The sequence below is a fragment of the Canis lupus genome, chromosome 20, assembly GCF_003254725.2.
Source record: "Canis lupus dingo isolate Sandy chromosome 20, ASM325472v2, whole genome shotgun sequence".
In the NCBI taxonomy this organism is placed as follows: domain Eukaryota; kingdom Metazoa; phylum Chordata; class Mammalia; order Carnivora; family Canidae; genus Canis; species Canis lupus.
In genome coordinates this window covers 9700179-9844357 of record NC_064262.1, presented here as the reverse complement: position 1 = coordinate 9844357, position 144179 = coordinate 9700179, and the positions used below count along the sequence as shown (strand labels likewise).

Here is a 144179-nt window from a genome sequence, read left to right as displayed (position 1 = left end):
AAGAGATGCCAGAAGGACCGAAGAGCTGTGGCAAGCAAAATAAAGGCCCCCACAAAGATATCCAGGCTGTAATCTCCAGAACCTGTGAGTATGTCACATTACTGGCAAAGGGACTTTGCAGGTGTGATGGAGTTAGATCTTGAGATAGGGGGTATGACAGATTTAATTGTGCCCCTCCTCAAAATTCATATGTTGAAGCCTTAACCCTCAATGTGTCTCTATTTGGAGAAAGAGCCTATAAGGAAGAATTAAGGTTAAATTAGGTAATTAAAGTTAAATTAGGCAGGGCTCTGATGTGATAGGATTAGTGCCCAGAGAAAAGATACCAGGAGGGAGTTCCTATTCTCTCTCTCTGCCATGGGAGGATACAGCAAGAAGGTAGCCACCCACAAGCCAAGAAAGCACTCTCATCAGGAACCAAATCACCTAGCACCTTGATCTAACTTCTAGCTTCCAGAAGTGTTAGAAAATAAATATTCATTGTTTCAGCCACCAGTCTGGTATTTTACGATGGCAGCTGGAATAGACTAAACCAGAGAGGCTATCCCGGATTATCCAGATGGGCCCAATGCAACCCAAGGCTCCTTATACATGAAAGAGGAAGCTCTTGCTTCCTAGGTCAGAGCCAGGGAAAGAAGCAGAGGTCCAAGAAATGGGATTGCTGGCTTTGAAGATGGAAGGAGACTGTGAGCCAAGGGATGTGGGCAGTCTCTAGACTCTGCAAAAGGCAAGGCTAGGGATTTCCCCCACAGCTTCCAGAAAGGACTATAGGCAGCCAAATTGGTACTAGCCCAATTAGGCCCCCTTTGGACTTTTGACCTCTAGAACTATAAGATAATAATAACCTGTGTCATTTTAAGCCATCAAGTCTGTGGTAATTTGTTACAAAAGCCATAGGAAATTAATACAAGAGTCAACCTGAAAGAGCTCTTAATGGCCAAACACGAAACAATTTGAACAAAAAAATAAATTGCATGGTAATGGATTACAATTCAAAGAATAAAATAAATATATGAATTACAAGAGTCCATACTTGTATAAATAACTGAATAAATCAAATAAATGGGAAGAAGGGGTAAATCTTCCTTTACAGACTAATTCTAAATAATAGAAGTAGATAATTCTCTCTCCAGGTGGTGGACTTTAACCAAGTCCCTCTGGTAAGTGAGGACTCCATTCACTACTGGCTTCCAAAGAACATTGTACGGAAAGGGAAAAAATAGAGACCTGGCAATATTACCCTCACAACATTCAAGGTGATCATTCTTGTGACTTAATCATGAGAAATGTCAAACAAGCCCACATGGAGGGAAATCCTACAAAATATCTGACCAGTAGTACTCTTTGAAACTGTCAAAGTCGTGAAAAACAGGAAAGGATGAGAAATTCAGAGCACAGGAGACTAAGGAGGCACCCGGCTGAATGCAATGTGATCATCTGGATTGGATCCTAGGACTCAAGAAGGCATTTGTGTAAAAATGGGCAACATCTAAATAAGGTCTGTAGCTTCATGAATAGAAAGGGAAGGGAAGGGAAGGGAAGGGAAGGGAAGGGAAGGAAAAGGAAGGGAAGGGGGAGATGTGTTACTTTGTCAAAACTGAGTTTGTGATTACAAAGCTCTACCAGCCACATAAACAAGAGTGAGAATGAGGTGGATGTTATAGTTTACTTTAAAGTACCACTTACAGGGGATCCCTGGGTGGCTCAGCAGTTTAGCGCCTGCCTTTGGCCTGGGGCGTGATCCTGGAGTCCCGGGATCATGTCCCGGGATGGAGTCCTAAGTCCCCCATCGGTCTCCCTGCATGTAGCCTGCTTCTCCCTCTGCCTGTGTCTCTGCCTCTCTCTCTCTCTCATTAATAAATAAAATATTTAAAAAAAAATAAAGTACTACTTACAAACTAACAGAGAGAAAGCTATAGACATAAGTATGCAAGTTATATTTTGTCTACCCTAGGGACAGTCTATTAGCATTTAAAATGACCTAATCAGGAATCCACACCCCAGGGTGGGTGGGGTGGTTAGCATCTGATGGACTCTAATCAGAGATCCGAACTCTAGAAGCTGCCAGCTCAAGTGCTTCAAACATTTCTATTTACATCTGCTCTAGAGGATCATTAATTAGCAGATGAGATGTGAGAAAAACTTCTTCACTGATTAAATGAGTAAAGCAGAGAGTATGTGGGAGGCTGGAAACACCATGAGACCCTCCACCCTTGGTAAACACAGGAGAAGCATCTGTTGAACCAGGCAGCTGAATGGTGTCTTGTGTCTGGAATCCCACTGGTCCTGTCTGTCTGTGTCCCACCTTTGCCTTCTGGTCTTTCTTGTTTGTTGCTGGATCTGATTAGAAAGTCTAGCTCCCCAATGGTCCTTTCGCACAGGGGCTTGTCAAAGCACCTAAAAGCACAGCAGGCTGCAGGAAGCTCCCAGGACAGTGGAAGGCTGGTTTCATGGCCTCTCGCTTAGTAACAAGTGTGGCAGAGTTTAGAGGGGACATAATTAACCACGCAGAATTGAGGCAGTGAGAGGGAGACCTAGAGCCTCCACTTGCCTCTAATAATTGGACGCTCCAGATGGTCACCAAAAAGAGCAGGACAAGTGACTGATGAAATCAGCTGTTTGCCCAGTAGGGATAGGAGGGAGAAAGCAAGGGAAGAGGGAGAGAGAAGAGAAAGGGAATGAAGCTGGAAATGGAGAAAAAAGAGAGAAAGAAAAGGGGGCATGGAGAGGAGAAGAGGAGAGGAAAGATGGAGGAAAGGAAGGAGGAAGAGGGCATGTGGAGGATGAGCCTGGGAGAGAAGCACGTTGAGGAGGGATACTGACATGGCTACAGACTGGCCTCAATTCTTGCCCAGCAAGGGGGGATGCATCATGTTTGCTGAGCAGCTTCTGCACCCCTGCTTACTGCTGCTTGCTCCAGCTTTCTGTTACCCAGGCACTGCTGGCTGCAGGAGGGAAAATTCAGGCCCATGATAAATCACCCTAGGCAGGAGTGCTAAGACTGACCAATGTTAACAGAGAAGAGCTTAATGGGGCAAAAATAGCACACTCCTGTCCCTACCAAGACCTAGAGTAGGGAGGGAGATGGAGGGCCCAGCTGTTGCACAAGGGAGTCTTCAATCTTAGGGCCTGAGATATCCAGGCACTTGCCTCCTTAGGAGCACAACCAACCAAGGCCCCTTCCTGCCTAGGTCACTGAGCACCGAGAATCTTAACAGCAGAGAAGAAGACTTCCACCTCCTTCTAGTTTTTCAGAAAACAGCAGCTGGATTCTCTCCTCCTCCAGGAAGACCTCCTGGAATGTCCCTCCTTAATAAATTTCCTCCAGCGGCCTCACACAATTTGCCTTCTATGCTGCTTACATAAAACACTTTCAGGCACTGAGAAAAGCAGGGATTTGGAAATAATAGCAAAATACTACTACTACTAACAACAATAATAGGTGATATGCTGCATATTAAGCACTCACTCTGTGCCACACTCCATGACAAGCCCTGTCCACATACTGTCCCAGTCAATTTTCCCAACTTAGGAACCTAAGTATTATGAAAATCCCCATATTAGAGCTAAGGAAAACTAAAGGAACTGAGGTACCACACATCAAGGATGTTTCCCAAGGTCATGACTATGGGTAATGAAGCCATGATTCACACTCTAAGTCAGATCCTAGTTGACCCACTCCCTCCCAGGGTCACCTGGGACAAGGGACTTCAGCTCTCTACACCTGGGTTCCTCACTGGTCAAGTATGAGTAATCTATCCACCCAAGCTGACTGTAAAGAATGACAAATAATAATAATAATAATAACATGTACAATGGGCCTGGTTGACCACCTGGGATGTGACAGCTCCTTAATAAAAAGTTGTCAAATAATGGGGATCCCTGGGTGGCTCAGCGGTTTAGCGCCTGCCTTCAGCCCAGGGTGTGATCCTGGAGACCCAGGGTCGAGTCCCTCATCAGGCTCCCTGCATGGAGCCTGCTTCTCCCTCTGCGTGTGTCTCTGCTGCTGTGTGTGTGTATGTGTGTGTGTGTCTTATGAATAAATAAATAAAATCTTTACAAACAAATAAATTTAAAAAAATAAATAAATAAAAAGTTGTCAAATAAGTAAATACACATATAGTGGCCACTAGTTACCAGAATTGCCTTGTGACATCTCCTGAAGTCTTCTCACCACATTAATTTTTCCAATCCTCATCACTGTGGGTGGCATTAGTTGGGCTGCTGCTCAAGACACATTTCCTCAGTGGCCATCATCATGCTATGTCTTTGAGGCAAGTGATTCTTAACCTCCATGTCCAGGTGTTTTGAGGTAGAGGGAAGGGTGGTTTCTACCTAGCTCCCCCAGACCAACCAGAGCCCTCTCTTGAGATTTTTTGGGCAAAATCTAGAAAGGATAAGCTTTCTGCTCTGACTAGGGAATTCTCATGATGAGAGCAGAGGCCTGCTGACAGCCATTTCCCCACTGTGCAGAAGGAGCCTGCACTCAGAAAGCGAATATAAAGCCCTCTTGCAGAGAGAGGCATGGAGAAACCTGCCAGCCTGTCACTAAAGTCGTCACTAAAGCCAGCCCCAACCCACCCTCATTGTAGTTTGAGCCAACACAGACCCCTCTTGGACTAAAGTAATTTAAGTTGTATCCTTGTTATTTCCAAACAAAAGAAAATCAACTAATACAATCACTGAGCTCACTATTCATTCATTTATTCATTCATCCAACAGGTGTTCACTGAATGCTAAAAATAAGCCACACACTGTGGATGCCATGCAGGCCTTGGAAGAGACACAGTGAAAGAAGTAAAGGACACAGGCTGTTTCAGCTAAATGCAAGAACACACGCTGAGCACATGCATATGTAATGCCTCATTTACGTGTGACAAGAACTCTGCCAAGGAGGTACTTTTGTCCCAGTTTTACAGATAATAAAACTAAAGTACAAAGAACGTATTCACTCTTGTGATAACAATAATTTTTATCATTAGTTGAGTGTTTACTACATGGCAGGTGTTGTGCTAAATGCTCATATTTATTGATCCACTATATTTCACTGATTCTAAGGTGCCATCACTTATAAGAGACATTAATTGAAAAAAAATTTTTAAATGTTAGACACTTGTTACAGATAAATTGTGTTTCCAAAATTCACAATTCACAATGTACTGAAGCCCTAACCTCAAAATATGACCTCATTTGGAAACAGGGTGACTTCAGATGTAATCTGTGAAGTTAACATGAGGTCACACTGGGGTGTGCTGGGCCTCTGATCCAATATAACTGGTGTCCAAAGAAGAATGCCCCGTGAAGAGACAGACATACACACAGGGAGAACCCAGTGTGAAGGTTGGAGGTAGTTTGCTACAAGCCAAAGAACTCTCAGAAGCTAAGAGAGATTGTTGGAACAGCCCTTCCCTGTAGCCTTCAGAGGGAGCATGGCCTTGCCAGTACGTTGGTCTCAGATCTCTTAGCCTCCAGAACCATGACAGAATGAATTTCTGTTGTTTCAGCCACTCAATTTTTTGGACTTTGTTACAGCAGCCCCAACAAACTAATACCACAGTGTTGCTTAGAAGATGCCCTTGAATTATAAGATGTTAAAATGTCAGTCATCCAATCAGGAAATAAGGTAGTTTTGGTCTTCTCAACAAACCTACAACCTATCCCTGTTTTACAGATGGAGAAAATGAGGTACTAGATATCTTACCCAAGGTTCACAATATGCATTGGGGGAGCCAGGACTGAATGCAATGCTAGGTTTTTAAACAGTGCCCTGTGCTACCTATCAGAGGTTCCCATAACCACACATATGTGTACTAACACGTACATGTGCGCGCACGCACACACACACACAGCACCCCTTCCTTATATCTAGGTACTCAACTCATAGACTATTTAGAACTACTGACAAAGTTACATCTCCAAAGAAGGATGACCATTTTCCCAAGAGGACCGTTCACTAACTATTCTTTTTCTAACTTCTGTGGCCAAAACCAATCCAGACTTTGCTCTTTGCTCAGACCGGATCTGTGTCTGCCAGTGTACACTCTTCCTTGAGTTCCAGGCCACATGATGTATCAGATCAGCACGGAGGACTCCTCAAGGGACCCAGCAGGAATGCTGATAGAGGCCACAGCTTGCCCCCTCTGTACAATGAGTGGGACACAAAGTCCCCAAAAGGTTTCTAAAGGCTCCCAGATGGCTTAGGGGCCATTTGTGTCATAGTCTGGCAACCCCGTTAAATTCTGGCATGCCTTCCATCCCCTTCATCACATTTCCTGTGTTCTTTTAGTTCTCAAAGGCATCTTGTGGAAAAGGCATTTGTAACCCTTTTCAGAGATACTCTGTTTGGTGAGGAATGGAGAAAATGTAAGGACAAATTATGCCAGAATTTTTGTTTAAGAGTTCATTATAGGGACATCTGGGTGGCTCAGTGGTTGAGTGTCTGCCTTCAGCTCAGGGTGTGATCCCAGGGTCCTGGCATCGAGTCCCACATCAGGCTACCTGCAGGGAGTCTGCTTCTCCCTCTGCCTCTGTGTCTCATGAATAAATAAATAAAATCTTTTTTTTTAAAGAGTTCATTATAAAGTGCCATGGCTCCATGCAGACAAGTCAGGTCAGAAATTCGGTCACAGCAGGAAGGTGAGGTTGGCTTCCTTTGTTCCCCACCATATCCCTGGTGCCTGGTGTAAAGCTTTGCACACAGCAAGCACTCAATAAACCTCACAGAATTAACAAAAAAAGAAGGATCAAGGATATAAGAAAATAGAAGTCTAACCCGAGAAGCAGGACCCAAAAAAAGTATTCATGAAGCACACGATAGGGACTTTCCAAGGAGCTTCCCTACTTTTAAGGTAACCAACCATTCTGGCTTTCCCTGGCCTGATTGGGTTCCCAGGATGTAGGACTTTCAGGGCTAAAATCAGGGAAGCCCCAGGCGGACAGGGGCAAGTTGGTCATTCTACTTACATCATTTCCTTTAAACTCACAGTAGTCCTATGACATAGATACTAAAAGCCCTAATTTACAGATCAGGAAACTGAGACTCAGGAAGGTAAACTATTGTCTAAAGCTATATGGAAGGTTGGCCATTTCGGCAAGATTTAAATCAAGATAGGTCTGATTTCAGAGACCAAGCTTACCCAATCAAACCATGACACAGGATTCAACCGACTTCATGACTTATTCAAATATCACCCTAGGCTCCAACTATGACAAAGGCAGTAAGTCTTACCTTGCCAACCTTTAAGAACTTGCTAGAATAGGATAGAGCTGGGTTCCACACCTCACACTGTGCTAGTCTTCAATAAATACCTGTTGAATGAATGAACAATCAGTTGGGAAATCTGGGTCCATCTCCTCCCTCCCTGCACTCTACCACTGTACTGTAATCTGCTCTCAGGCCTCAGTTTCCCCAAGGCTTTCTGAAATGGAAAGATCTGGAGCCAGACTTTCAAAGGTGGTTGACTTCAGGCCAGAAGGAAAGAAGGAAACAGAGCTCCAAAAGGTTAGAATGTCATGAACCAAGGCAGGAAGAACAGACAGATGGAACATATTCAGGAAGTGTGAATAAAAAAAGAGAATTTGTATAAGAGCAATGGGCCCAAATGGCAGAAGATTCCAGGTGTCAGGAGGATGTAGATGATTCCCTGAAGCATAAGAGGACAGTGTTAGACTTTTCTCATTATTAAAATTTGTTTCTTGGGGCACCTGGATGGCTCAGTGGTTGGGCATGTGCCTTTGGCTCAGGTTGTGATCCTGGGGTCCCGGGATCAAGTCCCACATTGGGCTCCCCGTGGGAAGCCTGCTTCTCCCTCTGCCTATGTCTCTGTCTCTCGGTGTCTGTCACAAATAAATAAATAAAATCTTTTTTAAAAAATTTTTGTCTACTTTTTAATGAAAACAACATATTACTGAAGCAGGACACATACAATTTGTAAGTAACATATAAATACTGAAAGTCCTCAGGGCTTTTGCAGTTGAAGCACAGTTAAAAAAACTGGGAATCAGGGATCCCTGGGTGGCGCAGCGGTTTGGCGCCTGCCTTTGGCCCAGGGCGCGATCCTGGAGACCCGGGATCGAATCCCACGTCGGGCTCCCGGTGCATGGAGCCTGCTTCTCCCTCTGCCTGTGTCTCTGCGCCTCTCTCTCTCTCTCTCTCTGTGACTATCATAAATAAATAAAAATTAAAAAAAAAAAACTGGGAATCACTGATTTGCCTAAGGGGAGTTTATTATTTTTTAAAAGCAGGGAAAATGAAATGGTCAAAGTTTCTACTATACTTCCTATTATCTTAAGCTTTACACCCCCAAAATTCCGTTGCACTTTTTCTCCAACTATCCAGTTACTCACTTTGCTATAATGTCTTAAGTTGAACTAGCCATAGATTTATGTTCATTCTGATTATGTACACAGTACAGTCAGTTGGGGTTTAATTTGAAAGGTGCTAGGCCGGTGGGAGCTGGCCTAGTACTGATCCCAAAATATTACCCAGCACCAAGGGCACTGACATTTTCTGCATTTACGATTCTTTTATGTTTGACCCTGGAAAATGATATTAAAATAAGCTGTTATTTAGAACATGCTGTGTGCCAGTTGTGTGTTAGCACCTGGAATACAAATGAGAAAGAGAGAATGAAGAGAAAGAAGAGGGTGGATGAAGGTAGGGAGGTAGACTTCACTGTTTATGGGAGACACAGGCATGTGAATCTATTACTTACAATTCAATGTAATGAGTGCCTGATATGTAGTGGATTTTTAGAAAACAGGATTGACTGAATGAGTAGATGAAAAATTAGTTGAAATAAAGAGAAATAAGAAATCTCTTAAAAGCCCAGAGGAGCAGGGCCTGGCTTGGCCTGGGCAGAACAGGAGTGATTCATGGAGCTGGTGGCTGAGGGTGATCCATGAAGAATGACTCTGCCCTTGGGACGCCTGGGTGGCTCAGTGGTTAAGCGTCTGCCTTCAGCTCAGGGCATGATCCTGGAGTCCCAGGATCGAGTCCCATGTCAGGTTCTCTGCGTGGAGCCTGCTTCTCCCTCTGCCTATGTCTCTGCCTCTCCATTTCTTTCCATCTCTCTGTGTCTCTCATGAATAAATAAATAAAATCTTAAAAAAAAAGAATGACTCTGCCATGTAGAGGTGATCAGGGGACTTCAGGCAGAGGGAACTGTCACTCATCATCTGGCACTAAAAACTTAATTCCAGTCATCCCGGCAGGAGAAGGCCTGGGACAGGACCCATTAGGGTTGACTGCTGGGGCATGTTGAAGAACTGATGTTGCCTGACTCCAGAGAGATGGAGGAACAGAGACACTAAGGTGGCAGACCTTGGGGAGGGGTGCAGCTTTGGGGGAACGCAGAGGGAGGGACGGGGAAAGTAGATCCAGAAAGGAAGAACAAATCTGAGGCTTTGTTTTTTTTTTAAAAAGATTTATTTATTTATTTATTTATTTATTTATTTATTTATTTATGATGGACAGAGAGAGAGAGAGAGGCAGAGACACAGGAGGAGGGAGAAGCAGGCTCCATGTTAGGAGTCCAACATGGGACTCGGTCTCCAGGATCGTGCCCTGGGCCAAAGGCAGGTGCTAAACCGCTGAGCCATCCAGGGATCCCCCCTCCCTTTTTTTTAAAGATTTATTTATTTATTTATTTATGATGGACAGAGAGAGAGAGAGAGAAATCTGAGGCTTTGCATTCAGCTTTGACAACTACCATCGAACCACTAGATGTCACCAAATGCAAAACCCACTGGAGACTCAAGAAGAACAAAGCCAGGAATCTTAATCCTTAAGAATTCCTCAGCTCAGCCCTGGGAAAGTCATAAAGCTAAGGAATGCTACACCCAGATCACTGTAGGTCAAGGATGACTAATTTTCATAAATGTCACCAAAGGAGATGCCACAACCTGGTGTCCCAGCATCTCTATCTCAGGCACACAGTATCTCAGAGAACCCCCAGGACAGCCCAGAGGGGCAGTACCACTACTCACCCCAATTTACAGGTGAGAACACAGAGAGCCTGACAGTCTCCTACCTACTGAAGTTCACATAGCTAGGAAGTGGCTGAACTGGGACTGAACCCAAGTCTCTTGCATCTGAGCTTGTTCACCTATACTATGACATACTTCCCAAGACATGACAGGCTGTCACTAGCACAGTGATTCAGGCATGAGGCTCAAAAAGGCACACTGGAGCAATTCTTCAATTCATTGACTCCATGATTCTAATATAACTCTCTTCCCTTGATTTTACAACAGCTAATTAGAACCAGTAGAATGGAATGATAGCCTGAATTACCCCAAACAGAACTTTTTGTTGTTTTTTTTTTTAACTTTTGACATATATTGTAATGTTGCACTTCATTTGTAGGAGGAGGGAGATGTTTTGTGTTTTTGAGCAGCCTATTTAGCGTCTCAATGCTGTTTGGTGTGGGATACCACTCATGTGAGGGTATATGTTGTTTGACACAGGAAATGTGTGAAAATGTAGATTGATAGAGAGAAGTAGCATATTAGGAAGCCTACCACCCAACTGTCAAAAGTCGAAGGACAAGAAGAGTTTGGAATGAAGTGTGGCCCGGCTTGTACCAGAAGAGAAACTGGAGCATCCCGACACCAAAGAAGTTTTCAGTGTGCTCGTTTCCTCATTCAAACATTTCCTGGGAGCTGCAAAAGTGGTCAAGGCATGCCATTGCCTTTATGGCCAGTCCCCACAGGGGAGAAGAACTTCAAGTGAATAATAACAATACAACACATCCAGTACTGTATTTGAGACACAAAGTGCTAGTGGAGGAGAAAAAGGACAGAGGAGAGAAAAGGCATAAAGGACAATGACTTTACAAACCACTTCATCTACAAAAGATGAAGAGAAATTCAGGTACAGAAGGGAATGCCAATCAACAAGAAGGGCAGGTGCAAAGGCACAGGGGCACAAAGATATAAAAAGTTCACAGGATGGCAAAAGTTCTGGTGTGCCTGGTGGACTGGCAAACTTGGGGAGAGTGGGAAGCTGGAATGGAAGGAGACTACAGGGGTATGTATGCAAGGGCTACATTTGGTGCCACTAGCCACTAAGCCCTTGAAGTGGGACTGGTCCAAATGGAAATGTGCCACAAGCATAAAATACATGGCAGATTTTGAAGATTTGGTCAAAACAAATAAAGTAAAATACCTTAATATTTTTACATTGTTTTCTTGTTGAAATGATAATATTTGGGATATATTGAGCTAAAACTGTATTAATATTAATATGCTCATTTTTAATTTTTTAATGTGGCTACTAGAAATTTTAAGACAGTATATGTGGCTGGCATCGTAACTCCACCAGTCAGTGCAGGGCTCATTCAAGCATGAGAGCATCGAGTGGCACCATAAGGAACATGGACCTCATCGTGCAGCAGGAGAGAGTCATCAGAGGTTGGCAGCAGAGAAACAACTCAGTTCCATGAGGGTTAGAAACACCCTGGGTGGGCATAGACGGGAGGGGTAAAGCCAAAGCCGGGAGGGCACTCGGTGCCATTATAATTTGCTAAATCAAAAATGTTTAGGTCTGAATGAGACGGAGAAAGGAAACTTGGGAGAGCTATTTAAGAGGAAGAAAAATACCTGGCAGGTTCAATTTAGATTACTGCCCTGCAAAAAGACAGTCCTTTTCGGGGGAAATTCCTACTCCTCACCAAATCACAAAACCAAACTCCCTAGGGCACAAAGCTGAAAAGATAGCTTTCAGGGCACAGGAAAATACAGTGGGAATGCTTAAGAGAAAGACTTACTCCTCTTTCCTTGTTAGGGATCCAAGAGAAAAATCCAGCCTCATTAGGCTCCAGACAGCAATACTCAACAGTGTGTTCTTTTATGCATCCCTTCAAGGCTGCTGACAGGAAAGACTGTTGCCATGGAAACAGGCCCAGCCGGGAAGCATAGCGGGGCAAACACAGACAGTCTCATAGCCTGCTGTGTCCACAGAGCTGACCAGTTGGTAAATATTACACCAGGCACATACCGGAGACACAAAGCAAACAGTAAGTCATCCCAATGCTCTGCTGGAATCATTCCACGAGGAAATGTTGAACTTGGAAACTGTGTGGCTTGGTTCCCATGTTACACAAAGGACCATCTCCCAATGCAACAGGGCTGACAACGGGGCGTCTCAACATTTTGCCATGGCTATAATGAGTATCTTGCAGCATGTAGCCTTCCCAGGCCATAGGCACCAGCGGCAAGAAAGATGTCGAGTTATTCTGGGGAGAAGTAGAAAATCAGTGGGCAAGTTACTTCCCCCTTTCTAGGAGTCTCAATTATATTTACCTTTAAAATGGGTATTATCTACATGTTACAAGGTCATTGTGAACACTCAACGAGATCAAACAGGTTAACAAGTAACTGCGTAGGGATGCCTGGGTGCCTCAGTGGTTGAGCGTCTGCCTTTGGCTCAGAGCGTGATCCCGTGGTCCTCAGATTGAGTCTCGCCTCAGGCTCCCCACAGGGAACCTGCTTCTCCCTCTGCCTATGTCTCTGCCTCTCTGTGTGTCTCTCATGAATAAATAAATTTTTAAAAATAATAAAAAAATAAGTAACAGTGTAGCTGGTATACAGTAGGTGCTTAATAAATGTTAGTTTCACTTCCCACTGAAATGTATCCATATGTGTGACATCTAGAACTAAAGATATTCTAGCCATGGCCTGAACACCAAATATAACCATATATACTATCCATATATGGAACCATATAACTATCACCTCCTCGTTTTAGGCACATCAAGATTTCTGTCAAGTAAGCCTAAGCTGCCTTGACTTTCTCCGTACCTACCACTGAATAAAACTACACTGACTTTTTTTTCCCTTGTTTTTACATTAACTGCAGCTGAACCACATCTCCTACATTATTTACCAAATGTAACTGATGAACTGGATTCATGTTCTGGACTTGTCGACCACCCCAGTTAATCTCATTTTATTAGACTGATGCCATAGCTCTAGTCTAGCAAGATGATTTGAAAGCTGTCCTCTGTCCTTAGAGATCTTACCGTCTGGAACAGTGTTTTCCAAAATGTAATCTCTTAACCGCCTGAATTAGAATTTAAAATTCAGGTTCTAAGTGGTAAATGAATTTTATCTATACTAATAAAATTGGGTATTATCTTTAAAAATAATAAAATAAAATGTAGGTTCCTAGGCCCCATCTTAGATTTATTCAGTGTGAACATCTGGAAGTTCCCATTTTAGCAAACTTCTTAGGTGATATTCATGACCAATACGGCTTGAAAATCAATTCTCCTTCCATTCTTTTTGCATTCCTTAATCAGTTCTTGGACCACCTGTCTTGGAATCTTCTGGATGTCTGTTAAAAATGTGGTTTATGAACATCACCCACATGTAGGAGTCAATCTCTGGACCCAGGAACCAGCAGATGTAACAAGATCTCCAGGTGATTCTTATCAACACCAAGGGTTGAAAACCATTGGCCTGATGAATGATAAAGCAGCGTGCATAAGAACTGTCTGGAGAGCTTATTAAGTCTTGAGCCCACTTTTAGAGAATCTCAATTCAATAGGTCTGGAGAGGGACCCAAGAATTTATATTTCTAACTATCTCCTAGTGGTACAGATGCTGCCGATATACAGATCACACTTTGAATAACATTGTGTAAAACAGATATTATTCTATGTATTTAAAAATATACTTATCCATAGGGGCACCTGGGTGGCTTAGTCAGTTAAATATCTGAATTCAGCTCAGACCATGACCTCAGGGTCCTGAGACTGAGCCCTGCATTAGGCTTCCCACTCATCAAGGAGTCTGCTTGTCCCTCTCCCAATACCCCTCCCCCTGCTATTGCTCTCTCTCACATACATAAATTAAATTAAAAATATATATATACCTATTAAAAAATCTATAAAAATTCTATTGAAACAAAAATGGCCAAGCCTTTGTTTTAAGTTGTTAGTTAATGTCTTTTAAATCTCTTTTAATCTAGAAAAATGGCCACCAACATGGATGTTTTGGGGTTGTGTGTTAAATACACATAACTTGACCATTTTAATCATTTTCAAGTACATAGTTCAATGGGTGTTTAGTACATTGACAATATTGTGCATTAGTCACCACTATCTAGTTCCAGAATGGTTTTATTTCCACAAAAGGAAACCCCTTACTTATTGAATAATCACTTCCCATTCCCACGTCCTTTGAGTCCCTGATGACCACTAATCTACTTTTTGTCTCTATGGATTTGTCTATTGTGGACATTTAATATAAATGGAATCACACAATATGAGACATTTTGTGTTTGGCTTCTTTCATTTAGCAGAATATTTTCAAGCTTCATCCCATTATAGCATGTATCAGTACTTTATTCCTTATTTTGGCTGAGTAATATTGCATGGTATGGATATACCACATTTTATTTATCCATTCATCAGTGAGTGGATATTTCTATTGTTTCTACTTTGGGTTGGTATGAATAGTGCTGCTATAAATGCATATGTACAAGTTTTTGTTTGAATGTTTGTTATCAATTCTTTTGAGTTTATATATATAAGTGAAATTGCTGGATCATATGATAATTCTATGTTTAACTTTCTGAGGAACTGCGAAATTGTCTTCCATAGGATACATCATTCTCCATTCCAACCAGCAAGTGTAAGAGTTTCGATTTCTCCACATCCCACCAATACTTGTTTTCCTCTTTCTGTTTTGTTTTCTTATGGCCAGCCTATTGGGCACGAACTGTTCTCTCATTGTGGTTTTGATTTGATATTTCCCAAACAACTAATGACATTGAGCATCTTCTCATGTGCTTACAACCATTTGTGTATATTCTTTGGAAAAATGTCTATCCGAGTCCCTTGCCCATGTTTCAATCGGTTGTCTTTTTTTGTTGAGTTGTAAGAGTTATGTATTCTTGATATTAGATCCTAACCAAATACATGATTTTTTTTTTTTTTTTAGAGAGAGAGAGAGGTCGGGACGGGGAGAGGGAAAGAGAATCTTAAGCAGACTCCACACCCAGTGCAGAGCCCAGTGCTGAGCCCAGTGCAGGGCTTGATTCCACAACCCTGAGATCATGATCTGAGCAGAAATCAAGAGTCATATAGTTAACTGACTGAGCCACTCAGATGCTCCCAGATAGATCATTATTTAATATTGTATCCTATTGTGTTGGTTGACTTTTTAATCTCTTGATAGGCCATACCCTTTCAAAGATTAATCAAATTTCAAGGTGATAGCAGTACTATAGAAGTTAATAACAGACAAGGGTTTGGAATGTATCTAATCAAAAGCTTTCCAAAGAAACCAAAGTAAGAGAGCTACAGTGGCTGTTCTAAGGTCTTGTAGAAACTTACCAGTACTGGAAATTACTTAAGGAATATTCAGTCCACTCTCCCAAATTCAAAATACACATGCAAACACATGCACACACATATGATACCATTTTACATCTAAGATATTAACATCCAACATGCACATGCAAACACATAGACACAAAAATGATATCATTTTATGTCTGGGATATAAGGGGCATTACAATATGCCCATAACATATTACCTTTTCTCAAAAGTGAATTTCCCATTAAAATGGACAATTTTCCATTAAAATTCTGGGGAGAGCTTGTAAAGAGAAGTAAAATAAGCACTTATTCAATGGGAATCTAGGATGACTTTATATTGAACGCTTCTTATAATTTAGGAACTATTTTTGTTTTTATAAATGTGTTACCTACTGGGGAAATGTGTTAATAACCATAAAGCAGGTGTATCAACTGCAAATAGCCACAAGCACCAAACATGTAGTATGAAATTTTGAACCCAAAGGAGTAAAAGGCGAAAGAGCTAAGCTGCTTATTGTACAACCAAATGTAACTCCTGCCTTTTTGTGATGCCTCTTAAAACACCAGGCATATTGGGCACCTGGGTGGTTCAGTGGTTGAGCATCTGCCTTTGGCTCAGGTCATGATCCTGGGGTCCTGAGATCGAGTTCCACATCAGGCTCCCGACAGGGAGCCTGCTTCTCCCTGTCTATGTCCCAGACATATGTCTATGTCCCTGCCTATGTCTCTGCTTCTCTGTGTGGGTCTCTCATGAATAAATAAACAAAATCTTAAAAAAAAAAAAAAAACACTAGCCATACCAAACAAAAGGGCTCCATTGACTGTGACAACCCTCACCCAAGCCACTGGCTTATGATTCCTATGTAAAATATTCCTTCCTTCATTTTGAAATAAACTAAATATCTTGGTACCTAATCCTCTCAAATCCAAGAACCAAAGATGAAGAAAACAAAGGAAAACAACCAAGCACTAAATGAGTGTCTATTAGTGTCCAGAGCTGGTCCATTTACTAACTTCAATGGTGCAAAAGTGGGGAAAGGGTAGAATTAGAAAGTACAATGCTAAGATGCTTAGCACAGTATCATCAACCCCAGAGGAGCAACAACTAGCTAAAATTATGTATTCATTCATTTCCCACTTCTTTCTCAAAAGGATTTTGGGGAAGCCTCCAACAAAGAGTTTAACAAAGTTAGTAAAATAAGTACTTAAATAAGTACTAATAAGTACCATGGCAAATCTATATAAAGGAAAGGGGGAAAGAAGCAATATGAAACACAGTAGTTCAGATAACAAAAATCTATGAGCAGCATCGAATTTGGCTGTGAACTTCCTGGCAGACAGGGGGGTGGGTGAAGGAAACACTACATAATTTTTAGCAATTGGGACTAGTAATTTTTCATGAATCCTTAAGAAAGAAAAGGTTTTTCTTAGTGGCAAATCCCCAACATTCTTAAATAGTTAAAATGTTTCCTAAAGGTTTAAACATAAGGATTTGATAAGCGCTTCTAAAAACTTCCAGTCTACCGTTAGTGCTTTCCCCTAATACTTTGCGGTAGTGAAGCTGATGCAAAACAGACAAACACACACAATAGAAAACTGCATTTTGTAAGAGAAGACCACATCCTGGGAGTCTTGTGGGAGGACTTGCAGGGCTTACATGTTTAGTCACACATACCCATCCCCAGTAGGGCCAGCCTCAAATATCAAGAACAGTCTACACTATACATCTCTGGGAGTTAAGTAATTCCAGAGTCTTAGATAGCTTCCCAGGAAAACAGAATGGATAGTCTCCAAGTCAAAAAAAGAAAGAAGGAAGGAAAGGAAGAAAGGGAGAAAGGAGGGGAAAGGCAACTCCTTTTTTGGAGAGGCAGAGCTGTGGCTGAAACACAGAAAACATAAACCCTTGGAAACAATCCAGTTATATATGTTTCCTAATAAGATGATGTCCCTTGAAGAAATAGGCTATTCTGTAGCCAATGCTTGGTGAACTAGCAAAGGAAGAGGGATTCTTCAGAGGGAATTGCTGATTATGTTAGCTAATAAATCCAAGAAACCCTGGAAGATTGTCACACAAATGTATGCGAAAGTGGGAAAGGTTTAGCAGCAAGAAATGACCATGGTCAAGTGGAGTTCTCCATTCTGTGTCTGCCTTCTAATTTTTGGCTTAGAGTTATCAAGTCATCAACTCTAAGGGATTAACCACAATAATCATTGAGGGTTCTTTACCAGAGGCAGAAGAAAAAATTCAAGTTAGCTTAGCAGACAAGGAATTTCCTGATGAATAGAAATCAAAGGAAAATGGGGAGAAACCAAAAGGCCCCAGGAAGACAGAAACCAAGGCATCTATGATCATTCAGTCAGGCCCAGTCCCTGTGTGCCTTTGCCTCATCATCGCTCAGCTAGAGTGAAATTCCTGGGTGACAGAGTCTGGGTCAAACATCCATCCACTGGCCAGGGAAACCAGATCACTTTGACCCGTGGTTCTCTCTGTGTGACCGTAGGGGGGGATTTTCCCCTCCGTAGACATTTGGCACTGTCTAGAGATATTTTGGGGCATCCAGAGATTATCACAACTAGGGATACTGCTAAATATTGAACAATGCACAGGAAAGCCCCTTCTGACAAAGAATCCTCCTGTCCCAAATGCTAAGAGTATCAAAGTGGAAAAGCCTTGATCTTGACTGATGGGCCCAAAAGGAATGCAAAAGGGATATTTTCTTAACAGAAAGTTGAGGTGTGTAGAGGACATGACCACTGACTGCTCCACCCAGATTCCCCTGAATCCCTTTGGCCATCTCCCTTTTCCCCTTCCCAAGCTTTGCTTTTCTAGCTCCTACCTGCATATTCCTTCATAGGACAGTCCTTGGGCTGCTGGAGCCACTTGTGAGCCAGACAGCTGGAGTGCCTGGGAATTTATATCTCATTTACTGGGGCTGGTGAGTAGGAAAACTCAGCTCTCTTGCTTCAAGTGCCATCTACAGTCCAGAACTCCCCTGAGACCAGGCTGAGGCTGGGACTTTGCTGAGATTGTACATTTGCTTGGCATGTCCTCCTGCTCCAGACCTACTTCCCACTTCCTTAATGAGTTCTCCTGGGAACACTTTCTTAATAACTCATTTGTACCCAAATCCCCTCTCAGGGTCTGCCAAAAGGGGAACCTATCCTAAGATAAGGTGCTATTACCAAAAGAAATGGGCGTAGCGGAGATTGCTAGACAGTCAAAAGCAAAAGAGACCCACCATAATGATGCAAACTTCTCCTGGGTTTCCAGCTTTCCCCTCACTACAGAACAGATTACTGGGTGGCCCAAGTGCATGGGCTTTGCAGTCAAGCCTGGGCTTGAAACCGGGTTCTGCTTCCATGTGCCTTTGTGTGAATCATTTCCACAGTTTTCTCTCTTTTCATCTGTAAAATGCGCATAATGTTAGGACCTACCTCACAGGGTGGTCTTAAAGATTAACAGGAAAGAAGAAGTATTTATTCTGGCATGGAGTCCTTTATGAATACTCATCAAAGACAAAATTTGTAAAGTAGTGAGCACCTTCACTGTTTTTATTTTAAAAGCACATGGTAACCTTTTGAAAATCAATAATAATGAGTGAGAGAGAGAGTGCGAGCCCCAACTTAGATGGAATTCCATCTAGGGTGCTTTGTAGGCCACCTGTGATTAGAATTACATCTTCACAAGCAGAAGCAGAGATTTAAGGCTCCCAGGTACCTTCTAATCATTAACAGGTTGACGTGTTGTAATCATTACTAGTATCTATAGCAAAATGATCACTGCAGCAGAGCATCAGGCATAGTACACATGGATGGCTGGAGAAGCAGCCAACCCACCCAGGTAGGAAGAGATTATGTAGAGAGAGAATTATTATGCTTCACCACAAAAATAAGATGGAGAAAGGTACAGGATAAACCAAAATGTAGAACTCTGGGGAGCTGAATTGCCAGTTCTTTGTGTAAATTAAAGCAGCTATAGTGTAAGGTTTAGATGAATGCCTTATGAATGAAATATAAGAGATTACTAGTCTGCAAATAACAAAATTACTGGAGGGTATTATGCTGAGTGAAGTAAGTCAATCGGAGAAGGACAAACATTGTATGTTCTCATTCATTAGGGAAATATAAATAATAGTGAAAAGGAATATAAGGGAAGGGAGAAGAAATGTGTGGGAAATATCAGAAAGGGAGACAGAACATAAAGACTCCTAACTCTGGGAAATGAACTAGGGGTGGTGGAAGGGGAGGAGGGCGGGGGATGGGGGTGAATGGGTGACGGGCACTGAGGGGGGCCCTTGACGGGATGAGCACTGTGTGTTATTCTGTATGTTGGTAAATTGAACACCAATAAAAAATAAATTTATTATTTAAAAAAATAATTAAAAAATAAAGGGTTAAAAAAATGAAAAAAAAAACAAATAACAAAATTAGATGTTTGCAAGCAGCATAGAAGAGCAGAGAAGAGTAAGCAGTCTTCACAGATCTGCAAGCAAAGTCTTTCCAGTGCATTGAAACCAAACAAAAGATATTAACAGCATCCTGGAATGGGGTCAGAAAACTGGTCTCAGGGTGGGCAGGGAAGAGGAGCTCAAACAACTTGTTTCTCTGCCTTCTCTGTGGTTTGTCTGGAAGTGACATTAAGGGCTCACAATGAGGTTAAGGAGATGCATTCTTCTAAGGTTATGGAACTGCCTGGTGCATAGCCACTAGCCACATGTAACTATTTAAATTTAAATGACCCAAAATTAAACAAAACTTTAAAATCAGATCTTCTGTTCTATTGGCTTCCTTTTTTTTATTTTTAAGTAATCCCTATGTGCAACATGGGGCTTAAACTCACAATCCCATGATCAAGAGTCGTATGTTCTACAGACTGAGCCAACCAGGTGCCATCCTCCCCACCCACCCACTCCCCTGCCCCAAATCTCCCCACTCCAATCATTGGCTTCTAATCCCAGCTCAATGACCTGTTTAGATAAATCACAACCCTCCCCCCACCACCTCAGAATCTCGTTAGGTAAATAAGAGGAGCTGACAAGGTTTGTGAGATCTCTCGTAGCAACTGTATTGTCTGTTCTTGCGGTCTGTCTTGGAAGAACAACTCAGAAGGAACTATCTTTTAAGTGATGGATAGAGCTTATATGTCTGAACATTTGAAAGCCATATCTGCCTTCAGAGTAGGATTTGTTGCCTCTCTTGGCTCTTGGGGCCCTGCCTCAGCTGTCTCAGCCAGTCTTCTGGGAGCAGCCCATATCCAGTGACTGAGGGAGGTGGGATAGAAAAGCCTAGCCATTTCTATACTACACAGGACAGCTCCAATAGGCAGTACTCACTCCTCAGCTCCCCTGGGTTGAGGAAACTTTCTGGAGCCTACAGGGCAGTTCAGCTTCTTTCTCTGTCCAATCCCATTGCTCCCCATCCTTTGGTGTTGACTTCTAACAAACATCGTGTACACCAATAAACGTCTCAGGGTCTGCTACCAGAAAACTTGCTCTGTATCAACATGGTATATCAGAAGGGTTAGGCCGATGGTCAATGTGGACAAGTAGAATGAACAGATTGTGTGGAGATTTTATGATATAATAATAGCAATTAATATCAATTGTAATAGCTGTCCAGAAATCACCCCACCCAAACCCACTTAAGTTTCTGTGTCTCTTTTTCTAGCATCAAAGATGTAAAAACATATAAAGAGACAGGATGTGTTAAGATCTGTCTGTCTCTCCCTTATACACACACACACACACACACACACACACACACAATGTGAAGTGGGACTTTCTCTGATTTAGCACTTAAAATGTACTAAGAGCTTTATATCTGTTCAATTTTAACCTTCACAACAAATGTGGAAACCAAGGCTCAGATAGGTGAAGTCACTTTCTCAAGGTCACAAAGTCCTTAAGTATCAGAGTGAGGATTTACACACAGGTAAACCCCAACATCTGTGCTCTTGGTCTCTGATGGCTCAGGGGCATCAAGGATCCTCACCACTGGTGCTTATTCAAAGTAAACACGTTCTCTCCAGTCAGCACCCCCACTCCCAGCCACACTGTAAAGACGCAAGAGATTAAAGGTGTTGTTGGAGAAGGAGAGAGGGGGAGGGAGAAAGGGAAAAGGGAAAAGGAAAAAGACAAGTAGGGAAAGATAGACAGTGATGGCTGGAGTTGCCAGTCAGTGGTGCCTACAAGTAAGGGGAGTACAACCTCTGGATTTCCAGGTTGACACCTGCTCAGGAAATGGCTAAGTCACTCCTTCCTTTGGCAGGGAGAACAGAGAATGGAAGAGGGAGACTAGGCTGGAAGACAAATGTAAGTGAGTTTCCTGCTGGTTAGGAGCACACCAGTCTCTGCTAGAAGCACTTTTGACCTGAACTAACTCATTTATGCCCTCAACAGTCGTATGAGATAGGCACTTTCTAATTCCCATTTTGCAGGTGAGAAAAAAAGTAAGGTACAGAAGGGTTAAATGATTCACCCACAGTCACACAGCAAGTCAGTGTTCCTTGAAGTTTCCTCCTGAACCAGTTAATTACCTTAAGTTCCCGTGACTAGGAAATACCATCGTAGCACATAGTGCAGTCATGCTAGTGCATGGAGGAATGAAAGGAGCATTGTATTAGGAGTTAGGAGACCTGGTTTTTTATCTCACCTCTGGCCCTAGCAAATTCTGATCTTGGGCAGGTTGTTTTTATCTCTCAGCCTACATTTCCCATTTATAAAGTGAAATAATTGCTATAAATGATGAGCTCATACAGCAGTTGTAAGAGTAGAAGTAGTAGTAGTAGTAGTAGTAGTAGTAGTAGTAGTAGTAGTAGCAGTAGTAGCAATATTAAAGTAGAAATTGTAGTTGTGGTAACAGAAAAAGTAATAACAGATGCAGTGGTATTAGAAGTAGTAATAGTAATTGAAGTAATGGTGGTGGGACATCTGGGGGGCTCAGGGCATGATCCTGAGATCGAGTCTGCATCAGGCTCCCCATGGGGAGCTTGATTATCCCTCTGCCTATGTCTCTGCCTCTCTTTCTGTGTCTCTCATGAATAATTTTTTTAAAAAAAATAAGTAATGGTGGTAATAAAAGTAGTAATAGTAGTAACGGTAGTAAAATAGTAGAAGTCATAGTAGTAATAGAAGGAGGAGGAAGAGGGAAAGAAAGAAATAGTAGTAGTAGTAATAAAAGAACTAATACTACTAAATAGCTACAATACTAACAGTAGTCTAAGATAGTAAAGTAATAGAGTAAAAGAAAAAGAGGGGTAACAGAAGTCATAGTAATAGAAGTAGCAGTAGTAATGAAAGGAGTAATAATAGTTATAGAAATATTAGGCAGTAGTAATGGAATAGTCACTGAGGAAGAAGAGGAAGGGTGGAGGAGGAGGGATAAACCCTCAATGATGACCTCCCATATGCAAGGCACTGTGCCAGGTATGCCGTGTGCACTCACCCCTCACATCTCTCTCATTATATGGCTAAGTGTTGTGAAGCCCACACACAGATGGGAAAACTGAGATTTGGAGACATCAACCTGTGCAAAGTGGAAGAAGAGTCTAGACCGTGCTAAGTGCCCCCCATCAACCAGGCTGCCTCCGTAGGGTCTCCCATGTACTTCTCCAGAGATTTTCAGCTTTTACAGCCCTCATTCCCAAAGTCTTGTTACGTCTAACGATCTGAACCTCCTGTCCTCTGAATTAGAAGGAAACGTAGTGCTAACTTCCTTTAGATAAGGTTCTTTATAAATATTTTCCATGGAATGCCCTTTTTGCTTTGTTTGAAAGATCAGCATGAGACTGGTTGTCACCCAATATTCTGTTGACATTTCTTTTTTAAAGAACATAACATACATTCTTGGGCTGGACTCAAACATTCTTACATTTTAGGGTTTTTTTAATACTATTTATGGAAAAACATAATCATTGGAAATGCTAGGTGGAAGCCCTGAGTTCTTTCTTCCTCTACAATGAAGGGCATAAAATGTCAGCCCTCTACAATGCTAGAATTACTCATGTCTCCATCCCCAGCCCTCAGGACTGGCATAAAGCTCCATAATAATCACAAATGAGAACGTGATTGAGCACCTACTATATTATGGGTGCTGAGTAAAGCATTTTATCTGCATTTGTTTCTATTAATTCTCACCATAACCTCATGATATAGGGTGCTGCCATCAGCCCCATGTTGCAGATGATAAAACTAAAGCTCCCAAGCATTCAGAAAATCTCCCAAGGTCACAAGTAAGTGAAAGAGGAGAGATCTTAAACACAGATCTGTTTGAATCCAAACCAGGACTCCTAGGCTGACTAGGAATAACTAGAAATAACCAGCTAATGGGGACTTAAGTAACTACAGAGAAACTGAACACTCATTCAGCAAGTGACCCACAAAAAAACCATTCTGAAAGGCCATTGGCAGTACTCATCTAAGTAAGATGGGGGAAGAGGGCTCCATGAATATCTTCATAGTCATTCATTGTTTATTCAATAAACATATACTGACCATCTGGAACATAGAGCAAAACCCTAGGAACTGAGGATACAATGGGAATCAATATGGGACCCCCCTGGGAGCTCACAGTTGAGAAGGAGGCAGTAAGTCAATAGCCAATTATAATGGAAGAAATGAAATGCTTAGGCTAACACAAGGAACCTTAGTAATCTGCAAGGGTACCCTGATACAGCCTCCTAGGAGGAGGGAAAGTATAGTCAAGGATGGTTTTCTGGAGGAGATGACACTAAATTGATATTAAAAAGACAAACATGGGGTGCCTGAGTGGTTCAGTTGGTTAAGTGTCTGACTCTTGGTTTCTACTCAGGTCATGATCTCCCGCTCATGAGATCAAGCCCCATGTCAGGCTCCATGCTGAGCATGGAGCATGCTTTAGATTTTTATTGTCCCTCTGCCCCTCCCCTCCACCATGCCCCTTATTCCTGCATGCATATACACTCACTGTCTAACAAAGAAAAAGAAGAAGAAGAACAAAACAAGTCAGCCAGGGGACTGAGGTTGGCTATGGAAACAGCAGAGAGAATAAGCAGAGAGAATGCATCAGTATTTACTGAGCAACTGCATCTGTTAGAATCCTTTTGATTGTGAACAACAGAAAACCCAATCCAAAGTCTTAACTAATAAGGGAATTTATTATTTCACTCATGAGGAAGTTCAGAGGACCCATATTGAGTTAATTCAGTAGCTCAATGATGTCACCAAGTACCAGATTTTTTTCCCGTTTTTGTTCTGCCATTTTCTTGCTACAGTTCCCGGTGTCTCATACAGAAATAATATCCATTAGAAGAAAAGGGGCTTTTCTAGTCCTGTTTTTATTCCTAAAAATGCCTCCTCCTCCAGAAGATTTCCCTTCACACATCACTGAACAGAAATTGGTGACATGCTCCTTATAATTAGGCTAAAATGTGGTTAAAAAAAAGAAAAGGAAAAGAGAATTGCTTGGACTAGATCCACCATGGGGAATGGAAAAAGTGTCACCATGCCTGACCCACAGCTCTATGGGGAAGGGCAAATGTAAACAATTAGGAGTTCTGCCTGCCAGGAAAAGTGGGGGTAGTGAGAAATGGATATGGGTCATTGGTACCATGGTGATATGTCTGGCACACAGTAGGGGCTCAATAAATGTCTTCTGAATGAGGAAAAGGAAAAACCAAGTTGGGATGGTTACAAGAGTTGGAGCAATAGAGTGGCTATGAATACATATTCAACACAACTCTTTCAGTTGCAAGAAATAGATATCCAGTTCAACCTAGTTTTAGAGAAGAAAATTATATTTACTGGTCACAGAACTGAGAAATCTGAGATTATACTGGCTTCAGGACATGGATGGATCTAGATATTCAAGTAATATTTTCAGGAATCTGTCTCAATTCCTCTCTTGACTAGGTTTTTAGCAGATAGACAACAGGAGCTGCAAGCCCAAATGCTCCCAGCTCAATAGCCCCATGAGAAAGAGGGTTCCTTCCCCCCCCCCATCTTTCAACACCAGCCCCTGATTTGATGCTCAGTGACCTGGCCCAGATCTCATGTCCATCCCTGACCCAATTTCTGTGGCTGTGAGGGGGCTGATTGGTCAGTTCCAGGTCACATGACCACCCTATGGGAAAGGAGGAGGAGTGTGGGTAGTCAGAAGTAAGGAGCAGAAGAGGACATGGAGGCAGAGCAGACACAGGACAAGGGAGGGGATAGAGGCTGGGAAAAGGATATGACTTGGCTCCCTTTCTATTGTTCCCTCACAGCTTCTACCTGCTTTTTCTTGGATAAATAAGAAGCAAATGGACAGTCTGTACATTTCAATACTCTCCTCTTCCTGCTAAACAACAAAAATTACTTCCAAGAAACATTCCAAACCAAGAATGAGGTAGGTAGATAGGAAAAGAAGTTCATGTTTAATTAATGGGAACAGTCTTCAAATGATCTCAGTGGTAAAACCTCATTTCATGTAGGTTTAGAAAGGGAACATTCTGGAGATTATTAATGGAGTTTTGTTTTTCATGGCTACAGTGAAAATAAAGGGGGAAGCATAATTGGTGCCATTCGGTTAAAATTTGGCAATTTACTCACTGGCAGATTTGTTCAGATGTGAAAGGGTGGGGCCAGGGCCAGGGCAGAACACGACAAACACAGCTTATCCATTTGGGAAGGACTTGGGTTGAACACGTGAGTGGTTTCTATGTAATTTGGAACCCACAATACATGCACTAATTTTAGGAAGATTTCCAACATGGGGCCCTCCTGCATGAGCCTCTAGAAAGCAAACATCACAGCCACCGGGAGTGATCACATGACAAACATAAGCACACAATGCAATGTAGGTTTGGTTGTGATATATTCTTTGGCCCAATTTTCTCACCATAGGCCTTTGTCCTTGCTTATCTCCCTACCTGGAATGCCCTTCCCTATGGCTCAAGGTTGGTCTTCAGATATCAACTTAAAGGTCACCTCATCAGAAGGATCTGATCTATGATCTTGTGGTACTCTTTAAATTTTCAGCATCTCACTACCTAATACACATGTGGTTTGTTGAAATATTCGTAGACTCATTTATGTTCTGGCTCAAGGATAGCCTCATATAGCTGGGGTCCCTGTCCAATTTTGGCTGCCAGTATATAGCTAGTGACTCCACCAGAAACTGGCACAACATTAACACTCAAATATTTGTTAAAAACATGAAATGGTTATCCCTGGCCCCTCCCTCCAACACTTAACCTAGATAAGGGCCATAGCAGACTCCCTGCTACTTTATCCTTGTATGCCTCCAAACCTTTGCAGAGTTTCCTTCTAGTGGAGTCATGCCCTTCTCCATTGTCATACCCTTGGACAACCTAATGAACTCCATTCATTCTTCGGGGCTTCAACCAGTGTTACCTTCTTTCTGTAGCTTGCCTCAGCCCCAACCTCAGCCCGTGACTAGAGTAGACTTTGCTCCTATCCCACCTGCACCATCGGTGCTCCTGCTCCCCTCTGGTCTTACTGAAAAAGGTGAGGTTATAGAAAGAGCACAGACTCAGAATCAGACAGTTTGAATACTGGCTCCAATACTTACTGGCTATGGATGCTTAGGAAAATGTTTAGCTTTTCTGGGCCTCAGTTTCCTCATGTGAAAAATAGAGATCATAATAGCATCAATTAACACAATATCTGAGAAAACTAAATGAGGTCACATACATAGACAATGGCCAGTCCGAGTACTTCACATCGTTTTAGAGTTCTAGAAGTAATCACAGCTATTTGTGGATCTGTGCATATCATAGGTTGTGAATTCATCAGAGGAGAGATGACATGCTGCTGTTCTTTGTAATTTTTTTTGTCCTTCATGTTGCCTTGAACATAGTAGATGCTCACTCAATGTTTGTCCAATTAAATTAGATGCCATTCCAACAGGACCAGACCCAGGTATTTGAGTGACTTCTGTACCCCTTTTCCTTGATCTGCAGCTATCCAGAGAAAGCAAACCCATATGCCTTATGTGTTAGGCAAAACTTTAAGAAAAAAATATCACCAACCATGAGAAAATAGTTGTACCCCACATTCCCACACCAAACAGAATTGTTTTCAATCAACTATCTAGTCTGCACTCTGCCCTTCTAACCCATGTTTATTAGTATGAGCAATCAAGAAGTTACTAAGAGAAATTGCACGGAACAAGCAGGAAGTAACATTTGGTTGTTATGAGTGTCTCTAAAATGGATGCCTCTTCACACTCACTTCTTGAGTGGAGGTTGTTTCCCTCCAAAAGTTCAGAAAACACGAGATTTACCATCCTAACTTTTTGCTGCCTAAAATTGCCAACCCTTCCCTTGTTCAACTTCAGGGACTATGTCAACTTTAAGATCCTGCCCACAGGGCCACAGAGGAGCCAGACATGCCAACAAAATATTATTTGCTTCCCTGGTTTCTGGTGCATTCGACAGGAGCCTTTAGCTCCCAGAGTCCCAAGACTGCAAATTCCTGTCCCAACCCATAACTTCACTACTTACCCTGGCACCAATCATTTTCTCAGACACGTAAGGTGGCTCCAGGACCTCATTCCAAGTTCTGACTATGCTTTCTTTTTTCCAATATTGTGAATGTGCTTCTTTTTTTAAAACATATTTTTCTTGGAAATATCTGTATGTCCTATTATCGTCTTTCATGCTTTGCTGGAGCATAATACACCCCTTGGAAAGTCAACCACAACTGATTAAATGGTTTTAATATATATATTTAACAGGAAGGCAATTAGCTATGCTATATAGTTCAAAGATGGTAGCAGTGTTGGGAGGGAAAGGCAGTGATGTGTGTGAGGTCACAGATGTGCCATCTGGGACCATTCTTCATTCAGCAAGTTGTCATTTACTTGGAACATTTCCTCCATTCCATAGATTTTAGGCATGCTTTCTGTTCAATGGGAAAATGGAAGGAATAGGTCATTGAGACCTTTCATTTTTCTCATTCTTGTCATATAAACATGAAGAAACTGCCCTCTCTAAAAATGCTGCTAAGTTAGGGCAGCCCAAGGATATTTCAAGCCTGCATTCTGGCCATTTCTCTGTTTTATGTGGCTTCCTGCTCTCACATCTGATGAAAATAGTTCTTTCCATGGCAACACCACATAGAGAGATATGGTAGTGTCTTTTTTTAAAGCAATATTGTTTATCTTGAAACTGAACAGAATTCTCCTTTTTCTCTCACTCCACAATCACACCAGTGTTGGCAGACTCTCTTGAGGGCATGTGAGGACAGCTTAGCCATCTTTACCAAGGATTGCAGTTTTTTCTCTAGTCCTCCATAGGACATTAATCCTGTATACCTGTAAATAGTTTTTAACTTTGAGTGCTAAAGTCCAAGTTCTTAGTTTGATGTTCAAGGCCATTTTCACAACTGGCTCTGCCTGCTTCTACATTTTCATATCCTAACACTGCCTACATTTTATTTCACATACTAACAATACTGAGTGCTAACCTGGAACCCAAATGCACCTGAACTTTCATGGTCAGCCTGCCATTATATCACAATCAAGTACAACAACATATCACCTCCTCCCAACATGCACAAACTTACACGCACATATACATAAATACATAGACACTCAAATCTCTTCCCTACAACATTCAAACAGTAAAGCTGAATTATACTTAAGGTCTGTACAGAAATATTGAAAAGGAGATTACCCTGTATCATTTGGCCCTTAAAATTCCTTTCAAAATATTTCCTCAAAAAAAAAAATGTCCTTAAAATTCCTTTCCCCATTGTAACTATCAACAGTATCTCTACTTTATGCAAAAACTGAATTTTGAGAACAAAAACCTTTCTCCAACTGAAGTTAATTCTTTCTCCTTATCCTATACTCAGCTCGTATACCTACTGAATAAAACAAAAACCAGGCAGCTAGGTGAGAGGTTTCAGTGATGTCAGATCATTAGGCAAATCCTGATAACCCAGCATCCTGGGTGAGTCTCAGAATGGAAACACTGGGTGCGGGATCCCTGGGTGGCGCAGCGGTTTGGCGCCTGCCTTTGGCCCAGGGCGCGATCCTGGAGACCCGGGATCGAATCCCACATCGGGCTCCCGGTGCATGGAGCCTGCTTCTCCGGTGCATGGAGCCTGCTTCTCCCTCTGCCTATGTCTCTGCCTCTCTCTCTTTCTCTCTCTGTGACTATCATAAATAAATACAAATTTAAAAAAAAAGAAATACTGGGTGCTTGCTGATGCCTAATTCATTCACTGTATAGAGTTCACAAATGAACTGTGCATCTCTGAATCCCGGATTGCATATGCTGCTCACCTTTCTTCGAATGCCCTTCCCACATTGCCTATCTGATGAACTCCCTAAGGCCTTAAGACTCAAGTCAAGAATCTTCACTTATGAGAAATCTTGGTGATTCCAGACATGTTTCCTCATACAAAGGAAAAAATGGAAGTCCCAAACTGACCAACCTGACTTAGCACTGTTATATGATCCCTGGGTTTTGTACTTGCTGGCATATCTCTTTGTCCTATTATACCATAAATTCCTTAAAGGGGAAGTCTTCCTGTCTGAATCTCAGTTCAGCACAGTGCCTAGCACATAATATAAAAAGTACCAGTAAATGTTTGCCAGATGGAATTTTATTTTTATCATACACCTGAGATTGATGTGGAGTGGGTATATATATTAATAGGTATTACAGGAGAAACTCCTTTTGTTTTCTGAACCACTAGGTGTGTTGGATGTGTGTTCTAACAACTTTCTATGCATTAATTTGATCATCATAAGAATCCTATGAAGTAAATTTACTGTCATCATCTGCATTTTTCAGATACTGAAGTTTAAATTTCCCTTCAGTAGATTGTATTGTTCAAAATAATTGTCTTCCATACTAGAGTGCCCTTCCTGTAGGTGAATTGTATGCTCAGGCATGGCTATGTTGCTTGCTTTGTCCTATGAAACATAAGAAGTGATGTGTGTCATTTCCAAAGCTTTAAGAACTAGTACATTGTTTGCCTCATCTCTTTTCCCTCTGCCCTATGAATAGCTTCTGTTCCATCACCCTGAGTCCTAGAGTAAACATGATATGGAACAGAAATGCAGCTAACCTGTATGCCTATAGAGCACAAGCAATAAATAAAACTTTGTTCCTATAAGAGGCTGAGATTTGAGGGTCATTTGATTACCTCAGAATAACCTAGCCTAAGCTGACTAATGAAATCCCCAAACCTGGTCTTTTTTTGATGTTCTCATGGTAGTGAATGAGATTAACTTCCATCTATCTGCACAACCATGAATCTGGAATTCATCTCTGGCACCTCCTGTCTTTTCCACCAAAAGAGTAAAATTAAAATTTTTAAAAATCCCAAGTCCTGCCAATTGGCCTTCCTAAATCTCCCTGGAATGGCGTTGCCTCCAGTTCTCTCTTCATCTGCAATATCATCATCTTAGGTCAAGCCACCATCATCTCTCCCCTGACAGTTTAAATGATATACCTGAACTCAGTCCCACGTGCAACCTGCCTTTTCCTCCCTCCATTCTTTCCTCCACAGATGCTCTGTTACAATGACAACATCGATCACATTACTATGGTGCTTAAAAATCTTCAGTGCTTTCCTACTGTTCTCAGGAAACTGAGCAATATCTTAATTTGGCATCAAGTCCCTCCATGATCTCTTTCTTTCTCAGCTCTCCAGTCCCATTCTATTCTACCCTCACTTAAACTTAATGATCCAGCTACTCTGATCTTCTTTCCACTCCTTTTTTTAAAAATATTTTATTTATTTATTCATAGAGACAGAGAGAGAGAGAGAGAGAGAGACAAGCAGAGGGAGAAACAGGCTTCACGCAGGGAGCCCAATGTGGGACTTGATCCCAGGTATCCGGGATCACGCCCTGGACTGAAGGCGGCGCTAAGCTGCTGAGCCACCCGGGCTGCCCTCTTTCCACTCTTAAGCCATGTTATCTTCAACCTTAAGGCCTTACATATGCTGTTCCTTCTACCTTGAGTTCTCTCTCTACTACCCACCATCACTCTCCATCTCACTACTCAAATGCCACTTTCCTGGGGAAGCCTGCCATGACTCCAATAGTTTGAGTCAAGCCCCTTAATTAAATGCTTTCATTGGTCCCTGTACTTCCATAATATTTTTCACAGTTGCAATTTTAAATAGGATTGTTTTATGAAGCTGCCTCTCCAACTAGACCATAGGCTTTGCATTAATAAGAATCATGCCCACTGGATGTTTTAACCTGGACACTCAACAATTCCTGAAACATGGCAGATGACCCAACAATATTTGATGAATGAAGTGATGAATGAAGTAATGAATGAATAAGTGAATAAAGCCCTTTTTCATTTGGATATTCTAGGGCTCCCAGTAATGCTTGAGAAATACATTGGTTTGCTATGCCCTCTAGCAGGAATTAAAAACAATCCTCCCCATTCAATTGGTTGGATCAGAAAACTCAAGGTAACAGAATAGTAATATTTTTGTCAGTGTTTACAAAGGTAACATATAATCTCATCACTTGGGCTCCCTGATCATGCAGATAAAAAGCTAAATTCAGAATTTCTCTGGATTCAGGCCCTGGACCTAAAGCAAATAAGATGAACATGAGTACTGACAAATAGGGTTAGGACTCTGCAGTCTCAAAGTTAAGTTGGTCATCAGCTAAAATGGACTGTTTGTCTTTTGGAATGTGTACAGATGGTGACCAGAATGGAGCACTGGCTGATATTTTCCCTTTACAACTGGCCAGGGCTTTGGGCATCCCAGGGGCATGGTCTGAGCAGTTTCATATAAACAGTACCAGAGGCCCATAGGAAGGCCCCTGTGTTTTTCTAGGCCACTGATCATGACACTGGCTGTGCCACTGCCTTACTGATGGTGGTCAGAGGGAGAAGGGCTGGGCCAGCTGACAAGAGATGCTCTGTGACCGGCTAGGCTCTGTTTGTTATTTCACAGAGTTCCAACCTGCGTTCTAGAAAACAGCCTTATTGACATTCACAGGACAGGGGAGTCCAGGTATGAGCAGCATGGTACAATGGAAAGGAACCAAGTGTGGCTCATTCTCTTGGTTTCAAATCCCAGCGGAGCTACTTACTAATGATTTAAAATTGGGCGAGCCACCACATTGCTCTGAGTCTTAACATCTTCATCTGTCAAATGAGGAGCAGAGGAGGGATAATTCTTTTGCATATGAAGCACCTAGCATATAGTAAGTACTCAACAAACATCCACATCTTCTCTTGATCACTAATCTTTCCTTCAAGTACGTTCAGAGTCATATCCTCAACTTTTATCTTAATAAACTAAGAGTTATTCTCTGAACCTCATAGTCCCATCCTTGCTTTAATGAAAAGGACAAAATATTTTACCTCCTTTAGAAGTATGACAATTGGGGGTAAACTGTGTGAAAACCAATGTAACATTATAACATTATTATATAACATTATATGCAAATACTAGGAAATATCTTTCTATTGCAGAAGCAGTAATATCAATCTCTGCCTCTTCTTGGGTACCTCTTAGGAGCCAGGCACTGAACTGAGTGATTTGTAACCCTGCTAGTCATGTGAGCTTGGGCAAATTATCTAGCCATGCCTCAACTGTATCTACTGTAGAATAAGAATAATATTAACACCTCCATCATAGAAGATTAAGTAAAATACTCTATTCCACTTTGGATAACTTGTGACTGTGCATATTAAATGGTAAATACTGCTTTCATTCATGAGCCTGCTGGAGCCAATCGTACTGTCTCTCAAGAGCAGATTGTGTGCATTTTCTTCCCAACTCTGTGCTTAGTGACATCACATAAATAGTTTGAATCAGTTATAGTGGACATATTTAAAATAAGGTCACTGGAAAACACTACAAATAACGGCTTTTTATTTTCAGTTTCAGTTATTATCTATCTACCAGCATGCCACTCCTATCATTCTTTCTATTTTACTCATGTAGGACATGATGCTCCTGGAGAGGTTAAGTGACTTACCCAAGGCCATGAAGCCATTAAATAGCAGAGTTAGGAGTTAAATCATGTCCATCTGACACCAAATCCCATGGTCTTTTCCACAATAAATATGTTGTCATTTAAAGTAAAGGAAAACAATGCTGACTTTTAATGGGTTCCTTACATATCATGAGGTCCTTAAAATAAAATTTTCTGACCTATTGTTTTTAAGTTATCAAACATCTTTTTTTTTAAGATTTTATTTATTTATTCATGAGAGACACACAGAGAGAGAGGCAGAGACACAGGGAGAAGGAGAAGCAGGCTCCATGCAGGGAGCCTGACGTGGGACTCGATCCCAGGTCTCCAGGATCAGGCCCTGGGCCGAAGGTGGCGCTAAACCTCTGAGCCACCCAGACTGCCCCAGTTATCAAACATCTTTATGGCATTTACTTTTATTCTCTAATAGCACTACACAACTGTTAATTCATTAAATCCTAGTAACAGCCTATTAGGTTGCTTTTATTGCCATCCTACTTTACATCTGAGGTAATAACTGAGGCAGAGGGGAGTTAAGCAACTTGCTCAGGGTCATGCAGCAAAATAGATTCAAATGCAAATATGCTACCTGTAATCTATGTCCTTCTCTATGATGCTAGACTGTACCTCTATGTTAACAAGAAGCATTTACTTCATGCTTTAGCACAAAATCTGCTTCACTCCTTTGCCCTGGGAACTTGGTAGCATCTTTTTTTCCTCCTTGAATCACAGAGAAAATATTTATGGATGCCCTACAATCACACCATGGGGGCAGAAGTCATTTTGCACGAGTGGCCTAGCATGTGGAATTCTTCAGCTAGCAAAATTCTAACTATTTCATGAAGCTCCACTTTGGAGCAATCCTTTATGCTGCTGAGAGTTGTTGGCTAAAGGCCCTGAGAGAGGAGCCTGAGGTGGTACAACAGAAATACCTATATTACCTTTTTAATTTTTTACTATAGAAATTTTCAAACATTTGCAAAGCAAAAGAAATGGATCCTTTGACCCAAGGACTGATTTCTTTCCCTAGTGAACAACTAGAGAGGGTTCGACTCCCATGTTTAGGAGGTAAATGAAGTAAGTCCATTTATGTTCCAATTCCAGTCACTTCTCCCCAAGCCCACTGCTGTGACCTTAGCTCAAACTGATGGCGTCATAGCCTAGAAAACTGTGGCAGACTCCTGATGGGTCTCCTCATTTCCATCTGTGCTGCCTTAAACTCTGTTCTCCATAAAGCAACCACAGTGAGCCTCATAAAGTATAAATTACACTATGTAACGTCCCTACTGAAGCCCTCCCACCACCCAATAGCTGCCCATCGTATAAAAATCAAACCCAAACTCCTTGCCATGACCCTGAAAACCCTGCAAGATCAGCCCTCAGCCTATTTCTTAACCTCATCTCCTACTATCTCTAGCCAATGAGCTTTCCTACAGTTGCTCAAATAGGCCAAATTCTTTTTAACCTCAGGGCCTTTGCATGTGCTGTTCCCCTACTTTGAGGTTTTTTTTCTTCCCAGATGATAATATGGTTGCCTCCTTGCCATCACTCCAGGCTCAACTCAATACCACTTCCTCAGAAAGGCTTCTTCGATTGCCCTGTTTGTTTATTTATTTATTTATTTATTTAGTTAGTTAGTTATTTTATGATAGTCACAGAGAGAGAGAGAGAGGCAGAGACACAGGCAGAGGGAGAAGCAGGCTCCATGCACCGGGAGCCCGACGTGGGATTTGATCCCGGGTCTCCAGGATCGCGCTCTGGGCCAAAGGCAGGCGCCAAACCGCTGCACCACCCAGGGATCCCCTGATTGCCCTGTTTAAACCACTGTTCTATCACTCTCTGTCCACATCTTATTTCCTTCATAGAATCTACCGCTAGCCTATGCATTTCTTTATTTCATTATTATTGTCTCTCTTTCAGCTAAAATGTAAATTGCATGAGAGCAAGGACTCTGTCAAGTCCACTACTGTCTCTCCAGGGCCTAAAACAGTGCCCATGACCTAAGAGGTGTTTGTTTGGCCAATATTTGTTGAGTGAACTAATAATAAGTGATGAAAATGAATTATGCAATGATGATGACCATCACTCAGTGTCAGACAGTTTTGGAGTTCCTTTCCCAAATGGGAAGATTGTTGGAAAAATACCTTGCGGTGACAGAAACAAATAGAGGAAGAAGTTTCCAGAACTGAATGACATCCCACCGGAGGTCCTCAGAAAAGCAAAGTGATTTCAAAGACCAAGAGGTACCTATCATTCTGTCCATACTATATCTTCAGATTGGAAAGAGAGTGTGAAAGAGAGATGCTCCTGCTAGTACTTGTGGTGGGACATGGAACTTGCTTCTAACCAACTGAATATGGCAAGGGCAAGGGGGTCTTTGATCCTCTTTCTGATGTGTCATCAGAAAGTTAATAGCAGCCTAATGCTACATCACCTACGCCACTCACTTTATCATGTAAGCATTTTACCAGCTCATATCATCACAAGAAGAAGAATAAATATAATACAAGATAATGTGAGAGAAAAAGAGACCACAGTCACATAGCTCTTATCAGAGTAGGTTGTTATAACTGCTCTACTGTATTAGGAGTTATTGTTGCAAATCTCTTTCTGGGCCTAATTTATTAATTAAACTTTATCACAAGTATATATGTATAGGAAAAAACATAGTATTCAACCCTACATCTACTCTCTGCAGTTTCAGGCACCCACTGGGGGGTTTGGAACGCATGCCCAGCAGATAAGGAAGGACTACTGTCTATTTTAAGAGGGATCAGTTTGGGAGAGAGAGAGCTCTCCACTTCTCTCAAGCCAACTGTGAGCAGGACTGCCCTACAGTACTACAAAGATCAGACAATGAGAGAGACAGAGAGGACAGGATGTTCCAAAACAAGATAGAAAGGACAGACAAGAACAAGTTTGAACGGACAAGAGACATCAAATTAGAAGAGAAGAAAGTAACTGGCAATAAGCATCATGTTGTATCCTCACTATCTCCGACTCCTAAGGCCCCCAGAGGGTATCTGCAAGTCTTGGCTCCAGGCAAACTATCTTCACTCACTCCTGCTTCTGATCCTGCTGCCCTGTTGTGTGCTTCTCACTTACAAGCCTGAGTGGCAGCAGGTCCAGGATGAGAAGCAGCATCCTCTCGGTGGGAGGCAGCTGGGGACTGTTTGTATTGAGTGAATCATTCACTCTAGAAGCTGAGTACTTCCCCCCTCCCCCGCCAGACTCTCAAACTGCAATTAATTAATCCTGGAGTGCTCTTCTAGGTGGGGTCACGGCAGTGAAATGCCACCCAGGCTCTGCCCTCAGACACTGAGAGAGGCAGCTTGTGTAACATGCTAGCTGCCATGGTGCAGCCCGGGCCACGCAGGGAAAGCTGAGGTTACCCTGGCTATTGGCACACAGCTTCCCTTTGTGGAGGATGACACTTGCTACAGGCGTGACAGAAGCATTTGTTCTACATGTCAAATCTTGTCAAAAGGGGAAATAATGTAATGAGTGCTTTCTGGGTACTCAACAGTGGGAATCTGGCAGTTTTCAGCACTGAATGAGTGTCTGTTGTGAAATACCCTCTCTTCTCAACCCCAGTGAATTCAGCTGGCTTGTACCATAACAGCATCGGGCACCCCGGATGTAGGCTGGCCCGAGCTTCCGAGACAGAAAGGGAGGGAGAAGCTAGTGCCCTGACTGGGCACTTGCTTTATGCCAGATGTTGTACCAAGTGGTTTATAAAAATCACCTTAATTCACCTACTAACTCTGCAAGGTGGTCTCCTCATCCTTATTTTGCAGATAAGAATAGTAAACCCAGGGAGTCCGGTTCACGTAGTTGTTAAGTAGACAGTCAGGGTTGGAATCCAGACTCAGAAGCCAACATTTGCATTCTTGCTGTAAACATTATGGAGGCTTGTTCATTTTATTCATTGTCACTTTATTATTAACCTCCTGAGGATAAAGACTAGGTCTGTTCTCTCCCTGGGTGAAGTTTACTTGCGTTGTATCATCTAGTCCTCTCAATGTTGTTATCCTCATTTTACAGATGAAAAAGTAAAGCTCAGAGAGGTTAAAGAACTTGCCTAAGATCACACAGCTAATAAGCAGTAGAGCCAAGTTTGAACACAAGTCTGATTCTAGAGTCTGACTCCCTAACCACGTGCCCATTCCTTAGGTTATGGATATCTATATATCCAACCATGCCAGCTGAGAGGTGGTTACCAGTCAGGAAAAGAGCTCTCTAAAGAACATAGATTTCTCAAAGTCACAGGAGACACCCTGGGTCTCTTTGAGACATATGACTTTGCTAGCATCTGTATCCATGGCAACCCCGAAGCCTTAAAAACACTTTGGTCATGAACTCTAACCCCTCACAGAACTGTCCTGACCCAGCTTTTGGAGCTCACCTTTGGAAACATCACAAATGAAAACCATGACAACAGTGGATTCTGAATGAGCGCCTATAAAAGTAAGTCACTTCTTGGATGAGACACAATATTAAAAATGTATTCCAAAGGGTCACATTTCCTCAGCCTGAAAATATCCAAAAATGGAGATAAGAGAGATAAATCGGAAGAAACAGAAAGATCGTATTCTATGATAGTTCTCCCTTCATTAATCCTAATTCTTCATGAGCTTGGAGAGATAGAGAAGTTTCCATGTGGATATATCAGGGGCTCCCTACCTTAACTCATATCCCAATAAGCCATTTTTTTTATTTCTAAAAACCTGTTTTTTTCTTTTTGGTTTGGTTTTGTATGCCTAGCATCTATTCTCTCTTCTGAGAGCACCATTCCAATGTTCTTGGAGGGGAACTACCATCTCTCACGTGTGTTCCAGGGTGCAGGAGAGGAGAACTCCAGTCCCAGTCCCAGGGGCATCTGATGTACGTAACCCCAGTCTCACCAATGGGCATGTTTTGTTGCCCTGGCCACAGGGAATTGATTCAGGACCTGCTCACAGCTCAGTCTTGGCCACAAAGAGAGCCTGCGGTTTCTGGGGGAACTACTGGGAAGGGCAGCTCTCCCTTCCCCTGTGTGTCCACAGCTGCAGGACACAGGGGCAGGCTGTGACAAGGACCCTGCCTGAGAGGGAAGCTCTAAGGTAGGATGGTGGGTGTGTGTGAGGGGGGGGGAACTCCTGACTCTTTGAACCTCTTTTACCAGAGGAACAGGTGTAACCTCAGCTTTCCCTGTGTGGCCAGACTGGTGCCGTAAAAAAAAAAAAAAAAAAAAAAACAGTTTGGTTCTTTGAAAATGGCTACCAAAAAATCCTAATCCTAGCATTAATATTAATGAGTAGAATCCAGGAGAGAGGCACAAATGGCCACTCCCTATCCTAGGGCACTGGACAAGGAGTCTAATACTAACCATGTTCCTCCTATGTCCTACACTCTGGGCCAACACTTCTCTTATTCTGAGGGCAACTATACTTGCTTCTACCCAAGGAGTCCTTCTTCCTGGAATAAATCTCTCTGCTCATTTCTATTAAGTGCCCTCCTACTCATCCTGCAAAACCCTCCTTCTCCTCCTCCTCTAGAGTTAGGAGTTGCCTCCTCTGGGCTCTAAGAGCACCAGCCCACATTTCTGCAGTCACCTCTACCATATTTCCTTGTTTTGTATCTGCCCATATGGTGATTTTTTTCTTTATTATCAAATTAAGAGATGTCCAATGTTTAAAAAAAGAATCCTAACAACACATGAGGGAATGAGATAAAAAGTGAGATAAATTCCAGTGTCTCTCCCTTGAGGTAAACATCATGAACACTCATGAATCCATTCAGACAATTCCAATTGCACTACAATAAAATGTTGGTCCCAGGACATGTGAACTCTCTCTCCTAGGACAGGGATTCGGCTCCACTCCTTCTGCAGTGGTACTGTGGAACCATTCAGTCTGCGTTCTAGCCCTGGCTCAAACATTTACTAGCCTGTGACTTGGGACAAATTAATTACACTCTCTGCACCTCACTTTCCTCATCTGTAAAATGAGATTTATAGTTGTCACCTATCTCACCAGGTTCTTGTGAGCATTAAGTGAGTTAATATATTTAAAGCACTTAGAACAGGGCCTGGCACATGGTGAGTGCTATGTAAATGTGTACCACTTCTACTGTTGATCTCTATCTGCAGTGTCTAGCTCTAAACAAAATGTTCTGAGTACAGATGCATTTCTCTGCAGTAGGCATGTAGTTAGATGGACTCCATTGCTCCTCAGGGAGACTTCTGGCACTTTCTCACTGATATTTCCTCCCCATCATAGGATCCACCCTCATCACCACCCCTATTTATTGAGTTTGCATCATGGGTCAGGGTGTATCTTATCGTATTTTACCCTCCCGATATTCCTATAAAAAAAAGTACTCATAAGTATTCATAATAGCATTATTCACCATGGCCAAAAACATGGAAGCAACCCAAAATGTGGAAAAACTTGGTTGAGGTTCCCACAACTAGTAAAAGGCATTGAACTCAAGCATGTTTGACACCTCAGCACACTATCTGCCCAGTGTGCCTGGTGCATTGTAAGTGTTTAATAAATACATGTTGGGTGGACAAAATAATAGAAAGCTATTGTAACGATATCCTTAATTTTCCCTCTGCTATGTTTAATCATGGCTTCCTGGAGACAGAGATGGCAAATTATAATTAAGGAAGAGTGAGAAAGATGTTAATACTATCCTTGTTCACTCCTGGCCCCCCAAGCCCCAAAGCAAGCAAAATCCTTGGAGCTGTCAGTCAGACACAATGTTCTGAGACCACGCACACCACACTGTGGACTGTACAAAGTGGAGTGCAGGCAAGTAGGGGACAGTCCCTCCCCAGCACATCAGCCACATGGGTTCTTAAAAGCAATGGGAATCAAAAAAAGATGGAGGGGTGTCTGGGTGGCTCAGTTGGTTGAATATCTGACTCTTGGCTTCAGCTCAGATCAAAATCCTGAGCTGGTCATGAGATGAAGGTCATGAGATGAAGCCCAGCGTCAGGCTCCACATTCAGCGGCGAGTCTGCTTGAGATTCTCTCTCCCTCTGCCTCTCCCCTCCCCTCAAATAAGCAAATCTTTTTAAAAAAATGATAGAGATGGTCTGACGAAAAGCTGCAAGATAAGCTGTCACTGTATAGATGAAGAAAGTGAAACCCAAGACACAGGGACAATTCAATGCCCTCCAGCCCACTGGTGGTATAGCAGGGACTAGAACCAGACCTTACATTTCAGGTCCACATACTCAGCAGCAGGAAGACAGTGTAGCCCTGGAACCCTCAATATATACAAGGTTAAATCAGTCCTCCATGAATAGCTGCGTGGTCTTGAGCAAGTCACTTACTCTCTAGGGCACTCAGTTTCTCCACTGATAAAATGCAGATATTAAGTCTTTTATTTGGATTAGTAACAAGAACATTAAAAAAATTTAGTAAGCAAAATACAGCTAATGCAATAGAAGAAGTAGGCAAAAGAAACAGTTCACAAAAGAGGAAACACAGAGCCAAAAAAGATATATGAATTGATATTCAGTATCATTGGTGATCAAGGAAATGCAAATCAGAGCCACAATGGGAGATAAGTTTTTATGTCTATTAGCTCAGAAAAAATTTTAAATCTGACAATTCCAAACATTGCATTGGACAGAATCTGAAGGTTCTCTTATACATTGCCAGGAAGTGTGCAAATTGGTGCAACCATTCAGAAAAACTGAGACACATAAGATTGTTCAAAGGTGACACTGTTAACAAGAGCAGAAGTCTAGCAACCACCCAAAAACTCATGAGTAGAAAAGTGAATGAATAAACTATGGGATATTCCCACCGTGTGATCTTCCAGAGCCATCACTATGGATAAACTACACAGAAGTATTCAGTTTGATGGATCTCAGCAAGGTATCACATTGAAATTGTGTCTAGCCTGCTAAGTAGCCTTTTATATAAAGCTAAAACAATTAAAATGAAATGTATGCATGTATCTTTACAACACACATAGATAGAATTATATGGAGAAAAGCCAGAGGGTGATAGAAATGGGGTTCAGGAAAATGGTGGCCTCTGGGATGAAATGAGAGAGGAAGCTGTACACACACATGTGAGTCCGTGTTAATGTCTGAGCTTTCGTTCTAAGCCCAGGGTCATGGGTGTTCATGGCATTATTAAAATATGTGATTCTGAGCATGTGTCATGAATCCAGAGTCACTGTCCTTTTAATTCTGGGAAGCTAAAGAGCAATGGTGACAAGGATTCCTTCTTGGTGGAGCTGCTGTGAGGATTCAGAATGGATGGCCCGGCTTCTGGGCACCTGCACAGTAACATCCAGCTCCTAGGTGGTGGTGGTGGTTCTATGTACTTGTGGCTCAAAGCAGCTTCAAGTGAGCTAAAGAAAACAAAATTCCTTTCACTCCGACTCCCTCTGCCTCATGGCTCCCCTGATTTTGTGTATCAGTGCAATCTTTCCACCCTCTTGGGTGTCTTGCTTTTACAGATCACACAGCTCTTGTCTGGTAAATAATAACCACTTAACTTCCAAAATCTTCAGCCAATGTTCTTTGAAGAGTAACCTCTTCAGAGCGCTGGGACATGCTTGCACTACCTTCCCTTCAGAAGGAACTCTCATAGTTGGGTCTCTGACACTGGCGTCTTGAAGGATTTCACATGGCCTGGACTTAGGTTTAAAAGAAAAACTGGCTTTCAGTAGAGGTGGGGGGAGGTGGGTACCTTGTTGACACTGCTCCCTCACCCGGCTGTAGGTAAGAGTTTTCTTTTTCCTCCCACACAACACAAGGAACAGAGAAGTCATTTAAGCCTTATAAATACTGGCAGGCTCAAAAAGCAAGTCGCCAGTCTTAAAAACAAGTCTCTGTTTCCTTTGGCTAATCTGCAAATCCAGTCATATTTTCAGATAAGAAGGTAAACAGAGGGTGGAGGAGATTAAGGAGGCCTGTCTTAGGCTAGTATCTTTATAGAGAGACTGCGAGAAGAAATGTTACTGGAGTCTTTCCCTTTCAGGGAAAAGGTTAGTAGCCAAGCCCAGAATAACCCCCAAACCTAGGAGGGTGGTAGAAATAGGCACTTCTCTCTCTACCTTCAAGACAAAACCAGAACACCAATGAATAAGGTGCCAGACACACTGGTGCCAGAGCCCAGTCTCAGGGTTTAGAGGCAGGGAACAGGGTGGAAAAGAAAATTGGTGGAGTCTGTAGTCTGTAGAACTGCCTCTACCCACTATTTAGATGGAATGGCTGCCTGGAGGGGTAACAAGTCCCCCATCTCTTAAAAAAAAAAAAAGAAAAAGAAAATCCATGCCTTGTGGTAAGCCTCTCTTAGCAAGGATGCTGAGGAATGTTCTCCAGATGGTAGAACCAGATCAGAAGGTTGAAGCTGGAGAGGTAAGGAGGACAGGATGGAAACCCTCTGAAACTAAAGGCAGAAGCCAGCAGAACTCAGGAGGTGATAAGTTCATGGCTTTATGGCTTCTATAATATTCTCAAAGAAATATGTGACCCTAAGAAAAATAATGAACCAATAGATGAGGTGATCTTTAAGGTTTCTCCCCTAAACCCCAGGATCTAGGATCCCTTAGATCTCAGAATTCAGAGTAAGGTACAAAGATATTCTGTAAGATTTAAAGACGGATCCCTATGTGGCATGTGAGGTCCAGGATGGCAAGGATTTCTATGAGTTTCCTTCACTGTTTTATACCACCAGCATGTACAGCAGTGGCTGCCATGTAGTTGGGAAACATTTGTTGATTAATGTGCGTGAATGAACCCTAGTCAAAGCCTCTACTTCTTTTCCTTAGGGACCCCTGGACAAATGAGGTCTCATCTGGCTGGCAGTGGTGATCCCTGGGCCTCAGCAAATGCTCATCTTTGGACCTTATCTGTACAAATTCAAAGAGTCTCCCTCATAATTCTAGTGATAATCTCATCGGAAATCTAATGTCAGCTCCTGATTACTCAGTCTGATGGGGCCACCCTGAAAACCCCCACCCCCAGCTCCCGCTCCTAGACTAGAGATAGAGAGAAAGGTGTTCGCTGTGGCCCTGGATGCCAGCTTCATAAAAGGCTTCTGCTGCCCTTGACTTCAAGCCTCCCCATGTTGCTGATACTGCAACCTCATTGTGTTGATATTGGTCTCTAAGGTAAAGAAAGCTTTACAGGGGAAATGTTTGGACCTGGAGATTCCTGTTTGCTCCAGGTGTGGGCTAATAGCCAGAATAATGAGCATTTTCATTCATTTCCTTTTAAAGTGCCACCGATAATGTAGCTAAGTGGACAGCTCCAAACCATTCCTACTGCTCAATTACCAAAACAAGTTTCTGAAATACAACTGATACTTCCTACCTCTGTGGAATTTCACCTAGAGGAAATGCCAAGAACTATATCCTTTTGAAGGCCCCAAGATCTTGAGGGGAAGAGCAAGGAGAGAAGGAGAAGAGTAGGGTAGGTGAGAAGGGAAGAGAGTGACAAACAGCAGAGGCTAATCTGAATTGCTAATGTCCACTTTTATAATGGCCTGCCACAAAGTTAAGCCTGTTAGGTACATTAGTTCATTAAGCCCTTTTGACAGCCCTGTGCGAAAGATTTTATTTATCCCATTTTAATTTTTTCTAAAGATATTTTATGTATTTGAGAAAGAGTGAGAGAGAATGTGTGTGCAAGCACTGGGTGGGATAGTGGGGAGGGGCAGAGTGACAGAGAATCTCAAGCAGACCCAGCACTGAGCACTAGCCCACTGCAGAACTCAATCCCACAACCCTGAGATCATGACCTGAGCCAAAATCAAGACTCAGATGCTTAAATGACTAAATCACCCAGGCACCCCTATTTACACCATTTTAAAGAGGAGAAAACTGAGGCCCAGAGACTTGTCCAAGGTCACCCAGCTGAGCTGTGACCGAGCTGGATTTATACTAAAGCCTGTGCTCTCTACCACCATTTTGCACTGCCTCTCTTTATGTCACAATTCTGCTCCTCCTTCTCTTTACCATATGTGTATCCTTCATCATTATGTGAGGATGGTTTGAGTTAAACTGTGACTCAGACCTGGAGAGAAGAGAAAGCAAGCCTAGGACACGAGGAACTCATGGTGGTTCTATATCAGTGGATTGTAGATTGTAAAAGTTAGAGATGGAGGTGGAACTTTGGGTAGGCCAGTGTGCTTGACCAGGGCCAGGGCAGGGTTTGAAGTGGGGGAAGACCATGCCATGACTATGTGTTGGAAACAGCATGCCAGTTGTGGCATGCCAACCCCCAAACAAGACGGACTCTGCTGTGTTAAGGAAGCCGTCTGGCCCATGGCATTCCCGGAAGGGGCAAGCCTGGCAAATCTCAACCTTGTAACCCAGTCTGGGAAGCTGGCCCCTGTTGGGTTTGGCAAGGAGGCATTTATGAGCTCAGCAGGAGAGAATGAAGAGTGTCACTGGTTTAGAGAGGAAGAATCTGTTGCACCAAGATGACAGCTGGGCCATCGCACAGAAGGGCTTGGCAGTGTGTCTGGGCTACCTTTGTTTCTGACACATGTGGTATAACCAAACTGGAGTCAGGCTCATCCATGGCATATTGGGGCTTAAAGCTCTGAAAATGATCCCTATAAATCTTATTACTCTAAGTGTGGTCCACAGACCTAGAAGCTCGTCATCCACCCGGATGGAATCTCAGATTCCACTTGAACCTGCTGAATTAGAATCTTTAAAGTCTGAGAAGCACTGTCTTAGAGTCTGCCCTGACCTAGGATCAGAATCTCTGGAGCCACATTTCTCAAATCTAACTGACATAGAAACTCCCCAGGTCAATCAGATACAGGCTGAAGTCTGAGAACAAATACAGAAAACCTTTGAAATGTCATAAGGACATCAATGGGGCATTTTAAAAAATATTTTATTTACTTGAGAAAGAGAGAGAGCATGCACAGAGGGAGAAGCAGACTCCCTCCCCACTCAGCAGGGAGCCCGATGCAGGCTTGATCCCAGAACCCCAAGATCATGACGTGATCCGAAGGTAGATGTTTAACCAACTGAGCCACCCAGATGCCCCTCAAATGGAGTATTTAAACCACAGCTTTCAGGTGCTTCTCCAACCCAGTAAATTCCCTTTGAGACAGCATGGAAATTATCATCTGCTGATTTGTGGTCCACCTACTTCTAAAAAAGGATTCATGACTGATTATGAACGGAGCAGGTGGTCAGCAAAGCAGCGTAACAAAATGGATTGCAGGGAAACTCCATAAGCCGACAACCCACTAAACCCTTTTCTCCACATCTGGGGTATTATAGAGCCTAAAATCCCACTGCTCGGTTATCCTTGTGCTTCTTTTTAAAATTACAAGTTTCTCTTGGCGGAAAAGGCATATTTACATTAAATTGTTGATGACTTTTCAAAGCCTGCTTTCCTGATGGCAATCCGTCAGTAAGTCCTGGCATTCTATCTCCAAAGAAAATCTCAAGTGTGCTATTTCTTTCCACCTCTGCTGAGCCATTGTGTCTCATTTGCATGCCTGCCAAGAACTTCCCAGCTGGTCTCTCTATTCCTACTTCTGTCCCCTCTGATCTCTGTTCTACACAGCTCTCAAAGCGGTCACTGAAGGATGGAAATCTCATCATGTCATATCCCAGCCAAAAGCCAAAAACTGCCTGTATCAGTTTCCTTTGGCTTCTGTAACAAATTGCCACAAAAGTGGTGGCTTAAAATAACAAAATTTATTATCTCACAGTTCTGGACTGGAAGTCCAAAATCTGTATCACTGGAAGTCCAAAATCTGTATCACTGGGTTAAAATCAGCACATCAGCAGGACCATGCCCTCTCTGGAGGCTTTAGAGGACAATGTGTTCTTTGCCTCCTCCAGCTTGGGGAGGCTGCCAACCTTCTTCAGCTTGTGGCCACATCACTCCAGTCTCTGCCTCCATGGTCACAGTGCCTTGTCCTCTTCTGTCTGTCCACTCTCCCGCCACCTCCTTTTTCATAGGGATACATGGGATGGCACCTCCCCATCTCAAGATCCTGAATTTAATCATATCTGTACAGTCTTTTTTGGTCATATTAGAAAACATGGATAGTTCCCACACTAGGATGGACTATCTCTGGGGATCATCAATCCACTGCACCTAATAAAATCCAAAATCTGTACTGTGGCCACTAAAGTCCCATGTGACCTAGTCCTTGCCCAACTTTTAGAGCCTATTCTACTCCTCTTTCCTCATTTTTCTGGCCCACCCCTCCAGTCTGCTTTTAGATCTTCAAGTCTGTGCCTACCATGGAGACTTTGCTCTTGTTATTTCTTTTGCCTGCAGTGCTACCACTCTTGGCCCCATTTGCTGAATGAATGAATAGATGAATGAATGAATTGATGGATGAATGGATGGATGGATGGATGGATGGATGGATGAATAAATGAATAAGTGTCTTTTTCCTAAAAACTCAGGAAACAAGATGGTGGGGAAAGTAGAGACAGCAGTATGGGTAGAAATTAACTTCATCTACATCTCAATTTTGCCTAGAAAGTTGTTTGGCTAAAGATGCTTCCACCTACTCTTTTTTCAATTGCCAAATACCTCAAAATATCCACAGCTCTTAGGCACTTGGAAGCTTCCTAGAAAGGAGTAGCTTTAAATGGTTGTAGCCAAGTTAGAAAGTTGGAACTGGGTATTGATAGGAATAATGTCACATGGAAACATCCCCTCTCTCCTCGTTCTGAAGAAACAAGACAGTCCAAGGTATACAAAGCTATTTTGACTTCCAGCAATGATTTTGATGGTGTTTCTTCTTCTAGTGGTCAATGAATATTCATTGTTGATTTTAGTAGCAATTTTACGAAGGCCACCGCTAATGGCTGCATCCTGCCCTGGAGACAGTATGCCTGCCAGTGGTTAAATGACCTTTAATTATCTCCTGCCTCTGAGAGAAGGTCTATCATTAAATGGAATTTCTTGCACACTATTATGATGAAAATGTAAATAGAAGTTCTTTCTGCCTCAGAAAGAAGGAGTCTGAGTTCTGTATAGTTATATAAATTAACAACAGTCACTACATTATATGTAGTAGGTGGTCTAGAGTGATCAACACACTTTCTTCCAGTTTTCCTGGGTCTTTCTCCACTAGTACAGTAAATCTTGAATCACAGGAAACCCCTTAGTCTCAGATACACTAGGACTACTGGTTGCCCAAGTGGTAGCTAAAAAGCCTATCCCTAACACTTGAAGGAGCCAGGGTAAAAAGATACTAGAAGAGGCCCATGAGGTATGTATCTAAATATACAGAAGTTATAAATCAAACTAAAACACTGCCCAATAAAAATGTTCTATCCTCCTATCATGACAAATGTCCGCAAAACAACCCGGAAGGCTGGGTTTGAGTTCCAAGCTCTTAGACTCCCCTCTGGCTTCTGGTCTGTCTCCACTTTCCCTTCCTACTCCTAGCTCTCTACCCCACACCCCAAACCCCAAGAGGTCTTGCTCCATCCTATAAGCAACTACATCTTGGTTTCCCCCTGGGGCCTAGAAGTAAACTGTGACAAGGCCATTCTTGGAGGAGAATGGCCTTAGGGCAGAGGAACACCCAGTTCTAGAAATGGGATTGGAGCCATTTAAGAAGAGAATTCTGAGGTCATGGAACCTAAACCTAGCCTGGAAGGGATAGGTGGCCAGAAGAAGGAAAAGAGTGGAATCTACAGGACAGGAGTCACTCTTTCCGGAGTCTAAAAACCATACTGGAAGTCACCACTCTCTAGAGTGTCCATGAAATTAAAATATGTTAGATAATTTCCAATTTCCAATTACACCACCAGGTCCTAGTGGGCAGAAGGCTAGAGTTGTTCAACCCAGAGAAATAATGTCTGAACAAAATGTTATGGATGCCCTGAGACTGTTCCTAGAAAGAACTGAGGACCTCACTAGAGAAAACAAAATTACAGTACAGTACAGCAGAGAAAAGAAGTCACGTAGCAAAGAGAAAGAACTACTTAAATAACGGCTCTCTTACCTGGAGATTGATAAGAAAAGTGTCTGCCAGAGAGAAGAGACTGGGAGCTTAAATGTCATCCCTCTGAGACCACGCTAAGGCAAGATTTCTGTTTTCCTTCAGGGGATTTACTTTGATTGATGATGCAGATTGTGGTCCAAGTATCAGTAGGTAACAAGTATTGCAAGCTAAAAATGCCTCGTGTGCTCTTGTAGTTTTGTTCATATGAGCATAGTGAATAGCAGGCAGCCAATATTACATAATTAACAGCACAGAGGTGATATGAGGATATGAGATGGCAAAAAAGATCATGAAAGTAGAAAATACTGATGTCCTGTTTAAAAGTATCATGTCAGATAAGTTAGGTTTAGATAATCTCTCTGCAATTTACTAACAGTGAGACCATAGGTGAGTTACTTCACATATTTGAGCCTTGGTTTTAATTCCTAAGCAAAATTGGGATCAAATACTACATGCAGGAAGTCTGGGGGGCTCAGTCGGTTAAGCATCTGCTTTTGGCTCAGGTCATGATCCTAGGATCCTGGGGTCAAGCCCTGCATCAGGCTCCCTGCTCAGCAGGGAGTCTGCTTCTCCCTCTTTCTCTGCCCTTCCCCTTACTTGTGCTCTCTTTCTCTCTCAAATAAATAAATGAAATCTTTAAAAATAATAAATACTACATGTGACTAGTATGAGGAATAATTGAGATAAAGCAAATAAGGAACCCAACCAGTGTTTGTAACATTTTAAGTATTCCAAAATACTACTTCCTAAGGGGAAGAAAAAAGATGGTAGTGGTGGTGCTGATGGTAGTTGCAGTATTACACTAGTAGAGCACTACTACTTGATGTCAAGAAGAAGTAATACCATTGTATACCAATATGGGATATAGGCAGATTAGCTGGATTCTGAAGCTCCTGGTCCTTAAGTCTAAAAAGGAGATTCTTTGATGATAATTAAGACATCGGGCAAAAGAATCCCTTTGAATAAGGAGGTGATACATGGACTAGACCTGTGGTAATTGCAGAACACCAAAAGAACTGACAGGGAGACACATGGAAACATGACTCACTCGTGGCTTCATTGAGAATACATGGCAAAACTCAGCAAGTGCCAATGAGCACAGAATCATCTCCAACCACGTGGGAGACACCAAGAGAAGCTGCTGAGGGAGCTAACCATCGTACTCACAGTTGCACAGACTCAAGCTGAGTCATCACAGCAATTCAGTAATATCTCAAGTGATAGAAGACGGATCACTCACGGGCAAGCCTGAATCACCACCACTACAAGCAACTATTCTCATCCCCAGCCAAACTTAGGTACTACTCAATGCGTATATGAATCATTTCTAAATTAAGCATGAAGATTTCCAAATTATCTCAACATGATCTAACATCTGGACAGGAGATATTTATTATTGAGTTGGAGGAGGGGACATGAGGAGAGAGAAAAAATAGAGAGAAGGCTATGTTCTCTAAGAAAACTATTTTCTTTTGAAATATGGAACTATTTTTGCAAAAAAGACTGACTCACTTTATTTTTTTAATCACCAAAAAGGAAATAGAGTGTGTGTAATAGACTGCTTTACACTAAATAAAGACATCATGTGGACATGAGGCTTTCTAATTTGGTTTTATATTATTCTAACTGCATTAAAAATGTACACACGAATATAAGATTGATTCATTTCTGGGTTGGATTGCCTAAGGTCTTTCTGCTGTTACAAATAACTTCCCGCAAAGCTTTCTCATGCCTTCTGGGATGTAGGAACGTAGTTCACCCCATGATGCTCTCTGACCTGGTCACCCCAAGTTCTTGTTCTTTTTCCCATGGGCTGTGAGGCTCACTGAAGAGCTCTTGATTCTTCGGGAGGACAGCAGGAAGATCCAAAGGCTCTCCTCACCCCAACTTCTCAATGTCTTTTGTTACAAGTTTTCTACTTCCTGGGCTCAAGAATGTTCTTGGTTATTACCGTGAGCTGTAGAATCAGACAGACCAGGATTCAACTCTTTGCTCTGCCACTTCACCCTATGTGACCACAGACAAGCTGTTTATCCTTTTTGAGCCTCAACTTCCTTGTCTGTGAAATGGGGATACTAAGTCCTTAACTCAGGAAAGATTAAGTGTGACCATCTTTGTAAAGGACTTGGCTCAGTGGCTGGCTACATGGCAAGAGCTCCCACAAATGTTAGTTCTTATTCTTTCTAACAGATGAGTACTAGGAATTATGTATTTAGACATCCAGGACCTGGAATCTGATGCTTTAGGCAATAGAAAACTGTAATCTCCAGCCAAACTGAACTTCTTTTGCTTTGGGGCCCATGCTTTTCCTATCATAATGTTCCCCATTCATCACCTTTTGTTATAATTGCTTGTTTAGGGATCCCTGGGTGGCGCAGCGGTTTAGCGCCTGCCTTTGGCCCAGGGCGTGATCCTGGAGACCCGGGATCGAATCCCACATCAGGCTTCCGGTGCATGGAGCCTGCTTCTCCCTCTGCCTGTGTCTCTGCCTCTCTCTCTCTCTGTGACTATCATACATAAATAAATAAAAAAAAAAATTAAAAAAAAACATTTAAAAAAAAAAAATAATAATAATTGCTTGTTTAACATCTGTTTTTTCCAGGAGAGTAGATTCTGTGAATCTTTTTTTCACTGCTACACGTATGATACCCAGCCCAGCTCTTGGTATAGAAAAAGATGTCCAAAAGATATTCATTGCATGACTGAAAGACTGAACAGCCAATGGACCAATGAAGTGACAGACCAAATAATTGCTAGAACCACAGACCAAACGATGAATGACCAACTGAGTGATTCAATGAATGAAGGAATGAACATATGAACGAATGATGGAGACTGGTCATGTAAATTCAACTGGATATGAAAATATTGTCCTAGCATGACAACAGATGAGACTACTAAATATAGGATTTTAACTTGGAAAATGTAAGGTCTTTAGGGGGATATATAATACTTGTTTTTTGAATATCTTAGAATTCAGTTCTTCCTCCACCCCAATCAATGATAGGATGGGTGATAATACACTACTGGAAAACATTACTCATTCCACACTCACATGGCCCTCAAATTGCACATCCCTCCCACTCTCCATCATGAACCAGAATCTGCTTGACAGTTTCTGGCCTCAGCGTGTCTATCTATGTCAGATGACATCATGGCCCAACCATGTGTCTTGGGCTGTGAGAACAACTTGGGGAAATCAACAAGAAGTCCCAGATCTTTTGATGCCTAATTTCTGATAACTAAGAATCTTTCCTGAAATCTCCCATCCACCCCTTTCTTCTTGGTGAGCTCATCTTGTCTTTCCAGAAAGGCTGATCAGTGGCAAGGCATTGCTGGACTTCGTCAGGGGGATTTGGTGTCTTCATACCTTGTTCATCAGCCACAGGACACACTCATCTTTCAAGAGTTCTGGAATTCTGCCCATGAATGTCTGAACATTCTGCTGCAATCCCAAAGGACCTCTTAGAATGTACATGTTTAGTCACAGAAGATCCAAGCTGTTTTTAAATTAAAACCTGCCTCGAATGAACATAAAATGACCAGTGAGCTGTATTTTGACTATCCTCCTAAGAATCTTGTGACTGTAACAACACAAATAGAACACTCGTTAATGCCATTTTCCTGGTGTAAGGGAAGGGGAGAGACTACCAAATGCAGGCTGATGAAAACCATAAAGGTCACTAGGAAGATTTTCTAAAAGAACCAAGTGTGATGGCTACTTGCCTGGAAATTAGTAAATAATAATTATGCAGTTATGACATCTTTTCTATGTCAGGCAAGAGACTGCATACTTTCTATACATCAGCACATTTAATCTGCCTGGAAGTACTATGATATTGGTATTAGTGCTTCTATTGTACAGGTAGGTAAGTTGAGTTTCCAAATAGGTGCCCATGCAGGGATGAGAACCAAATGTGCCTGACTTCAAACCTGATGTTCCTACCCCTCCAATAGGCTGCAACACAGCACCTGAGATAAGGGAAAGCATGACTGCTGACAAAGTGGAATGGAACTGTAGAATATAACTTAGGCAGGACAAAACAGTACCTGAAGTCTAGAGGGGAAAAGACCTTGTGAACACATGACCAACAGTTTTCCAATAGATCAACTGTCATCCTATAAGAAAGGGAGAGCCCTTCCAATAGATCACAAAGGCTGGAAAGAACAGGTAGGGTCTAGGAAGACAGATGGAAGCCAAGGTGACACAGAACTTTGTAACAGTGAGAGATGTTCACAACTGAGAGAATGAGTTCTTGAACACGGGAAGTGTCCAAGCAGAGGGTAGGTGCTAAAACAGTGGATGGTATACCTTTGAGGTCCTGGCCCTCTGTCTGAATTGGGTAGATGTCCACTAACCATCTGAGAAGCTTACCCCTATTTGTGCCCAATCACCATCTGCCACAAGCATGCAAGTAAAACCATGTCTGCAGAAACAGTCTAACACAAGTTTTATCACCCTGAGGCTACAGGAAGGAATCGTGGGAACTGTTACTCTGAATCTCTTTGTGATAAACAAGGAAGAACTGGGGGACATTGGAAGGGAGAGAAATCTTGGGAGAGGAAGGAAACCATGGGTATTACTTTGTGCCAAGCCATGGGTTGGGTGCTTCACACATGCTTCCTCATAAAGCAGGGTGCTGCTGTTTGAAAGTAGGGCTGATCATTTCCATCCTACAGCTAAAATAGTCTAAGAGGAAAAAGTTAATTTGCCCATAGCCACATGGCTAATAAATAGGATATAACCAAGGCTCAAACTCAGATATGCCTGACTTCAAAACCCTCATTCTTTTCTCAATGGTTTGCTGCCAAACCCAGTGAGGGAGTTTGGGCAGGATATTGAGAGAAGGTGCTTAGGACAGGTGGATTTGGATGAGCAGAAGAAGAATAAGAAGGCTGCAGAATGCAGTAAAACACAAGAGAGTAGTTCAGAATTTGATGCTCAGACAGGCAATTTAATCACTGAGCAAAGGCAGGCAACAGAGAGGAAATGGATCAAGCCAGACATCATCTCTTTCACATAGCATTCTACTTTTGACCTTGAACCCAAGCCATAGAACTGGTTCCAAATTACGAGTGATACAAGTTCTTAAATAGAACCTCAGACATTTTAATCTGAACAAAACCCATATATGTCAACTTTGCCCCAAGGGTAATATACAGAAAAATATACATTTTTTTTCTCCAGAGTATCCCATGATTTCAATATCCCATAAAGAGATGTTACCAGGTAACATAGGTTCATAAGGCTTTGGAAAATTAAGATGCCAAGATGGTAAACAGAATGGAAAATGTGATAATGAGAAAAGATGATAATAATGGCTTTAACTGTATTGATTTTTATCTCCTGTCTCCTGGGAAACAGGGGTGCTACAATGCTCCCTTCAATCCCTGGCTGTTGGGGTTGAATAGACCTAATTTTCTTCCATTATCTAGCAAATACAAAGTTATTCCAAAATAGAATTTTATTCTAAATGGTCCCCGTTATTAGATTGTTGAGGGACACCTACAATTAGACCACAGGTGTTAAGTGTGTATGTGTGTATAGTCGAGGGGCATGGAGGGGAGGTTTATTTCTATCATAGGGATCCAGACCCTATCCTGTGGGAATTAAGTGTCCTTAGCATATCCTGGCATGTGGTGAAATGAGCCATTCCTAGGGCTCGGTCTGCTGTTCTATAAAATGGGAATAAGACCACTTGCCTCAGGAAGATGCCCAGAGGATGCAATAAAATTGCCCTCAGGCAGTCATGTTGGTGTTAGCTCAGAAATGGCACTTGGTACCACTCATCCTGAGCATGTCCCTTGAAGCTGGGGAATTCCTCCTTTGATAGGCCAGCATCAACCCACCACCTGACCTATCTAAGCTAGCCCACCTGTCCCCCAATCCTCCTCCCCGAAAGATCAAAATCATTCTTACACTGGGAATTTAGAGCTGCAATAATGCCCCTTTATCCTGTCCAAGAGATTTTCTCTTTAGTAAGTCATACCAACACCTCACTCCCAGTGGGCCACGTAGAACACAACAAGTATTCTGATATACCTTGGCTGCAAAGTACATGCAGGTCAGCAAATTATAATGATTCAAGAAGGCCCACATCAGCAAATTGCTCCAAATTCTCCAGTGTCTCACATTCAAGCCTCATACCCAAAGATGCAAAACTAGATCAATGTTAGCTGGAACCCTGGCATGGGAACAGAACATTTGGAAGGGCCGTCAGGCTTAAAACAAACTTTTGCATATGACCCCACATTCATTCCTCACAATGAGCCCTACTTTGACACAGGAGAATACCAAGGCACAAGGGAGTTATATACCTAAAGTCACTGTCAGTGGTCAAAGAATTCTATGGTCAGCTTTCTCCTCATGATACAAGAGCAGCCAGCAGACTTGCCCTAGTAAAGGTCCCCAAATTTCTGTCTTGTTTCTCCTAGCACCTCTAACTGATTTTCCTATTCTAATTAATTGCCAAAATCAAATCATTTTAACAACTTCACATGCAAGAAGCAGAAGAGACTACACGAGAACCCCACAGGGTGTTCTATATCTCAACAACCCAGCAAACGCCACACTGAGATCATCTCTAAAACCCACCTTGCTTCTGTATGGGTCAGGGTGCTGGCTAGAAATACTTGAAGGGGTAACCACAGGAAGTTTAATCAAGGCACTATCAATGAAGAAGAAAACAGGGCCATGTGAGAAGATGCACCCTGAGGCCAGTGACAGCAAGAGGCGAGACCACCCCAAGGCCTAAAGAGGCCATGGGAGAGAGCTGTCCCCAGGTTCACAGAAGCTGTGACTAGAGGTAGAAGAACATGACCACCACCTCCAAAACCCAGGCCAATAGGGAGGAAGAGGAAAGATTAAATATGCTCCCCCCTGATCTCCTACCAGTCTCCTGCTCCCAGGAAGACAGCACAGATGCTTAAGCAGGAAGTCCGTGCATCAGCCTACCAGGAACAGAGCTGGAGGAAGAAAGTAAAGAGCAAATCTAGAGAGAAACATGGAAAACATCCAGAGAAATCCTGAAAGGTGAGGAGCCCTGTCTCCCCACCTTTGTCCAAGCTAAGCCCTATTGTAAAGCCAGGCATCTCATGAGTGATCCCAGTGATCCCTAACTAAGGAGCAGCTTAAATAACCCAGCAGAGGGGATGCCTGGGTGGCTCAGCAGTTTGGCGCCTGCCTTCAGCCCAGGGCATGATCCTGGAGTCCCGGGATTGAGTCCAATGTTGGGCTCCTTGTGCGGAGCCTACTTCTCCCTCTGCCTGTGTCTCTGCCTCTCTCTCTGTATCTCTCATTAGTAAATGATTTTTTAAAAATCTAAAAAAAAAAAAATAATAACCCAGTAGAGCTTCATTCTCTTATCTGCAAATATGCAAATAGGAATAATAATATCTACCACCTGGGGTTGTGCCAAGGCTTAAATACATAAAGTTACTGTCTGCAAATAGAAAATACCAGGTATTTTGTTCACTGCCTTCCTGGTACCCAGAACGAACACACACACACACACACACAATGGATAGGCTGAATATAGCATTTAATATTACACGTATGGAAATGAAATGTGTAATATGGCTCCTTGGTAAGAGTAGGTGCTGCTTTAAAAATGATACATGCAACACAGGTGACTTACTGCCCCAGGAAGGTTTAAGAATTGAAGGGAGCAAAAGTATTTCTTTTCAAAAAGGGAATCTTGATAGAATTCATTTCCTCACCAGTGTGAAACTTGGTAAGCTTCCTTCTTTAAAGCTAGTAGGACAGAGGCAGAGGCAGAGATTTCTTCTCTCTGATTTCTAGTCACTGTTGTAAAGAGCTCGCCAGACTGGGTCAGGCCCACTCAGGAATAGTCTATCTTTGGATTAACCTGTTAGAGACCTTAATGACATCAGCAAAATCCCTTCACTTTGAACATAAGACACAACATACTCATGGGAGCGAAGCCCCACCACCTTTGCGACGTCCTGTTGGCTAGAAGCAAGTTACAGGGACCTCTCATTCTCCTAGGGATTGTTACACGAGGGCCTGGGTCATTGAGGGGACATCTTAGAATTCTGTCCACCACAGATGAGCATGTGGATGTACTTTGAAAGGGAGAAGGAATAAAGATTATTATCCTGATTTTTCAGAAACTCAGGGACTCTTAAAGACAATGCCCAAATCCCTGAGCTCATCCCTGCGACAGAGCTGAAACACATGCAGAGATTTTTCTGGGTCTAAATCTTGTGCTCTTTACATTCTCTTGTTGACCTCGGAAAGAAGGGAATGGCTCCATTGCATCGTCAACTAGGATATATATCTGATACTCAGAGAAAATGTATCACTTGCTCCTACTAAATAATAATACATTTGAGTTGCAAGTGGCCTTAGAGATGATGGCCAGACACATCATTTTAGCAGAGCTAGGATCAAAATGTAGGGCTCTGGACTCCTGAATGGATAGATTCTCATTGTGTCCTTCATAGTCTCTGTCAAACCTGGGCTATAACGCAAGAGAATGCTTGAATTCAACAATCATGTTTTGTTTTTATCCAGATGTTTTGGTCTTATAAGCAAAGCCTTTCTTGATCTAGGAAGCCCACCCAAAAATCTGAAGAAAATTAGATAGTCATTCTAAAATTAAAGTCACTGTAAGAATGACAGGAAAGACAAAAATTTCAGTTGTGAACAGTTCACATATACATGGTATAAATGTTGGGTCAAATTGATACAAATCAAAACATATAAGCTTATCCAGGCATATTTAGGTCAATTAATATACATTAAAATATACTATATGGTCAAAGTAGACCAGACACGCAGTTAGTGGTTCTCAGACTCTCAGTCTTTCCACTTGATCATGAGAGGTTGTTAGTTATGAGCTAGGTCTCTGTTAATACCCCCTTGGGTGTCCTTGCTGTGAATTAAACAGTAAATCAGATACTGTCATCCCCCGGTAGAACCCTACAACTGCTCTGTCCAATACTGTAGCCACTGGCCACAAGTGACTACTAAGCGTTTGCAATGTGGTTGATCTCAATGGAAGTGTACTGCAAGTGTAACTTGTACACCAGGTTTCAAAGATACAGCACCAAAAAAAGGATGTAAAACATATCAGAATGGGAATCAATCACAGACAGAAATGACATTTGGGATACATTGGGTTAGGTAAGATGTATTATAAATAGTTTACCTGTTTCCTTCTACTTTTTTAAAATGTGGCTATTAGAAATTTTTAAATTATATACTTGGCACACATTATGCCTCACTGGAAAGTACTGATCTATAATTCCCCACTGTTCTCAGAAAAGAATTTAGCCTCTGTAGCAGGGTGTGATCCAGTCACTGCCTACTTCTCTGGTCCCCTTATGCTTTCTCCCTGTCCCTCATTACCCTCCAGCCACAGAAACTTTATGATCTCTCATAAGGGGATCATAGAAAGGGACACAGAAAGCCTGTACCCACCTTAGGGTCTTTGCACTCAGGATTCCATTCTTGTGAAATGTTCTTTCCATGGCAACTCTACTCATAGCTGACTCATTCTCCCTCTTCAGGTCCTCAGCTCATATGACCTCTTTAGTCAGGCTTTCTGGACTACCTGATGTGAATGGACCACATATCCAGTGAATCTCTGCTCCCTTTACTTCCTCTAAGGCACTCACTTCCATCCTCCATATCCTGATCTAATTATCTGTTCACCTATTTAATGCCTGTCTCCCTCCACTAGAATCGAAGCTGTGTGAAGACAGGAAGCTTTCCAGTCTTATTCATGGTCTATCAGAGCCTCAGCTCAGGGTCTCCTAACCCACTGTAGTTCTCAGTTCAATGTTTGTTGAATGAGTGAATGAATGAATGAACAGTGAAAAGGGCATGAAAAGGAGTCAAAAGTCCCAGTTAGGACAAACCCATTGATAATGACAATGACAACAATACCATCTTCCTTCAAGTGCTTACTTTTCTCCCTATAGTCAATCCTTAAGATTCATTTGGGAGGTAGTATGGTATAATTGAAAGGGCCACTTACTGGCTGTGTGACCTTGGATAGAGCCCTAGACTGTTCTCAAATCTCCACCTTCTCCCAGAAAAATAATTAGAATTATTATGGAATAATTAGAATCATCCTTTGATGTCTTGACATTCAATTAAAAAAGAATAAGAATAAGAATAAGAATAAGAATAAGAATAAGAATAAGAATAAGAAGAAGAAGAAGAAGAAGAAGAAGAAGAAGAAGAGGAGGAGGAAGAGGAGGAGGAGGAGGAGGTGGCGGCGGTGGCGGCGGCGGCGGCCCAGAGGGCCCCAGTGACATTTATTAGACCAAGACATTCCTTAAGGGAAATGATTCCTTTATTTACCTGAGGGGGCCCCCAGCACCCAAGACTCTGACTACAGGTCCCCTGGAACATCTGGCTCAAGAGTAGGGTTCAAAGAGTCAGCATCTTGAGCCAGGAAAAGAATAAGTACTAGCAGGGACTGGGGGGTGCCTTTCTGCCCACAACAGGTTATTCTCCAGAAAAAAAGAGACTGGGCCACCCCAAGCAGTAGCTCCTGATTCTCACGTTCTGAAAAGAGTCACTATATCTGCCTCCTTAATTGACACTGGGGCCAAGGGTAACAACAAGGAGGGGAAGGAGGTCATGAGTTTCAAGCTATACGATGTTAAAGTTAATAAAATTAGAATTATTCCATGGAACCATAATTTCTCAAGATGGGGCAAGAAGGGTGGCTGGAAAAGGAGTGAGAAATGACTTCACTGGGAAGGCTTCTGCGCAGTTTGCAAGGGATAAAGCATGTCTTTGTTATTCTCCTGGCTTCTGTTCCTATACCTCTGAAATATGAAGGCTTCTGGCATGACATCCCAGTTCATCACCATTGTTCCAAGGGTTTGCTACTGAATGGGCTATTCACATGGAAACCTCTTCGAGGCCAGGCTTCTGTTGGCCACAGTTTATTTACACCCTGGTTTAATGTGCAGCACACCTTGGAAGTTTGGACAAACTAGACCACGGTACAGCATTGCACCATCTCTTCCTAGTCCTGCCTGCCTGCTCACTGCTGATTAAAAGCCAGAACCCCACCCTCATTCATTCAGCCCACACGTTCTAAGCGTCTATCACATGCGAGGTGTTGGGGCTACAGCTGGGAGCAAGCAAAACAAACGCCAATGACAGCAGATCCATGAAAGAAGAAAAGGGGAATCACAACTGGAAAGCCCTTTCCAGGAATGTGAAAAAAAGGAATCAAAATCTGGGTTCATTGATCAAGAGTTGGGATTGCTGGGGATGATGGTGTGTCAAGAACTGGGGATCTCTGGGTGACTCAGCAGTTGAGCGCCTGCCTTCAGCCTGGGGCGTGATCCTGGAGTCCCAGGATCGAGTCCCATGTTGGGCTCCCTACATGGAGCCTGCTTCTCCCTCTGCGTGTCTCTGCCTCTCTCTCTGTATGTGTCTCTCATGAATAAATAAACATAATTTTTTTAAAAATGGCGGAGGGTTTAAGAAGGAAAGTACCTCTGATAAGAGACGGAGTTCTAGAGGGACACCTGGGTGGTTCAGTGGTGGAGAGTCTGCCTTCACCTCAGGGAGTGATCCTGGAGTTCTGGGATTGAGTCCCACATCGGGCTCCCTGCAGGGAGCCTGCTTCTCCCTCTGCATGTGTCTCTGTCTCCCTCTCTCTCTGTCTGTCTGTCTCTGTGTCTCTCATGAATAAGTAAATAAAATCTTTTAAAAAGAGAGAGGAAGGAAGCCCTAGAATGTGGCCAGCAGTTCCTCCATCCCCCCAAATCAGTCACATGAAGTAGTCTGGGACCCCTCCCCTCCTTCAGTCTCCCTGCAACCTAGTTTTATGGTAGGCCCCCTGAGCCCTGCTTTTCTGGCAGGGGGTGCTGCCAACATGAGTTTTAGGACCAAAAACCTCAGGAGAGAGCAATATTCCCCCAGGATAAAAAGTGGGGTTTGGTTCTCCGCCCAGGCAGGGAAAAGCACCCCCGGGGACCCCACGTCTGGCTCAATAGAGACGTGTCTGTGTAGGCACACAACACTGTGAGGGAAGATCTTGCTGAGACTGTCTTAGGGGACTTGTTATGTGAGATGTTGTCAGACCCTTCACCCCAAGGAGGTGAAAAATCCACAGATGGAATCCCGCTTGTCCAGATCTCGACAGCCTCATCTATCGAGTTTAACCAGAATTTCCTGGCTTATGGCTTCTTGTAATGCTGTGCCTCTTCTCCCTGGGGAAGTTCTCACTCTCATCCACGAACTAAGATTGATTGATTAATTGATTGAAAGATTTTATTTATTTATTCATGAGAGACACACACACACACACAGAGGCAAAGACACAGGCAGAGGGAGAAGCAGGCTCCATGCAGAGAGCCTGACGTGGGACTTGATCCCGGGACGCCAGGATCATGCCCTGGGACAAAGGCAGATGCTCAACCGCTGAGCCACCCAGGCTGCCCCGAACGAAGATTCAAAGCCTTGCTGAAGAGCTCAACTTTGGACCAGTTACCCTCTCTTGAGCCTAAATCCTCATGTGCCAAATGCAATGGAGCATCATCATCATCATCATCATCATCATCATCAAAGGTCCTGGTAACACGGGAGGTCATTATGCAACCGGAGAGAAGATGCATATTTCACGCTTAAAAAACCAGGACTGTGTTCTCCTCGCTGAATTGGGAGAATTCACACGAAAGCAAGGTATGCGAGGCAGATCAATAATCCACAAGTATTAATTAATTAAAAAAAAAAAATATCCTAAGTCAGTGGACTCTGCCCTCCCGGCTGGTGACCGGAGGACCTGGCCGGTGCGGGCTGCACAGCACCTGCCTCCCCCCCACCCCCCCATCCCCCCAGGACAAGGCAGAAAGAGTGGGAAGGGGGACGCGGCTCAGCATTTATTTTTGGAGCCAGCTCACTAAAAATACCCCCGCCTTCCCGTCTGATCACTCTCCCTTTTGACCTGAATGGATGGCGGGAGCCGGCGGGCCTCCCCACCCTCTGCCCGATGTCCTTTAAAGGAGAAGGGCGGGGGCGCGGATTCCTGCGGCTCCCTCGACGGGCGCAGGCGAGCCGCCGCCGCGCGGGCCGCACCGGGCAGGGCAGGGCAGGGCAGGGCAGGGAGGGCAGGAGGGGCAGGAGGGGCAGGGAGGAGCTGGGAGGGCAGGAGGGGCAGGGAGGGCAGGGAGGGCAGGGAGGGCAGGGAGGGCAGGGCAGGGGCCGCTCTGACGTCAGGGCAGCGCTCGCGCCGCCGCGGCCGCCCGGCCCGGACCACGCCCCCGGGGCGGAGAGCCGCGCGCTGCCATTGGCCGGCCGAGCGCGAGCGCCCGCGACGATTGGCTGGCGCCGTTTGCGAGGGAGTCCCGCTCTCCAATTAAAGGGCCCCGCGGCGCCGGGCTGCGCGCAGAGCTCCCCTGGGCGCGCGAACTCGGCCCGAGCCCGCGCTGTGCCCGCGCTGTGCCCGCCGCGCCCCTGCCCGAGAAGCCGGCGCTCGCCGCTGCTGCCCCACGGGAGATGGCGAAGGTGGCCAAGGACCTCAACCCGGGAGTTCAGAAGGTGAGCTGCGCCCTGCCTGTGCTGCCCACGTCCTTGCTTTTCCCCGCGTCCCTCCCGCAGGCTCGGCCGCGACTTACCCAGACGTAAGGAGCAGCAAACGCGCTACATTCCAAGACTTGCCGAGAAAACGGAACAGTTGGGAGTACAGAGTTGAGCTGACAGGCGCACCCACCCCGAAACTTACTCTTAAAAGCCCTTGTGTGGAATTTGCAGAGAATCTTTAGTGCTGCCGTGATGCTGATCGCAATGTTATTTGAATTTTCTTTTTGCGCTCGTTTTTCTTGGAGTCCAGTCTGCCAGCAGATAGTATAACACCCCGTGCTCATCCCATCAAGTGCCCTCCTTCCTCGGTGCCAGTCACCCAGCTGCCCCTTTCCCCCTTCCCCACACCTCCCCTTTCCCAACCCTTTGTTTGTTTCCCAGAGTTAGGAGTCGCTCATGGTTTGTCTCCCTCTCTAATTACAATTTACATAAAGTAAAACTATTAAAGAAAATAGTAATCCTGTTGTCTGTAGGGAGAGAAAAAAAAAAAAAAAAAACTCCCTTCTCCTCTTCCTTCCCCCTCCCAGGATTGAGGTGGAGAGTAAATATTTACTCACAAGGAATCTCCCCTCTTGCTGTCATCCTGTTTTCTATTTTGCACTCACACACACTCTCTCTCTCTCTTTCTCTCTCTCTCACACACACACACACACACACGCACGCACACACACCAGTTTCTTTAGTTGGTGATGTTGGCCATGGCAGCAGTTCCAGCACGAGGGAACTAATTTCTGTCCCCAGGGTCTGCACGTTTCCCTTTCAGGAAGGGCTGGCCAGGAGCCCAGAAGGTCATGGGTGAATTACCGCAGGAGGGGCCTGTGGCTTCAACACCCACCCGCTACTTACCTTGGTGCAGTCGGGAGAGGGCACAGGCCAGAGGCATAGAGGACAAGTGAGCTGGAAGGGAGCAGAGACACAGACAGTCTAAGCCAATGGAGAAACTGAAGCCCAGGGTTAGAAACTGAAGCCCAGGGTTAGAGAGCCCAGAAGACCGCAGAGATTATTAAGGGAAGCCTTGGGCACGGAAACCCTGGCCCTGCCACTTTTTAGCTGCACTGTTTTGACCAATTCACTTTTCTGTGCCTCAGTTTCCTTGTCTCCAGTTCTAGGGATGATAGATCTCTCTTTTCTCCAGCAGCACTAGCAACGATAGTAAGCTGGATTAGATTAATCTCCCAAAGCAGTCATTTTTAAACTCTTGCAGGGCAAAGTCCTCCTGAGACCTCTGCCATTACCTGTGGAGTAGAATGAGAGGAAAACAAACAAACAAAAAAGGAATAAAGAAAGAAAACAACAAAACCCAAACATATGTCAGAATCAAAATAAAAGTGCAAACCATGTAACTTTGAGGCACGAGTTCATGCATCTGATTTATAGCTGCACGTTACACAGCTGACTTGCCCCAGACTCCCACTCAGGGTCCAGTGTACCCTTCTGAATGTGTACACCAAGTCAGACTTAATCAGGGCATCTCTCTGGAATGTACCATGTCCCATCACATTTGCCAGACTATTTGGAGAGTCAAGTTCTCTCTCCTTCTATGGAATTCGTACACTTCAGACCTTGGTATGATACCTGTTAATTTCCACCTAGTGGCAAGTCATGCATGCACTGCTTTTGTTTCTCTACACATCTTTCTGAACCCCTTGTAGACAAACCTTTCTGGTTCATCTCTGTTCCAACACAGCATACCGTACACAGCAGGACTCAATAAACTACCAGTGAACCACTGAATATCCGTCCAGCTAAGACCTTAGTGTTCGCAGACAGTACATTTTGTACATGAATGTTTTTTAACTTGTCATAGCACGAGGATATTTGTGCGTCTGAACTGCCTCCCCAAATTAAACTGAGGTAAAAGAGTTTGGAGCTAAAGGGGCAAAGCCCCACTGTCCTCTAGAAAGTCAGATGATTTGGGGGTGGTTTTACTACAAATTGATTGATAGATAATGTGTGAAGTAAGACCCAGTACATGGAAACCCTCCTTCTTACTGAAAGCCAAAGCCACCACTTGGAGGAAGCCTTGTTTTTATTTTCCTTTGCATCGGAGACTGTGATTATCGGGATTAGAGGTGGAACATGTTCTCCTTCTTGTCACCCTCCAGTGCCAACTTCCTTGGCCTGCAAAAGGTTTATTTTCCATTTAGATCCAATTACAGGCTTAAAGAAAGAATGTAGTGGGTAGAGATGAAAGGGTGTAATTCTTTTTTTTTTTTTTTTACTTCTTGGGACTGTGGCAGTGAGGAGGGCAGTCATCACTATGTAGATTAACCAATGTCTTCAACTCAAAAAGTCAAGGCAAAGGATGAGAGTGGGGGAGAAGCTCTCCTTGCTTAACATTATAATAGTGATTGAACACCGTGTCATACCCAACAACATTCTAAAAAGCTTTTATTCCATATTTACTATTTAAATCTACAGCAGGGGGGGGATTTTATAACATTTGGCTTCAGGATACATAATCACACTTAGGCATTTTGAAACAATTTCATAGACTCTTGGAGCGACAAGGGACCTATTTACAAAATGAGAAATGGTTTAAAATGGCATACAGACTGTCTCTACTGCCCTACCCCCAAGGGGAAGTGTGGTAGGGGGAATCCCTAGCAGCTGGAAGTTATAAAAGGTCTTCAAGAGAACATAAAATCCAAAACCTGGAGTAGCCTTAGAAATTGTCTAACCAATCCCAGACAGACTGAGATCACATACCTAGTTAGTGGCAGAGCTTAAAAACATTACCAGGCTCCTCTCATCTGTGCTAAGTTAAATGCTCCCAATGGCTGCTCTTAAGCCATCATTTGTTTTTCTATTGGGAAAGGCTTCCTAGCACAGAGAGTTCCCTGAGAATAGTCAACATTCCTTGGTAATAAAGGGCCTGAAAGGCCACATGCCATTTCTTTTGGTGGAATCAACTACTACTGCGTTGTGTTCTTCTGTAGTGTTTATTAAGCATATTTAAGAGTACTGGTACTACTATCAAAATAGTGTTTGAACCAGATAGAGGTTCATACCCTATCCTAGTAACTCTACCACTTACTACCTGTGTGCTCTTGTGTATTAGCTAATTAACTTTTGAGTCTCTCCTTATCTGAAAATTGGAGAGACAGTAGCAGCATCTACCTCCCAAGGTGTCTGTGATCATTAAATGAGATAGTACATATAAAGAGCTCAGCCCAGAAGCTCTCAAATAGTTAGTTGTTATTGTTGTTGCTGTTATTATTATTATTGGTGGCAATGGCAGTGGTATATATTATGATGGGTGTGTGAACGCTGAAAGGAGTCTTTTGGTAAATGAAGGACACACTTTTCTTTATGACTATCCTATCTGAAGAGCAACTAATTTCCATTCAGCTGAACCAAAGCCAGTTGCCCCGTCTTGATGAGCTGAACATTGGTCTTATCTTCATTCTACCCAAACAGATACAAAATCTGCTCACATGGAACAGAGATTACCAGTCATTTCACTCTGGAGTCAATTTTAGGCCTGGAGGGGGCATGGAGCTCTTGTCACTTTTTAAGCAAGGATACTGAGGCCCAGAGGGGTCAAGCTCCTCATCTGAGATTGCCAAGATGTGCTGAAGCCCATTAGGCTCTGCGACAATACAGCCCTGTTGGCTGCCAAAGAGCCACTTGCAGGAATTTAGAAAGGACTAGAACCAAGAGATCTAAGAGCATGTTCACTGTTGACTGCATGTGTGCCGGTGGCCTGGCTCCAAAAGGTCTGTTTTTCACCCCTCAACTCAGTGTCAAAGGAGCATTACATGATGGTTCTAAGTGCGTTGCCAGATTCAGCTGGGTGTCTCCCCACACCCTTCTCTGCCTACCCTCCCTCTTGGCTTTCCTGTCCTCAGCCCTTCCTGCCTTCACCTCCAGTTCCTGCAGCGTGCAAAACTGCTGGCACATTGCCTGAGAGAGCCGATCCAATGTAAACACGGCTCCTCGAGAACGTGGTTGGCTCCCTCAATCTTAAAAATATATTAAGCTGTCATTTAAAGGCCTTCATAGCCAATGCATTGGAGACATGCCCATAGGTGTAGAAGCACGTTGGCCCGAGAGAGCCTTATCGTAAAAGAAAGAAAGAAATTATCCAAGTTCTTAAAGGATCTCTGAAAACAGATGCTGAAGCCATTACTTTGTAAATTACAGATGCTTGTCGTGTTGTGCAGACGTGTGTGAATATGTGGGGTTAGGGGCTGATGAGTGGCTTTCACCAGTGCATCCACCTCCTGGGACGATAGGAGGCAGGGAAAGCCCTAATCACAGACCATCTCTAGGCTTTACTCTCGGCCATCTAGGCTCCGAGACCTTCTCCTAGCCAGGGTTTACACACCACTCTATAAGCCGGACAGTGGGAAAAGGACTTTGGTATTTTCCTCTGAAGATCCTATAGTTTGATCTTCTCAGTATATTAACTGGCCAAAGGTAACAAGGAAGAAAAAGAATAGGCTGAGTCCAGCAAAAGCTGGGGACCAGGAAGGAGGGACAGTGTCACAGGCTCACATGTGCCTCTTACTTTCCTACCTCCATGTCCGCCACTCCTGGTGAGGAAAAGGTAAGGACCAGAGACGTGAGGGAATAATTCCTCCTTCAACCCACTGGAGTCAGCAGGGCTCCAGAAGAGGTATTTGATTTGACCTTGGAAAGGAGAATCATTTTTTCATTCCAGCTTGCACATTCAAAATAGTGTGTGAATAATAATGTGGAAATCTATCATGATGAGTATAGACCTTGGGAATTCTTATCTCCCCAGTGTTCATCCAACACCATTTAAACATTTATTATGAGAAAAGTTTTCTGGCAGTGGTTGAGTCATTATAATAACTGTTGGCATTTCTTTACCAGGTGGCTTTGAATAGGTCACTTTTCCTAGGAAGTAGCAGACCTTGACTGAGAACCTGTCTTCCTTTTCCCTCCAGTCCACTAACCTTTCCTATACAGCAGGCTATCTCCCAAATAACAAATGATTATGGATAAACAGGCCTAACACTCTGTTCCACTGAAAGTAGAATTGTGGAACAGCTTTTCAGGACAACCAGAAGGGAGCCACAGCTGTTGTTCGTTAAGTGCCTTCCTTTGGAGGTACCCACCCCTCCAACACACACACATACCCTTTTCATTTGCTTATCGGGAAGAGGATTTGGCTGGCAGCTGCCATGACCTTAGCAGGTGCAAGGCCACCAACAACTTCTACAGGAGTCCTTCAAGATTATGATAGTTCCTTAACTTCACATGTAATCTTCAAGATGTCCTAAACCCATTCTTGGAGCTTTGTACATAACAACGGCATGGATCTGCAAAGGCTCTAGAAATGCTTTCTATGAAGCTTTTATAGAAAAGCATTGAACAAGAAGTTGGGTCTCATATGTGCACTGAGACTCTGTCAGTAGCCAAAACTTAAACTTTGTATCTAGGCTTAAATATTTGATGTGGAAATTTGGTGGTAGCTTCACAAAAACAGAAACAATCATACAATTACAAATCTTTGTCAGACTCCCAGATCAACTCTTCACTCACTGTCTGCTCTTTTATATGAGGAGCAAACCCTTTTAGGTTTTTTTCTCAGAAGGGACCTGTTTGGTCTTCCTTTTACGATTTGTTTGGACTCTTGTCACTGAAGGGCTTTGCAGGAAGAGTCGTCTGTTCTCTGCTAGCATAGACAAATTCAAGGAAAGACCAAAGAAAGGAAGGAAGGACTCTCTTGAGTACGTGCACAGTGCTTGGCCTTTCTCATATCCCATTTGGCCTTAAGGACTACCATACAAAAATATGAATATCCTTTCTACACATGAGTAAATGAAGACTAAGTTAAGTGATCATATGATGGCAGGTTAAGAACTCAAATCAGGTCTTCACTCCGATCCCAAAACTTAAGCTCTTTCCACTCTAAGGAAAAATAAGAAAGCTTTTCTCAGAAGTAGCAGTCTGGTAGAGAGAAGCTATGATTATCACTGTGAGCTATCTACACATTAGTAGTCTGATTCGGGAATTGCCCAGCATTTGCCAAATGTTACCAGGCATTTGTACCTCTCTGGTATCTCTCGGTCACTACGAGGTATATACTGTCACTCACAATAAGTCCAAGCCATTTCCAGATACAGAACAAGGGCTTTCTAGATTTCTCCTAGTTCTGGCTTTCTTAGAAGTCTAATAGAACTCAAGGGAGGAGGCTGGTAGAGAGACAGTCTAAGGAAGCATACAAAAGTATCCTAAAATTACTGAAGAAGCAGTGACCCTTGACCAAAAAAATAAAAATAAAAATAAAAAAATCCTAGAGATCCTAGTCTGAGAGCTTCCAGGAAATTCTAGCCTGGGGATAAGCTTGGCCTTTGGAATGTATCTCTACATGCCTGGTCAGCCTGACTCATGGCCTACCCAATAACACGTGAATCAGGACCAAGCAAAACACAGCCAAGCCCCCACCAGGACACGCTTTAAAAGGAAATAAGATTGCTGAGGGGGAAAAAAGCAAAGGCTCCATTTGGCAAGTCACTCTTTGGAAGGACAAAGGAGTACTGGGGTCCAGCCCATGGCGGCTGTTTCAAATCCACATGATCTGTTTATGGATTTTTTTTTTCTCCTTGCGTTTTAAAACATTAGATTCTTTATAAAATTAATCTTTGGAGAAAAATGCAAATGACTCGTTATTTAAAAGAACTGAGCAGAATCTAGGGATCTGCTTGGTCAGTCCCTTTGTGTTACTGTTGGGATATGGGGAGAAATGCCATATTCAAAATTTATATGAGACATAAATGAAAGATACACTGATTCACAGCATCTTTTATGAATGCAGGAGAAAAGGATATGTTCTATATTCTGTTGCTTCCATGCCCAGAGTACTCTAATTTCAGTCAACTTCATACCCTCAAACTTCAGAAGGTCAAGTGAACATTTTGGTGATGAACTTTACTTTGGCCACCAGATTTAGAGGCTAATTGAGAAGTGGTTAAACACATAGCCTTTGCAAGCATGGAGATCTAAATGTGACTCATGGTTCTGCCATTTGCTAGATCTGCAGCCTCTGCCAAGTTGCTTTTCCTCTCTGGACCTCTGGTTCCCCGTTTGAGAAAGAGAGTTAACAATAGTTCTACATCTAAACAATAGTTAGTGAGATAAAGCCTGTAATGTGCCTGGATGCCTAGTAAGTGCTCAGAAAATATTTCCTCTTGCTCTTACTGGCATCCCCTCTCCTCAGTACAGCACAGAAATCCCATAGGTAGTTAAGCACTGGGGTGTGGGAAACCAAGTTCAGCTTACCTACGTCACATCACATGTGGCTTCTAAGATATCAGATTGCAGGACCTTCTCTTTGTAGCTAAACTTAGACTTAGCCATAAATATACTCAGGCTGCATCATATGCAAAATTGTGACAATAGCAACAATTTGCTTTGGGTGGCTGGTTGCCACACTTCTAAAAAGCAGCCCTCCCTCTGCCTGAGACCAGTCCTTGGCCCCAACCGTTTGATCGTGGACAGGCTTACCCTCACCAAGCCTCAGACATTCTGCTTATTAATCAGGATAATGGTCACTCATTTCTTCATTTAGCAAATATTTATTTAGCATATATCATGTGCCAAGCATTGTGCTGAGTGCTAAATACAAGACAATGAATAAGAAAGTTTTGGTCCCTGCCTTGTAAACTTGAGTCAGGTGAAATTAATTTCTCATAAAAGTAGGATAAAGGCCAAATAATGTCAGTGTTCTATGAGTCTGTGTATTCCTTGACCATCTGCAGCACATGTGCACACACCCTCACATCTACACACCTACTAATTCTCCTTTGCTACCCACCTCATATTCCCCAGGACTGCATACATCTGAGCCATACCCAACCCCAGTAATTTGTACAGTGTAACAGAGGAATGAGTTCACACTGTTCTCCCAGTTTTTACATTTTTTTAAAGATTTATTTTTTTGAGAGAAAGAGCACATGAGCGAGAGAAAGGGTGGAGGGAGAAGGAGAAGCAGACTTTCTGCTGAGCAGGGAGCCCTGATGTGGGGCTAGATGTGGGGCTCCATCCCAGGACCCTGGGATCATGATCTGAGCCAAAGGCAGACGCTTAACCAACTGACCACCCAGGCGCCCCCTAGTTACTGCATTTTAAACAGGATATTTAGTGACAGAGTCTGAGGCTGGAGGGACTATTGGCAGCTCTCAGGTACTATGGTAACCAGCAGCCCCTTCAGCTGCCTTGCAGATACGGTGGTAGACAAACTGTGCTCAGCCTGTGTCCTCAGCGGCAGCCTAATGCCCCAGGCTCTGTCCTTAGTGGTGTTGATGGCAGGGGCACCAAAGGACAGGGACACAGGGAAAGGGTTCTTGGATGGCTAACACCCCTATAACCTGCCCTCAAGAAGATAGCATCTATTTGGGCCGTATGACTAAGTGGCATGTCCAGGTACTGATTCATGAGGCTGACTACCAAGGTGACTGGCCTGGCTGATCCACTGGCTACAAAAAGTGGAGGGAAAGTGGATCCCAGCCCTGCCCTCATCCTGGAGGAGAGCCACCCACCTGCCAAGGCATTCCTTTGCTCCCCACCCCACCCTGGCACTGTGACCAGCCAGTCTCCTTGCTGAGTGGATCTGGTCTGAACTGGGCTGGGGGGGGGTGGGGGTGGGAATCAGCATTTGGGGGCTTAGCTCAGAGGAAGTCGAGGGAATTTTTTACATATTCTTAGCAGATAGAAGAGAAGTTTTTAACTAGGAATCTGTGGATAGAATTGAAGGTATCAAGGACTGTAAATAAAGAAAAATTACACCCTCACACTCCCAGCCTCTAATGGATTCAGCATTTCTTTCAATTGTGAATGAAGGCAAAGCCCTGACAACTTAGCAACCCCTTGACTCGTTTTCTTTTTTAACTAAATAAAGCTATTGTGCAAGACATTTACGTTAGAAAAAGATAGCTGAGTATGAGCCCTCTGCCCTTGATACCAATGGAATTCTGATACTTTCTTGTCCTATTCCCGCTGAGATAGATGTCAAATGTACCATTTAGATTTGTCCATATTCTGAAATCACAGTAAATGCACTGCTAAGTCCTGTTAATTAACTTAATAAAGGCATGTATGTTACTAAATTATAGATCTGTTTTTACATAGTGGTACTATTTCAGTAATAGTGGTTTCCTCTGTAATCCTACCTATTTTATGCACTTAAAACACTGTTCTGAGAAGGGAGGCTTTCATGTCAGACAAGAAAAAGAGCCCAAATATATAAAGACGTCTGTCAAAGCCTCAGCAGTACTCTATACACATATTCACAAATATGTACATATATAAATACACATACAGCTGTAGTGGGTTGAGATCTGAGGCTCTTGGAGCAATCTGGGTTTAAATCCCAATTTGGCTACTCATTTCCTGTTATCTTGGACAAGTCACCTCTCAGCCTCAGTTTCTTCATCAGTAACATAGGCCTAAAAGTTGTCCTCAACAATAACCTGTTAAATTCTTAGCACAGTACTTGACAAATAATGTTGTATTTTATTTTTTTAAGATTTTATTTATTTATTCATGAGAGACAGAAAGAGGCAGAGACACGGGCAGAGGGAGAAGCAGGCTCCATGCAGGGAGCCCGACGTGGGACTTGATCCCAGGTCCCCAGGATCAGGCCCTGGGCCGAAGGCAGTGCTAAACTGCTGAGCCATCCGGGCTGCCCTAATACTGTGTTCTAAACACGAGTTACCATCACTATGAATAGAGCTAACAAGAACGAAATGGTAAAGAGAATAAAAACATTACTTAGACGAAAATTCTTCACCTCGAATTTGGCACACACAAGAATTTAGCTCATGCAAACATTTATTATGTGCAATTTTTATATGCCAGGGACTAAGGGACTAAGCTGATAAGTGGAAAAAGGAAAGGAGTCTCAGAAGCTGATGGTTTCAGAGAAAGAACAGCCAGTGTGGCCATCAGAAAATGAACAGTTCCTAAAGACCTTGATCAGAGGTTCCAGTATAGAACTGAAAGAGGTTAGAAGAGGCAGTACTTAACCCTACCTGGGAGGTCAGAGGAGGCTTGCCCAGGAGGCGACATCTGAGCTGAGTGTTGAGAGACAAGGATAAATGAGCTGTTCGGATCAGGTCATGGTCCAGTTTTATGCTTTCCAAGTCTGGCACGTATATTCTCCATCCTACCTGACTTCTAACTTGGGGAATATCATCCATCTTAGACTGTGGAGAAATACATTTCCATGTATACATCTATCCCCACATATGTATCTTTTATTTTCTGATCTGAGGACTGGCTCCTCTTGCTTTTCAACCAAAACACTTTAGAGTGATGAGGATAGCAGGCCCTGCAAAACTGGCACACAGAAAGCTTCATGGCTTTCTGTGTCTTGAGACTCTTCCAGTTCCAGCAAAGGAAATCCAACAAATTCACTCCCATTGAGCTTGAATTTTTGCAGGAAGATTTAGACTCAGGTAACTGAGAATACGCAATATAAATGGTAAGAAAGGAACACACACACACACACACACACACACACACCCTGTGAAATTCAGCACACCACATGTGTGAGCAGAACATGAAAACAAAACAAAACAAAACAAAAAAAAAAAAAAAAAAAAAAAGAACATGAAAACAATCCAGAACAAGACAGGGTATGTATTTATGTGCCCCCAAGTTTTATTCACCTTTAAACTCTGAAGCCATAAATGATATTAAGAGCAAAAGAAATCTCAAGTAGGAATCTTTAATGAAATAAGAGAAAAAAATCAACTTTTGAAATATGGAACTTGTTTAACAAGATCCAGAATCTTACATTGAAACAATTCCTTTTGAACAGCGCTTCAGATTTCTCACTTGGTCAGACAGTGTGAGTTCCTTGTTGCCATGTGTTAAAGCAGGTGAGGCTTCAAAATGAAAAACACATGGTTTGGGTGTCAAAATGCCACTGGGATGATTGTTTTTGATTGTTCAGTTATAGATGGTGTATTAAAAAAAAAAAAGAAAGAAAGAAAAAGAAAAAAATCCCAGATAATTCCCTGTCAGTTATCTGGAAAATAAAGTTGTAAGAATCATGCCTGTGTTTGCAAGGACCTGAGAAGAGGCAAAGTTTGATAGAAAAGCTGTGTTTCCTTGAGTCTGTCCTCCTACACAGCCAACATGCCTAAACAGCTCATGGGGAGAGACACCCTGTAATAAGATTCACAGTAACTTGAATGACTGTCGTCACCTGCCTCTACTTTTCTTGGATCCAGCCCAGGGTTGGGGCCACCACAAGAGAAATCATCATATACGTATTTGAATAATGCTTGTACTGTATATTTCAGCAACTACAATTAATTTTTAAGAGGTAGGAAGGGCTTTAGTTCCCTGGATCCACCTCCTTATTTAACAAAGAAGGAAACAGATCTATCTTGACCTTGTGACTTGCTCAAGAGCTGGGGTAAGAATTTGAGGTATCATAGTATTTCAGGTTCAAAAAGGCTTTTCAAACTCTATTTTGTTCAGCTATCCCATCCATAAACATGAGATGAACTAGACAGGACAGCCAGATCCTCTGAGAATGCCACTGACCAGCACTCGCAGCTCCCGAAGAGATCTATTTTTTGAAGTCCTCTAAATATTAGTTCTTTGTTATTGTGAGCTAAAATCTCTCTCTCTCTCTCCAACTCTTCCCATTGCTTCTATTTCCCTAGCTCCTCAGTTCAAGGATACAGTGACCACTTTTTTCTAATGTTCCAGTTCTGGTAACTGACCAAGTCCTCTGTATTGTTCAGGATTAAGGTCAAAGCACCTGTTTCCTGGGTTAGTTCCTGCCTTCTGGGAGACCTAGTGTCAGCTTTTAGCTGAGTGAGATAGCCAACAGACAGCCCCTAGTTTTTGTTTTGACATAAGTTCGGTGACTCATGCCACCTTCTCCATCAGAGCATATTTACCTCTCCTAATCTCACCCAGTTGGGAAGGCCACTTCTTTGCCACCGAACTATCCTATTTCTTGGAGAAGAGCTTTTAAAGTACAAAAACCTGGCCAAAGAGAAGGGGATAGGCATCTCAAAAGCACTAAGAACTCCAAACCCATGTCATAAATACTCATGAAAAATCAGCACTGATCCACAAGCGAAATACTTGATTTATAAAGAATTGGAGGCAGGGGGAGATGATAAGAAATCAGAGAAGGCTAAGAAGGTAAAGAAGAAAAATTTGATAAACAGAGGTAATATACTTTTTAAAAGCTTTTTAAGTTATTTACAAACTTGTCATAGTTTATTACTATATGGAATGCTAGAGCAGTAAGAGAGCAATGTAAATCGTATATCCTGCTGATTTTTCCATCTGGAAGGGATGTTCCGAAAATAAATATGAAGGCTGGTCACCAAAAACAACTTGCTTTCATTAAATGATGCCACTAAAGAAAAGACAATCCACAAAGAAAATATTCACAGTACATATATCAGACAAAAGATTATATCGAGAATATATAAATAACTCCTTTAAATCAATTTTTAAAAAGCAGTCCAATTTTTTAAAAAATAGGTGGGGATTTGAACAGGCATGTCACAGAAGAAGATGTCTAGATGGCTACTAAGTGTAAGGAAAGGTATTCAATGTTATTACTCATCAGAAAAACACAAAAGCACCGGGAGACAGCATTACACAACCAGAGGACTAATAAAATTAAATACTGACAATAGCAAGTATTGACAAGGACATGGTGCAGCTAGAATTCATATACTGCCAGGAAAAATGTAAAATGATACAACCACTTTGCTGGGGCACCTGGGTGGCTCAGTTGGTTAAGCATCTGAGTCTTGATTTTGGCTCAGGTCATGATTTCCCACATCGTGAGCTTGAGCCCCCTGTGGAGCTCTGCACTCAGTGGGGAGTCTGCTTAAGGATTCTCTCCCTCTGCTCTTCCTCCATGTATGCATTCTCTCTCTGGCTCTCGCTCTCTGTCTCTCAAATAAATATTTAAAAAACAAAAAGATACAACCACTTTGGGAAACTGGTAGAGACAAAGAATCCCGAGGAGGTGGAAGTAGAGAGAACATGAGGGCAAAGAACACAAGACAGACATGGAATAGAGTACATGAGACCAGCACCCCTCAGTGGGATTCCTACCCATGCAGCTTAATCTAAAACCTTCTGACCCATGGACCAAGATCAAAACCAGCATGGTAGGAGTGGGGCCAGAGACATGGGAGGGAGACTCTTTGGCAAATTTAGGAAGAATCTGGAGATGAAAAGGAAATGAAAGTGAGAGAGTTGGGGGAAGGCACCATTCCAAACCAGACTCTGAATTTTTAATGCCTGGTCCCAAGTTTAATTATCTTCCTGCAGACTCGCCTACGAAAGGATTGGCTTTAGGATGGTGGCTGAGCCAAGCCTTGATTTGTTTCCTTCCTTCAAACAATTGACTTAAACCTTCATCTGACCCCAGAGGCCCCCCTCTTTCTGGCTGGAAGTTTCTTGAGAACAAACTGCAGTGATTTCCATGGTCTAGGGCGGCAGTTGGCTCAGGTCTCTGACAACAGCAGCCACATCTCAGGAGAGTTGGCCCTCCTGAGAGACGACAGCCAGCGGGACAACTGAGAATTGGCTGAAGTCTAGTCCAAACCACTCATAGCTCAGACCGATATCGACTTTAAGTTTCTAGTCTCTGATGAATATTTATACCAAAATAGGGCCAGTGGAGAAGTTCCATCTGTGTGGATTTTAAGAGTTTTGCCTTCCCTCAGCCACGTTGACCAAACTCAGGAAAGTAGCAGAATCATTGCCAAGTACATACTCTTTGAAGTACAAGAAATTCTGAGAAGGCCCTGGACCCATCATATTTCTTCTCATCCTGAAGACTTAGATTTGGCACTCCTTTTTTAAAAAGTGCTTAATATCACCACCTCTCAGTGCTTTATAATTTTAGACTAGCCCTGAACACTATGAACACTCTTTTGAAAGAGTGGATAGTCTCTTCAAAGTTTTGCTGAGTGAAATTGCTTTGCTGGTTGATATTTTCCCCATCTTTCTAAAGTCTGGATGGTCCAGTTAATCACTTTAAGTCACCTCTTTACTTTGCTAGTTGACAAATAGCCCCGAATTTTCTCTTCAGTTTTATTAGTCACTCTATACTCCTTGGAAGCAAAAACACCAAAAATTTTATTAAGTTCTGCCCTTGATATGAGGGATTAAAATAGAAGCTCTGCTCTTGTACTGGGTATATTAACTCCACTTATCAAGCACAGGCCATGTGCCAGGCACTGTGCTACATAGTTTTTTCCTAATGTTTACAGAAATTTCATTTTACAGATGAGTAAGACTCAGATTAAATAAATTGCCTTGGTGACATAGCTAAATGATGAACATGAAATAAATGTGGGAAATTCAATCCACAGCTCTCCCTCTTCCCTCTATGCCATTTCTTATCTATATGTAACATGTTTGCAGGGTTCCAGAAAGATGGGCCATGATAGAGAGTAGCCCTCAGGCTCAGACCTTTTAAAAGACAATAGTATTAGCTGGAATGTAATGATGTTTCATATTTGTCGTATTTTTTATGGTTACCTTCTGTTTTAATACATTTATGGTAAAGGGTTTTTTTTTTTTTTCAAGAAATAAGTTGTTTTTCTTTTTTTTTTTTTAATTTACTCTAAGGGAAATAAACAATCACACAGATGGTGTATTGAGGACAGAATTCATGAAGGAGCAACATAGGTTTTCCTGAACATCTAATACTTGTTTATCCCTAATCTGTATAGCACTTTTCAGTTTTCTCAACATCTCATATGCAGTGTCATATTTGATTCTCACAGCAACCCCGTGAAGCTGGTAGGAATTATGATCCATTTTAAAGGTGAAAAGAAATCGAAGTTCAGAGAGCAGAAACTACTCACCAGGGTCACATGGGTAGTGATAAAGTAGCCAGGGCATGGGTTCAACTCCTCAAGCTCCAACATGAACGGTGCTCCTCCAGTGCTCTGCCAGCAAATCATTTCAAGGGCAGGAGTGGATAAAGGGATATTCCAAAGCAATGAGCCAAGACCAGAAATGCCATGGAAAGTCCACAGAGCTTAACGACTCTCACAGGCTGGCCTAAGTTTTCACAATTTCCCAGTGCTTGTGTATATTCTGTTTCATGGAGAAGCCTGTGGTTGCTACATTCTGAGTTGCTCTAGAGAAGTCTGATTTTCTCTATCTGGTGAGTCACCTTCCAGAAGGTTCAGAAAATGGCTCTCCCATCAGAGGAGCATCTCCTACCTTCTGGGATACACCCCAGAAGGGATGGTACAAACTAGAAATGGGCCCCTCAAAGAGGAACAGCTGGATCCTGCCCAAGAAAAAGAGCATTTCTTTCCATGTCTACTTGCCTTGAACAACTGACCAGAATGCAGACCACAGGTCTTGGTGACTGGATGGGCAGGAATACCATAAACAGAAGAGAACCAGTGGGTTTGGTGGCAAAGAAGGTAAGATAGCACTTCTGTCATACGAAAAGATTCCAGGAACTGAAAGAATTCCTGGAGATAACAATGAGAGTCAGAGGGAATAGCTGAAGCTATTTGCATACATTGATGCATAAAGGAGAAGCATCTTGAGAATCAAGAGGAGGTAAGAACCAGTTCTAGAACCTTACAGGGGAGGAGAGAGCCATTGAGGAGGGCCGAGAAGGGTTGGGCAACCAGGGAAGACTAGAATTCCAGAAACTGCAGGAAATCAGGGTGATTCTTATTTTTCCAATTCTTCCTGTCGGCATCAGCCTCAGATGAAGGACATCTATTATACTTTAGCTTTTAATGTAGCACTGAAGAGGCATTGGTTGAAGGCAAAAATGAAAGTTACAAAAGAAGCTAGTCAAACACATGTTCACTGAGGAGCTACTACTATGTGCAAGGCAGTATGTGAGGCACTGCTGATAGAGCAATAAACTAGATACATAGGGACCCTGCCCCCATTGAGCTTACAGTCTAGCAGGAAAGAATGTCACTAAGGAGTTATATTCAGGATTAAATAATAATTAAATAATTACAATCATGATGGGTACTACAAAGCAGTACAAAATACAGGGTTTCATAAGACAATGTGATGGGGTACCTGAATGACAAATAAGAGTCGAGTATAGGGAGAGAGAAATGTTCAAAAAGAACTGCATATGGGCAGACTCAGAGGTATACAGGAAAGTGGCATCTTTTCTGGGGCATATGGTTAAAAGAATAATCCTAAAATTATTCAAGAGATAATTTTCTGGAAAGTGACTTGGCTTCTATAGTTCTGATTTTAATTGTGTCAGGTGAGCTGCAAAGGTGAGACCTTGAAAACAAATTATTTGCAAAGTGACCATCTGCTAATTGCAGTTTCATAAAACTAGGCTTAGAAAAATTTGACCTAAATACTCTGTAAGGTGTTTTCATTTAAGAATCTGTGATTTCCTTGTGTCAGATTTTCTTAAACATAGAATTCCACTATATAAAGTATGTGCAACTAGTTCATTATGGAGAAAGCTCATTGGGGGGAAAATCAAGGAAAGGATGAAATATTTGAAAATATATTTAATGTTAGTTTGAAAAACATATGATAGTGAAGAAGACGAAGAGGAAAAATAAGAAGGGTACTTTTGTTTTAAACTAAGAAACCATCTTGCTAAAGACATTCAAAACACAGTAGTTTCTTAACATCAAGGCACCAAAGTTGGCTGAAGGAAATGTATGTGTGTCTCAAAGCTTCTACTCCCATAAATTCACCTAAGAATTTATGTGTGAGATTCCCAGCAGGAATCATTTGCATAAGCAAAGCCTGCATGCTTTCAGTAATAGTGCCGTACTTTTACATGGCACACTTCCTATTACCATATCAAGATTCAGATAAGCAAGATTAAAAAAACTTCCAACTTGGTTTGCTATGTCTCTCCATTTCCAAAATTAACTCCAGTAAAAGTGTGTTATCCTTAGATCAGTAATGCTGCAAGAATTCAGACACATGCATACACACACACACACACACACACACACACACACCAAATTAATATCCTTATAGGAAGACATTCTTAAGACATTCAGCCGCTAAAATCAGGAGTCATATAAAACCGGGGAGGTATAAGTTAAGTATTGCCAGCCTCAAGCCCGCAGTCTTCTAACTTGAGGAGGAGTCTACTAAGGGCTGAAACCTAAGAACCGTGAAGCCAATTAGATTTTAATTTCCAAGTATGGCCTGAAGGTATTAGGCCTGGGGACACCGACAGCCTGTTCTCATTTAGGAAATGGGGGAGGGGAGAATAAAGAAACCCTACAAGGACTTTATTTTCTTTTATCTTAACTTCCCTCAAACCACTTGGTAAATCTCCGATAAAATTCCCAAGAGGGCTGGATAACTTCTGGCTCTGAGTGAGCCTAGTGGCTTTACTTACATCTTCCCAAGAACTGGCAGGGCTGATCCATGAAAGAAAAAAGACAAGTTTAAAAAAGATAGCATTGGAGCCTCTGGAAACATTTTGGCAAGAAATGCCAGGTCCATTCTTGCTCTATGGAAATCCCTTTCAGTGAAAACAATGCCCATACTTTGGGAACCTGGTGGTCTCAAAAGAGATCCATAAAAAGTCTGGATGTGGGGGGAGGTAAATTACCCTCTCCCCAGTGACTTTTTTTTAAAGAAGCAATGCACCCCTCAAATAATGGGCTGACTTGTCTAAAAACAGGCAATTCTCAAAAACAGGAAAGAATGGTTTTGTCAGTCTGTTTGTGCAATTCGCTATTCATGTTAGCCTGGGCAGCATCTGTAGCTAGTTCAAAGGGAGCTGGTGTCAAAGAAAAATATCAGTTCAATCCTAAAAATCCTACCACTTCAGCCAGCAGGGTCCCTTATACAAAAAATGTGTGGACCTGCTTTGTACTCAGCCATGGGTACCCATCAGCTGTCAGCAAGAAGCTGGCGGCATAGAGGCTGATTTCCTCTCTTTCTCAGTCACCATCATTTTTGCTCTACCAAAGGAAAGTTAAAGGAGTCAGAGTCCGAGCAGGGCCTGAAAACCTCCTGCATTTTCCATGCACTGCCATTACACAGATGCAGTCATCCAGCCATTAATCGCTCAATTTTGGATTTGGAACTTTCTGCCTCGTTCCATATTTCTCCCATTTCAAAGTGACCCCAGCCTTATCACCTTGCGAAGATAAGAGATATTCTACGAATATTTCAAGGCTGCCCACCTTCAAGGGCTCTGGCCAGTGCTGAGCAGGGAAGGAGCCCAGCCCTGTGAATTGTCACATGGAATCTCTATAGCTCCTCCATCCAAGTGTCCCTCACGTCAGGCCTTTCCAAGAGCCACAAACCCTTGGAAAATGTACTGATTTGAGTCGTATTGCTTCTTTGCCTATTTTTGATGAAGTGCTAAAAATACAAGAGTAAAATTACCAAAACACAGACAGAAGGGAAGAAAAGTGGGCAGTAATCCCCTATCTTGGCTAGCAGAGCACTCACTGCGTCTGCTCCATTATGCCAAGTAATGATGTGGTAGGAGGTAGACATTACTAGCAGACTTAGCCAACCAGGCCTGACAACAGGGAGGAGTATGATTGCAATATCTCGCTCTAATCGGGAGGAGATAATACAGGATGTGGCCAGTAAGCATGTGTCAGCTGTTGCCCACAGGCAGGCTTCCATGTGCCTGCTCTGTTCATGGCTCTGGGTCTGGGCATTCCTGCTTTTTTGGAACCAGCCTGAAATCAGTGAAGGTTGGATGAAAGAGACAGGAGGGGGGATAGAGAGAGGGAGGCAAGAGCACGGTCTTAAACAGAGAAACCTTTCATTTCATATTTCCCTTTCCACATATGGATTTGCTTTTCTACTCAGTTTTCATAGCTGGATTAACCCTTTTCATTCACACATGATGTGAATCTCAGGAATCTCCAATAATTTCCTTACCTGGAGGGGAAGACAGAACCAAACAAATGATTGCAAGTATAGAATCGTTCCAAAGAAGGCTGCATGTGCATGCATATGTGTGGATGTGTGCACATGTGTGTGTGCATACAGGTGGATGGGTGTGTAACAGATCATACATGGTGGTTAGGAACTTAAAGGGGAAAGCTTCCTGAAGAAGTGGTAGGAGGAACTGGCTAGTGGTTTCTAGAACTTCCCCAGGGGCATTATTCATCAAGAAACCTGAAGAGAAGGATTAGGATCTATTTCAGAGACAGTGGGTTGGGGAGACACAGGAGCAATAGGCCTCTTTCACCACGCTTAAGGGGCCGGGCCGACCAAGCATTCTGCTAACTTTCCACACACTCTAGAGAAGCATGTACTGGGATTCTGTGAATTTGTTTCTCCTTGCTGGCAGCTCTGATTTCAACTTAATTCTATGTATTAAACATGATGTTTAGAGGAAGAATAGTAAGAGGAAGAATAGTAAGAACAACATGGTGTTTTTTGCCCCAAACACGAATTCTCCTACAGTCATGCCTGGACAGACTATCTTGACAGAAGAGAGAGAGAAAAAAAACACACATTTCTTATAGAGAGTAAGAAGTACTCTTTTGTTGGGCATTTGTTCAAAACTTTGTTTGGGACACCAGACACTCCTAACTAACATCATGGGCTAAATCCATCAGACTAATTCTTCCAACCACAGCTGGTCCGTGGAATCAATTTAATACACACAAACCATTTAATAAGAAAGATAATTGAATCTTTACCCCGAAATACTGACAACTCAAGCATTTCTGCCATCAGCTCATCACCCACCAAATGTTTTCCTTTTCCGTTGCTTTAAATAGGATTGGTCTTTAAAAACAAAAAGGAAAAATAACAAGTTTTCCATCCATAGAATTCTGAATACGAGATCAGTTGAGCTAATTTCAATTTGTTTAGTCTGTGCATTTTTATCCTTATTACACAATTCAGGAAAAGGGTATCTAAGTTGAAGTGATTTCCTTATATCTATGCTTGTCCAGACAGAAGACTAGAAATGCCCAAGAAGCAACCTTGGGGGTAAAAACAGTAGATTTGGACACATACCCACATACGTGTATGCATGTACATCTGCACACACATCCATGTACACACACAGTCCCCTGAAGAATACTTGTGCCCCCAGATATGACCTCTGATGTTGACATGGTTTTTGTTGCTGGCTTTGTGAGACTTGCTATGGTTTTACGAGGCGCTTTATCCTAATTTGTTTCCCTGGCTAATTTGCATGGCATTATAGAAAACATAGATTAGCCAGTGCAGAATAGAAATTTGAACAAGACCGCCAGCAGCCAGTTCTGCTCACTCCTCTGACTGGTGTACTGTATTCTAAGCCAGCCATCTTAAGGCCGGGTGGGAAAAAGAACCCCCCAGGATTGAAGCTACAAGCCCCACTTTTCAACTCCTATTTGGGGAAACGGTTTTCTTGGCCACAGACTGAAGCCCTGGCTTGAGGCTTCCCCACCCAGAGTACAAGCATCAATAGGCGGGGAGAGTGAGCCAGAAGCCAGAAGATAAACACAGAGCAGTAGTTGTACCTAAGATTGGAGGGAGCAAGATTGGGAACACCCATTTTACATGAAAAGAACATAAATATACATTATGGAATAGGATGCCAAAAGTCCCCCTAATGTAAGAGCAAACAGATTAGAAAGAGTCTGTGTTGTTCACCCAGCATCCCTGGGTTTCTGGGCCCCCGTCCCTACCTCTGGTAGCATACAGGACCTGTCACAGGGAGGGCTTATGTTCAGGAAGGGCAGCAAATATCACTTTGACGTTAAGGATGGACAGTTATTGTACTGGTTAATGTACTGATTTCATTACTCTATTAAGATTTTTTTCTTTTAAGATTTTATTTATTCATGAGAGACACAGAGAGAAAAAGAGAGAGAGAGGCAGAGACATAGACAGAGGGAGAAGCAGACCCCATGCAGGGAGCCTGATGTGGGACTCGATCCCAGGACTCTAGGATTACGCTCTGGGCTGAAGGCAGGCGCTAACCCGCCGAGCCACCCAGGTGTCCCTGTTAAGATTTTGTAAAGCTGTTTGGCAGCTCATTCTTTCAGTCATTGAAGAGCTTCAAAAAATGGAAGAAGTAGTCCAGACTTTGTCAAGACCATAGGGTTTTTGAGTGGGAAAGTGAATGTAAGGCCTTTCATTATACTTCCTAGCAAGGTCATTCTCCAAAAGGATCACACTTCTTAAAGTGGCGGGGAAGAGGAGAGACAACTTTCCATGATGCAGCTTGTGACCTTCTGGGCCTTCGGTGTCCATGTTGGGCTCTTCTGTCTGGCAGGACTTCTCAGTCCATACCTGGGCCCCAGGGTTGGGGAGGACCACCCTTGACCTCAGGCCTGGCAAAGGATCTCAGCATCAGTGTTGAGTCCCTCAGGGAGTCAGCCGGCCAGTGAAATTTAGAAGCAGAGGGAGGGCTGTTGTCTCCCTTCTGTCTGACTATTAAGAGAGTTTCTCCTGCCTTTGGCATGAAAGCCTGTGATGTGGTTTTGTGCCAGCGAAGAAGGGACCAAAATGAAATAACAAAAGTCAGTCGTGTTGTAGAAACTCACCTTGTAGGGAACAGTGGCCTGGAGGCAGAATGCGGGAGGAGACATCAAACCGATGCACTGAGACCCTGAGTCCAGGTTGTGGTGACTGAAAGTACAATGGGGAAACCCAGTTGTTCCCAAATTCGTCCATACACTAGAATCCTTCAGAGAACTTCCAGAATGACCGCAGCCCTGCGGCTCCTCCCCAGAGATTGTGGCTAAATTGCTCCAGTGCAGCCAGGACTTTGATAGTGTTGAATCTCCCCAGGTAATTCTAATGTGCAGACCAGTTTGGGAACCGCTAATGTGGCCCCTTGCTCCTTAAAGTGTGGTTTGTGGACCAGCGGCAGCAGCTTTCACTGGGAGGTCTGTAGAACTATGGCCTATCAGGCTCATCCCAGGCTTGAGACCAGAACCTTCATATTAGTTAGATCCAGGCTGATCTTTATGCTAATTAGAGTGTCTGATTCATTTGAGCAACGCTGCCTCCAAACACACACAGACCAGGCCAAATCCCTCTACTAAACTACAAACTCAAGGCAAGTCTTATTCTAATTCCTGGCACTGACTGCATTTGTAATTCTACAGTGGTAGGAGCTCTTTGAAAAATAAGTGTCAGGGCCCCAAACTATCAGGGAAAGGATTCTCAGCATCACTGATTGTGCAGTGGTTTAATTAAAATGGAGATTGTGGGTCCAAATCTAAGCACCAGCACTTTAATTTGACCTCTTTGACTAGTTCTTAATTAGGGAGACCAACTCATCATGGTTGGTCATCATGGTTTGTCCAGAGCTTTCCCGGTTTCAGCACTAAATCAGCCTGACATTTGGGCTCTGATTCAGTCTCAGGCAAACCAAGACAGTCCGTTTCCCTTCACTTACTTCACACACAGCCTGGGGATTCCAACAAAGATCAGGGGGGTTCTCAGACTTCACTTGTGCATCCACATCACCTGAAGGACTAGAACAGCAAATGGCAGGGCCCCACACTGAGTATCTATCTGTGTTAGTGAGTCTGGGGTGAGAACTAAGGATTTGCACTACTCACCAGTTCGGAGGTACCTCTCAGGGACTACACTTTGAGAACCACCACAAGACCCCCTACCTGAGGAGGTATAGTATTTGGCTGAGCTCAGGCATAGCCCAGTGACTAGAGAACCGTAACTCCTAGTACTGGTTGCAGCTGTGACTAATTGTTTTTATTATGGAAAAAAGATAGGACTTCCTGAGCTGGTCCCTAAAGAGTGGGTGGAGTTGAAGCTCTCTGAGGTTTACATGAATGTGAGCAAAAACCCCAGTGTATATTTAGGAGAAGTGCAGGAGGCTCAGGTGATTGGAAAGAGAATCTGCATAGAAGTAGTAGAGGATATGGAAATAGAAACAGATAAATTTGGACCACATCATGGGAGCCCTGTGACATCTAACACTCAAAAACGTTTATCCCTTTGAAAGTAGCTCAATACAACTTCAAAATGAGATGGGTGCTAGTATCCTTGATATAAACAAACTATTAAGAGTTGGGAATAAACCCAGATATGACTCGCTTCTTGGTTATGATGGTTTTGTTCTTTTTTAAAGTGTTAAGAGTTTCTAGAAGACAGTTCTCAACATCTTGTCCCCCAAGCCACTGTGTATCCAGTCATCTGGAGGCCTGGGGTTGGAGTGGGAGCTCCAGCTCCCTGGTCTGGTACTAAGTGTACGTGACCACTTGCCCCTCACTTGGGCTTCCAGTGAGGGAAGCCAATGTCCTGGTGCTTTTCTCCCACAGGCATTGCTTGTGGTTCTGATTCACTTTCTCCTCTGGCTACTGCCTCTCCAGCTGCCCCTGAGGCTTGTCCATTGCCTTGAACATCCGTACTTTAGTTTATTCAGCAGAACAGAGTTGGATGGTAGAAATATTAGGACCAAGGTGATCACGGCCTTGTACTGCTGCCCCCAACCCTAACCTGAACCTCCCACTCCTATAGACACACTGTCCCGTCTGTTTGAGCCCAACTGGCCTAATGCCCAGAGTCAAGGCTAGACTTGTAGGAGGCAGTCTGAGGTCTGGAGACTCCCAGTGTGGTAGGAAATCATAGGATCTGGATTCCAAAGACATGAGTGTGAATTATGTCCTGAGCATTAGCAAATCCCATCAGTTCTATGAGCTTGTTTTTTTTTTTTTTTCATGAGCCAAATGCAGAGTGTCTACATCCTAAAGTTGTTGTGAAAACCAAGTGAGATAAGGAATGTAAATACACTTTGTAAACTGTCAAGTGCTATACCCTCCATGGAAAGCACCATAGCAGATGAGATGAGAGCACAACTCTGAAGTAAGACACACCTGGTTTCACTTCCTGGCTCCATCACTTACTAGCTATTGGATCCTGAAAAAGAGGCTTAACCTCTCTGGGCCTCCCTCCTCATCTGAAAATGAAGTCACTAAAAGTACCTCTCTCCCACAGGGTCATCAACCATAAATCTTATGAAATGCTTGGCATATGCACGGCACATAAAGTGTACTCAATAAATGTTAGCTGCAGTCAGAATCATTAAGAAAGCTATAACATTTTTGCTTAAAGGCCAGTATAGATGAGGGTAGAGTTAGGAGCCCCCCCACCACCACACACACACACACCTTCCCCATAGGAGCTCCAGTCTAGACCATTCAGAATAGACAAGTTGCTTCTCCTCTGTCTGTCATGCATCCTTTGTTGATTGGAAATAATGATGATACTTCACAGGTTGTCATAAGTGTTCTGAAAGAGAATGCTTAAGTAAGTAAAATCACTCCACAGATTGTCAAACTGTTAACATTTTGGAGTTGTTGCTAGCAGTAGTTTCTGGCAGCATTGTTTTCTGTTTATGATGGCAGTTCTTTTCCAAACCTTCTCATAAATTTCACTTCATTCCACCCTTAACTACTTCCACTCCACCTTCTCTCCTTGGTGAGGAGGAAAGGGTTTGTTTTCAAGTAATAAAGCATGTTGGCTAATAACCTTTAATAACACATATGCTTATAGAGCTTACCTGTAGAGGACAAGACAGAGTGATTGGCTTGGAATAGAATTTAGTGGCAATATTCAGAACACCCTAGCTCAGAAAGCAAACCCATGGATGATCAGGAGGGCATGTGATGGCGTGAAGATATAATTTTCAAAAATGTAAGATCATGACTCTTATGCAAATATAAAATAAAACTTAGCAAAAGGTTTATCTAATTCATTAGTTAATGAAGTAAGATACTTAGACCAGTTCAAAAATTATTTTAGGGGCTGGGTATTTATAGGCAATTTAATGTTAGGACGAGATTTATGGGCTAGGTACATAACTAGCTAATGTCCAACAGGACAAGAAACCATAACCTTTATCTGTTTCAAAAAGACAAAAACTCCTTATATTTGTATGTTTACCAGACAAAAATCTGGTAACATGTAGCCTCACCAAGTCTTGGAGTAAAGCAAAGTAAATTTGCCTAGATAATCCTTGCAGGGGGTGCAGAGCAGGGGCCAATGTCATTGCCACCATATGATACTGAGAGGACATGCCACCCACTTTTCTGCCTTACACTCGAGTTTTGGATAATTTTTTTAACAATGGTAAATATTTTACACTAAGAACAACCTTTTAATCTGACTTGCTGCTTACAACAGCCTGTGGAGGCAAAAAAGGGGCAGGGAAAACCCATTTTGCAGAAGAGGAAACCAAGTTACATATGGGAGAACTCTCACGGTCTAATCCCAAGTCTCACATTCATTCCTAAACTCCGTATTGCATCTGTCTTTTCCCTTCATCTCTGTCCTACCTTGTTCTTGGTGACATTTCCCCCCATTAGACTTCCCCTGGGGGTTCACCTAGAAGAAATGCTCAAAGTGGGAAGGAGGCCTGTTGCCCCTGGCCCATGTGTCCCCAGGGTTCCTGGCCTGAGCTGAGTCCTTTTAAGTCCCTGACACAATTCAGTTCCACAATATCCCACTCTCCCGAGCCAAAGAAAATTGTCAAAACATGTTATCTCCCCTCAGGAAAAATGATAGAATAGATGTTACATTCCAGGAACCCATTTTTTAAAGTGATGACTCCTTTTAAGTTCTTCTGTTTTCAGCTACTGTGAGCCACTGTGAGCAGCCACTGCACCATCTTTCTTTTGAGACGGTGTCAACATCAGAGAAACCTACTGTTTACAAACCAGAATATCTTGTTTGAAGCACTGTTTCTGGTTGATGTTTTCCTCTCCTTAATAAACAGGATCATCATTTTCTGTGTCCAACATAGCTGGGTCTGTCTGGCTCCTGGATGAATGACATGCAGGGGACAAATGGCTATTTATTGTGTTAAGCAGTCAGCCAGGAAACTGGCTGCAAGTGTGGCCTGATGGCCCAAATCTGCTTCTTCCTTGCAAGGCCATTTATTTTTCTCTCCCACGGACTTCTATCGCCATGGAAACTGTCCCACTAGCAGGATGGAGACTAAGGCCAACTCTCTGCTTCCTGCACTTAGTCAGAGAGGCAACACGTAAACACATGAAGCAAAGGAGACAGTAAGAAAGTATATGAGGTGTGGAGTTAGAAAGTAGTTCCTCTAAAATTCCCCAGAATTCTCAAGCTGGAGAATGAATTTTTTTTTTTTTTTTTGAATGTCTGAGTCAGGGCCTCCCAGACCACTTACACAAGGTGTGCTGACAAGAAGAGTAGACACTCAGTGCATAATACATGCATGCTAAGCCCTATCACTGCGGCAACCCATTTAAGCCTCACGGTAGCTCCACGAGACAGGTTGGTTCTTATTATCCCCACAACCCAGAGGGAGAAACGGAGACTCTGCAAGTCTGTCACTTGCCCAAGTCCAGCAGAAGAAAGGAACAAATTTAGGACTAATATCCAGGCCTTCTGACCCCAAAGCCTGGACCTCCTCACTTGAAATAGCTGCCTGTTCTCTACCTCTTTTCTTCTTCTTTTTTTTTTTTTTAAGAGTTTATTTATTTATTCACGAGAGATACAGAGAGAGAAGCAGGCTCCCCTCAGGGGCCTGATACGGAACTTGATCCCTGGGCCAGGATCGTGCCCTGAGCCAAAGGCAGATGCTCAACCATTGAGCCACCCCGGCGTCCCTCCACCTCTCTTCTTGCTCTTCACATAGGCTGGCCCCTGAGAGGCTCTGAAAGCCACTTCACATCCCGTGTCCACCATTTTTATTTGATCATGTAATCCTTCCCACTCCCAGCCATCAACAACCACTTTGCGACATCTCACAGAACAAGGATTCTGTGGAACAGGATTCCAGCAACCTCAGTCCAGGCCAGTTTTCTCATCTTACAGAGGAGCAACTTAGGCCGGGGGAGGAAATGAGTTGCCTCTAGCTGCACAGCTAATAAATGTCAGAGCTGGCACCATGGAGCCAGCCCCCTGCCCCACAGGCCTGTGCTCTGCTGTGCTGTGCCGCCTTACATCACTATTTCTAGCCAGACCCTGAGCCAGCAGTTCAGCTCTCCGGCCAAGCATCAGGACTAATCCCCTTATAGGATGACTGTTAAATCAGCCACTCGTTAGAAGAACAGCGATGCTCGCATGCAGGGTGCTTTGGCCTTTATGAAACGCTTCCACACAGCTTTTCTGTTTCCAGGCTTTGCTCCCTCTAGGTCCTTCTGAAATGATCCAACAATGAAGCCTTATTCATAAGTTGTATACCTTCCCAAATAACTGTTGAATCGCTCAAACATTAAGTGTGAAAGGATCACTGTGTTTCAACTAGTAGAATCCAAGGTGACAAGAGGCAGAAGCAGAACAAGAGGTGGAAGCTTGCGAGGTTTCATATGCCAGGGTTCTAGAGAACAGAGTTCTACCTGTGAATGAAAGCTCCCCAGCTTAGGGTGATGAGTTTTGACGGGGAGCATCCTCTCGTTTTTCATTTTTAACAAGAACCTAGCACTGACCAGGCACAAATGTGAACATGCTCTCTTTCAAATATGTGCAGCATGGTGCTTACTCTCCAGAGTTGCGAATGTGTGTTTGAACAGTGAAGCCCGGGAGGACATGGCATAGACAGCAGCTGTCGAGTGGGAGATGGGAGCTAGAGTCATTGTGGGAAGATCTGAGGTACAGAAGAGAAACATTGTGAGGAATAAGTGTGTCTTTTCATGTACTTCTTTGGATTCTAACAGTAGCGATGAGGATGGTCTCACAAGTTCCACTGCTGGCTTTTTCCCCATTTAAAAGCAAAGGGAGTAAAGGAGTAATGCTCAGATTGCAACATCCCACCCATCATGCCCTTCTGCATCTTTTTCCTGTGCACATTTTCTCCCTTCTAGAAATCCCTTCTCTGTTTCTGTCTGCTCTTTTTGTATAACCCCCATCCAGAGTCACCTCCTCTAGGAAGCCTCCCTGGACTTCCCATACGGGTTTCTTCACCCCTTCCTCTGTGCACCTACAGTCTTTGTGCAAAATTACACCAGCTCCCATTTTTTCAGTACCCAGTGTGAATAAGCACTTTACATATATCATCTTCATACCCATTTGACAAGGAGACTGAAGCCCGGTTAGTCCAAGGCCAGTATGGCTATTAAGTCATGAAGCTGGGCTTGGAATCCTGGTCTCCCAGGCTCCAAAGTCCATGCCTTTCTGCTACAACGGGCAGTTTCCTTTGCCTCAAACTTACCCTTTCAGGAGCAAGTGATAAGTACGTGTTTCTCGCTCGGTCTCCCCCTTGTCTGTGAGTACATCTAGGGTACACCCAAGTCCTATGATGTATCCCTATGCCTGACACATGCTAAATAAATAGTTAAATGAATCAATAGTCTGTTCAGTGAGGAGCTTATGCCTTGTTCTTGATAAAACCATAATACATGTACGTAACTGGAGCAAGTCATCCCCACCCCCAGTGGAGAGATAGGTAAGTTTCTTAGCCAGCAGATCCACTGGCTCTCCAATTTTAATGTAATACGAATCTCCTGGAATTTTGTTGAACTGCAGATTCTGAATCAGAAGGGCTGGGGTGGGACCTGAGGGGCTGTGTTTCTGGCAAGCTTCCTGTGATGCTGCTGATTTGAGAGCCATTCGGGCATTTGGGTCTCAACACAGCAGCGGCAGCAGCTGGTGACAAAGAGTAAAACCTGTCCCATGTGTTGTTCTCCTTTCAGAGGACAACCAGTCTTGAAATGCTCCTGATTTTCCATGTTTTAGCAAAATATTTGTTATGCTTTGAGCTATAAACATTTGGCAGCATGAACATTTGTGTCTGCCTATAGCTTTGGTTTAATCCCACCCTATCAATAAATCACAAATAAATGAGGGAGAGGAGTCACTCACTGGAAGATTCCATTCCAGTGACAAGTGGATCAGGGGAGCTGGTGAATTGGAGGAAGGAGCAGATGATCCCTCGCAGCAGGGGGTTTCCAAGGGAACCCTATGGGCCGGCTGGCAACAGCTCTGAAAGACCCCGCCTCGGTCCATTTTTATTGGGAAGGGCCCCACCCTTCCACATTTGCCTGCTCTATGGCTACTTTCCCAGCTGGTCTTCTCCATTCTTGGTAAACAGTAACTGATGGCTTATTCATCTTGAGCCCTTTGAACCCCACACAATCCCTTTGCTGGCATGCCAAGTCTTTTAGAGGTCAAGCATCCCCGGTCCAAGACATTTGGAAGGAAAACACCCTCTTTTCTGTCTTCTTTTCCAGATGTCCCTGGGCCAGCAGCAGTCAGCAAGAGGTGTGCCTTGTTTGAAATGCAAGGGGACGTGTTCAGGCTTCGAGCCACATCCATGGAGGTAACAGAGTTTGTCAGGAGAGGCTATGCCTGCCTTCATTTCTTGGCTGTCCTTTCTGGGAACCCCTAGTCATTCTTCTCTGCTGCGACTGCTTACAATGCATGCGTTTCAGGGAGGACTGGCTCCAGAGGGAATGTACTCCTGCATGGCCCAATTCAGAAATGACTGAGAAGTCCTTGGGAGCCAAGATGAGAAAGGAGTGTAGTGCTTCACTCACCATTTCAAAGTGGAGGCCTCCAAGCTCAGCCCACCAAGGACCACACTGGGAAGATGTGGGTACCTCTTAATTGGTGCCTGGTCCTCTCCAGATTGCTCTATCCTGGGGTTTGGTGCATGTGCTTGATCCCCCTGTACTATGTTGTTGCCCCTGTTGTGACCTCAGAGGGCCCCAGGGCCAGAAATAAAAGTCACTGTGTCCCTAGTACTTTAAAACCAGGCTGCAGTATACTCATACCCACAAAGGAGGGCCATAAGATACAGCTAGACTTGGATCTGCAGTTTTTTTCTTGTTCTTCATTGAGGACTCTGAAAGCCAGAAGTAGGGTTGCCATACTGCACAGCTCCCAGGCACTGTTCCCATCAGCATCTGTGTGGGTATCGCCCGCTGGATTTGTGCAGGGCACAGCCTGTGTGACTATCCCAGCAGCCCTGGGAGAGACAAGCCTAACCTCTGTAGGGCAAGAGAGCAAAGAGGGAGTTTTATCTCCCCTGCCAGAGGGTTTCCTTGGACATTCAGTGGGGGAGCACAATTTGGGAGGTAATTGTCTCAGAGTTGTTGACTTCCATAGTGAGATGGCAATTGCAAAAACATTTGTTGAGCTGAACCAAGTCTTTTACATTTAAACGTTGAAGTAACCTTGAGCAGTAGGGAAAAGTTTCTCCATTTTTCAAGTCAGGAAACCAAGAGTGGGTAGCAGGGAAACATCCAATACATGGCAGGATTCAAACTTGGGTCTTCTTGAACCCCACACCATGTTCTCAAACACTCACCAGTCCTATGTTTGTTCAAAGCACGAGATTATTCCTTGACTCCGTTCCCTGACAGTCCTCAACCTCACAGGAGCTCATGTGGTCTTCTGGATGCAAGGGACCTTCAAGGTCATCCAAACCCCACTCCATCCCCCGCACAAATTCCTCCCACAGCGAACACACTCCCCTTTGGGGGAATGCCCCACACATCTATTCTGGCCACTGGAGCCCTTTCTGGTCTTGAGGAGAGACAGCTTCCCTATCATTTCACCCCCTGGTCCTGAATCTGCCATCAGGGTGTCACAGAACAATGCTGACTCCTCATCAGCTCTCCAAAGACAGCTGGGATACCTCCTTTTAGACTCTTTAAGGCAGGGGATAATGTTCCCCAAATACACCCACTGACTCAGTTCAATGTTTCCCCCTCTAAAGGATCAGTCCTTTGCTGCCTGTTGTCTGACATCTGAAAAGGGTCATTTAACATATTTTGTCTGGTTTTCTAGCTGTTTATGGCAGGAGGGCAATTCTGAGCCTGTAACCAGGAGTTGGTTACCAATTGGGGCTGTAACCAGGAGTCTCAGCATTGTTTTAATCTCTACATTCCCCTACCATTCTGCAAAGGACTTGAACATCAAGTGAATTGATCCTTGAGAAGTGCAGATTGTAGCCTCGGGTCCCACATACCAAGTGTTGTCTTAGTTTGAATAACTTTAATGGAGACCTGAATTCAAGCCACATTGGAACAGTGAGGTCCCAGAATGGGAAACCACGTGAAACCATTTTTATGCTCCAGTTCTCATACTTTTAGTAGTCTGAAAGATATTTGAATAACCAAAGTGACAGCCAGCCTGGTTTAATGAGCAAGTCCCTCGACTGATAATCACAGGACAAGTTAACCTCCTGACTCTGCTTGAAACAAACACTTCCCTTCTATAAGCCTCGCCTTTCCCTTCTGAAAAATGGGGATGCTGGAGCCAATATGCTCTAGGCTCCACTCTGGCTTCGCAATCCATACTTTGAGGCAAGCTGTCTGTCATCAAATTAGTGATTGACACAGCAGAATTAGAATGATATTAGTATTAGTGGCACAGATGGTAGAATTACTTCGAAGTGTACAGAGTGAAGGCAAGAGCAGACGTTCATGAAACAGCAAATCATGAAAACAGAAGGGGAGGCTCCCCTAGCAGCCTGCAGCCTCCTGCTTCCCAGATGGACATGCCAGGTTCCCTGGCCTTCTGAGCCAACCTCAAGGTGCTGAACTGCTCCTCAGGGCAGAGGGAAACACATGTCCAGGACTCCAGGCTTTTCAGAGAGAGCCCAAAAGAAAGTCTCTTCCTTGCATGCAGAGATTCTTTATATATATATATATATATATATATATATATATTATCATAATCCTAATAGCTTTATTTTTTTTTTAAATGCTCACTGGCTTCAGTAAATAGAGAAAAACCCTGCTTTGAGGGAAGGAGGGGACATAGTATGAAAAAACTGAGATGATAGTATGAAAAATGGCTCTTGAGATTACAAAATTTTACATTCTTCAGGGGTCATTCTTTGGATTACCCCAGTGTCCTCATTATGGCACCCCTTCTGATGAGGTCCTGTCTCCATGCCAGCTTAGGCTGCTGCCCCAGGAATTACATGTTAACTCTGCATCTTCTCCCAGGGGCAGTGGATCTTCACTGATAACTCTGCCCTCAGAGCTAGGCTTCCTCTGCTTTCTGAGAGACGATCTAGAGAAAGTCAACCAGAGCTGCTTAAATTTCTGAAAGGAACCAACTAGGGACTCTGGCACTTTGATGCGCATCCAAATCACCTCTGAACAGGATTGCAAGTATCCCTGTCCAGATCCCACTCCAGACCCATGGAATCTGACTTGCTGGGGCCAAGGTAGGGCATCTCCAAGTTTACCAAGCTCCCCAGGTGATTTAGGTGTGCAGCAAAGTTTGAAACTCGTCAAATAGACCAAGGGTCAGCTAACGTCCTGTAAACAGTCTCTTCATAAACATTTTAGGTTTCACAGGCCATTTGGTCCTTAACACAACTAGTTAACATGGTGGCCCTTGTAGCATGAAAGCATCCATAGGCAATATGTAAATGAATTAATGTGTGTATGTTCCCATAAATCTCTATTTCAGGAGTGAAATTCAAATTTCATATCATTTTCTTGTGTCATAAGATAGTAATAACCTTTTGAATTTTTTTCAACCCTATAATATAGAAACTATTCTTGCTTCACAGGTTGTGCAGAAATAGGTGATGGGCCACATTCTGCTAATGGAATGTAGTTTGCCAACTCCTGATACCCACCAGCCCTCTCGCTGTCAGATGACAAACTTGACCATGGGCCTGTGTTGGGCTAGTGTTCAGGATGGGATAAGAGTCCAAGGCTTTGCCTTTTCCTCCATTGCTGGTAGCCTAGGAAGAATAAATAGCTGTTTTAATACTATTGAGGATCTTTCAGGGTTGTGTCTGTGTCCCCTTCAGTCTGAGTGCCCGGAAAGAGTAGAGTAGGGCTAGGGAGGTGTCTTCCTCATCCATGGAATCCCAGCAACAGTGCCTTGCAACATGACACTATGAATAAAAGGAGAAATAACACTGACACAATTTCAAAGAATATCTCGTATCCGTTAACATTTTCCATTTTGAAGTGTTTTGCATTTGCCACATCTCTAATAGCATCCTGAGAGTCTTATTTAATAAAAAAAAGCAAATGGCAGCTCCTCCACCCAGCTCCATGCATGGTAGGCAATGGGGCTCAGAGGATCTGATGGGACACCAGGCTTTCCCTCACTTCCTTCCTCTTCCTCCTACCACTTGTCTACTGTCTACTCCTCTACTGTTGTCACTCCCCACATGTAAACCAGTGGTGTCTCCCCTATGTTGGAGAAACCGTCTCCTTCATGCCTGGCTCATAAAAAGGAGAGGAAAGGGAATGTTTATTATTAATAAAATGCCCCAATTCTATAAAATGAGCAACCCCTTCTTATGAGGACCAGAAGAAAAGACTGCTTATTTTTGCCCCACATCATCTTTAGGGTCATATTGTTTTGGAGTACCGGCATTATCCTTGAGATCATCGATTTTACCATTTCTCAAATTGTAACCCGCTGAATGTGAAACTGGACTACAAGCTTCTTGCATTAAAAACAAGAATCAGCCTTGCACTGCAGAAATGTAACCTGCTGTGTCCCACACTTACCACACTGAGCCTCTTTCCATGTGCCACATACATACATGCTGGGGGAACTGGTCCACATCAACAGAGCCACCCCAGAGCATATGAAACCCTCCTATGGCCCAGCCTTACAGTTACAGTTCTGTCTGATTTTCTCTCCCTCCCCGATCCCAACTGTGCACTCCTGGAAGGTTGCAGTGGGGCCTCCCTCCCTTTATATTAGACAGGGGGCTCAGCACTGTTGACATTTTGGACAGGCTAATTCTTTGGTGTGGAGGGGGGGCTATCCTATATATTATGGGATGTTTAGCAGCACCCCTGGCCTCTACCCCACAGAAGCCAGTAGCTACCCCATTGTGACAACCAAAAATGTCTTCAGACATTGCCACATGCCTCCTCGGGGTCAGAACTGACCTGCGTTTAGAACTACTGGTGAAGAAAAGGAGGATTCCTTCAGGCATCCCTGGCTGTGAAGCACTCGTGCTACTGCCCTGACCTCTCTCTTGCTCGGGCCTGCCTCATCCGTGTCGCAGGGCTTGACGTTGCTCACTTCACTTATTAACAAGTTCTTAAATCTCATGCGTGAGAGCAGCCACGATACAGCACGCCTCAGGTGTCAGGCCAGAAAGGGAGGGAAGTGGTTTTCCTCTATACCTTGAACCCTCTGGATTTCAAAACCTCAACAGCATGGGCACGAAGCAGCCAGATGCTGTAGTCTGTAATTGTCAGAGAGAAGCATCAGGCTTTCGAGTGAATTTGACGCTTCCCCCAGGATGCTTTTCCTTCTCTCAGCCTCGCAGCAGAGCCTTGCCAGCAAACATCAATCTCTCCAGCCTAAGGGGTTTCCTGAGCTCATTCCCTTCCCCCTGGGTCCTATCCACCCATTTTCCGAAGAAAATTTCCAGCTGTGTTCTAACTTCAGTTTGAGTGCTAAAGAGTGAAAGTTGTTGAAGCTCCAAGGCTCATGAATCTTGGGAGACCATTTCAAGATTTCCTTAAAGCGGGGGTCAGCAAACTTTTTTTTTTTACAAAGGACCAGATCATGGATACTTTAGGCTCTGTGGGCTACATGGTCTCTGTTGCAATTATTCGAGTCTGCCTGTTTAGCCCAAATGCATCCACAGACAATATGTAAATGAATTGAACATGGCTATGTTCCAATAAAACTTTATTTACAAAACCAGGTTGTGGGCCAGGTTCAGCCCACAGATCATATAGACTCCTGCTTTCAAGCATCTCTAATGAATGAACCAAACTTTGCTGTCATAATCACTGTGAGTAAAAATGTGTTGTTCTTTTTACCAGCAAAAGTCATATCCCTCATTCCCCATAGACCGACTGATGGACAGTCTCCTAAACTCAGTTCCCAACTCCTAAACTCAGTTCCCAATCCCAAGGCCTTTTGGTCTCATGTTACCATTCATCTGCTGCAAACCTTTCCAAGTTACTAAAGTTAAACCTTGAACTTGCTTTCAAAAAGGCAGATGCTACCAGCAGGAGACTCTGCTCCTCTTCTCTGGAGGTTGATCTCATTTGTCCCAATTAACCTCCCACCCCAGGAAAATATGCAAGTCATGCAAATGCAGCCATGAGGATCACTGCTTGAGCTCTGAGCTGGAAGATGATCGGAAAATTGGCCGCTTGCTGATGGACTCCAAGTATTCCACCCTCACAGCCCGGGTGAAAGGTGGGGACGGCATCCGGATTTACAAGAGGAATCGGATGATCATGACCAATCCCATTGCCACTGGGAAAGATCCCACCTTTGACACCATCACCTATGAGTGGGCCCCCCCTGGAGTCACCCAGAAACTGGTAAGACAGCATCCTCCAACCAAGGGGTTGTTCTCCTATCCATGTAAATGTTAGCTATGCCTGAATTTCAAAGACAAGGTAGGAAGAGGGCGAGATGATAGAAATGATAGGAATAGATATGATTCTAAGCTCATTCCTGCCTCACTATGTGATCTTGAAGTGAAAACTGTCTGGCCCTTGGTTTTCCTCATCCAGGAAATGGATAGAAGTGTTTCTGAGAATTATAAAGGGCCCTTCCAGCTCTGGTACAGGGTCATTCATGGTTCCCTTTGGGCTCCCCATTTCTGAACAAAGGATGGTTTGTGATTCTAGACTCTCAGAGTGCTTGTCTTCATGTGTGAGATGTTCATTTTTCCTCAGAGTGGCCTGGGATATGCCCATTGCAGGCCTGCCGTGGAGCACAGAAACAGTCCCCTCTTTTCTCTAACCACTGAGACTTCTTGGGCTTGAAGGGAGAACTGAACTAGCTTTACACAACCCTGGGGAAGAAGCACCCAGAGAAGGACAAGGTCCAGAAAGAGAAATGACTTGCATAAAGTCACATCCTGGCTGCCCACTACAAAAACCCATAACAAGTCCCCATGCACAGGCCTCACCCCAGACCATTAAATCAGAAGCTCTAGATTACAGGATCAGAATCAACAGATATGGGTATTTGACTCCTCAGGTAATGCCGAACGCAGCCACCTTCAAGACCCAGGGGACCAGACCAGTGCCCCTCAAATTTCAACAGCCTTATACATTATCTGGACAGCTTGCAGAAATACATCTAGTGAGCTTGGGGCTGGTCTGAGACTCCACACTCCCAACATGCTCCCAGGTGATGCTGATTCTGCTGGCTCCCAGACCATACCTGCAATAGCAAAGGCCAAGGTGATTTCCACAAGTTAATGAGAGTAAAAAATGCCAGGATGCAAGCCTGGCATTTAATTAAATGTCTTCTGGGAAAAAAAGGAGAGGCTTCAGAGTCCTGCATGGTCATATCCCCACCACAGGCTCCCCAACAGCTGTGACCCCTTACTCATGACCTTACGGTGCCCTGACCTTCCTCTTCCCTGCTCTTGAATGCTCTAGGCTTTTGCCCTCCTCAGGGACTTTGCACTTGCTGTTCCCTCCCCTTGAAATGTCCTTTTCCTGCTCTTTGCATGGCTAGGTCTTTCTGACAGGTCCAAGGCAGGCCTTCCCTAACCACCCAGTCTACAGCAGATGCCACCTATCCTCTAGCTACATTTTTTTTTAAGATTTTATTTATTTACTCAGAGACACAGAGAGAGAGAGGCAGAGACACAGGCAGAGAGAGAAGCAGACTCCACGCAGGAAGCCCGACATGGGACTCGATCCCGAGTCTCCAGGATCATGCCCTGGACTGAAGGCAGTGCTAAATCGCTGAGCCACCCAGGCTGCCCTCATTTTTTTTTTCTCTCAGTTCTCTAGTGTTTCTTTAGAAGCTTTGATTGCAAGCTATGGTTGTCTTATGTATGTCTTTGCTTAGTTATCATCTCTCTCACTGGAGTGAAGCAAGGCCCCAAAAGGGCAGATGCCATGCCTATCCTGTGCCCCATCCTATCCAACAACTTGCACCACGCAGGGCACATAGTAGGCTTGATGAGTATTTGTGCTACGTCATCCTCCTGGCCAGTGACATTCCACATGTGGTCTATGGACCAACACTGTGCCATAAAAATCCTGTGACTGGCCCACAACGAGAGGTACAGAAATTGAGCATAAATGTTGGGGAGATTTAGTAGCAATTGACATCCATGCCTGTGATCAGAGAACTCCTCTCACTGAACAGAATTCCACTATGCTCAGACTCATGTGGGAATCTCATGTGGCATGAGCTACATTCTCATCTCATGCAGCGAGCCCACAAATCATTCTGCAATAGATGGAAAAATCAAACAAAAAAACCCTGATCCTTCACCATAGAGAGTCTGAGCAGCACAGCTCTAAGCTATAGCTTAAGTGAGGGAAAGATGGGGAAATCCCTTCTAGATCAAGTGGAGACTGGCAAAGTTACTTTTTTAAAAGCTGTACTTTTTAAAAAAACATTTTAAAAGAATAGGTCAGCATTTGTGAGCTCAGCCACCATGTGAAGTAGGAATTATTTTACGTGTAGGGAAACACAGCGTGGTCAGTTGGCCTTTACCAGTTGCAGGGGCTAGACAGGGGCAGATCCGGGCCAGAGGGTGGCATCCAACAACAGCAGTACCAGGACATGGTGGGTGGCTCCAAACGCAGGTCTGCCTCCAGCGCCCAGGTCTGGGTAAGCCATCACCCAGGTCTACAACATGTCAGTGGAAAGTAAAGCAGGCGGCTTGTTAAAGAGCTGGCTGTAGACGTCAGGAACTGGCTGGTGAAAACCCCAAATGCTTTGGCCCCAGACTAATCAGAGGAAGGCATCGTCAGGCTATGATTAATGCTGGCTTGTAAAACCACATGGTATAAAGGCCCCTCTGTCTGCCCTGCATCTGGCCTGCCTGAGCAAGTTGCCTTTCTGAGATTGGACAGTTGTCCCTTCCCATTCACCCTCCTGATGTTTGTTTAATTACCAAGTGATCAGGACTATTATATTTTGGAAATGGGACTGAATCTTCCTGTCATCCTTCCCAACCAGAATGAAAAACGGAGAAATTCTTAAGCCTTTAAGGCTAGTAACAATAAACCTAATGCCTAATATTTACTGAGCATTTACATGTACTGGGCCCTATGCTAAGAGCTGTACTTGCATGGTCTCATCTAGAAAATTCTAACTGTTAAGGATATATACTATTACTATACTTATTCACAGAGAGGGCAACTGAGGTTGAGAGAAGTGACACAGCTAGCTAAATGTCCCATCACTGGTTTAAATGGCAGAGCCATTTCTTGGACTCAGGCCTCCCTGACTCCAAAGCTTAGGCTCTTGGCTACCAAGCCAGGCCAGGAGAACCAGACATATAGGAAGAGAGGCAGGAAAAAAGCAGGTACCTTGGATTAGCACTTTTAAGGAAGGCTTCTAAGAATAGGGAGGAACTTGGGCAGATCTTTGAAGGCTATCCAGGATCTGGGGGAGGCAAGGAGGAAAAGATGAAGGGAACCAGCATCCATTGAACATTCTGTAGATGACAGATAAATAGATCATCAACACCTTACCACTCCCTATATGCATCGTAACCCCATTTTAATTTTCTTTTTTTATTTATCTATGATAGTCACAGAGAGAGAGAGAGGCAGAGACATAGGCAGAGGGAGAAGCAGGCTCCATGCACCGGGAGCCCGACGTGGGATTCGATCCCGGGTCTCCAGGATCGCACCCTGGGCCAAAGGCAGGCGCTAAACCACTGCGCCACCCAGGGATCCCCGTAACCCCATTTTACAGGGGAAAGTCTTTGAGGAGCCTACGCAAGTGTGGCACTCATACCTCATCCTCTACTCTCATGCCTAAGGCAAACATGGCTGGTCAATCAGGGCACTGTCTCTCGTAGTGCCTTCATTGGCCTCAGAATCCTCGACACAACACTCCAAGTGGCCATTGTTGACTAGGATTGACATGTAACACGAAGCCCATTTACCATCCTTGCCTGACAGCTGGAGAAGCAGAAAGAACAGGCGGGATCGGGTCTTCCGATTCCAGAAATCCATGTGTGTCCTACTGCCCAACCCTTAGAATAAAGCACCTTTTCCACTTTTCTCTCTGCCCTTTGATTCCTCTCCTGATGAAGCCCGATTCTGGGAACCACTTCACCCAAGATGTCCCAGCCAGACAGCAAAACACCAAATGACTCAGAAAGGTCCTCATGAAAACCTTGAAACCTAAACCAACCTTTCCTAACTGCTCCAAGAAAAGGTCTCTTGCTAAAGGTTTTGGAAACATGACCTTAATCAGCTTCCTGGAGAGATTCCTGAGAGATTCTGTTACAAGCTCTGAGAGGCGCAGGCAGCTGACTCTGACCCAAACCTCTGTCCCCATCATCTCCTTCCCAAGCCCATGCCAAACCAACAGTAGTTGTCTGAATGGTGTATCGAGATGGACTCTGATACCCTCTCCTGGGTCAATGAACAGCATCTGCCACAGGTGTGTGTGACTAGGATTCTCGGGCCAGCCAGGCAAGGCATGCCATCACAGAACACATGCCAGTGGCAGCAGGATGCTATGGTACCCAGCTGGGTCTTTGAGCTGCCACAGGAACACTAGGTTCCTGGGAAGGAACACTCACTGTCTCCAGGGCCCTGGCCAGGAATCCTTGAGCTCTGTGGGCTATAGACACCTGTAGCCCGGACAGAGCCATGAGAGGACATTGAATGTAGGGATCAACAAGCAGGTGGCTGACACTTGCAGAAGGCCACTGCTGCGGGACTTGTACCGCAGTGTTTATTTGTAAAGCTAAGCAGGAAGGGATACCTCCTGTTACAGACCAGAGTCATAGCCATATCCAGGGACTGGAGAATCATGGCACAAGGCAGTGTTTACACAGCCTCTTCACTATGACAAAGACCAAAGGAAACCTCCCTAGAGATTGAAGGAAATTTTTTTCTCTTTGCAAATCATTCATCTCCTAAAGAAGTAGTACACACATGGATGAGACCCAAGCTCTGCTGAGTACAAAGCTGTCTCTATCACAGATGCATTGTGGGAGCTTCAGGAGGTTCCTTTTCCATGCCTCAGTTTCTTGAGGGGTAATATTAGTTCCTTACTCCTAGAGGTTCTGTGAGAATTAAATGGGTTAGCTTGTGTCAGGTACCTAGAAGGGTGCCCAGATCATAGGAAGCACCATGTAAGTGTGAGCTACTCCTCCCATGCCTTCGACCACTCGTCCTGCAGGAGTCGGTAGCCTTCCTAGGAGAAGAAATTGTGCTCCCATGAACTCAATCAGCCATGCAACTAGATCTGCTTCAGCACTTGGAATGAGTGAGATGTTGGCCATCTGAGTGCCCATTCTGGCACAGTGAGCATCGCTCTTGTTTCTACTTCTCCAAAATCCTTCCATAGATCCTGGGAGCAGGGCAGTCCCCACACACTGAAATAAGAATGACTGGGGTAGTTATTTGTCCCCCACACTGTCCCTAACCACATCCCCAGGGCCCTGTGCCCTGCCCCGGCCTGTAGGCTGCTGGTCCACTGCTTTCCCTGTCCTCTGATGGTCACATCCTGTCCCACCACCACCCTCTATCTCCAGATAGGCCCCAATCCTCAGATGTCCTGCTTCACACACACCCAGGAGGACCTACTAAAGTGCTCACTTCTAGGCCTTTTACAGACTCCTAAATCACAGTCCAGGATGGGCCCAGGAAGGTTTTTCACAAGGCCATCAAGTGATTCTTATGCACCCCAAAGTTTGAGACTAGATTCTTAAGACCTACTTGCTTGGCATGTTTGTGCTAGCAGCTACCTGCAGTTTTATACTGAGCCAGGGAAAAACAGCACCCCGTTTTCCCAAGACAGAGTCAGGACTCAGCCCTTCCCAAACATGTAGTCAGCTGTGTGGCTCCCTGGCACTTTCATCTGTTGGGGTTCAGCATCTTGGCCTCTTTGGCCAACCCGAATCCATGTGCTCCTTGAGCCACTTTCCTGAGCTGTAGACTCGGGTCAGTGCTACTGCTTCTCTCTCATAATAATGGTAAGGACTGAGTAAGGACACCACAGACTTCTCACGGTGGTCAGGACCCTGAAAATCATGCAGTCTACCTCGAACTTTGTAGATGATGAAACAGGTCCACGGGCACTGGGTACTTTTTCAGTCTTACACAGAGAGCAGCAGCAGGACAAGAGCTAGAAACACAAATTTCCTGGTACCCCAGAATTCTGTCCATGCCCCACCCCAGGCTATCTCCTGTGTCTGGCGAAAGCACCTTGAAAAGTATTGGGGACTATGTGAATGAAGGATAGTAAGAGGGTGTACCGTGAGCCCACAGAGCCAGGAGGCGGCTCAGCCAGGTGATCCAGGATCCAGGACAGAGCCTCCTAGGGACCATCCACAGCCACCTCTCACTTCATGAGTCCCACAGGAACCCGGGTCACCTGTGTCTCCCTTCTCTAAAATTGGTCTTATCCAGAATTCATTTATTATGAAACTCAGCAAACCAGGCTCTGGACTCATATACTCCTCCCTTACCCCTGCTCCTTATAACATCAGGCAACCAATATGGTTGTTCATTATGAATTATTGTATGACTTTCCATGTTGAGTAACACAATTCAATTCCAAAATAAGTCCAGCCCCAAGCAATGTGATATGGGGCAGGCAAGTTCCAGGAGGTAAATATGGCAACGGCCACCTGGGCAGTAGGAATCACACAACCTGGTGGGGGTGTCAGGGTCATAGGCAGGGACAGGCATGGAAGTGGAGAATAGTTGTCAAGGATAAACAGTTCTCCTTTCACACTTTCTCGTGCTCTGTGGCTTTGACCTTTATCTTCCCCAATTGTCCTCATCCCTGGTACCCACCCAAGTATAAGGTTACTGTTCATTTAAAAAAAAAAAGCCAAAATTGGACAGTTATCTATAGACATATTACTATTCATGTGGTTACCAGTTATAATTGATGTGGAAATGTTATGACCTTGATACCTTATCAATTCATTCTATTAGAAGGTGCCTTGGCCTGTTTTTAAATTAATAAACGATGAAATACCTTATGCCTATCATTATTTAATTATACTTTTCTAAGAAAAGCAATTTTAAACTAGATTGACTCTTTTGTTTTTAATTAGGAACATTGCCATTAGGTGAATGAAGTAAAAATGTTTGGTGTTGAAGGAAACCAAACCTGTATTGCAAAGCCAACAAATCTAAAATGAACACTGACTTCAGGTACACCATTCTCATCCAGAATGTGAATCTGTGACAATGTAGAGGAGAGTGAAACTTATTTAGGCCTCTCTTGGGTGTTGCCAAATTCACCGCATTCCTGCCTTGACTGTCCTCGGTTCTGCAGAAAACCTGAAGAAGCTGGAAGCTGTTCACCAATTCCACATGTCTACCTGAGAATCACAGTAGCTTTATCTCCTCCCCACCAGGGTCTGCAGTACATGGAGCTCATCCCAAAAGAGAAGCAGCCAGTGACAGGCACCGAGGGTGCCTATTACCGCCGACGCCAGCTCATGCACCAGCTCCCCATCTACGACCAGGACCCTTCTCGCTGCCGTGGACTTCTGGAGAATGAGTTGAAAGTGATGGAAGAATTTGTCAAGCAATACAAGAGCGAGGCACTGGGCGTGGGAGAGGTGGCCCTCCCAGGGCAGGGTGGTTTGCCCAAGGAGGAGGGGAAGCAGCAGGAGAAGCCAGAGGTCACAGAGACCACCGCCCCAACCACCAACGGCAGCATCGGTGACCCATCCAAAGAATACGTAAGTCTCTCCCATGCCTCCTGGTGTGGCTGAAACCACCAGGCCCAGGGCTTGCAGGGTCAGGGTGCCAGCTCCAGGCTTTTTCCTGTTGGTCATGCATTCTTTCATACATTCAGACCGCCAGCAGCTATTTGGTGCTTCTTTACTCTGTGCCTGGCACTATCCTGCAGAAAATAACATAAGATCACTGTGCTTGAGAGGCTGATCATCCAGGGCAGGTCCAGACTACCAAACTGTCACAGCTTAGAGAAAGGGCATCTAACCTTGGTTGGGGTGAGTGTAGGCTTGGAGGAGGACCTGAGGCCCATCCTGGCCTGGGAAGAATAACCAGGACACATCCAGATCTTCAGGCTTTGCAGGGAAGACCTGTACCACCTTAAAGAGGTAAGCAGGTAAAAAAACAAAAACAAAAACAAAAACAAAAACAAAAACAAAAAAAACACCTGAGTTCCAGAGAGTGCTGCGGAGCCAGAGGCCTGAACTGAGTCCCATGTGATTGAAAGCACGGTATGCTGGTGGTGTGAGGACACGAGGCTGGCAAGGTCAGGAGGGGCACGCTTCCCGAAGAGGCAGGCCATCCATTCATCACTCAAGTATTGACGAGGCTGTACTGCCCACCAGGCCTCAGGAAATCAAACAAGCAGAGGACACCGTCCCCACATTGGAGAATACTGTGGATGTAGGACTTCCCTCTGAGGGCCATGGGAGGCTATGGCAGGCTTTCAGTGGGAGATGTCATGGGGTCTGAGCTGGGCTTGGGAAAGTGTCCTCAAGCAGCGTGTGGGAGATGTGCTGTAAGAGAGTGAACTACTGGGGGCTGTTTGAGAAAAAATGAAGAATCCAGAGTGTCTGGTGAAAGCCTCATGAACTGTTTTGTCTTAATCTGTCCCACAGGAGGTAAAAGGACTAGCTTGAGACAGTGCCACAGATGGCTGATGTTTGCTGTTTCCTGGCCTCTGGCCCCCTTTTGTCCTCTGCCTCTATCAGCCAACTGGCGTCGACTGCCTGTATTTGATATTTAGACATAAATGTCCCAATATGTGAAGCCCTCGAGCAAATTACCTGCCTTTCAAATTACGTGACAGGCTGGCAGTCACCTGTGTGAGCCAGACATCCCAGAGAAATGGCAGCCCCAATGGTGCTGTCACTACATTCGGAGAGGACCAGTCTTGTCATCCAAAACCTGCATCCTACAACTCTAACCCCCATTTGTTGGCACATTCATTTGGGATGGCCTCATACTGTTAATCTGAGAACTTTTTTTTTCTGAAAGATTTTATTTATTTGAGAGACAGCACAGATGAGGGGAGGGCGAGAGGGAGAGGCAAAAGCAGACTCCCCACTGAGCAGAGAGCCCAACACGGGACTCGATCCCAGGACCCCGAGATCACTACCTCAATCAGACACTTAACTGATTGAGCCACCCCGGGCCTCTAAGCTGAAAACTTAAAGACAAAAGAACAAAACTTATTTTCCCTACCACAAATTTGGCAATGATGTTGAAAAGACCCATTTCTCAAGAAGAATGCATGTATCAGCAACTTAAAAATTTAGATTCAGTTACCATGTTTCATAAATGAGTCTCCTCCCCATCCAGCCCTCTATCCAATAGTCATTTGTCCTTAAAGCATAAATACGACATAATTCCAAATTGGACGGCAATCTCTTTGAGTCGTTGTGACATTTCCCAATTGCCATTCCCAGGAGAGAGAGGCTGATCTGAGATCGTATTTTATCCTTGACTCAGCCCCACATATTTGTACAACATGGAAGTGGGGCAAAGGTGGCCTGAGACCCGGGTCTCTGCCTACCGTCAAGTTTAAGAAGTAGTTATGACAGTTTGGAAGTACATAAACAACAAGATCAGACAATAAACAGAATCAAAGGAAGCCCGTATTGGTTGGGCTGGGCTGGCTGGGGAAGACAGCCTTCTCCTTCCTTACCCTAACCCCAGTCTTGTTTAGATAACACGTTATGTAATTAGTGGCTTCATGTCTGTATGCCGTGTATTTATGTCACCTCTAGGTGCTGCGGGCTTGTCTTTTTCCTCTCTGTATCTTCAGCAGGTGCCATTGATAGAAGTAGTGGGTGCTCAATAAATGTGTGAACCATGAATGAGTGAACAAATGGATGAATAAGTGAGTGTTCTAACTAAATAGAGCCTCGAATGATGGGGACAATTTAGATGGTTAGGATGATGATGGGATCCAAGTTCACATTTATTCATTAAGCACCTGCTCTGAGCCAGAAACACTGCCCACTCTTTCAGGGTCTTTGTTTATTAATTCACACAATTGCCAAGAGGGTGAATTTCACCAACCCCATCTTATGGGTGTGGAATCAGAGATTCAGAGAGGGTAGGTAACTTTTTCCAAGGTTCCCACAGTTTCTAAGGAGGAGAACCTGGATCTGATACTTTTCGTACTACGTGATGCAGAGTTATAAAACCCTGCTTATGATCTGTTCCAGGAAGAAAGAAGCCTGGGTGCTCTCATTTAAAGCCCTATTTATCTCCTTGAAGCCAGGGAGTAAATCCTATGAACGTAGCTAGATAGACATAGACCATAGGCAATGTGTCCCCAGCAAACCCAAACTTAGTTGTGGATGTGTGTTCCCTGGACTGCTTTGCCTTACCCCAGTGAGTGGCCAAGTTAAGTAGACATGGGTGCTGGCCATTCTGTGTGCCGTGCCTTCTGTTTCTCATAGAAGGGCAGTGTAGGACAGTTTACCAGAGCCAAGCATCAGGCAGGAAGCCTGATTTCTGCTCCCCTGATGTGGACAATAAACTTCGCCAGAAGTGGCCGGGGCATTCAATTTGAGAACCCAGATATGGGGAGGAAATTGTACAGCGCAGACTGACACCCCAGATCCAAGCAGTGATTTAGGGGGGAAAATGGAGGCAAAAGGAAGGACATGGGAGACCTATTTTCCTAGAACTACACTGGTGACATAGCCGCCCTAAGAATGATCATTATTGCTATCATTAGCAGCTACCACTTGGCAGGCTTTCTCTGACCTAAGGGTAGCGCCAAGTATTAGAGTATCTGATTTAAAGCTCCCAAACCCACCCCCCAATGACTGGAAGAAAAGCTGTAGGATTTGAACCACCATCCGTCAGACCCCAAGTCCATCTTTCCTGTTGCCCAAAGCTGGTTCCTTGAAAAGCTAATGGATATTAGGTCATAAAGGGGTTACATGGCCATGTAAGTTCGGGAGACCAAAACTAAATGGGTTTCTTTGTGGTAGGACCTCCGAGAGCCTCCAGTGAGCTGTGGCAGTGGTTCTCAAACTAAAATCACCTGAAAGGCTAGTTAAAATCCAGAGGGCAAAAAATAAAAAAATAAAAAAATAAAATCCAGAGGGCTGGGCCCCACCCCAGCTTAGTAGGTGCAGGTAGGGCCAGAGAATCAGCTTTTCTACTGAGCACCCAGGCTGATGCTGGCACGGGTCTGGGGGCCACACTTCTGAGAACCACTGCTAAAGAAGTCAAAAATAATCTTACATATAGGCTCAGGAAAAATGACCTCACCAAATTCGTATATGGTGAGGATCGAAGAGATGACAACACAGGCATTTTCTAGATGTATTTGGCCTCCTGGCTTAGGGAGTCCAGCTTTGAGGGCATTGCGCGGCACTCTCCCATTCCTTGAAAGGTCCACGAGGAGTTCTGGAAACACAGAACTGATTTATACACTGCCTTACACCCCACCCAATCACACTGCTCAGCAACCTACGGCCACAGGCTGCCTCTCCTCTCTGCTACACTGCAGGATGGCTCTCCAGCCTCTGTCAGCCTGTTACAGTGATGTCCTTCCTCAGAGACCTTGGGAGGGGCCCGAAGCCGGCAATGGCCAAGTCAGGCTGTCCAGTCCTCCTCACCAGGCTGCTCCACCAAAATGTGCTCAGAGGAAAGGGTTATCCAGACCAGAGGAGCACTATTGCCAGAAGCCTTTTCCAAATCGCCCATGTGGAAATGCCCCCACGGACTGAGTTAGGGATGAGGCCAGGTAACAGTGGGTGGGCCAGCCCGCTTGTGGGAACTGCACCCTCTGAGCCCAACTTACCGGCACCTGGGCTGTGCAGCTACTCATATCTGAGTACAGATATGCACCCAGCTTTCCAACTCCAGGTCTGTATACAGGCCTCCCCACCTCCAACAGGATGGTTTGTTCGATGAGTTAGTTGGATGAGCAGTAGTGTTTGGAGACACCCACAGCCTCGGCCAATGAAAAATCTGGGGACCGCAGGTCTGCATGCCAAGAACAATGAGTGGAAGGACTTGCCCATCACACCCCGATCCCACCCACCATGAGTTCTTATGGGTTTGGAGGGCTTCATAGGGCTCCATGGCCAGAGAACTGCCAGCTCCAGCAACCTGGAACGTTCATTCCAGAATGGCAAAGCCCCACGTGGCTTTCCAGCCCTCTGCTCCCCACCACTCCCACCTGGATGGAACCTATGAGCGCCTGGGCCGCAAGGGCAATGACCTCAATGCTCTGATTGTTAACAGCCCCACCAAACCATTTCCCCCTTTAGAATGCTTACTTGGTATTTTCTCAGAAATGAAATAGACGGATTTCCTGGGCATGGAATTTCCGCCTCTCCCGACACCCCAAACTTGTAACTGAAGAAAGGGGAAAGAAAGCCAAAACCTAACACTCAGTGTAATCTCCACCCTTAGGATTTATCATCCTTGCAGGGTGCCCCCCACCCAGCCCCTTCCCCGCAGCACCCCTCCCACCGAGGTCCGCCTTTCAGATGGAAACTTACAGCAGCTGGCTTGCGCAGCCTGCCTCCTGCCCCAACAAGGGACATATTTGTGGGCAAGGCACTTCCAAATCTTTGTGCAGCAGATGTTTGGCTTGTGGGCTCGGCAGGCTGGCTCTCCTGCCAGCCCCTCTCTGGGAATTTGAAACCGGGGCCCCACCCCCACATCCTGAGACCTGCCTGAGCTAGGGGACCCAGGCCAAAAGACCCAGAAAATCACCATAGTTACCAAGCTTCTCAACATCTGCCTCCCTCCTTTACAGCGGAGATATTTTAACGACATTAAAGGAATTTCTTTCCACAGAAAATTCCCTTTATCCCACTTTTTTATGCTATAAATACTTTTCCATGTTGCCACGGAGGCTTCACAAGCATCTTTTTTTTTTTTTTTTTTCTGGAGTGGACTGCATAATATTCCATTGACTAAAACAGGAGTTGGCAAATTTTTTTCTGTAAAAGGCAGATGGTGAATATTTTAGGCTTTGCAAGCCATACGGTCTCTGTCACAACTACTTGCTCTGGCCTTGTAGCCCTAATGCAGCCATAGATGGGATCTAAATAGGTGACTATGGCCATATACCAATAAAACTTTCTTTGCAAAAACAGGTGGTGGCCTGGATTTGGCCCATAGATGTAGTTCGCTCACCCCAGAACCAGAATACTATAGAAGATGGTTATTCGCTTTTTATGAATTACTTTGGTTTTATACAACGTCATTTGCTAGTATAGGTTAATAGGGTGATGATGATGTCATCTGCCATTCCTTGACTGTCGAGATTGTACCCAGAGCTATGCCAAAGGCTTCACATAGTCTTGTTTTACTGAATCCTAAGAATTCTCTTAAAAAACATAATTTCCCTTTTTCTAGTCATCTAACTTGTGAGTAGTTAAGCCAGAACTGGAAGTAAGCCCTGTCTTACCCTAAACCCTACAAAGACTCCAGCAAATGGAAACTCCTATTTCCATAACTCATGTGTAGCTGCAGGCACTGCACATGGCCATTGCAACATGGATGACCGCACGTATGGCTTTTTCCTTTAGTGGGAAGACAGTCCTTGCCAACACACTTGTCAAATCTGGATTTGAGAACACCCTAGGCTGATAGCCTCTCTTCCAAGGGTAGCATTTATTAAGGCTCCCTGGCTCTGTGTTCTCCCTTTATCAGATAACCAATGAGGGAGATTCGGTTAGAAATGCCTAACATGCTACCTTGCTTGGCAGAGAGCCACATTCAATTATCTGCCCCAAGAAGAAGCATGAGGTGAAACAGTTGGCCAAGAACAGTGACCACCATATGTAGAGCATCTCCTATGAGCCACGGCCTGCCATATGTTCCTAATGAGGAAACTGTGGCACAGAGAGGTGGGTGACTTGTCTAAGGGCTCACAGTGATGAAGCAATGGTACAGATCTCCTTCCAAAGCTCACCACCCTAACCACTGCCCGCAGCCTGCCCAATCTGTACTGCGAAGAGTCTCAGGGAGATAACAGTGTGAGGGAAGAGAACACACGAGTCTTAAGATGCCAAAAATGACACTGAGCCAAAAAAGGAAAGAAGAAAAGAAAAAAAAAGAAAAAAAAAAAAAACAAGAAACCTTTGGGATACATGAGGCTGCAAAGCAAAGATGGTGAATAATCACCATAAGAGGAAATGGGGAGATGCTGTTTATAAATAAATTGTTGAGTATTTGTGTTGGAAAGAACCCAGTGCCTGCATTCAAGGCCCTTGTGTTAATATTTACTGTATTGTAATAGTGAGATTTTCACAAGGCACTCTGGGTTTAGACTGAGTAGGCCTTTGGATAAGAGCCTTCCAGAAAAGAACAGAATGATTGGGATAGAACTTCTGGCAACCCCAACAGAGAGATTATCACTGGTCCAGAGAGGGTTCGGCCTATCTGTTGATCCTTCACTCAAAGCCAATACAGCTCCGTCCTTAGAGACAGTTCTCTGGCCACGTAACTCTTGGCTACTGTCCCTAATCTACTGTTGCCTAAAACACTCTGTTTCTCGGTTACTGTCATTTCTGAAGTCTTAATAATTCTGTGTGCCCACATTGGATGTTCTTGTCACCTACTCCTGCATGTCAAGCCTCCCCAAGGCTTAAAAAAGTAATATTAATATCTATCTTACCGACAAATCAGCAATTTGGGCAGGGTTGAGTGCCACACTGCCCATGTGGCATCATTGGGAGCAGTTTGCAGGCTGGGAGCTGGAGTCTTTTGAAGCTTGTTGTCTTACTGGTTTGTGGCTTTGATGCTAGGAAGACACTAACAGCTGGACTGGACCAGCCAGGGAGGGGCTCCAAGGGCCTCTTCCCCTATGTCTGTGTGGTTTCTCCACATGGTTGCCCTGGCAAAGAGACCTCAGGATTCCTTTCCTGCCTGCCCAGGGCTCCCAAGGTGTGTATACAGAGAGGGATCCCAGTGGAGGAAACTGTTGTCTTTTATGACCTACCTCAGGAATCTGTAACATCCCTCCCACTACATTCTGTTCAATAGAAGCAAGTCATTAAGGAGGGACCACAATCAAAGGAAGCGACTTTGACACCTCATTGGTTGGAGAAGTGTCCAAGAATTTGCCAATGCCATTTCCACACACCATGACCTAGGGAACCCCAACCCTTCAAAGTCTTAGCTTCTGAGACAGCTAAATCTAAAATAGTGCTCAGCTCTCTCAAAGCAGGTGTTTTTACAGATTACAAAGGCCCAAAGTACAGAATTTTGAAACCCTTTCATTTAGACCCTTTTTATTAAGAATCTCTGACCATTTGAACAGGGACAGGGCAAAACTTCAGTGGCACAAGGACAAACTACACGTTTGTTCCACCAGTGAAAGTTTTGTACCACACCTCCTCCCCACAGAGGGGAATCAGTGTGCAAACTAAGCTCTATGGCAAATGTTAGGAAGATTCTCAGGAGCAAGCTCCGAATTTAGACGGTTGAGAGTATGAATAAGAACCAACTAATAGGCTAATGATAAGCATTCTCTCTGCCTCTTAACATAGTCCCAAGGGACTTTTACTTGGCCACACTATCTCCTTCATAGGGAAAGTAGCCTGAGAATGACCACACTGGGCTTTCTTAAAAATCGTCTAGAATTAAGGCATCCCAGGAATTCAGATTGGCTTTTGCTGTAACTGAACTGAATTGGTGGTGTCATTTTTGCTGAGTTTATTTTTAAGGTCATTTTAAACAGTCTGTAACCATGGTTTTCAAAATGGTGCCCTGACCACACCAGCATCCCCAGGAGCCTGCAGATTCCTGCACTTCATCCCAGACCTATCTGGATCAGACACTCCAGGTGCGGGGCACAAATCTGTTTTAACAAGCCCTCTGGGGGTGCCCAGCAGACTCAGGTCTGAGAATCACTGTCTTACAGGGGGGTGGTTTGGGAGAAGGGATTGACTGTCCATGAGCCTGGGGGAGCGAGTGACAGTGCAATTCACACAACTCTATCTTCTGGCCATGCACAGATGGAAAAAATGGAGATGGGAAAAAACAAAGCTCATTGACGGGAGGAATAATGTCCTGTCAATCTATGTGAACATGGTGTTATGGAAAGAAACCCCAAAGTCCAAACCAAACGCACATCCTGCCCTCAACATGTCTTTCTCATCTTGGGATAGTGATTTAACCCTTTGAGCTACAGGTCTTTCATCTATAAAGAGAACTTGAGTATGGATAATTTTAGGTAATTATTATTGAGCCCTAAGAAAGTCCATTAACTCTATTATCTCATTTAATCTATACAACTATATGATATTAATATTATTAGTATCCTCTTGATGAGTGAAAAAACTAAGGCACAGAGAGGTTGAGTAACTTGCTTAAGGTCACACACCTAGCCCGACTCTCAATCATCCACTGCAATTTAGAAATTGTTAACTTCAGTACCAAAGATGTAGCAGAATAAGTTTGTGTAGAGAAAGGCAGGCCCAGGATCTTTGGAGCCAAGCAGGCTAGGCATTCTGACTCTTGGGTGCCAGCCTGCCCCTGGGGCCTGAGGAGCCACTAGGCTGACAAGCCAGGACACTGTTAGATCTACTATCCTTTGAGATGACAAGGAAAGCACAGAAAATAACTCAGAGGCCAGAGGAGGAAATTGGTTCCTGACACATGTTGACAGGGCTCATTACTTGGACATCTTGTTTTCATAAAATGGCAGTGACACTGTTTGCTTTTAAAAGGGCTGGCTACTGGTAGTAATGAGGCCATGAGCCAGGGATGCTGGGGGAACAGTGAGGGAAGGGACACTCCTCATTGAGGGAGACACTTGAGACAGCGCTTTCAGATGCAGTGAGGACCAAGCTCCGCGGGCACAGATCTCTTTCCCTTCCCCTCTCTGGGCTGCGGCTGTCACTGGAATTATCTCCCTGCAGTGAGAACCAAACACAGTGTTCCCAGCCTCGAGAAGCAGTAATGGCTCCCCATTACCTCCAGAAGTCAAAACCATAACCCAGGCTCATGGTCCCCCAAACCACCTCCCTCACCTTCCGTCCCCCTGTTTCCTTTTGTGGGTTGTGGGTGCCTTCCAAGGGTCCCCAGACACATCCAGATGCATTTATACCCCCTTTCCCTGCTTCCACATTAAGCAACATCTGGAAATCTGGAGTTGGAAGCCCCGCTGGTATATCACAGTGATGCCCAACTAGGTGGTGGATTGACATTAAGTCCCATCTGCGTGGGAATAAAGGGGCTGGAAATTTCGTCCCGTGAAACTTAGAAAGCCAGTCAGACAGAAAACTCACTTGGTACTCATACAGCGCTTGCCAAAGAGTTTACACTTCCCAGCTGTGCTGAAAGGATAGTGAAAATAAGTCAATGATGATTCATCACTTGTTTTTGGTTTAGACCCTCTGATGAGCTCCATGGGAGCTGGGACTCAGTCATGTGCAGGGGAACAGGGTTTTCATTGTAGTGAAGGACTCACACCATTCATTCTTGGGGGCATAACTGAAACAAGTCCAGCACAGTCTAAGGAACACTGTCAGGCAGTCCAGATTAGTTATCCAAATACATGTTTTATCTAGCCATTCATTCCACAACAACTATGCTTAGGGACCCCTGTCAGTACATGGGCGTTCTTTGTCGTTTGGTTCTCTTTCCCTACTTTTCATCATCACAGTTCTTATTTCATCCTCTTCGTATATAAGAATATATATTAAGTATGTCATTCAAGTCTGTAACTTAAGAATACCAAGTGTTTAAGCTCTTAACACATGCCTACTCATCTTGGCGCGACAAAATAATGTTTCTGTTTGGGCTGATATATAATTGGTGCTTAGATCAATTTCTCATCTAAAGCCAGGGTCTGCAAACATTTTCTGTGGCGGGCCAGGTGGTAAATATCTCAGGTGTTATAGACCAAGAGCCAAAACTGATATCATATAGGTACCTCATGTATCAAGAGAGAAAACAAATTTCCACCAAGTTTTCTATTTCTGAAATTCAGAATCTAATAATATCATTAAGCCTAGATTTCTGTAATACAGGTTATATTAGCTCAGGCTGTCATAACAGAATACCATAGACTGGGTGGCTTTAATAACAAATTTATTTTCTCATAGTTCTGGAGTCTAAAAGTCCTAGGTCAAAGTGCCGGTACAGTAGGTTTCTGATGAAGCCTCTCCTCCTAGCTTGTACATAGGTGCCTTCCTTCCATGTCTTCACACAGTCTTTCCTGTGTGAAGGAGAGCAGCGAAGGAGAGCAGGTGATTGGTCTCTCATAAGGACACCAGTCCTATTGGACTAGGGGCCCACCCTTATGACCTCATTTAACCTTAATTACCTGCTAAAGGGATCCCTGGGTGGCGCAGCGGTTTAGCGCCTGCCTTTGGCCCAGGGCGCGATCCTGGAGACCCGGGATCGAATCCCACATCGGGCTCCCGGTGCATGGAGCCTGCTTCTCCCTCTGCCTTTGTCTCTGGCGCTCTCTCTCTCTCTGTCTCTCAGTCTTTCATGAATAAATAAATAAATAAAATCTTAAAAAAAAAAAAAATAAATAAATAATTACCTGCTAAAAGTCCTATGGCCAAATGCAGTCACATTGGGAGTTAGGACTTAAACATAGGAATTTAGAGGGGCACAATTCACTCCATAATTCAAGTTCATTAATGAGAAAAATGGAATTCTTTCTAGGAAGAAAACATTTCACCGAATTTGAGTTCAGATGTAAAATCCATTCTTAGCTGGTGGGTCTTAACAGGCAGCAGCCAGGTTTGGCGGTGGCTGCAGTTTGCTGATGCCTATGCACAGGGTCGTAGTAAGAAACTCGGCTTCCGAGTCAGGCTTGGCCCATGTTCAAATCCCAGCTTTGCCTCCCAGCTGTGCATTACTGCAACCACTGAACGTCTCTGAGAGGGAATGTCTGGAGGGAAATAATGATTTCCTTAAAAGGGAGCTGAATTAGAAGGGGGCGTAACTCTCCAGGGTTTCTGTAAGGGGTATTAGTAAGGAGCATGGAATCCTGAGCATAGTGTTGGACACAGACCTCTCTTAAGGAAATGATAGAGCCACCATCAGCATCAGCATCACCAGAATTTTGAGGAGCAGGAAATAACTCCAAAATGACTCAAAAGATTTGATATATTTAATATGTACTCTGGATAGTATGTCATGAGAGAATGGCAGTTAATTTCTGTGGTTTTCCTCCCGATGTAATCATGGCAATGACATCAGATCCCAGCCGAGGGACACTCTACAAAACACCTAACCAGTACTCCTCCAAACTCTCAAGATCATCAAAAACAAGGGAAGTCTAGGGCACCTGGGTGGCTCAGTTGGTTGAGTGTCTGACTCTTGGTTTTGACTCAGGTCATGAGATCAAGCCCCACATCCAGCTCCACAATGAATGTAGAACCTGTTTGGGATTCTTTCTCTCCCACTCCCTCGGCCTCCACCCCTGAGCTCAGGCTTCTCTCTCTCTAACTCCCTCAAAAACAAAACAAAACAAAACAAAAAACAAGGGAGGTCTGATAAATCACAGCCAAGAGGAACCTAAGGAGATAGGAGGACTAAATGTAATATATCCTGGAATAGAAAAAGAATATTAGGTAAAATCTAAAGAACATCTAAATAAAGTTGAGACTTTAGTTAATATTAACATCAGTATTGCTTAATTAATTGTGACCAGTATATCATATTACTTTAAGACGTTCAAAACAGAGGAAATTAGGTGTGGGGTATATGAGAACTCTCTGTATTATCCTCACAATTTTTCTGTAAATCTAGAACTCCTCTAAAACTTAAAGCTCACTAAAAGATAATTATATGTGGGTAAAAGATCCAAAGTGCAGGTGATCCAGTGGGTTTTAATGTAACTAGGATGGAAGGTTGATATGGTTCAGACTCCACACTGACTTTGGGGAAACTACCACTTGTCCAGTTTTGATACAATATCCATAGTTATATGGAAAGGCTCTTAAAATATTCCTCCCTTCCTTTTCCAACTTCATACCAGTGTAAGGTCAGATTTTCTTCATATATTTCAAAGAAAACAACATATTGCAAAAGATACAGAGCTACAGCAGCCGTGAGAATCCCATAGTCCTCTATTGAGCTAGTCATTAAAGAGATCTGCAAAAATACAAAGCAGTGCCTCTCTCCTCACTAAATTTTTCTGTTTGGGAAAATAGAGGTATTTTTAATTGCGACTATCTATGTTAACACGTTGGTTTATGATTTCTAAGTGAATTATTAAGTAATTGCTTAGTCTTATATTCAGTTTTAATTTTTCTTATGGTAAATCTCAGCAGCTATTACCTATATGAGGAAAAACTGTTTGGGGTTCTCAATAATTTGTAAGAACCTAAAAAGTTTGGGATTCAGTGAGCTAAACTACTAGTGTTACTCAGTCCTCACAGTAACTTACGAGGTAGGCCTTGTTATTATCCCACTTTGAAGATGAGAACACTGAGGAACAGAGAGGTACAGTAACTCACTGGAGGACCCTCAGGAAGTAAAGTAAACTCCCTCAGGAAGTTGAGTGGAAACTCAAACCCATATCACAGTGTCCTCTGACCCCCTTGCATCCCTGGTGTGCTCCTCCCCTTCTAGGTCTGTGAGTTCTGCAAGGGAGTGGCCCCCGCCGACAGCCCTGTGGTCTACTCAGACAGGGCAGGCTACAGCAAGCAGTGGCACCCCACCTGCTTTGTGTGTGTCAAGTGCTCCGAGCCGCTGGTGGACCTCATCTACTTCTGGAAGGACGGTGCGCCCTGGTGTGGCCGTCATTACTGCGAGAGCCTGCGGCCCCGGTGCTCTGGCTGCGATGAGGTAAGAGTCGGGGGGCTGGACAGTGTGGAGGGTACCCCCGCTACTGTGGGAGGGGACCCGGAGGCCAAGGGGAGAGTGGCTTCATGGGTGATAGTGATCCACAGATAGGAAAACTGAAGCTCAGAGCTCTCTTCCTGCGCTCAGCCTCGGTTTCCTCATTTGCAAAGTGGGGCAGAAATTAGTTTGCACTCATGGGGTTGTTTGGGATGGGTCAGACGTGTCATTCTTGTCAGGTTTTTTTAGATTTTATTTATTTATTCATGAGAGACAGAGAGAGAGGCAGAGGGAGAAGCAGGTTCCGTGCAGGGAGCCCGATGTGTGATTTGATCCTGGGACTCCAGGATCACGCCCTGGGCCAAAGGCGGATGCTCAACCGCTGAGCCACCCAGGCGTCCCTTCTTGTCAGGTCCTATCCTTGGCATGATGCCTGGCACTTAGTAAGTGCTTGGAAGAACATTCTGGGATGAGGGGTGGGTCCCAGAAAGCAGGCTGCCCCCATTCAAACCTGGCTGTGCACAATTAGTGGTGTAGTTACCCAACTCTTGTGCCTCAGTTTATCACTTATGAAATGGGAGGAAAATAGGCCCATCCCAAGGGGTTGCTATGAGGATAAAATGAGATCATTCATGAAAATGCATGGCACAAAACTTGACCAAGTTCATAAATAGGAGCTACTAGTAGTCTTATAAGGTAATATAATGTGATGTGATACTGAAACATTAACTTAATACAATAGAGATGCTATGAAAAGGGTTTGACTCTCCAATATGAGTTCAGGCTAGAGGAGCTCTAAGACACATTAGCAGTGACAGAGTCTGCACGCCTGTGACAACGGGAAACTCACTACCTTAATCACTAGCACAAATGAGGATTAGAAACTTCTTCATTTTGAGCCAATATCTGCCTCCTCCCCCTGACCTTCCACATGTTGCTCTTCATATGAAGTTAAAGCCCTACAGCTGTCTTACCTAATAACTGTGTTGTCAAGTGAGGTTAAGAGGGGAAAGGACTGTTAGCAGGCCTGTCCCACAACCTCATTTTTTTTTTAAGATTTTTAAATTTTATTTATTTGAAAGAGAGAGAGAGTGCATGAGCAGGGAGAGGGGCAGAGGGAGAGAGAGCAGCAGGCTCCCCGCTGAGCAGGGAGCCCGACACAGGGCTCGATCCCAGGACCCTGAGATCATGACCTGAGCTGAAGGCAGATGCTTAACCCAGTGAGCCACCCAAGCGCCCCAACCCCCCACAACCTCATTTTTATGAGGACAACAGTATAGTTAGAATCACAACATTCCATCCATTATTAAGGACTTACACTGGGTCAGCCATTTGCTCCACACGTTATCTGTGATGTCCCATTTTCATCTCACAATAGTGAGAGATAGTCATTATCTCCATTTTACATTTGAAAAGAGAGCAGCTCAGAGAGGCCAGTGACAATCACATGGCATTGGCTCTGTCTCAGTCACTATGCCAAGTACTTCCTATGTAGTAACACGTGTAGCATTCATAAAACCCTATGGGATGAGTAGTATTTAATCCCCATTCCACAGATTGGGAAACTGAGGCATAGAGAGATTAAGTAATTTGCCCAAAGTCATGCAGCTGGTTCCCTGGTTCCTTTTGGGCCCCCAAATCAGAAAGCACATTTAATAAGTATGCTGTTCTGCAATTTTTGAGCCTCAGGGATTCCTCAGCATATGTATACATATTCCAAAGTGTTACTTTATTCCAAGCCCAAGTGACCCCGTGTGACCTCACTGTTGAAGACTGGCCATTGGCCCTTAGCTGTCATTGGGCTGTCTTCACTGGGGTATATAATCCCATCTTAGAACACAACTGGGTTTTGAATTTAGGCAAAAGAGTATTAAGAGCTAGATAAGTAAAACCCGCCTGTGGCAGAGATTTTTTTTTTTTCCCCATCTAAGAAGCTAAAATGCAATCATGACCTGTGCCAAATATTATACTTGCTGCCTGAGATTTAGATCAGTATCCTCCACTGATGCATTTGAGGTCAAGACGAGATTGGAGGGGATCCCTGGGTGGCTCAGCGGTTTAGCGCCTGCCTTCAGCCCAGGGCACGATCCTGGAGTCCTGGGATCAAGTCCCACGTCGGGCTCCCTGCATGGAGCCTGCTTCTCTTTCTGCCTGGGTCTCTGCCTCTCTCTCTCTCTGTGTGTCTCTCATGAATAAATAAATAAAATCTTTAAAAAAAAAAAAAAAAAAAGACGAGATTGGAGGAGGAGGAACCGCCATTCTACAGCTAGTCCTCCATACACTGTCTCTATGGGGGACAGAACCTGAGTCGTGCATCTTCTCTGCTCCCCTCCCCAGATTATATTCTCAGAGGACTACCAGCGCGTGGAAGACCTGGCCTGGCACCGAAAGCACTTTGTCTGCGAGGGCTGTGAGCAGCAGCTGAGTGGCCGGGCATATATCGTCACCAAGGGGCAGCTTCTGTGCCCAACTTGTAGCAAGTCCAAACGCTCCTGAGGGGCCTGCCCATCCACAAGCCGGAATCCACAGGATCCCACCAAGAAGGAAGGCCAGGTGTGCTGAAGCCATCCTAAGGGTCTGATGTGACAGCAGCAAGCAACAAAAACAGTGATGTTTCAGCGGGAATATGTATATACATATATACACACACACATACATACATATATTCTAGGTTGGGTGCTGGTAGGTCCCTGAGGATCAGTAGTTGCAAAACCAGAAATGTTCTGAGAAGTCTTAGAATGGAGTTATTTTGTTGTTGTTGTTGTTTCCCAGCTACCGACTAAAGACACAACTGGCATCCTGCAAGGAATCTCTAGGAGTTTCCCAGAATACAGTTCTGGGTGATCAAATCACATAGCTGTAGAATGTGCGTGCTTTCTTGTGAACATGGGGGCTCCTCCAAGGAGCAGGCTGGGATCCCAACAATCGTTTGCGGCCTCCTTTTCAAATGGAATTTGAATTTTAAATAAAAACTTTTTTGGCATGATAACGTATCAATAAAAGTTTTATGTAGCTCACATATGACCTGATGCAGTTATTTACACCGTAGATAACTACCATGATTTCGTGGCATCCTGCAAACCCTGTGACCCTGAGTGCGGGTGGTGGCAGGAGGTGCCGTAAGTGCCGTTGTGCCTCTATGTCAACTGTGTCTCATCAGATTTGAGAGTGTAGGTCCTCAGGGCAGAACCCGTGTCCCCCTGATCAGTGGCAGAACGTGTCCGATTTCACGGTACACCAAAAAGCAGCCAGCCCCCCAGGAGCTGGTCAGCTGCCCTCACAGGTAATGAGTGAAATCCTCTGGAAGTAAGACCAGGTGGACCTTTGGGAAAGAGCCACATGGGACCACCTGAGCTCAGCCAACGGGTGCCCTGTGGGACATGGTGACCAGTGTGGGCAGTACTGAAAAAATATGGGGTGTTTATGAGAAATCTCTCTGCTTTTCAATGTTGCCAAGTGAACACTGAATGAGCCAAACAGAATAGGTCTTGGGCCAGATTTCTTCTCTTTTTATGGCCTCTCTGAGCATTTGCAGCTCCCAGATTAGTTTCCTTTCCACGACTTCTAAGAAAAGGAATCTCTTTTTCTACTGGGGATACAAAGACAAAAAAGACATGAGTCTTATGAGCTCACAGCCCAGTCACCCATGGCTTTCGTTCATTTTTAAAACTCCCATCGGTTGCCAAGTTTCTTTCATTTCCCCACCCAAATTTCACCCTGCTCATCTCTTACCTAAATACCTCGACTTCGCACGTTTGACCAAAGCTACTGCAATTGCCTGGTGATCTTCTGTTTCCAGCTCCTCTCTCCACCCACCTGCTTCCCTGTCCTCTCCATCACAGCAGAGAGAAGCTTTGGGTGTGTCCTCTTCCTTACCTACCTCCATGGCTCCCCAGTGTCTCAAGTTAAGAACCAAGACCTCCCCTTGACATTTGAATCTTTCCAAAGTCTGGCTTAATTGTCTTTCTGGCCTTGGAACTCTGTTTCTCTTTATTTCCATTTCCCTGTTTCTCCTAGAGATTCACCAACTGCCTTTGATCAAGCCCTCTTCTGTGCTTCGGCTAGTTCCGTGCTGGTTTCTTAAAGACCAACATTACCTGCTGAAACTCCGTCCTATAAGGTGCTTCTCAAGCATAACCTGCTTCTCAATCCCTTTCTGAAAGCACCAATGGAGTATTCACTCATTCGTTCACTCACTCACTAATTCGTTCTGCAAAATATCCACTGGGCATCACAGAGTTCCATTACCCATGCTGAGTCCAGGAGATAGAGTGTTCACAGGAAGAACACTGCCCCCCGCCTCATGGATTTTACAGTCCGTCGGGGAGATGGGCCTTAGGCAAATATTCCTACAAGTTGATGTAAAATTACAGAAAGGGGAGACAGAAATTACATGTCTTTAGAAAGCATATAAAAGAGATTGGACCTAGTCAGGGATGTCAAGAGAGGTGCTCCTGGAAAAGCAACACTTGAACTGAGATCTAGAGGGTAAGTAAACTCTGAGCAGGCAAAGAGGGAAAGGAAGATGGTTAAGGATGGATGCACAGATGGCATGTGCAAAGACCCTGTGGCTGAAGTGACATCAGTTTATTCAATCCCTATTTACTAGTGTTACTAGTGTGGTGCTGTGGCTCATGGATGGGACTAAAAGAAGACTAGTGTGTCCTACAGGGAGGGAAGATGAGAGTGGGGCACAAGAGGTGCACCAGTTTTGTGGGCAACAGAAAAGACCAGTCTCTGGGGCACCTGGGTGGCTCAGCGGCTGAGCACCCGCCTTTGACTCAGGGCATGATCCCGGGTCTGGGGATCGAGTCCCGCATCGGGCTTCCTGCATGGAGCCTGCTTCTCCCTCTGCCTGTGTCTCTGCCTCTCACTGTGTGTCTCTCATGAGTAAATAAATAAAATCTAAAAAGAAAAAAGACCAGTCTCTTCTGTCCAAGGAGAAATGGGGAGCCTTCAAAGAGTTTTAAGCAGCGGTGGTAATGACTAAACAGATTATTAGATGCATGCATCTAATCATGCATCTAACAGAGGAGAGATCCTCTGTTAAAACCCCATCATGATGCCTGATTTTGTCCTGGTTTTTTTGTCCACACCCCCAGATACCACCCAGAGTGGGCTCCTACCATCCCCGTGTCTACTAATGACACCCCATGCTTCCATCTGGAACACCTAAATCCTCTCTGACACTCCCTTCCTGTCAGATGGGTCACTCAACACAACCTTTTCACTCCCATCATGGCTTTACCCCCCTCCCCAAAGCCATATTTCACCTTGAACATTTTCTGACGATAGTCTCCTAGTGAGTCTGCTGACCATGAACTCATCCTCTTCACGCACCGCCCAGATGAACTGCTCAGAAACAGGCCTCTCCTAAAACAGTCAGGGGCTCCCTGTTGCACACTTCTTAGCCTTTACAATCAAGCTTCTTAATTTTCCTGGCCCCAAACCACCTTGCTTCCTGCTCCCCGCTCAGAAGCCAGGTGAACATCTTGTGGCCCCTTTACGTGCTCTGTGCTTTCCCTACCTCTGCACCATTGCTCAGGTTGTTCCCTTTCCCTGGACTTCCCTGCATTCTGTCCAACTGCTGCCCCTCCTGTGGGACCACGAGGGCTGAGCAGCATTCTGTAGCAGAACTGGAAGGTGGCATGCTTTCAAAGGCTACAGTGTTAAACTTGTGCATGATTTTATCCCTCATTCAGCAAAAAGAGCCGCCATTCCCATTCCTCCCATTATCTAGGAAGATTTCCCCGGCCTCACCCTCCCCTCTGGGGTGTTTTAGGTTCGTCTGTGCCTTGGAGTATCCCAGGCTCTCTGAGATCATTGACGGATGCTACTGTGCTATAATTATTACTTCCTGAAAGGCTCCACCTATGAATTTCTTGAGAAGGATAGCCTCACTCTTTGGTTCCCCAATCCTTACTGGAGCACCTTGCACCTAAATGCAAGGACAAGCAGCCTAGGGCTCTTGAAGGACCCATTGTTGCCAGTGGCCCTGGGCCCCCAAATAAAAGGGCATGTGATTCAGTCTTGACCAGTGGGGCTTCTCCACTGAGGAGCTGCTTAGAAACGTTTTCTTCCTTAGTGGAAAGAGACGCTCTGGAAGAAATAGCCCTGCCTTTCCCCACCCCCCCATTTTTAAAAAAAGATTTTATTTATTTATTCATGAGAGACAGAGAGAGGCAGAGACACAGGCAGAGGGAGAAGCAGGCTCCATGCAGGGAACCCGACGTGGGACTCGATCCTGGGACTCCAGGATCCCAGCCTGAGCCGAAGGCAGGTGCTAAACCGCTGAGCCACCCAGGGATCCCCTTTTTTCCCCCTTTTAATATAATTTTAAACTCACAAAAAATGTTTCAAGAAGAGAACAAAGAACTTTTCTTCTTGAACCACGTGAAGATGTGGCTGACACAATGCCCCACCACTCCTGAGTATTTGAATGTACAATTCCTATGAACAAAAACATTCTTCTACATGACCACAAAACAACCATCAAAATCAGAAATTAACACTCTACATTGAATCCTCAGCCTCGCCAGTGTACCAGTAGTATCTTCTACTACACAAAGAGCCAGTCCGGGATTACGCATTGCATTTAGTTATCTTGTCTCTTTAGTGTTCTGTAATTTGGAAGTGTTTCTCGTTCTTTCCTTGACATTTATGACCTCGACATCTAAGAGCCACTTATTAAGTAAAATGTCCATCAAATTGGGTTTGTCTGATATTCCCTCATAATTAGATTCAGGTTATGCATTTTTAGTGGAAATGTCATGAAAGTGAGGTTGTGTTCTTTTCATTATGCCCTAACAGATGATAACAAGATTTGTATTTGTGCTATAAAGAGTTGATATTAATTTTCAACACGATTAAGCTAGGCTTTTCCTTTGTAAAGTTACTCTTTTCCCCTTTGTATTAAATAAGCATTTTGTGGGAAGGTGCAGGCCTATGCTTGGAGATACTGCAGGTTCAGTTCCACACCACTGATGTATCACAAATAAAGTATCACAAAGTGAGGCAAATGAATGTTTTGGTTTCCCATTGCACATTAAAATTGGGTTTACACTATACCATAGTCTATTAAGCAAGCAATAGCATTATGTCTAAAAAGCAATGTACAGGGCAGCCTGGTGGCCCAGCGGTTTAGCGCCGCCTTCAGCCCAGGGTGTGATCCTGGAGACCCACGTCGGGCTCCCTGCATGGAGCCTGCTTCTCCCTCTGCCTGTGTCTCTGCCTCTCTCTCTCCTGTGTATTCTCATGAATAAATAAATAAAATCTTTAAAAAAATAAATGAAAAACAATGTACATACCTTAATTTAAAAATACTTTATTGCTAAAAAGTTAGAACCATCATCTGAGCTTCTAGCAAGTCATAATCATTGATCACAGATCATCATAATAAATATAATAATGAAAACACCTGAAATATTAAAGAAATTACCAAAAGATGACACAGAGACATGAAGTGGACAAATGCTGTCAGAGAAAAAATAGCACCGATGGATTTGCTCACTAGAGGGTTGCCAGAAACCTTCAATTTGTAAAAAAAAATAAAACAAAAACACAAAATAATATCTGTGAAATGCAATAACCAAAGTGCAGTAAAATGAGATGTGCTTATATTTGATATTATGTTGACATCCTGTACCTCATCAACATGCCACCCTTTGCTTCTAAGTATCCATTGATGTTTCTTGATGGAATTAATTAATTAATATGATAGCTGCCAAATGTTGATTTTTCTAATCAAGTCATCCCTTCTATATTTATTAGTTAGCATTCTACTATAAGGAAAACCTCTCTCTTCTATTTATTCCCTTATTTATATCAATTTGAAGATACAGATTTCTATTTTATTAAATCACTTATAAGCTAACAGTATCATTATTTATTTTGATGCTCAATCGCTTATAATCTAATACTATCGTTATTTATTTGGATGTTCAAACTGTCCCAAATTTGGCCGAAGAAAGCTCTTTCAAACTGGCTATGTCCTTTTGACATGTCACTACCATTCTTTAAACAATTTTAACATTCTGGCACAATCAGGGGTTCACGACTCATCTTGTGTTTTCTTTACCCCAGCTATAGAATCAGCAATTTCTCAAGGAAACCCCTCTTCCTAAGTGAGGTGCAGTTGGGTTGAACTCCTGGTGCCATCTTAGAACCTTGAGGAGACAAGTTACCCAGCCAGTAAACTGAGGATGATAGATGTGAGAGTCAAACATAGCCTAGGTACTCGGTTAAGTCATCCAGCCAGTGGACACGCCCCTGGGCCTCTTGTTACATAAGATGATACATTTCATTATTCTTTATGTGGGGTGAGACATTTCCTCTTTGTGGGACATATTTCCTCATCATATAGTTTCTCATTAATGAGGTCTTGTTGATTCTAGCCAAAAACCACATGAATGATACCAAAAACTTTTGGGTGCATTACATACTTCTGAAGCCATTACACTTCTTAGTTCATTTGGATTTTTAATCAAGTCTGTCCCATGGGGACACAAGTGATAGTGACATGAGTGCTTGACTCACTGGGTTATCAGAGTTTGGCTTCAAATGTTTGCAATCAAATACAAGAAATTTACATAAAAGACAAGGCTATGCAAATGCTAACATTGGAGGTGATGCTGTTAAAGGAAACAGTGTGTTGGCTCTTTTCTCAACTGCTATTTATATTTAGTCAGATTGTACTAATTTAAAGCCAAACCATCTCTTGGTCTGATTCTCTCTGTTCAGTAACAGAAATGAGAGGCATCAGCATAAATGGTTTGAGTTTGGGACAATGTTGGTTCTTGAACCACAGAAAGGATTTGGACAGAATAAATATTTTTGGGACACTATTGTTGCAAGTGAAGGAACTCCAATTTAAACCAATTTAAACAAACACAAAAACTAGAGGGAATCTACATTTCTAGTCAGAGAGTTCAAGAGGAGCACCAATGTCAGGAACAAATGAATGTAGGAATTCTAATTACATAGTGAAGAATTTGATTCCTTTCTCCATGTTTCACCTCTGGTTCCCTCCATGTTGGCACCATCCACAGGTAGGCTCACTTAGATGCTCGCAGTCTTGGCCACTAGCAACAGGTAGGGTCGCTTTTGCCCTTGGAGCTAGTAAGCCCAAAGAAAAGGGACCATATCTTTCTGGGGATTTCTGGGAATGACTCTTATCAGCCCGATGTGAGTCATGTACCTATGCCTCCACCAATCACTGTGCCAGAGGACCAGGGTATTGTGATTGGCAGTATCTCCATCCCCTGCCAACCAGCCAACTGCAGATGGAAGAGAAGGGATTCACAAAGGTAGCCACAAGTAAATCACCTAAAACGACCTCTTGTGAAGAAAAAAAAAAAAAAAAAAAGTGAGAGAGAGGCCCTGTTAGAGCTGGAGGTAGGGGAGAAAAAAAACCTGCTGGGCAAAGTCAAGCTGTTCTCTCCAGAGAGGAAGGGTGGATAAAACAACAGGAGCAAAGCACAGAAAAGGAACAGTCTAAGAAGTTGGAAGAGAACCAACCCAAGGAACCTAAGGGGCTAAGATTATCCCAGGATTGGGGAATGCAGGTTCCTGCGAGGCCTGGGAGGAGCTGCCCCAAGAGCAAGGATAGAAGCCAAGTCACAAAGCTCATCTTGAACTAATTAGCAAGCCACTAAAACTCTCATTTGTCTTGATCTTTATTTAATTACTGGCAAAAAAAAAAAAAAAAAAAAAGACAAATGTTTTTAAAGGCCTAAATAAAATGGTATTCCCTAAAGGAAATGTCTAAAGGGTTTTATTGTGGCCTTTTTTCTTAATTCTGTGAGAGATGATGGAGACTTACTAAACTGTTTTTATGGGAAAAGTTTAATAAATGTGAAGGATGTACTTCCATGAGTTCAAATATGGAAAGTTTTAAAATAGAAGAGTGACACAAACAGCTAATGATCCCAATATGTTAGATTATGCAGGCTGCTGGCATAGGTTCTGGTTTTTAATCAAATATATAAATTATGAAATATTGTTGCAAAGAATCACAAGCCTTTGCCCTACAAGGGAATGGTTTGTGCTTCAGATGACAGGAGAGCTCTACGAGTTCATCTTCAGCTGATAAGCAGGGGAGGGAGAAGGAACAGACAGGCAGGCATCCTTAGCTGATGCCAGGGGACCCTGTGGTGCCAAAGCTGGACAGAAGAGCATGCTCCAGCCAAAACCCCAAGCCACGCAGGAAGGTATCCATTCAACACATTGCCTGTGTGGTCCCCTCTGCAGGACGTGTTTGTGACATCTTGGGCCAGAGTTTGCAAACACTGTGCTTTCAATATTTATTCCCACCTGAGTGGTCAGCATTCCACCACTCTGCTTCCAGGCTCGGCACAAGCACTCCCTCTTCCAGGAAGCCCTCAGGGATTCTTTCCATGTTCAGAGTCTCAATCATGTGAGGGATTCAGCCCTTGACCACTTGTGTCAGACTCTGTGCTTTGTCTTCCAAGCAACAGGCCACTCACTCATTAATTCATTCTTCATTCATTCATTTACTCAGCTCTTGTTATAGCCCAAGCACTGTGCTAAGGCATTAGAAATACAACAACAGACAAAGGAGACATGGCTCCTGCTGTGAAGGAGTTAAATCTATCAGAGGAAAGGAATAAATAATAGACAATTACCTACTCAGACAAGAGGGCATCCAAGCCCAATCGAGCCTATATCTCTTCCCAAGATATTCCCCAGGGCATATTGCAATAAGCCCCTGGCAGCCTGGTCCTTCCCGGTTACCCACCAAATAGATTCAACACGTCTGGCAGCAGAACATCGTTACTGACAGCTTGGAGCTAGAGGCCTCCATTCTAATCCCACTCTAGTGTGTCGCCTTAGACAAATTGTTTCACTTTGTTCCCAAGTTTCTCCATTATCCTCAAACGGGGATAGTAATAGTATTTCTTATGGAGCTGCTCTGAGAATTAAAAGGGTTTTATGCATGTTAAAAGATTGAGAACAGCTCTTGGCACATAGTAAGTGCTCAGTAAGTATCGGTTATTACCATTATTGTTGTTTGTGTTACCAGACAGTGGACCCGGGAAGAAGATGACTCAAACATAATCTCCTCTACTCTTGGAAACAGCAATTTTTAAAAATTTTGTTCTATTTCTTAAAACAACAGACCATCGGCAAACATGGTCATCAGTTTTCTCATTTCTAATTTCTGAGACCTTCTAGCAAATGCCCAAATAGGACCTCCTCGTTGAGAAAGACATTTCAACATTTTGCTCCCCACACACGCACACACAGAGTTGTGAATATAGATACTCCCTCTTTACTGGTAAAGTCAACCCGCCATTTCAAAGCCAGGTGGTACCTGTCCTGCATTGGTGCCATGTGTGTTTTAAGAATGGTGAGCAGTTCTGCTGACCCTCAGACTCACAGTGGGTCCCACAAAGTCTTAAGCAAGTGCCCAGGGAAATGATACATTAATCATATTAGACCACACATTTTATGTCTCTCCTAACTCACCCTAGGACTAAAAACAACTCCGAAATTGAAATCCCCAGCTGCCTCTAATTCACTTCACTGCTAATATCATCACATTAGGAAGGTGATACTCTGGAGAAGTGCTTCTCACATCTACGGTTTATGAGAATCCCGGGGTGGAGAGGTTGTTAAAATGTGGATCCTGGTTCGGCAGGTCTAGGCTTGAGGCCTGAGACTGTGCATTTCTAGCAAGCAGTGGGGGATGTCACTGCTGCTGGCCTGAGGACCACACTTGGAACAGTGAGGCTGGAGCGTGTTACAGTTGAAAGGTCTGGTTAGAAGCCAAGTGAGACATGGGGAAACTGAGGCCAGAGAACAGAAGCAGCTTTATTAGGGTCACATGGTAAGCTGAAGGTGGAGCAAGATTGCCAGACGAGTCTCCAGACTTCCAAGTCAAGCCCCTTTCTGAGTCTGCTAATCAGGACTGGGGATCTAAGGCCTACAGGTGCCCAGCAGTGAGGGTAATGCATGAAGGAGGTCCAGTGGCAACAGCAGGAGCCAGGCTGCTTGTAGCCTGCTTATTGCTTCATTCTTTAAAACACCATCAAAACATACCTGTAGGCTATGTAGTCTGTGGGGGGCCAGTTTGCATAACCTTACACCAAGGTCAGCTAGCTTTTTCTGTAAGAAGCTAGGTAGTAAATAGTTTAGGCTTTGCAACCCATATGGCCTCTGTTGCAACTCAGTTCTGCTCTTGTAGTGGGAAAGGAGCCACAGACAGTATGTAAACAAATTAGCATGGCTGGGTTCCAATAAAACTTTATTTACAAAATCAGCATCTGGCCAGTGGGCTCCTGCCTAAGCCGATTAGACAACTGGGGGTGGGGGTGCTAGTGTCTGTATTCATACAAACTATGACTTATAAAACAATTTAAAATGCAGTTTCTTGTGTCTTTTAAAATCAGTGAAGTGCTCCTGTGAGTTTTCAGAAATGGAGGACAGAAGTGGAGGGTCTTGTATCCTCACTTCCAAAGTACACATTAAATGGAAACACCACACTCCTACAACAAGGATTCATTGTAGAGTTACAGTGTACATTTAATCTGCGAGAATTTCTTCCAACCCCTGCCCCAGCCCCTTACAAGATTATTACCTAAGTGGGTGGTATGCACAGTGACCTAAAAAATCCACACATGAGGAAGCATCACATCAACTGGAAACAACTCATACAAAGAAATCCACCTGAGACGGGGAGAAGACACAGAGTTCTTGGCTTCTTGTTTTACAACATGAGAGGGTATGCAAGTTGAATTTCTAAACCAGAGCAACCCCTGCTTTTCCACCTAGGACAAACTTCATGGCTTGCTTCCATTAATAGTATGGATATTTTTGAAACCAGAGGTTGAAAATTGTCATTTCCTTTCAGAGGTTGAATGCTCACCCCCACCCCTAACCCCCTCCCCTACAGGTGGTTTTCACACCACATCCAACTACTGTAACTTCCCTAAAGACAATCAATTCAGTAAACTATCACAGATTCTAAATTAGCATGTGGTCTGAGAGAATGAACCACAACTGCACCTAAACATTCACATTTTTTAAATAAAGCTTTTTTATTTTTTAAATGAAAGGGTTTTCAAAATAGGGGCCAGGAAAAAAAATGCCAAGTAGTCTAAATGAAACGTCCACAATTTCAAATGAAAACACCTTATTTTGGAACAACTAAACAGCAATTTACATTGCTCCAGAGATACTTCATACGAACTAATGAGAAGCCAGGTCCCCAAGTTATAAAATATCTGGCAGCCCACTGCACGCCTCCTGACTTTCCTTTTTTCTTCTGTATTCAGAGTCAACAGTGCCTTCTGATGGGTACACATATTTGTTTTGGTCAGGCTGTTGTCAGGTTGTCAGCCTGCCAGGTAGAAAGGGATCCTCCAGATTTTGCTGAAACCATGATTGCTTTCTACTGTCTTGCAAAAGAGTCCCGGGCTTGGGGGTGCACACATGGCTCTGTTTATCAGCCATCAGTTTCCTATCAACAGTGGCCTGGGGACCAATTTCACTTTGGAGTCAGGACATCATTCACTCTATGAAACTTCTTTCCATCCCAAAGTTTAAAGGCAATCCCAGTTCCAGGCAAAGGTTTCATGACAAAAGTGGCATCCTCCACACTAGGAAACTCTCCAAAAAAAAAGAATAATGAGAAACAGAGCTAATCTGGATCTTGTCTGTTCCATTTATAATGTATAATAAGAGCTATTTTCTCTAATTCTTTAGAATTTGATGGCTTTTTTCCAAAAGGCTAAGTCATCAGCAGGCAACTGGGCAGTGAGCAGTCCAGATGGCTATTCTAACAAATATGTTAGAGACACGTGCCAAAGTGGGCCTCCTTTCTATGGAGGATGAAAGGGGGTTACCATGTCAGTCTTAACTCAAGGCCAGACACCTGGGTTCTCCCCTTCCGTGAACTCTAATTGCAGGGCAGCAGGGAAAGGTTAAGGAAGAAGAAAAATGGTAGGGATTATAACTCAACACCGAAGGAGTCAGCCCCAGTCGTTACTTAGAGATAGGATCTTCCAGAGGAGGCTGAAGACTAGGACACCATGCTGATGCTCTGCTCTCTGTACCCGTGCCGCTGCTGTCCTGACCCCTGGGCACTGCCGGCAGACCAATGTAGGGGAGGAAAAAACTTCCTTCTCCCTCCATATATCCTAGGTTCATTGACTGAAACCAATGAATCAAACTGAAAAAAGGTGGACTAAAACGAGGAGCGAAAAGAAAAAATGAGTTTCAATCACATACCTATGCACTGAAGTTTGCCAAGAAATATGTGGCTCAAGGAGGTAGCCAGATGAATGAGGCTTATAGATCATCTTAGTCCAAACAAAGGAAAAGGGGTTTGGGGTTTCTAGAAGGGAGAGGCAAGTTATGGAAAGATGACCAGAAACGTACAGTAAATAAGGGTGTTCAGTAAGGTTTGTTGTGTAGAATTAAATCCATGCTTTCTCCACTGATAAGAGTTATTAAGACCTTCTCTTCCTATTACAGGAAAGGAAGACACCTTTACAAATACAAATTTACTTTATAAACATGGATTTCCTTTTGTGCCCTGTTTTAACAGCTTTTTAGGAATCCACTTGTTCTCTTTGGCCTTTAGCTCACTTGGAGTGGCACCTGTTCTGCTACACCTCACCAGCCGAGGGCTTTTTCTCGCCAGGGTCCTTTCAGCAGGCTGACTCCCGGTTCCTCTGGGGGGTTCTAGATATAAAACAGAGGAAGCACTGGCCTATAAGGCAGAAAGCCTGAGCTCAGATCTGAACTTTCCTGCTCCCTGGCAAGTCACAAGTTCCCTATAAACCCCAACTTATATATAACCTATAGAAACCTATAGAATGGAGGCGATAGCATCCATCCTGCCCACCTCTCAGGATTGCCACGGATCGGTTGGGACAGCAGACAGGAAGGACTTGCAAAAATGATAAAGAGTCCTATTCATGTATGACCTACTTCTTTGATATTCCCGGAAGAAATATCAGCTTTCTCCTAAAGCAGTTTGAGATGAACATTCTTTCAGTAGCATCCAGTGGGCTAGCTCAGACACGTTCAAACATTTTTGAACTATTAATATTGATGAATTTTTTTGTATATTTTGTATTGGAGTTCAATTTGCCAACATATAGCATAACACCCAGTGCTCATCCCGTCAAGTGCCCCCCTCAGTGCCCATCACCCAGTCACCTCAACCCCCCGCCCACCTCCCTTTCCACTACCCCTTGTTTGTTTCCCAGAGTTAGGAGTCTCTCATGTTCTGAATATCTATGAAATTTTATACAGCCTCCTTGTATATGAAAGCAATGAAAGTAGGAATGCAAGGAGACCTCCTCTCCCCCATTCAGCTTGTGCCTCAAACTGATGGCATCATCTACGGTCTCCCCACAGACCCCAGGGTTCCCAGGAACTAGGCAGAAAGCTCCAGACTAGACCTTGCCACTAGACTCCTCCCTGGCTAGTGACTACTTCAGAGACAGGAGCTAATGTCCTCTGTGTCCTGTGCTGCCACCATGCTGCCAGGATGGCTCCTTCTGGAAGCTCCTTGAGGAAGGACATAGAAAAGGGTGGGAAGGTACAGCAGACAATTTGGCCAAACAATACACAGGGTGATGAATAGCAGAACTAAGGGAAATTTCCCCGCATTTGTTTTTCTTAACCAACCAACCAGTTGGAGCAGCATTTTGGTCCTGGAGATACTGGCTGCCAGACCAGCTTTGGGGTCTTTGGGGTAGCGGACTTGGGCCGCTATCCCACCCAGGATGGCAATGTCAGGAAGGAAATCAGCTTTGAAAATGGGCCAGAGCTAACCCGAGAGTGACGAACCTTCACCCTGGAACAGTAGACAACAGATCCAACAACACATGAAACACGATCCCAGCTCCTGGCCTCGTGTAACTGGTGAGGACTTGCTCGATCCTGTTCTTTCCCCAAAACTGACAGACCCTCCGGCACCTGGAAAAACAAGCTCAAAACAATTGTGTTCGTTTTTCCATGACTGTGTCATTGTAGATCATAGGATATTAAGTGTGGAGCGAAGGAAAATTTTAATGGGGAAAATGTCAGGACTGTTCAGTAGGATGACATTACCGCCAAGAATACAGCCTCGGAATCATGTGTCCAGGGGGCCTACCATGGGCCTCGGAAGTTAGCTACACCAGAGCAGGTGTTCTAACTCCTCTGTGCCGATGGGCAACTCTGGCTCAGGAAGGTGAGGTAGCAAGCCCAGGGTCACCTGGCAGCTAGTTGGCAAAGCAGGATAGGTGTCACTGAGTTTCATAGATGATAAAATGTGTCAGGGATTTTATGCACAAGGAAACTGAGACCCTGAGAGAAATGGAATTTGCTCAAAACCGAATGGCTAGGAGGTAACAGAATTAGGACTAGAACCTGCTTCCTGGTTCCTGGCCGTGAGACCTTTCTACTCCTCTTTAAGAACAGTGATAGCAACTCATGCAACAAGAAGCAATTATTACAGATAATTTTGTCAGTATTTTTGCTATTGTTTCACTTGTCATTTTTTTAAGTAGGCTCCATGCCCAGCCTGAAGCCCAGTGTGAGTCTTGAACTCACTTGAACGACTGAGCCCCCCAGGCACCTCTCTCATCATTTTTTGACCAAAGTTCAGATATTTTAATTGAGGTAGGTGGGCAAAGGAAGAATTAATCCCTAAGGGAAAAAAAAACCCACTCATGTTTCTAGTTTTATTGTCACTCTTTGCTAGACTCTCCCTGTGATGCAGTTTGGTCTTCCCCTCCGTTTAAAAACAAACAAAAATCAAGCCACCCTAAATAGTTTAATCCACACTGAGCCTAGTCTCTGGCAGTGGATAGAGTCCCTGAGTTAGCCAGAGTTCGAATGTAGTTCAGTGAACCAGGACAGGCAAACATGACCTTCATTCTCACAGAATCCACACTAAAATACTGACTGGTCCAGGGAAATATTTCTAAGTTGTATACTTCAACAAGAACATGTAACAAAAGGCAGAGAAAATAGTCAGTGACCCCTACAGAGCCACCACATTCAAGGCACATGCTGGAGCTCTGTTCACAGTTCACCCAGACCACAGTGAGGAGGAAAGTTAGGAGCCTAGGATATACTACTAAGGCTGTTCCAGGGAGCAGCTACTTTACGAGAGGTTCTACTGGTTTCTTCCAGCAGGAAAGCAATGTAGGAGAGAAAGTTGGACACTTTGAGAACCCTATGGCCCAGTTAGGAAGACAAGACTCATGAAACTGGCATTCTGGGGAGAGGAGCTGCTTGTCTCTGTCCCAGGTATGTAAGGATTTATTCCCTGATGGTCTGCTCTCCACACTGTCAGTGAGGACGGTGGCCCCTTCAATGCCCAGCATTGTGACTGGTGCTCTGTCAGCACTCACTTGGTCAACTTCAATTCTATCCCAATTCATGTCCACTCCCACCCCCACTATGATGCATTCCCTCTGAGCTGATGTCTGACATGCATTGGCTCAAGTCACTCCCTAAGTACAGCTTTACAACATTTCCCTGTAGAATAAAACCCAGTCTGTAAAATCTGATACATGTCAACCTCTCTGACTTCCTCTCTTCCCACTCCCTCCCTTGCTCACCACACTCGACTCCAGTCATTCAGACCTTTCTACATTTGCCTGAGATGTAACACACAAAACCTATCCCGGCCTCAGGAACTCTGCACTTGCTATGCCAAGGAATGCTCCTTCCTGCCCCAGATTGTCACATGGTTGGCTCCAGCATTAACTCAGATATCACCTCTTCATAGAGGCCACCTCTGGCCACCTTATCTGAAAGGCCCATCCCCAGTCATTCTGCATTTATACCCCTATAAAGGAAAAACTCCTCTACACCAACTAAAGGAAAACTATATTTCTCCAACTCAGTATGCTCACTACCCACAAAATACTTCTGGAACCAGATGGATGGCTTTTTTCCCACACCAACCAACTCTATGACACCAGGTAGGTGTCCTAAATTTCACTTAATTCTGACATTAAAATGGAGTTGTTAGTGCAGACCTCATATCATCATACGTCCCAGGCTGTCAGCTGTACTTCCAACCAACTGGATATAGATCAGGGTTCCCACAATCCCCAAACTGGGTGTGATTATGTCCTAAAATGACTCACAGAACTCAAGGAAACACTTATGTTTACAGGTTTATTATGAAAGATATGATGAAGAGATATATAGGTCTGGGAGGGTCCCAAGTATGGGAGTTTCTGTCCTCGTGGAGTGGGGGTGGGCTAACTTCCCACCATGTGGAAGTGTGCACCCACCTGGATGCTCTCTGAACCCTGCACATTAGGAGTTTTTGTGGAGGCTTCATCATGTAAACATGATCCATTATAAACTCAATTTCCAGCCCCTCTCCCCTCTACAGGTTTGGCAGGTTTGGCCTAAAGGTACCAAATACATATACATGCTAACAACCTCACAGAGTTGCTGTTAACGTTACGTGTCTTCCATTGAAAAAGCCTTGGATATCTTTGGTTAAGTGAATTCCTAAATAGTTGATGATATTGTAATGTCTAAAAATGTCATTTTCCAATTTGTTACTGCTAATACATAAAAACACATATAATTTTGTTTAACCTTAGCTGCAATCTATTTACATCTGTCCTGCAAATGTGCTTTCTATATTCAGCCAGAGGCATTTTGAAGAATAAGGAGAACATGTGAGGGGTGGTCCCCTTCTCCAGCTCTCTCCTGTCCGGGACTATACTATTGCTCTCCAGTGGTCACAACAGCCCCACAGAACTGAAATCTAGTTCCCAGGCCAGAAATATGGCAGGATTTCCACCAGAGTTTTCACTACTGTTCATTTCACCATGATTACACCCCACCTTCCAGCTAAAGACCCCAAAATTAAAAACTATTTAATGTTCTCTTCTTTCAAGTTTTGACCCTCTTCAAGATCTGCTCACTTTAGTGCACTTTCCAGAGGCTTCAGTACTGATTTTTGTATTTTATCCAGAGCTCACAGTTGTTCTCTGTGGGAGGAAAGCCTATTAGGAGCCTACTCTGTCATCCTGGAAGTGTAACTCTTTGTTGTTGATTTTGTTGCCTCTGGGTGAACAAATTTTAAAAAACAAACATATCCCCCCAAAAAGTAAAATAACAAGTATTGGCAATGGCAGTTGCCATTTGGCAATTGGCAGAGAAATTAGAACCCTTGTGCTTTGCTGGTAGGAATTAAATGGTACAGCCACTTTGGAAAACATTTTGGCAATTCCTCAAAACGTTAAACAGAATTACCATATGATCCAACAATTCTCCTTCTGGGCATATACCCAAGAGAATTGAAAGTAGACACTCAAGCAAATACTTGTATACCACAATTCAAAGCAGCATTATTCACAACAGCCAATAGATGGAAATAACCCAAATGTCCATTGACAGATGCATGCATTAAGAAAAATGCAGTCTATACATCCAGTGGAATGTTTTTCAGCCATGAAAAGGAAGGAATTTCTGGTACATGTTGTTTTCTAGAGCTATCATAACAGAGTACCACAAACTGGGTGGCTTAAACAACAGAAATTCATTTTCTTCAGTTTTAGAGGCTAGAAGTCCAAGATCAAGATGTTTGTAGGGTTGGTTCTTTCTGAGAGCCGGGAGAGAAGGATCCATTCCAGCCCTCTCTCCTTAGCTTCCAGATGGTCATAGTCTCCCTCTCTCTTTATATGGTCTTCCCTCTGTATGTGTCTGTATCCAAATGTTCTCTTCTTATAAGGACACCAGTCATATTGGATTAGGGCCTACTCTAACAACCTCATTTAAACTTAATCACCTCTGTAAAGACCCTATCTCCAAATATGGTCATATTCTGAGGTACTGGGGAGTTAGGACTTCAACATATGAATTCTAGCTGGCCAGAGAACACAATTTAGTTCATATATGCTATAACATGAACCTGGAAAACATTAAGCTAAGCAAATAAGCCAGACACAAAAGACAAATATTATGTGATTCCACTCAGATGAGGTACTCAGAGTTGTCAAGTTCATGGAGACAGAAGTAGAATAGAGGTTAACAGGCTGGAAAGAAGAGGAAATGGGGATTTTATGATGACTAGTTATAGAGTTTGTTTGGGATAAGGAAAAAGTACTGGAAATTGATGGTGGTGATGGCTGCACAACACTGAAAATACTTAATGTCACTGAGTTTTATGTAAGTGTATATTTACCACAATAAGAAAGTATACTCTTGCAAAAAAATCTACAGAAAGAAATTATTATCTTAAGTTTATCACATCTGAAAATTGGTGGAGTAGTACAGGGTATTTCTAGTTTTTTGCTTACTGAGATAAAAGAAATTTCAATATTCTGTTGTTTTTTTCCCCCTTTGAATTATGCACCTCAATAAAGTGACATCAAGCATTATTTTAAGACAAGAGGCAGGTTTTTATTTTTATTGTGTGTGTGTAGTGTTTATTTTATTTTTATTTATTTTTTATTATAAATTTATTTTTTACTGATGTTCAATTTGCCAACATATAGAATAACACCCAGTGCTCATCCCGTCAAGTGCCCACCTCAGTGCCCGGCACCCAGTCACCCCCACCCCCTGCCCACCTCCCCTTCCACCACCCCTAGTTCGTTTCCCAGAGTTAGGAGTCTCTCATGTTCTCTCCCTTTCTGATATTTCCCACTCATTTGTTCTCCTTTCCCCTTTATTCCCTTTCACTATTTTTTATATTCCCCAAATGAATGAGACCATATAATGTTTGTCCTTCTCCGATTGATTTATTCTACTCAGCATAATACCCTCCAGTTCCATCCACGTCGAAGCAAATGGTGGGTATTTGTCATTTCTAATAGCTGAGTAATATTCCATTGTATACATAAACCACATCTTCTTTATCCATTCATCTGTCGATGGACACCAAGGCTCCTTCCACAGTTTGGCTACTGTGGCCATTGCTGCTAGAAACATCGGGGTGCAGGTGTCCCGGCGTTTCATTGCATCTGTATCTTTGGGGTAAATCCCCAGCAGTGCAATTGCTGGGTCGTAGGGCAGATCTATTTTTAACTCTTTGAGGAACCTCCACACAGTTTTCCAGAGTGGCTGCACCAGTTCACATTCCCACCAACAGTGCAGGAGTGCTCCCCTTTCTCCACATCCTCTCCAACATTTGTTGTTTCCTGTCTTGTTAATTTTCCCCATTCTCACTGGTGTGAGGTGGTATCTCATTGTGGTTTTGATTTGTATTTCCCTGATGGCAAGTGATGTGGAGCATCTTCTCATGTGCTTGTTGGCCATGTCTGTGTCTTCCTCTGTGAAATTTCTGTTCATGTCTTTTGCCCATTTCATGATTGGATTGTTTGTTTCTTTGCTGTTGAGTTTAATAAGTTCTTTATAGATCTTGGATACTAGCCCTTTATCTGATACGTCATTTGCAAAGATCTTCCCCCATTCTGTAGGTTGTCTTTGAGTTTTGTTGACGGTATCTTTTGCTTTGCAAAAGCTTCTTATCTTGATGAAGTCCCAATAGTTCATTTTTGCTTTTGTTTCTCTTGCCTTCATGGATGAATCTTGCAAGAAATTACTGTGGCCAAGTTCAAAAAAGGTGTTGCCTGTGTTCTCCTCTAGGATTTTGATGGAATCTTGTCTCACATTAAGATCTTTCATCCATTTTGAGTTTATCTCTGTGTATGGTGCAAGAGAGTGGTCTAGTTTCATTCTTCTGCATGTGGATGTCCAATTTTCCCAGCACCATTTATTGAAGAGACTGTCTTTTTTCCAGTGGATATTCTAAGAGGCAGGTTTTTAAAGGCAAAATGAGAATGAGGAAATAGCTTCTGAACAAGTGTGTTCAAAATGAGATTAGGGGTGCCTGGGTGGTTCAGTCTTCTGAACATCTGATTCTTAATTTCGGCTCAGGTCATGATCTCAGGGTTGTAAGATTAAGCCCATGTCAGGCTCCAGGCTGGGTATGGAACCTGCCTAAGATTCCCTCTTTCCCTCTCCCTCTGCCCCTGCCCCTCCCCCCCACTACTAACCCCTGCACCAGCATTCTCTTTCTCTCTCTCAAAAAAAAAAAAAAAATGACATTAAAGTCAGGTCTTCAGTTGAAACAGTAGGTCATTAATAACCCCGGCATTGAATTTAGATAGTTTACTTGCAGTTTCCAAAATAATCGGCTGGGTGTCCTTTTGTCTCAATAAAATACCATCTTCTGGGCTGGAAGTTTAGAAAAATGATTTATCTCTGTGTCGAATGGCATCATTACACAGAGCACAAAATGCTCTGGACCTCTGAGTTTCACAAATGAGGACAAGCCATTCTTTTTGCAGGCAGCACTCCAAGGGCAAAGCATTTCAGACTCTTTATTCAATATTCACAACAAGCTTGGAAAATTACCACCATCCCCCGTCAGACAGGTGAGACCACTAAGGCCCCAGTCTTCCTTCAGGAGTCTATGCATCTGGAAAGTCTGAGTATAAGCTCTTTGAAGAAAGAAACTCCTCCGTGGGGTCCAAAATAATTGCCTTTTCTTTCTACCAGTGAAAAAAAAAGTGAATGTAGTTCCCAAAGTTATATGGAACATGTGCCTGTATTGTAGCCTTGAGTACTTGCCTTATCACCTTGAGCAGTAAACTGGGTAACATCAAGCAAATCACCTCACTTCTGAATGTTCAGGTTTTCTCAAGTGCAAAATGGAGATTGTAATAGAACTTGCCTGAAACATAGTCAGCACTCAATAGAGATTAGCTGGTATTAATGCTGCAATGGTGATTGGGCTCATGGTCTCGGTAGAATGTCAAGTGCTGTAACCATATTATTATCTACTTGATCTATTTCTACAGACAGATATCTGCCTATTAATATTCATCTACATCATCTAACTTACTACCTTGGCAAGTCTGCAGAGTACAGTCCCTTAGCCCCACCTTATAGGAGGGGAAACTGAGGGTCTGAAACATGAAGTAACTTGCTCGAAGTTAGCGAGGTGTATGAGTTTGGAAGGGTGGGGGGTGGGCAGAAAAAGCTGTGACTTCGAAGACCTGGTTCCAACACTGGTTTTCAATTGTCACCAAGTCAAATTTCTCTTCTCCAACCTCGGTTTTGTCACCTCGAATGAGCAATCTCTGCCTCCTCCACGTACTTGTTGTAGGTACCAGCTGAGGCTGGCTGTGAAAATTCTTCATCATGACCAAAGAGTATTCAAGCTTCCTGGGGGTAGTGGGGGGGGTGGAGGGGGTGTCCACATCTGTTCCGTCCCTGCCTGTGCCCTCGGTTCCTCACATTTTGGAAGCGTCACAGTCAGTGCTCAGTCAAAAGTAGCTGGATGGATGGGCAAACTAATCGGTTTTGCTTCCTCTGAACAAAGGTTTCTCAGAGCAGATGGTTTCTGAATGACTCCCCACATCCCAGCAATCCTGTGGTCCTTGGAACCTGAGAGAATGGTCCCAATCTTTGCCCCAGGTTTATCTGTGATTCCAAAGAGGAAAACCAGATCCCAGGTTCCAGAAGGGATTGGGACACCTTTAGGACAGCACAGCTGTGCCAGAGGGAAGAAGGGCTGGTATCTGCATAAAGACTGTGTAGTTGGGCTCTCTCCACAGGGAGGGTGAAGTGCTGGCAGGGTCTCACAAGCTGAAGCTCACATAGAAAATAAATGCCAGTTTCACTCACAGTCTTATTTTGGTGGTTCTGAGCAAAGCCACCCCTGTGAAGGCCACAGGAGGTCCCACAGCATTCTAAGTCGCCTGCTACATGCCCTGTGGCCATCCCTGCATTCAACTTGTGTTTTTCCTACTCTACTCAGCAGAGATTAGATGCTCATTAGTTTTCTACTGTATCTTGGAGGAAGCATGTATCTGGCGATGAATCATGCCTGGAAAAATGAAGAAAACCCTCCAGAGGCAGTCGTTTATTTGTTTGCAGATAAAACTGCAAAGGAAACTAATTAAAGCTTTTATTTTTAATTTAGGTTTAATTTTGAAATGCTCCATTACCAACAGCCTGAAGGAATGTGTTTTCAGTGTCCTGAGGACTGGAGCAGCTAGCCCAGAAGAGAAAGGAGTTAGGAATCAGAGAAGATGCAGATACTCTCCAGGGGCAGGTGGCAAGGTCCTGGGAGGTGGAGCAAGAGCTCCCTGCCCTGGGGAGCCTGGCCCTCCTGGTCACCGAGATGGTCACTCGCAGTGGTACCACTAAGCCCACTCGTTGCAGCATGCAGATTCAACTCCCAGTTCCGCCTCTTATTTGATGTTTAAGCTGGACAAGGCACTTAGCCCCTTTGAGCCTCAGTTTTCTCATCTGCGAACGAGAATGATGACGCTTGCCTGTGTCAGAGTCGTTCTGAAAATTCCAATGCTACGTTGGTTGACAAAGCAACTTTACAAATGGGGACGTGCTTCTAAGAATTGGAGCTTTCCTTAATTGTGTCGTGCCTCGTCTTTCCCACCTCTACCTCACCTTCTCCAAAGAAACAGTGAGCTCTCTCAGGGCAAGGCCCACATCTTGTGCGGCGGTGAAACATAGTGCAAAATGAGCAGGCTTTGAAAAACAGCATGCCTGGGCTTCAATTCTACCCCCAACACATCCTGGCTGGGGTCACTGTGGGCAAGTTCCTTAACCTGAGACTCAGTTTGCTCTTCCAGAAAATGAGGGTCCTAACATTTTTCCCATAGGAGTGTGGTGAGGATAAAATGAAATAACAGATTCACAGCGTGTGACACTTAGTGGATATTCCAATGGTTGCTCATTCTCTTCGTTTACCTTCCCCCAGTACATTTGCTTATATAATTCCACAGTTTTCAGGACAGGGCTTCTGCACATGGTGTGTGCCAAATTAAGGTTGACTTGATAAATAATTGGTACTCTATAAATACTTGTTCTAGATCAGCTGGCTGATTTATCTGACCTTGTAGTGCAGCAAAGAGTCATTTCCCATAAAGCACTCCAGCCCCCAACCTACTACTCTGTGGGGTATCCAAAGGGAACTAACAGAATTAATAACCATTAATCATCTATTAAAAGCAATAAGATAGGGGTGCCTGGGTGGTTCAGTCAGTTAAGAGTCTGCCTTCAGCTCCCGGTCACGATCCCAGGGTTCTGGGATCCAGTCCTGCATTGGGCTCCCTGCTCAGCGGGGAGTCTGCTTCTCCCTCCTGCTTGTGCTCTCTCTCACTATCGTTCTCTCTCTCTCTCTCTCAAATAAATAAATAAAATCTTCAAAAAAAAATAAAGCAATAAGCTAGACTTCAGAGGTCTGGCATGGAAATCATCATCATCATCATCATCATCATCATCATCATCATCACTTAAGTAGCCCTAAGTCCATGTCAGGCATTAAGAACTTTTTAAAAATATTCTTTCATTTATTCCTCACAACAACCCTATGGATACAGGTTGTGTTACTAACCGCATTTTATACCCAAGGAAACTAAGGCACAGAAGCCTTAAAAGATGGTCTCCAAGCATGCAAAAAGTGAAATAATTCAAGTTCCAGAACCCTGAATAGAATTCTCAATTATATAATTTTAGAGACACTCACACACATACACATATACACATGCATGTAAATTCACACAAGTGACGAAGCTAGGCCAACTATGAAGTCAGAGGGCACTATCCGCAAGATGACCTTCACTTCTGACACCAATTGCAAATGCAGGGGGCTGCTCCAAAGCCTCAGCGTTAATAATTTGCTAGAAAAACTTACAGAACTCATGAAAACTCTTACACTCACAGTTATGGTTTATTACAGAGAAAGGATACAGATTAAGATCAGTCAAGAGAAGAGGCACATAGGGCAGAGTCCAGGAGAGGGATAAACATGGGGATCCCATCGTCTTCTCCCACCTAGTTATGGTCATGCCACTCTCCTGACATCCATGTGTGACACTATGCATGGCGTAGCATCAGCAAGGGACACCTGGGTAGCTCAGCAGTTGAGTGTCTTATGTGATCTTGGTCCAAAGATCGAGTCCCACATCGGGCTCCCTGCATGGATCCTGCTTCTCCCTCTGCCTGTGTCTCTGCCTCTCTCTATGTGTCTCTCATAAGTGAATAAATAAATCTGAAAAAAAAAAAAAAGAGTAGTACCAACAAAGGTAGCTCACCCAAGTCTTAGTGTTCAGAGTATTTACTGGGGGTCATTACAAAGGCATGATTGATCACTCAGTTGGCTTAATCTGCAGGTCATCTGGGCATGACCCAAAGGCCCCACCTAAATCGCACTGTTGGTCTTTCTGGCATGGCCAGCCTCACCATAAATCACACAGTTACTATCTGGCTGGCCCAGCATCGCCTGGCAAATGAAGGTCGCCTCCCAGGAGCTGAGAGCTAAGGCCACACATCCTCTTGAGCAAGGTTAAATTCTCTACTGCATAGACACATATGTATTTGCATTTATATTTGCACAGATACGTATATAAACACATAGAAGAAAGACTGGAAAGAAACATGCCAAGTTGTTAACTGTCAGAATTGAATGAAGTGGAACCTAAATATTTCACTCGAAGCATTCTTTCTATATTTCTCAATTTTTTAAGTCTTTCCCAATGAGAATATATTTGCATCTTACTTGTGAGAATAGTTATCTTTAAAACTTAGAGAGGACTGCCCCAGTGGCTCAGCAGTTTAGCGCCGCCTTCGGCCCAGGGCCTGATCCTGGAGACCCGGGATCGAGTCCCACGTCAGGCTCGCTGCATGGAACCTGCTTCTCCCTCTGCCTGTGTCTCTGCCTCCCTCTCTCTCTGTTTCTCTCATGAATAAATAAATAAAATCTTAAAAAAAAAAAAACTCAGAGAATAAAGAAAAAAAAGAGAAAAGAAAATGAAGTCTATTGTGGCCACAAGGTCAGCCTCCAAGCCGCCAGGTCTAAACTGCTGCCTCATCCTATAAATAGTAT

The 144179-nt window shown here is 43.8% G+C and overlaps 1 protein-coding gene and 2 long non-coding RNA genes across 4 annotated transcripts; 2 read left to right on the top strand and 1 right to left on the bottom strand.

Annotated features, from left to right (window-relative positions):
* The first annotated feature begins 37698 nt into the window (after window positions 1-37698).
* LOC112662385 (uncharacterized) lies at window positions 37699-53553 on the top strand. Its single transcript, XR_003138479.3, has 3 exons — window positions 37699-37742; window positions 38040-38159; window positions 50838-53553. It is a non-coding gene; the product is annotated as an uncharacterized LOC112662385 (long non-coding RNA).
* Window positions 49834-51791, bottom strand: LOC125753148 (uncharacterized). 2 transcript variants are annotated; one of them, XR_007404261.1, is made up of 2 exons: window positions 51606-51791; window positions 49834-50242 (listed from the first exon to the last, which is right to left on the bottom strand). It is a non-coding gene; the product is annotated as an uncharacterized LOC125753148 (long non-coding RNA). The 2 variants fall into 2 exon arrangements; XR_007404262.1 differs by having other exon boundaries at window positions 49834-50192; window positions 51606-51666.
* Window positions 53554-61615: 8062 nt separating the features above from the next.
* Window positions 61616-120339, top strand: LMCD1 (LIM and cysteine rich domains 1). The gene is made up of 6 exons (XM_025450994.3): window positions 61616-61769; window positions 90908-90996; window positions 96706-96961; window positions 103960-104289; window positions 117113-117328; window positions 119660-120339. Exons 1-6 carry the CDS (start codon window positions 61728-61730, stop codon window positions 119816-119818), a joined length of 1092 nt encoding a protein of 363 aa, XP_025306779.1. The 5' UTR covers window positions 61616-61727; the 3' UTR covers window positions 119819-120339.
* Window positions 120340-144179: the final 23840 nt, after the last annotated feature.

What these genes read in the sequence shown, in the direction of transcription:
- LMCD1 (XM_025450994.3), top strand. Translation starts at nt 61,728, where the DNA reads ATGGCGAAGGTGGCCAAGGACCTCAACCCGGGAGTTCAGAAG. An exon ending in CTGGAGTCACCCAGAAACTG is followed by an intron (nt 96,962 to 103,959) that starts GTAAGACAGCAT and finishes CCTCCCCACCAG; the next exon opens with GGTCTGCAGTACATGGAGCT. An exon ending in GTGACCCATCCAAAGAATAC is followed by an intron (nt 104,290 to 117,112) that starts GTAAGTCTCTCC and finishes CTCCCCTTCTAG; the next exon opens with GTCTGTGAGTTCTGCAAGGG.